General features: G+C 44.5%; 4 protein-coding genes, 1 non-coding gene and 1 pseudogene across 13 annotated transcripts; 3 read left to right on the top strand and 3 right to left on the bottom strand.

Annotated features, from left to right (window-relative positions):
* Positions 1-33295: 33295 nt before the first annotated feature.
* On the top strand, positions 33296-51767 carry ZNF175 (zinc finger protein 175). Of its 5 annotated transcripts, XM_063701576.1 has the most exons (6): positions 33296-33479; positions 33699-34829; positions 35228-35477; positions 43443-43569; positions 43839-43934; positions 48662-51767. In XM_063701576.1, the coding sequence occupies exons 3-6, from the start codon at positions 35406-35408 to the stop codon at positions 50500-50502; spliced, it is 2136 nt and encodes a 711-aa protein (XP_063557646.1). In that variant the 5' UTR covers positions 33296-33479; positions 33699-34829; positions 35228-35405; the 3' UTR covers positions 50503-51767. The 5 variants fall into 5 exon arrangements, with proteins under 5 accessions (XP_063557646.1, XP_004061345.3, XP_018872058.2 ...); XM_004061297.5 differs by lacking the exon at positions 33699-34829 and having other exon boundaries at positions 33296-33553; XM_019016513.4 differs by lacking the exon at positions 33699-34829.
* A 354-nt stretch (positions 51768-52121) lies between these two features.
* Positions 52122-60854, bottom strand: LOC101128836 (uncharacterized). Of its 4 annotated transcripts, XM_063701580.1 has the most exons (6): positions 59719-60854; positions 58055-58293; positions 56212-56700; positions 55412-55571; positions 55189-55259; positions 52122-55109 (listed from the first exon to the last, which is right to left on the bottom strand). In XM_063701580.1, the coding sequence occupies exons 1-2, from the start codon at positions 60428-60430 to the stop codon at positions 58067-58069; spliced, it is 939 nt and encodes a 312-aa protein (XP_063557650.1). In that variant the 5' UTR covers positions 60431-60854; the 3' UTR covers positions 52122-55109; positions 55189-55259; positions 55412-55571; positions 56212-56700; positions 58055-58066. The 4 variants fall into 4 exon arrangements, with proteins under 4 accessions (XP_063557650.1, XP_055226242.1, XP_063557647.1 ...); XM_055370267.2 differs by lacking the exon at positions 58055-58293; XM_063701577.1 differs by lacking the exon at positions 58055-58293 and having other exon boundaries at positions 55189-55290.
* A 3465-nt stretch (positions 60855-64319) lies between these two features.
* On the top strand, positions 64320-70973 carry LOC115931616 (cytoplasmic tRNA 2-thiolation protein 1-like; annotated as a pseudogene).
* A 5630-nt stretch (positions 70974-76603) lies between these two features.
* Positions 76604-92901, bottom strand: SIGLEC5 (sialic acid binding Ig like lectin 5). Of its 2 annotated transcripts, XM_004061307.5 has the most exons (9): positions 92542-92901; positions 92073-92456; positions 91598-91876; positions 91289-91327; positions 90297-90554; positions 89925-90209; positions 89612-89711; positions 88490-88571; positions 76604-78196 (listed from the first exon to the last, which is right to left on the bottom strand). In XM_004061307.5, the coding sequence occupies exons 1-9, from the start codon at positions 92576-92578 to the stop codon at positions 78005-78007; spliced, it is 1656 nt and encodes a 551-aa protein (XP_004061355.4). In that variant the 5' UTR covers positions 92579-92901; the 3' UTR covers positions 76604-78004. The 2 variants fall into 2 exon arrangements, with proteins under 2 accessions (XP_004061355.4, XP_055226236.1); XM_055370261.2 differs by lacking the exon at positions 88490-88571 and having other exon boundaries at positions 78076-78196; positions 92542-92836.
* Positions 92902-103183: 10282 nt separating this feature from the next.
* LOC101133170 (sialic acid-binding Ig-like lectin 14) lies at positions 103184-109518 on the bottom strand. Its single transcript, XM_019016641.4, has 7 exons — positions 109416-109518; positions 108948-109331; positions 108473-108751; positions 108171-108224; positions 106473-106730; positions 106231-106366; positions 103184-106091 (listed from the first exon to the last, which is right to left on the bottom strand). Exons 1-7 carry the CDS (start codon positions 109450-109452, stop codon positions 106049-106051), a joined length of 1191 nt encoding a protein of 396 aa, XP_018872186.2. The 5' UTR covers positions 109453-109518; the 3' UTR covers positions 103184-106048.
* Positions 109519-132581: 23063 nt separating this feature from the next.
* LOC115931690 (small nucleolar RNA U13) lies at positions 132582-132685 on the top strand. The gene has a single exon (XR_004068135.2). It is a non-coding gene; the product is annotated as a small nucleolar RNA U13 (small nucleolar RNA).
* The last annotated feature ends 10356 nt before the right edge of the window (positions 132686-143041 follow it).

Raw genomic sequence — 143041 nt, forward strand, 5'->3', positions numbered from 1 at the left:
ATAGTATTGATTTTCAGAATTCTGTTGTATCTCACTGAGCTTCTTTAACATCAATATTTTGAATTCTTTGTCTGGAATTTCAAAAATTTCTTTGTGATTAAGATCTATTTCTGCAGAATTCTTGTGTTCCTTTCCTTGCTGTTTCATGTTTCCTGTGTCCTTATGTTAAAATCTGTGCATCTAGTATAACAGTAGCTTCTTCCTATTTTTTAATTTACTTTCATAGAGGACATTTCTTTTCTTTTCATGGTCCAAGTATGTGGTGATTTTTATTAAGAATAACTTTGGTTCTAAGAATTCCACTCTCAATTCTTTAATACTTTCTGTTAAAAACAATTATACAACAGCAAATACAAAAAATATTAAATTATGAAAACCAATCCATTAAGGCTCCCTTTATATATAATATACACTCAAACAAGTCGAGATTTTTCAGAGTAGAAGAATAAAATCAACTGTTATAGCTTAGAAAGCAACACTACTACTATGAGACTATAAAACATTGAACTACTTTAAGAAAATCACGATGTGGAAAAATGGAGCCTTTTTTTTTTGTCAAAAAGTGGCTCAAAGCACAAAACTGCTCAGATGTTCAAGGGTCCCAGGGGTTTGGGCTGCACAGTATTAAGGGGAGAGAGGAGACTGACAGCCTGTTTGAATCAGGCTTGTGAGCCCAGCCTATCTGACAATTTCAAAGAGCTTCTCTGCCTAAACATTCCACCGTTTAGTATAAGACACCACTTTACACTATTTACAAGTCTCCTTTTGGCCAGCTTTTGTATTATTAATTACAAATAATTCTGCAGATTTGAGTGAGATTAGGAAAGAAATGCTTTCTTAATTAACTTTTTTTTTCAGTGAACAATTAATTCTAGTTAAGCTCTAGGAACAGAATTGGTCCTTATAAAGGAGCCTATCAGGGCCCTTGAGAATACGATCAAGTGGCAGAATTGCTTCGAGAATACGGATTTCAAGATCTGACATCTAGTTAGATAAAAAGAAATGAGCCAGTCCCGAATAGAAGACATTTCTTGAAAATGTATCTACGTTGCTTGTTTGGTGGGGTGCTTTGGCTTTGATTCTGTGTATGTGCAGTAGTGTACTTTCTGTATATTTCTTTGACTGTAAGCAGCATTAGTGATATGTGTGATTTCTTTGGCTAGTTGGAGCATGGTTATTAGTGGAGAATATGGTAAAGTTGTGCTAGGGACAGGGATGCTGAGTGGGAGAGTCTTCAGGTCCCCAGCTTTGGCATCAGTGGGCTGAGCATCTATCTTTTTGCCCCAGGGTGGTATATGCTGGCTTCTTTGTAGGCAGTTACCAGTGGGTTGATTCTCGGGCCTTCAGGTTGCTCATTTGGATGCTCATAGTAGCACCAATGGATCAAGCAATTGTGTGGGTTTTCAGGCCCCTGGGCAGCCAGCATGGCATTGACAATAGCAATAGCATGGGCAAGATGATTCTATGAGTCCCAAGTGATGTGCATTAATGTTGGTGCTGGCTGCAATGGGCTGGACAAGACAGCCTTTGGACCCACAGGTGGCACTTGCAGGTAGGCGCCAGGCAAGGTGGTAGCAGCCAGAAGTTTAGATCCAACCTCAAGCCCCCAGAAGAAGTGCTCAGGTGCCCAAGGTAGTGAATTGGGTCGAGCAATCCGCAGGACTCTGGGCTATGTGCTCTGTCTCAGAGCGGGAGAGGTGAGGTGAAGCTGAGCTAGATGGGTTTGTGCTCAGGTCCTCAATGTTGAGAGCAGGCACTCGCCATTGTGGGCAGGGTCAGAGCAATCGTCAGGTCCCAGGCAGAGGATTACTGAAGAGGGTAGGGCCATCTTGAGTGGTCACAGCCTGGGTCAGTTGAAGGTGGCAGAAGAACATATGTCCCTTTCACACTCCAGTCCTGGAGGGGCTTGACACCCCCCCTCACCCTGGTTGCTGGAGCTCCCATCTGGCTTGCAAACAAGTTCCAATGGCAATTTGTGCCCCTCTTGCATCCTTGTCTCAGATCCTGGCAGTGCTTGCTTCACAGCCACAGCTGACCAAACCTTGCTCACTTTCTAGCCCCACCTGCAGGAGCACTCCTGGTCCGATCTCCTGTCCCAGCAGCAATAGCTTGAGTTTCTGTAATGCCCCAGTTTCAGTGTCTCTGGGTCCTTGAACAGCATACAATTTCCAGAGGACAAGCTTGAAAATGCTTAAGTGTCAGAAAGGTGTGGAACCCCGCAGGAGTTCCCTTCCTGGAGTAGTTCTGTCCAATGGTGTCCTGACTCTCTATGTTAGTTTCATAGGGTTGAGGGCTTCTCCCTTGGCCAGGATTGCTGAATGCCGCCATGGAGATGTGGACGACTGGAAGTCCCTAACTCAGTCCTTTGTGCATGGGAAGTCACTCCCAGCTCCCAGCCAATCCCAGCCAGGGAGGCTGCCTCTTTTCCTTCTCCTTCCCTGTTTTTGGTGTCCTCTGCCACTTCTCTGGTGGATTCCAGGATTTTCCCTTGGATAATGTAATTCGACTGTGACTGTCTATACATTACTCTGGTTCTTCTAAGTGGAGGAGGCAGGCATGAAATGCTTCTAGTTAGTCGTCTTGAACTACACTACCCTTATTTGAACAATTTTTAAACACAGTAGTATCTAGATAAATGTTCATTCATCCTTACTAAAATAAGAGAGCTAGTTTTACCTTTATTTGATATATAAGTAATTGAGCCACCAATAAGTATAATACCTGTCCTAGATTATCTTTTAAGTAAAAATGTGGCACATAATAGAAAATTGAACGAAATTTGTTTTAATAGTAAATAAAGTTATATCATGCTCATAGACTGGAAGGTTAAATATGAAGTTGTGATTTCTCATTATGTTTCTTTAATGAACTTTATTAGGTATAATTTTATAGTTTAATTTGGAATTTATTTTGCCTAAAAGAGTTCCAGTGAGAGAAACATTTTGACATAACAGTGAAAACAAAATCCTCATACCTTAAAATTAAAATTTTTGGATATTTGTATCATAAACTTGCCCGGCCTGTAAGAAGCATCATTTCTACTAGAGATTTCTCATCAAGAATAAATTAGGTCGTTTTCATGAGGAAAACAAACAAAACTCTTAGTCATAACTTTGATCCATGTTCAATCTCCTCAACAAAGTTTTGTGTGCATTATCTCTGTACTAGAGATGTGAATTTTTAAAATTAGCAACACATATTTTTAATATACCTAAAGATATTTCTTTATTCCTCCCAACAATTATCAATAAAAGGAAAGGCAGGTATATGTATTATTATTATTAGATCTATCAGCTTAATTTTAATTTCTAATTTATATCTTTATCTAAATTGCTCAGTTTAATAAAAATAATTTAATGGGTTAAGACACTGCCTTCAACTGGGTTTTAGTTTAGAGCAGGAGACAGACCCTCCGTGAATATTTAATGTTGCATCTGGGCACTTTTTCTGACCTGTGCCAGTTTGCCAACCAGTGTTTGTCCAACATACAAAGATAGGCTGCATATACTCAGAAACTGAATTACTGAGATTTCAACAATATACAAAAGTCATTTCATGTTCAGACTTTCCATTTATTCTCTTATTTAAGGAAAAGTGTGCATTGTTAACAGAAAAACAGGTTCTTGTGCCAGCAGGCTAGTAAATCTCATAATTTCATTAAAAACACTTTGGGTCACTTTGTACACTATTAATGGGACTGTACGTTAGCACAGCCATTATGGAAAGCAGGAGGTTTGTCCTCCCAAAATTAAAAACGGAACTACCATATGATTCAGAAATCCCATTTATGGGTATCTATTGAAAGAAAACAAAAGAGACATTTGTACTCCCGTGTTTACCAAAGTACTATCCACAATAGTCAAGATATGGAATCAACCTAAGTGTCCATCAATGGGTGAATGGATAAAGAAAATGTGGCATGTATACGCAAGAGAATATTATTCAGCTTTGAAAAGAAAGAAAATTTTGTCACTTGCAACAACATGGATGAACCTGGAGGACAATATGCCAAGTGAAATAAGCCAGGCACGGAAAGGCAAATACTTCGATTCTGCTTATATGAGGAATCTGTAGAAGTCAATTTCATAAAAGCAGAGGCTAGAACCCTGGTGATCAGGGGTGGGGGTTGGAGACAATGAAGAGATGTTAGTCAGAGGGTACAAAGTTTCAGGTAGACAAGAAGAATCTGGAAATCTCCTGTACTGCATGGTGACTATAGCTAATAATACTGTATCATATATTTCAATACTGCTAAGATAGTAAATTTCCAATGTTCTCATCACAAAACAAAACAAATATTGCTGGATACAAAGCAATCCTTTTGATGATTATAAGGTGTTACTTTAAAGTGCAAAGGGGTTGATAAGTGTGAGATGGCAATGCATATATTAGCTTATTTCTTCATTACAAAATGTACACATATTTTAAAGCATTATGTTACATATCATAAATATACACAATTTTATTTGTCCATTAAAATAGAATAATGATAAAACACAAAGGAAATGTCCACAAAACATCACATTGTATTCTGTAAATAAATACAATATTTATTTTTAATTACACCTCAAAAGGGCTGGAAATATTGCTTTGAAAAATCCAAAGGCACCAGGCACGATGGCGGGTACCTGCTGTTCCCACTATTCAAGAGGTGGCTGTGAAGGAGGATAGCTTGAGCCCAGGAATTCCAGGCTACAGTGGGCTATGACAATCATACCTATGAAAAGCCACCACACTCCCACCTGGGCAACAAAGTGAGAACCTTCTAAAAAATATAATAAACAAATAAAATTTTAAAACTCCAGATGGAATCCAAATAAATTTTTGAAATTAATAAACAAAAAAACCTGCTGTTGCAAAGATCATGAATGACAAAGGTGGCCACTTCTCCGTCTGTCCTCACCCCTGTCTCTCCTCATCTGTGGTCATCACTTTACTCCAGCTGTGCATTGAAATATCTCCATCCTGGACCCCTCTCCTGAGCTCCAGACATTTGCATCCAGCTGTCTCCCTCCTATCCCCATTCAGAAGTCAGGGGGGTTCTCAGAATTATCATCGCCCCTGAAAGCCACCCGTCTGCAGTCCTCCATGGACACAGCTCCTTCCTTCCAGGTGCTCAGAGGAACATTCTGGCCCCATCCTTGCTCTTCCCTTCCCCTTCCTGACAACACCCATTAGAAAATTCTGTGAGCCTGACCTTCCACTCACATCCAAAAACACATCCTCACCCCATCCTGCCTCCCTGGCTGAGCCCCATCCCTCCTCCTGGATGACCCAGCAGCGCCTTCCCAGCCTCCTTGGCTGCCGTGACCCATGCGGGTCTGCTCTGACCAGAGCAGCTGAGGGTCCTGTTAGAGTGAGAGTCCAGTCAAGCCTCTGCTCTCTCCAAAGGCTCCAGGTTCCTGCGTAGCCTCAGGGCCCCACGCGGGCTGCCCCGTCATCCCCGCTGCTCCCTCCTCTGCCTCCTTCTGCTCTCAGACTCGGGGCTCTGGCTGTGTCTGCAATGCCCAGGCCTGCTGCTGCCTCTGAGCAAATTCACTCACTGCTCCCCTTCCCTCTTGCTGGGATGCTTGTCTTTTATTCAGACACAGAGCCTCCCTGCTCAGCACCTTCATGCCTTTGCTCACACACCACCTCCCCTCATTATCAGATAAGAAACGGTTCCCCAGTCTATCTTACGTTTCTTTCCCTGCATGCTTTTTCTCCAAACACAGATCTCCACCCCACATGCTCTTATTTTATTTATTATTTCTTTTCATTTGTACTTTTCCTGTCTCTAGAATGATAGCTTCTTGAAGACAGAGATTTTATTCATGCTGTGTCTACTGATGAACCCCTGGTGCCAATAATAATGCTGACACATAATGGTTGCTCAGTAGAGTCATTGAAGTTAGTCACTTCGTGTCTATCACCAATAATGCCTCTGCTCCACTCAGAACCAAATAAGAATTACACACACACACATACACACACACACATGCACACAACACACACACACCCCGAGTGACATTAAGACTGAGCCTGAAGGACAATTGGGACCTAGATTGGCAGGAATGGGAGGGAAGGGCATTTCAGGAGAAGGAATTACACACGCAAAGTCTCAGAGCCACAGAGGGCTTGGCCTGCAGAGACTTTGGGTGATGCAGGGAGAGGAGGGATCAGGAGGAGAGTCTGGCCAGGAACAGACTGTGCAAGGCCTCCATTCCAGGCTGTGGCATTTTCCCCTTGTTCTCCAGCACCAGAGAGGAAACACGGCTGCTCAGACCGTGGAGGAACCGGATGAGGAGGCATCTGGAAACCGAGTCTGGAGTCTGTGTTGGGAGAGATGGAGGCGGGAGGTGAGGAGGGCTCAGTGTTCAGGGAGGAGGCACGGCCCCAGGCATGACTAGGGCCAAGATGGAGAAAAGGGCCCCAGGATGAACCCTGCTTAGAAGGAGGGACAAGAATTAGTGATTTGTGGGATCTGGAGGAGGGAGGGAGGTGAAGGTGAAGACCCATATCCTGGTTCTGACTTTAGAGATGGGAGCCACTATGTCATCCGTAGGATGGGGATCCCAGGAGAAGTGGGTTGGGGGAAGAAGATGGACAGCTCAACTTAAGCCATGCTGAGCAGAGCAATCCTGGAGGCCATTGAGGGGGAGGTGTCCAGTGGGATGTTGAGGATGAGATGCCCACAACCCCTGAGAGATTAGCCCGTGACAGGGTCTGCAGCCTCCACGCCTGCTGCTGCCCTTCCTTCCTGCAGAAACTGACACTGAGTGAAAAGACAAAGGCCTGCCAGTGTGGCCGGATCAGGGTGCAGAGGGCAGCAGACTCATCTCCCCATGCCCTCCTAAGGGGCAGGAGGGGACTGGGGTGGAAAGAGCAGGCCTAGCCCCCAGAACCTCCCTAATGAGAGCAGGAACCTCCCCAGCCCGGACATTCAGTGAAAGCCGAGGACAGACAACAATTGGTTCATGTAGAATTCTCACCACAATTCAGCCTACTGCCTGGCCCTCTTGAGCCTTCAGATTCCTCCAGCACTGGGACCTGGGATTCAGCACCATGTCCCCTGTACTCCCCACATCTCTCCTTGGTCCCTGGGGCAGCGCTCAGCTGAGGAAGAGGAAGCAGAGGCAGATAGGCAGGATCTTCACAGCCGCCTCCCCGACAGCCACCAAGACCACCTCCACCACGGGCTCTGATTTCAAAAAGTTTTGCCCTGGCTGGGAGCAGTGGCTTACACCTGTAATCCTGGCACTTTGGGATGCTGAGGTGGGCAGATCACTTGAGGCCAGGAGTTCAAGACCAGCTTGGCCAACATAGCAAAACCCTGTCTCTACTAAAAATACAAAAGAAATTACCTGGGTGTGGTGGCACATGCCTGTAATCCCAGCTGCTAGGGAGGCTGAGGCACAAGAATTGCTTGAACCTGGGAGGCAGAGGTTGCAGTGAGCCAAGATCACACCACTGCACTCCAGCCTGAGCAACAGAGTGAGACTGTATCTCAAAAAATAAAAAAAAAAATTTTGCCCCACACTGGGTAGGTGAATACATACACTTTTACCCCTCCCTGTTGAGCATGTAACCTTGTTCACCTTCATGGGTTCTCCACGGCCATATTTTTTCAAAATTAGAAAGAACATATGACCCAACTATTTTGCATTTAAGAACTGATTTCACAGGCATAGATGTACACTTGTGGCAGTAGATACAAGATTATTTATTGCAGTGTTACTGTTGGTAAGATAAAATTAGTGCCATGATATTCCATTAGGCACAAAATCAGAGTCCACATTTTTGATGCCACGAAATTGGAGTCCATCTACACAGTGGAATCACCCACAGTACTGGAGGAGAGTAATGTCACTCTGATGTCACTACTGATGTTAAACCATCACTGGGATCCTTCTGGCAAGCAAATCAAGGAGCAGCGCAGCCAGGACAGACACTGGTAGATTCTGGGGAAGAGAACGGGTGTCTGAGGGTAGATTCTACTGTGCATTCTGAATTCTCACCCATGTGACTATATCATCTGTTCAGAAGAACTTAGATCAGGACTACTGGGGAGAATAAGAAGATGAGGGAAGAGGAGTATTCAGCAGGTGGGGACTCAAAGCCTGGATCTGCTATGTGAATGGCACCCTGCCCTTGTTATGGGGCCAGTGGGAGTTGTGTGTGGAAGAGGCCAAGAGGAGTGAGGGGAGGATGGGGACAGGTGCTCAGGTGGCCTTGGAGACTAACGATGGGGAAGACCTCTGGTTCACTTACAAGAGGGTCTCAGGTTACCAAGGTGAGTCCAGGAAGAAGCAGTAGCCCAGCCCTGCCCCAAGCTGCAGGCCCTGCTCCCCCAGCCCCAGGGAGGTGGCTCTGTCCTACCTGTGCCGTCTCCTAGAGAGACACCAATCCTTGGGTTCCTTAGAGCATCTAGAACAGGAAGAGAGAATTTCCCTTTCGTTGCGGTGGAGATGAGGTAAAAGTAGGTACTCCCCCACACCCCAGAAGCCACAGGAATGTCAAAAGGCAGAGCTTGTGTCCTTCTAGTTCCCCTGCTTAGCCAGGCCTCCAGGACATAGCCACAAAGTGTCCCCTGCTCTGACCCTCCTCTGCCCCCTACACCCTCAGGAACCCAGGCATCCTGGCCCCAGCACTCACAGGAGACACTGAGCTGGATGGTTCTCTCTGTAGTCACACCAGCTCCAGGGAACTTCACCTGCCAGGTGAGGTTGGTGCTGTGGTCCTGGGGCCGTGGGGTGATCATGAGCACTGAGGAGCCGAAGGTCCTGGAGCCCAGATGCAACAGGGAGACCCCCATTCAGAAGAATGTGGAGGGGGCTCCTCCCATTCACAGGCCCAGAACACATAGCAGGTAAGGTTCCTGGTGTGACTGGTACCCCAGAATCCCTGGGATGAAAATGTTGGGCTTGTGGGTCAGGGCTGGTGAGGAGAGAGAGGAGCTTGGGGACCCTTTGAGTGTTATCAGCCCACCCCAGGGTCCTTTCACGCTGTCGGCATGCCACCACCTCTGGAAGGAGCAGAACCTTCATTGCTTTATTTCTGGTGTCTGGGCTTTTAACATACTTGTCATATTCCAAGAGAGCATCCTACAAGATATGAATGTTTCCTGAATGGTTTCTCCTTTCTGAAGAGTCCCTGTGGGCTGGGCACAGTGGCTTATCCCTGCAATCCCAGCACTTTGGGAGGCCGAGGCGGGCAGATCATGAGGTCAAGAGATTGAGACTGTCCTGACCAACATGGTAAAACCCTGTCGCTACTAAAAATACAAAAATTAGCAGGGCATGGTGGCGGGTGCCTATAATCCCAGCTGCTTGGGAGGCTGAGGCAGGAGAATCTCTTGAACCCGGGAGACGGAGGTTGCAGTGAGCCAAGATTGTGCAACTGCACTCCAGCCTGGTGACAAAGTGAGACTCCATCTCAAAAAAAAGAAAAGAAGAAGAAGAAAAAAAAAAGAGTCCCCGTGTGTGCCTCTGATGCTCAGGGAGAAGTTGCTGGTCTTGAGGTCCCTGGGCAGGAGGAATTGGTCCTGGGTCCTGCCATGAAGCATTTGTCCTGGTCACTGGAGGATTGTGGTCTACATCCACCCCTTTCTGGAACCAGCACAGGTGGAGGGTTCCATAGTAAGGCCAGGAGTAGGGAAATTTGTGCAGCCCGAAGACACACAGGCCCTTCTGCACCATCACAGGTTCCTGGAACTGCAGCTGGAATCCCAGAACCTAAGCCAGGAGCCCTGGAGAGAGGAAAAGACTAAGCCTTGGGCTCTGGAGCCTCCTGAGTGGGGGCTGCTGTCCCCGCAGCCTATGCAGGGTCAGCAGCAGTGGCATCTCTGCCTCATACCCAGGGGCAGACCTCTCTGAAAGGGAAGGGAAAGCTACAGGTGTGGGACAGCAGAGGAAGCTTGTGGTGAGAACAAGAGGTGACCAGCCCAGTAAAGGGAACTTCAGACACACAATGAGTCCATTGTAATTAACTCTTTAAGAAAACTGAGTTCCATTTCTGCATGTTGCTCAGACAAGGCAAGAGGCTTGCCCTAAGTAAGGCAGCAACGAAAGACCGGAGTCCCCAAGTCCTGCCTCCTGGACTTGTGCACAAGTGACTGGAGAAACAGGTGCCACCTGGCCAGTTCCCCATGAATCACAGGCGTGGGACCCCCACAGAGGTCAGTCTCCTAGGGATCAGCACCAGAGGCATGAAAGGGTCCAGGTGAGGTAAGAGCAGCAACACTTCATTCATTCCATGTGTGCATTCATTCTCAAACAAAAGTAAAAGAGACAGATTTGCATCATTCCTGACGCTCAACTAACTCAAGTAGTCCTGGAAGACAGAAACAATGATGGGCTTGAGCTTTCTCCAAGGACAATAGGGAGTCATGGAAGGTTCTCGTGCAGGAAAGGGTCACCATAATATATACATGTCAGAGAGATCCCTCCAAGGCCAGACTGCAGGCTAAGGGCCTAGAGAGAAAGCTGTTGCGATTGTTCGGTAAGGAAGAACCATGCCTTCAAGGAGAGAGTAATGTAGTGAATTCTTAGAATTGCATGCAACCTCAGTGTCCTTTTGAAATACCAGAAGCGGGGCTCAGTCATCCTTAACAACTTCCAGTTCTAAACCACACTCAAATGGCTCAAGCTGGTGGCCAGAGATAAGAACTTAGACAGGCACAGTGACTCATGCCCTTCAACCAACCCCAACACTTTGGGAGGCTGAGCGGGTCGCTCCCTTGAGTGGAGTTCAAGACAGCCTGGGTAATATAGAGGGACCTCATCTCTACAAAAAACAATAGGTAAATAAAAGAACCAGCGGCATCTCTCCTGTAAAAGCAGACTGGCCTTCCTGCTTTTTCTGCTGCTACCTTTAAGGGAACCATCCAGATATTTGCCCATGAACTTAAAGTAACCACACCCGATTCCCTGAGAGGTACTGCCAGTTGCCATGTGCTTTTCTTTCTCTCTCTGCCTGACTCCTCATTCCTGAGTCGGGTGACCCAGGGATGGACTGGGTCCCCCCACTAATTACTGCCCCCCCTCTACGCATTACACCCTCATTGCCTGGAGTTTATAAGTAAAAATCTTTAAACATATTTCCTAGCTTGATGGTGCATTGAACTTGCACCCTCCACCTGAAGAACTGTGGCTACTCTAGGCTGGGTTTCCCCCCAGGACACCTGGGAGGGTACAAGGGTGGACTTCCAGTTCCAGGGAAATGATCAGGCAGGCATAAAGTGAACACGAGTCAGAAAAGAACCACAAGGGCATCTGTAGCTTAAACAAGTTGCCCATGTGAGGCACCCATGGTCATGGGTCAGACAACCAGGCATTAGATCATCCTCCACGTAAGAGAAAGATCCTGTGAAATGTACGCTGTAGACACCATGTCCAGCTCTCCTTCATTTCCCATTAGGGCAGGGTCATCAGCCACTCTGGCACTGAAGCCCCAGTTTAGCTGGGGACTCTCAAAACAAGTCACCTTGGTGATTGAAGAAAGAAGCAATTTGAGACATTTTCAGAAAGTGGACTTTGCAGGGTTGGTGGTGGTGCATGACAGAGCAGGAGCACCATCATCTCAGACTAACACTGCCACTTTAAGTTCCAGCTCCCTTTCTGGCCTCGTGCATTTCAAGGAAATCACTTCTCTTCTAACAACAAGCAGCCGGAAAGAGCAGACAGTGAAACACAGATAAGACAGCTCAGGCATAAAGGGATGTCTGAGGGGGAAAAGTCTCCTGGGCAACCACCAAACTTCACACTCATACAATGGGCCCCAGTAAAACAGTGGGCCCTAATAAACACATTCCTTCCCCTTTAGGTACACTAAGATAGGGAAGCTAAAAGCAGACTCAGGGGGTATGCCTGCAGCTGCAGGAAGATGTATGGGATTAGACACAAAACTCTCCCTCCCAGGTAAGCAAGACAAAGAGACACAGAAACATTCTGAGCCTGTGATAAGCTGTCCCACCCTGAATCCTTAAAAACTCTTAGTCTGTAAAAGAGAGTGCCTCTGACCTAACTCAGCCAGAAGCCCCTCTCAGGTTTAGTCTCCAAAATAAACCTATCTTTAACTGTTAAGCTGTTTTTTGTGTTTCCTTCTTCTTTCTTTAATTCTTATAATGCGTGAGTGAGGGGAGCATCTGCAGTGGCTCCCAGATCCCCGAATCAAGCAGCAGGGGCTTGGGGGTGTCATGGCAGAGAGCTGGTGAGATGAACCGTCAGGGCTTGGGGGCAGGTCTGGGCTGGAGAGGGAGGGGTAGGGAGTTTCACAAAGCCTATTGGAGTTGTACTCAGGGGAGGTGGATGTGTTCACCAAGGGGAAACAGAAGGCCCCAGTGGGAGGGGTGGGGAACACACAATCTTAAGCTTAATTGTGGGCTGGGGAATGGCTGAGATGGCCTGGCCAGGGAGGTAGGAGGAGAAGGAGCTGCACATTGGTGACAGCAGTGGTGAGAATTTTATCAGGGGTGGGTGGGAGGGGCGGACTGCAGGGGGCAGTGGGGTGAGGGGGAGTGGGACTCATTGGGATGTCTTCAGTCCTCTCCTGTCGGAGCTCTGGGCCTCCACTTCTGTCTTGAGCAAGCAGGAAGCCCACCTTCATCACGACCCCAGAGGGAAGGTTTTTTTCCTACCTGTACCATTTCCTTGGGTGGGGCCAATAGCCAGATTCTGTGGAGAATCTGGCATCTGGCATCTGGAATGGAGAAAGGCACCATTTTCTACCACCATGCAGAGGAGTATGGCTGCTCTGCATCTTTGGCTAAATCCACGGAAAGCTGCTGAGGTGGGGACTGCTGTGATTTCTCCTCCCTTCTCCAGTCGAGCTCCTGACCAGGAGTTGAATCTCTCAGGCCCTGAACCCTTCCTGTCCATCCTGGCAGCCCTCAGCCACCCAGGTGTCCTGGCCAACATCCAAGGGGGATGCTGAGCCTGGTGGTATGAGGAGCTCAGCTGGGCTGTGAGAGAGAGCTGAGCTTCAAGGTGGCAGGATCACCGATTAAAGCAACGATAGACCAAACTGAAAGAATGAATCAAGCCTTTAATCACAGACAGCAGTGATAGAGGCAAGAGTCTAAACCAGAGAATGCACCAACTCTTCTTGTTTCATTTCCTGCCTCCCGTCTGGAACAGTGCACACTGCTGGAGGGTCAGGTGGCTCATGGATCAACACAGACATAGGGGTCAGGGTCCTCTCACTGAGGAGGGAGCCCTGAACAAAAGGCTCAGGCAGTTCCACAGACCCTGGGAAGGGTGGGGGCATGAGAAGGGCCAGGAGTGGAAAAGAACTGAGTACTGAGTCAGAGCGGGGAAATGTGTCTTCAAGGTTCCTCCTCCTGCCCCCCGCAAGGTGGTCTCAGCAGAGGCATCTGTGGAAGACCTCTGTCCAAGGCCTCAGAAAAAGAGGCCTAGAAATAAATGTAACTGGGATAGAAATGCAAATATGCATAGCGCATGACTGGCCAGAAAGGTGGAGTCCTTGACCACAACCGAGTGTGAAGAGGGTGGAGTCTCCCAGTGAGGCCTGCCAGGAAAAGCCTTTGCAACTGCCTGTGATCGAACCTGAAAAGCCACACCTAGGTTTTTAACCATGTGCTGGACTCCTCAGATAGTTCTACCCATGGATCTACCACTTCCTAGGAAGGTCACCTGGCATGGAGGCCTGATGCCACGATCTTGGACCCTAGGATACAGGGGTACACTGAGGACTTGAGGGGGGGGCCTTCAGAACCCCAGGAAGAGAGGTGCATCTTCCTTCACAAGCCCCTGGCATGGTGCTGTTTAGACTCCAAGATGGCTGGCTTTAAGCTTAAAGGGATATAAATTATGGGCATCTGATACAAGCTAGAGAGGAGGAGAAACTCAGAGGGGAGACCCCAGAGTGTCAGCCTGGGGTTGGCCTCCCCTGCCCTCAGCCCCAGGATCCTGCACCTCTCCCTTACTCTCCAGATAAGAAACAGGTATGTTCCTGCCTCTGGGGCTCTCTCCTGGGGACCCTTCTCTACTGGTCACAGTCAGAGGCAGTGTCATTCATTGGGAGCTATATTTCATGTGATATCTCTGACCTAGAGATGTGTTCCTACTTTCCTGCATCTGGAACATCTGATGCTCTGAGAGCAACTGTGGGTCCTTGGGTCTCTGAGGAGGTTAGCTTTGCCCCAGGTCCTCTCTTCCAGGTTTTTCTTTTCTTTTCTTTTCTTTTTTTTTGAGATGGAGTCTCGCTCTGTCACCCAGGCTGGGGTGCAGTGGCACAATCTTGGCTCACTGCAACCTCCACCTCCCAGGTTCAAGCGATTCTCCTGCCTTGGCCTCCCTAGTAGCTGGGATTACAGGCACCTGCCTCTACACCTGGCTAATTTTTGTATTTTTAGTAGAGACGGAGTTTCACCATGTTGGCCAGGCTGGTCTAGAACTGCTGACCTCAGGTGATCCACCCACCTCGGCCTCCCAAAGTGCTAGGATTACAGGCATGAGACACTGCGCCCAGCCTTCTTCCAAGTTTTGACAGGGCTTGTTTGTGGCCACAGGGGGATTATGGTGTCTGTGGGCCCCCTCTGGGATCCAAAGGTGGGTGTGGACTGGATTAAAGTCAGTCCAGAAAACCCACGGATTGGACTGGAGAATGAAGCTGGGCACAGAATGCAAAGGTTCCTTCTTCACCATCACTGACTGAAAGGTGAGAGCACAGCCGGCTGATTCTCATGGGACTGCTGCCGGGAAGCAAGCTGTGGCTGCAGCCCGACTGAGCAACCTCTTCCTCAGGCCTCCACTGCCTTCACAGCTGGGGCAATGGCAGCAGCGGAAAAAGATGTTCTACATTCCGCTGACACCATCTGATTTGTTGGGAGCTGAAAAGGCCAAAGAGATCGTGACCAACTCAGCATTCCACTGGAGGCTATATGATCAAACAGCAAACTGTTTATCATGAATACAGGATGTGAGCAAACTCACGACTGCACTTGCTGCCAGAAGGTTTGCTGAGGGTGGTCACTCCCTGGCGCTGGCTCCTTGAAGTTATCTTCTGGGACATCTAGGGCCTACTGTTCAAGGAATACAGTCTTGCAAGCCTACTCTAGACTGAGCAGCTGACCTCTTCTTCCACCCCTCCTTCTCGCTATCTCTTTTGCCTAATAAATACGGAGGGCTGTGTAAAGTTCAGGGCCCTTGTCCACTAGAGGCAAGGTGCCCCCTGACCCCTTCTTCCAAACACATTCTTTTGTTCTCTTGTCTTTGTTCCCGCGTTCGTCCCCCTTTGTTCAGTCCCCAAAGGTCCGTGCAGGTTACAAGCGGTGCCCCGAACAGCAACAGGATTGGGCAGTCTACAAGTAGCACCCCAAACAGTGAGAGAACTAGGCTGTCTACACTGATTAGCCTCTCCCACTTGGAAGTGGGCACAACCGTGGAGTGATAGATTCTCTTCCTGGATTGAATGTATGGTTCCTCTCCCAAATTTCTGCCTTCAGCAGGAACGCTACCTTTGCCCTCAGACCACTGCAGGGGAAATGAAAGCTGAGCTCTCCTCTCCCCTGACCACAGCAGGGTGGGACCTTCCTTCCTCCTCTTCCTCACCACCTGAAGACCAACCCCCACTTCCCTCAAGAGAGATGTGGAGTTTCTGGGTCTGTTTTCCCCAGTTGCTTTTCTTGGAGCCCGTTGCATAGGGTCATAGGAGAGTGAGACTGAGACTCTCCTAAAATGGAACCCTCTCTGTCCTCAGCTCCAGCCGTGGCTCCAGCTCTGGCTCCAGACTTAGGTGAGCTCTTTGGGTTCAGGGTGAGGCAGACAGAACTTGTCCTGTGTCTCTCCTCCTACTCTCACTTCCTGTGGGCCCTGCCTGCACATACACATACACAGTCTCTTCACTTTGACTTTTCCACAGTTTTCCAGCCTCTACAACTCCTCCCCTCTGTGGAGTGACCAGCAAATCTTCCTCTCCTGGCCTCTCTCTCTAATTGAATAGCCTGCTAGGTCTCCCATGGACAGCTCCCCATCTCTGAGCTCACGGGACTCTTTTTTCAATCTAAGTAAGATCCCTTGTGTGCCTAAACACTTTGAATGTCTTCCATCACTTCTAAAGACCATGCTTCCATCAGCTGCCTGATACTCTGTTCCTCCATTTAGCCTACAGATCCTGAAGCATATATACATAATATACATATTATATATATGATATATGACATATATATATATGTAATCTTTTAGGATTGGGCACAAAGCTAAAGACTGAAAAGGACCATGAGTCTTGTTCTTTGTCCTCCAGAGCTCCAATTGGGTACGAGTACCAGTCGGAGGTGGTACAGAGGTGAGAGGAGTAGGGAAGAAGAGGGAGAGGGGAAGAGACACAGATTGAGACAGAGAGAGAGAGAGGGAGAGAGAAAAAGAGAGAAGAGGAAGAGAGGGAGGGGGAAGAGATAGAGAAAGAGAGAGACAGACAGACAGAGAGAGAGAGAGAGAAAGTTTTCCTTCAACAGGAACATTCCCTTTGCCCTCAGACAAGGCAAACGGGGAAAGAAAGGGACTAGAAACAGATTGAGACAGAAAGAGAGGGAGAGAGGCAGGAAAGAGGGAGACAGGGAGAGAGAGACAGAAGAGGGGAAAGGGGAAGAAGGTGAAAAGAGACATAGACTGAGATAGACGAAGAAGCGGGGAAGAGAGAGAGAAAGGGGCAGGAGAGAGGGAGAGAGACAGAGAAAGATGAGGAGGAGGAAGAGGAGGAGGGGGAGGAGAAGGAGGAGGAGGGAGAGGGGGAGGCGATGGGAGTTTACCACAATTAGACAGGGATTCCTGAAGGCCCCGGGAGTGGAGTCTGTCCTGAGAGGCAAGAAACCAGGGATATGTGCAGATTCCCTCTCTGAGTGATCTAAGGGCCCATTCCTGGGCATGACCGAGAGCCCGAGAAGGGCAGGCCCAGACTGGGAGGTTTTCCTATCCTGCGCCGTCCTCTCCCATGTCTACCATCAGGGCCCGCCTAAAGAGGCGGGCGGCTCTCGCTGCACATCCAGACACGTTTTGGTCCTGGCGAGCCACAGGCATCAGGGAGAGTGGCGCTGTCCCTGGTGCTGAAGCAGGACTGTGTCCCTGGTTTAGGAATGACTGGGCTATGCAGAGGAGTCTGACTAGATAGGATCCAGATCTGGGTCTCCAGCCGGCAAAACAGCTGAGTCACAGGATTGGGCCGCCCAAGAGGGAGGAGGTTAAGGAGGGGCCGACTGTGGGTCTGTATGGGCTGGACTTCCCTCTGTGCCCCTCCCGGCTCCTTCTTTACCCAGGGAATGTTTTGTGTCAAAGCCAGCAGCAGCTCATCTGTAGACCTCTTGTTGCATGAAAAAAAAATCTTATTTGTTAAAGCCCCTGAAAATCAACAAACTCACAGTAAAGTGCATTTCTGGTTGTTACAATACGGAGGGGTGAAGATTACCCCAATTCCATTTAAAGCCAACAGGATATTTTCCAAAAGTGCCATACTCCTTTAAATCTCCTGACCATGCATGACAGTGCCCAATATGACAGACTTTTTTTCACTTTTGGTAATTCAAGATTAGATAAATAATATAATCTCCCTTCCTTACTTTTCAAAGATGTGATTATAAACAGCCTTGTTGATCCAATTTTTAAATTAATCTCTGTGAATTATTTATTTAAAGAGTTTATGCAGAGGGGCTTTGGGGTTTTCCTTATCAATGTGTCTAAGCTTTTTGTGAAGATATTAGTCTTCTCCTATTATTTACCTTGGAGAATAATATAATTTTTTTAACCAACAAAATATGCATCCCTAAATATCAAAGTTTAGGTTTTACTGTTTTTGGCATTTATGTAAATTGCATCATATTGTATGCATTTTTCCTAGCTACTTCACACAATAATAGCTTAAGAATTTTTTACTGTCATGCAGAAGGGATGCAAATCATTAAGTGTACAGCTTAATGATTTATCACACAGCGAGCACATTCAGCTCACAAAATAGGTATTGCCAGCTCTGAAAATGCCTCAACAAATTGCACCCCCACCATCAGAATACAAAGGTCCCGATTTACTCATATCTTTGCCACACTCGCTGTTATTTGCCTTCTTGATTTTCTGAATGAGTGTGAAGAAGTATCTCATTTCTGTTTAATTTGATTTTTTTTCAACTACTAGTGAGGCTGCGCATCTCAACGTGGACTTGTTTTCCACTCATGCTTCCATACTAGTAGATTAATATTCATGTGCTTTGCATATTTTTACTTTGGCTTGTTTTCCTTTTTCTCATTGGTTTGTGGGAGTTTCTTCCACATTCTAGTTCAAAAGTCCTTGTGAGCTTTAGGTGAAACAAATGATTTCTCTCATTCTGTCATTTCTCAATGAAAGTAGTCTGATTTGTCCTTGATTTGATGGAAAACCATAGTTTGGATGCAACCAAATGTGTCCTAATAATTGGTCTTTTTTTTTTTTCTGGTTGGTTAAAGTCAGAATTTTCGAGCTTTAACACCCCTATCCCAATTACCCCAAATCACCTCAGCTTCCCTCAGGCTTTACATAGGAACTGGTGGCGACATCAGTGAAGGCCTCTCTGGGCAACTTCCGGTTCACATTGGCGTCCAGGCGTGATTTCTTTAGCATGTTCATTGACGCGCATGTTCAATATCACTTTTGGAGCTACGCTCTGCAGATAGTTATCATGGTGTAACGCGGTGGAGGGCGTGTCCGTTATTTACATTGTAAACTTTTCTTCAGCGCCTTTGTCAGGAGAACAACATGGTCGCGCCCAGATAGAGTTTGTCATTGGAGGACGCCATCTTCAAAAGATGGTCATTCCATACAGCCAGGGAAGGCCCTGGGGTCTCACAAAGCAAGGTCTTGGAGCTGTGCCATACTGGCAGAGACCCTGTTGTGTATATATCTACGCAGATATGTGTATGACTGACATTACATATTCTGAAAAATAACTCTTTTATATTTTTACACTTATTTGAAGGGTTTTTTTCCCCCTTCTACTAAAGAATTCAATGTCTTCTTGAAAATTAACAAACTGCATGTGCTTAGGTTTACTTCTGGGCTCTCTAGTCCGTTCCATTGGTCTAACTGGTCCATATGTCTTTTGGAATATAGCTAGCACCATACGACTTTGATTACTGTAGCTTTGTAATGTAATTTGAAATCAGGAATGTGATTCCTCCAACTTTGTTTTTCTTTCTTAAAATTGTTTGGCTATTCAGAGTCTTTTGCAATTCCGTAAGAATTTGACAGTTATTTTTTTCTGTGAACAATGCCATTGGAATTTTGATAGAGATTACACTAAATCCGTATATCACTTCGGGTAGTATGGATATTTTAACAATATTAATTCTTCTAATCCACAAACGTGGATATCTTTTCATTTATTTGTGTCTTCTTCAATTACTTTCATTAATATTTTGTAGTTTTTCACTGTACAGATCTTTCACTTCTTTGGTTAAAATTTATTCCTAAGTATTTTATTCTTTTTGGTGCTATTACAAGTGGGATTACTTTCTTGATTTCCTTTTTGGATGGATTATTCATGGTGTAAAGAAATGCAACTGGTTTTTGTATGTTGATTTTGCATCCTATTACTTTATGGAATTCATTTATTCATTCTAATAGTTTTGTGGGGTTGTTAGGATTTTAAGACACAATGTCAAAAGGGTAATCTCTTCAATAAATGGTGTTGGAAAAAGTGGATATCCACAAGCAAAAAAATGAAACTGGACTCTCTCATCTTACATCCTACACAAATATCAACTGAAAATGGAGTAAAGATCTAAACATGAGACCAGAAATAGTAAGACTCCTACAAGAAAACATGGGGGCAAATCTACCTGATATTGACATTGATGATAATTTTTTGGATATTACACCAAAAGTTCAGGTAACAAGAGCAAAACTAAACAAGTGAGATTGCCTGAAACTAAACAGCTTCTGCACATCAAAGGAGACAATCAACAAAATGAACATGCAGCTGATAGGTTGGGAGAAAATATTTGCAAACCAAATATCTGATAAAAAGTTGATATCCAAAATATATGAAGAATGTATACAACCTAATAGCAAACAAACAAACAAACAAAAACCCAACTTCAAATTGGGCAAGGGACTTGAACTGACACTTTTCTGTAGAGACATAAAAATGACCAACAGGTATATGAAAAGCTGCTCAATATGAATGGACAAAACTACAATGAGATACTGCCTCACACTTGTTAGAATGGCTGTTCACAAAAAGATAAAAGACAACAAGTGTGTTGTGTAGGGTGGGGAGAAAATGGAATGCTTGTGCCCTGTTGGTGGAAATGTACATTGATACAATTGTTATGGACAAGAGTATGGAGACTCCTCAAAGAGTTAAAGGGAACTCAATATGACCCAAACATTTCTCTGTTGGGTATATACCTTAAGGAAATGAAATCAGCATCTCGTAGAGATACCTGCACCCCCATGTTCATTGCAGCATGATTCACAATAGCTAAGATATGGAACAACCTAAACTCCTATCAACAGATGAATGGATAAACAAATCACTGTGTGTGTACATGTGCACACACACACACACACACACAATGAAATGCTACTAGCCTTAAAAATAAGGAGATGCTGCCATTAGCCACAGCACGGATAAAACTGAAGGACATTTTGCTAAGTGAAATAAGCCAGACACAGAAAGAAAAATTCCGGACGATCTCACTTACATGTAGAATAACAAGGAAAGGTGAATACATAGAAACAGAGTAGAATGGGGCAGGGAGCGGGAGGAGATGGGGAGAATGTTAGAGGGTACAAACTTACAGTTATGAAGGATAAAGAAGTCTAGAGATAAAATGTACAGTATGGAGAATAAAGTTAATAATATTGTATACTCAAATTTTGCTAAGTGAGTAGCTTTTAGGTGCTCTTACCACAGAAATAAGTAAGTATGGACAGTGATGGATATGTTAATTTGCTTGACTGTATTAATCATTTCGCTGTGTACATGTCTATCTGAATATCACGTTGTACATATTAAATATATACAATGAAAATAAATTTTAAAAATTAAAATAAAGAAAAATAAATGAAAACCAAATACTGCATGTTCTCACTTATAAGTAAGATCTAAATGATGAGAACTCATGCACACAAACAGGGGAACAGATATGACGATCTAGTTGAGGATGGAAGGTGACAGGAGGGAAAGGAGCAGAAAAAATAACTATTGGGTACTAGGCTTAGTACCTGAGTGATGAAATGATCTGTACAACCACCTCGTGACATAAGTTTACCTATGTAACAAACCTGAACATGTACCTCCGAACCTAAAATAAACGTTAAAAAAGAGAGGAGGTGGGGGAGAAAAGAAACTTAAAAAATAAAATTTAAACCAAAGTTCCAGCACCATTGATTAAGTAATTTATCCTTTCCCACAGACCTGTTTTGCTGACTAGGTTCACCTTTTCCCCAGTGATCTTCTACTTGCCCTCACACATGTTAGAATTCTATACTATATCAGCCTCTTGGCTTCCATTGGCTGTTCACACCCACTGGTATTTTATTATTTATATTGCTTTATAATAACCTTTGATATATAGTAGGACAAGCCTCACCATTTTAATCTTCTCCTTCAAAGTGTCTTATTCTTAGTCTGTACTTTCACATGTTCCATTCCTCTCTACCCTAAATGGGATTTTGAATGAAAGGGTATTGAAATTATTGATTCGTAAATGATTGGTATCTTTATGTAACTGGGACATTCTATTCATTAATACAGCATATGGATCAATTTATTTAGGTGTTTGATATCTTCCAACACAGTTTTATAAAGTGCTACATTTAGATGTAACACATCTCTTATAGTTCCTTATTTTTGTTAATACTTCAAGTGGTATCTTTTTATTACATTTTCTATCAACAGTTACTGGTATATAATGATACAATTATTAAATATATCTGTATTCATTCATTTGCTAAAGTTTCTGTTATAATTTGTTTTTACATTGTTTTGGAATTTTCCATATAGAATTGTATATTATCTTTAAAAAATAAAATAGAATTGGCAAAACTGAAAAGCGACTGTCAAGAAGAAAATCTCTCTTCCAAATTATATTTTTAAATAATTCATCCTCTCCCATAGTGTTCTAAAAAAATTTTATCTTTGGTATCCTTGCACAGTTTCTCTGTATACCTGGATGAACCCATTGATGAAATTATCCATTAAGAGACAAACTGTGAGATAATTTAGGGATCCTGCAATATTTTATTTAAAGGGAGGTGAATAAAGAAAATGCAGTCAAGTTAATGGAGAAAACACAATTACTCAGGACTACACCCAGCCAGCCTAAAGGGACAGAATTTTCAGGATGAGATTTTTCAGTCATCAAATAGGCAGAAGTATATCTAAGATTGTGGGCAATGGTGGCCATAAAGTAAACAATTGGGCTGGTTATGGGGAAATAGAAAGGTGGGAACACAAAAGTGTGGATCTGAGACGAACTCCTTCTTCATGATAAAATAAAAGCATTTAATGCTCATAGGAAGGACAAGAGTTAGATTGGAATTGGAAGGAGCAGGAATATCCCACAAAATAACACTGAAATAAGTCTGACCTACAAATTCCTGATTGCACAAGTAAACATGTTTAAGACTAAGAGAGAATGATGATGCTTAGGAAATGGACCAGGAATGAAAAAGTCTGGGGTAAAATCCCAAAGCTGGTAAGAGGGTTACATTCATTGAGTAGAATCCCCACCCACCTATTTATTAACCCGTCCATCCATCCATCCATCCATCCATCCATCCGTGTGTCCGTGTTTCCATTTATCCATCCATTCATGTGTCCATATGTATCAGTTAAAGTCCAATTACTAAAAAAGAAATCACATAAATATTTAAAACAGAGGACATTTAATGGCAGAAATTGATTACGCAGTTGATGTTAGGGATGAAAAATTGAACAGAGGACAATCAGGCAACCTAGAAATGAACAACAGCAGGGAACCACCACCACTTCTAGGCTAGAGGACAGAGGGAAAGGGCAGTGCACCAGAGCCCAGTAATCAGGGGCACCCAGAGGCTGAGTGCTGAGCACTCCCTCTGAGTCTGAGTGCTGGAGGCTCAGAGAGGGTGCTGCCACTACCAAAGAGATTGCACAATTCAGAGAGAAGGGAAAAAATAAATGCTGCTGCTTCTCCATTTTCTTCTTGTATTTTAATCTCCAGCATTAGCCTCTCATTATCTGAACCTAGTTGGAAGCTGGCTAATAAAGATGCCTGATAAATGTGGTCTGGCAGAGGAAGTATCTGGAGTACATAGCAATGTAGAGGAGGTGCAAGGAAAGGTTCTGAGAGCAGAGCAGTCACGGACGGTCCATCCAACCATCAACTATCCAGCCAGCCAGCCAGCCGGCCAGCCAGCCAGCCACTCATCCATCCATCCAATCATTCATTCATCCATCCATCCATCCATCCATCCATCTCGCCCAGCAGTACAGTTCAGGAGATAGGATATGAAACTGGACAGAGATTATTTCTGGATGAACCAAGTCAGCAAGTGATTCAAGATGCAGAGAGGTGGGCTTTAGTAAGAGATACAGGGGCTCTGTTCCTCTGGACTTCAATGTCCACCTTCTCACCATGTCCAGAGGAGACAGATCAGTTCAGTCCACTCTCCCAGCCATGCTCCTCTGGGACCCTCTGATCCTGTGAGAAAATGTAAGAGGAGGTTAGCAGTTAGGGCTGCAGAGAGCTCACCCTGAGGAAGACAGACCAGGCCACTTTTCCTTGGAATTTGGGGGCTCAGAGACTGGGTCATCTGAGCAAGGCACTGCTCACCTAGTGCAGCAGATCCAGGTGAATCCACAGATGAATGTGCAGCTGGTCCCCATGAGGATTCCCCTAATCAGTGTGAAACCCAGGGTCTGTAAAACGCCTTCTTCTATAGAGATAACGGAGTCACCTGAAGGGGAGGAGAGGAATAAAGTGTTTCTCCTAGACCTCATCCCACTCACAGTCCCATCCTAGAATCCAGGTCCATTCTTCCCACCAATGACTCACTCTGCACAGAGAGGCTAACGGAGACGTGCTGGGAGCCCAAAGGGTGCTGAGCTTGGCAGACAAATTCCCCTCCATCACCAGACTCCACTGGGGGCAGCTCCAGGACAGCTGATTCTGAGGACTGGGAGAGATTCAGGGCTTGGCCTTCCCAGGTCCAGCTCAGCCTGGCAGGTGGGTTGCTGTCAGTCACATAAACAAAACGCAGGGATTGGTTCTTCAGGACTGACAGGGAGGTGGCATTCTCCAAGGCTACAGGTGCTGGGAATAGAGGGGAGAAGAGAAATTCAGCAAGAGAGACACCAAGAGAGGCACATGCAGGCCTTGGGTTCAGATGTACAGAGGGGTCCCCCTTCCCCTTCATGATGCAGTTTGGTCTCTTCCCCTTGTGAGTTATTCTGTTAGTTTAGATGCAGACCCCATGAGGTACAGGAATAGAGGAAAGGACTTTGTCCTTGATGAGAATCTCAGTCAAGATCTCCTGGCCACCCCCTAGTTCCCACACCCTCTTTCCTGCTATATTTACCAACATCTCCAGTTACCCTAAAGTCTAATCATTTATTTATTCAATCTGCAGCCCTTTACTGATCCGTGTTTAAATGAGGTACTACTGAGAGGGTATCAGCTCCTGAGGGTGTCACAGTCTAACGGTTATAAGAGGCCCAGGACTAGATCTTCACTCTGCAATATGACAGGTGATGTGATGGAGTGACTCAGGTGAAGGAGGGTGAGCAACACAATAAGACAGAAAGTCAGGGAGGTCTCCCTGGAGGAGGAGGGGCTTAACAAGAGTGAGATGGACAAGTGGAAACAGACAGTGGACAATATTGGAGCAGAAGAGCATGCTGGGAGAAAGGAAGAGCAGTGCAAAGACAACTGTAAATAGAAATGGCCTTGGAGTTTCAGGGAATGGAAATTAATCCTGTAAGGGAAGAGGATAGAAATGTGCATAATCATGTGGAGAACAGGGTGAAAAGAGGAACCTTTGGCAAGATTATATATAAATATAAAAGTAAATTAAATATAAACATAAATATAAATATGTGTTTGTGTATATATACATATACATTATGTATACTATGTACATTATATGTAATCTCAGAGGCGGGAGTGCCAAAATGATAAACAAAGATTTACAAGCAAAGACTTACAAACTCAACTACATAAAACAAAACTTCCATGGCACATCCAAGCTAAATGAAATCAGGAGAGAATGATGAAATTGACAAACTTTTCTGACCAATGACAAAAATACTGGAAAAGACATTTGCAATTATATTATGGATTAGTGGTTGCATTTCCTAATATAAAAATAACATCCAAATCATGAAGAAAATAAGCACAAGCTAATGACAATAGGAAATTGTATGAACAGACAGTTCATAGCATGGCAGAACACAACAGAACGCACAATGTTAATGTCAATTAAACCTCACCTTCATGCCCAGCTAGAGAAATGCAATTAAAGCTATGGTGGGGTACATTTTTTATCAGTAGTCATGGAAAAATCAAAATCATTGCTAATGTATTTGGTTGTCGAGGTTGGAGTGAGGCAAAAACTAACACATTGCATGGGCTGGGGAGGATGTGGGGATTGCAAAATGGTACAACCACGGGAAAAGCCATGTGGCCACACCTCTCAGAATTGGTAATGCATGTGCCCTTTGATCAAATAATTCAAATTTATACAGACATATTAGCTTCCTTGCAAAATATATGTAAGTATTATTTATTGTAGCAGTGTTTATAAGTAGCAAATGACATATATGCAATGGAATATTTTGTAGTTGTGAAAAAGAATGAAGTTCTTTATTTACTGGCATAAAAAGATCTCCAAAAATTATTAAATTTTTAAAAAATAGGCCAGGCACGGTGGCTCATGCCTGTAATCCTAGCACTTTGGGAGGCCGAGTCGGGTGTATCACCTGAGGTCAGGAGTTCAAGACAAGCCTGGCCAATATGATGAAACCCCATCTCTACTAAAAATACAGAAATTATCCAGGTGTAGTCGCAGGTGCCTGTAATCCCAGCTGCTCGGGAGGCTGAGGCAGGAGAATCACTTGAACCCGGGAGGCGGAGGTTGCAGTGAGCTGAGATAGTGCCATTGCACTCCAGCCTGGGTGTCACAGTGAGACTCCATCTCAAAAAAAAAAAAAAAAATAGGGTGCAGAACAGTGTATCAAGGATGTTTTGTGTGTAAAAAAGCATGCTCACATGAAATTTTTATATTTACTTGTAGAGGAAGGTACACATGCATAAGGCATCTCTGGATGAATGTATCCAAAACAGTTTACAATGGAGGCCTCAGAGGAAGCAAACTAGGAATCTGGAGGGCAGAGGTGAGACAGGTGCATTCTATACATGCCCACTTATATCTTTTCTTTATGAGATCATGTGAATAAACCGCCTGGGAAAAAATATTAAATTAAAATTGTTGAAAAGTAGAGAGGAGAGGCTGAATGAAGAGGCAGGAAGGCAACATGTGATTCTCAGATTTGGTTCTGTTAGTGTTGGGGAAAGAGCTGAGAAGTTCCAGAAAGCTGCCAGGCCAGGCACAGTGACTCACACTTCTAATCCCATCACTTTGGGAGGCTGAGGCCAGCAGATCGCTTTGAGCTCAGGAGTTTGAGACCAGCCTGGGCAACATGGTGATTCCCTGTCTCTACAAAAAAATACAAAAATTAGCCAAGCATTGGTGGCTCGCACCAGTAGTCCCAGCTACTCAGGAGGCTGAGGTAGGAGAATTGCTTAAGCTTTAGAAGCAGAGGCTGCAGTAAGCTGAGATGGTGCCACTGCACTCCAGCCTGGGAGACAGAGTGAGACCCTGTCTCAAAAAAAAAAAAAAAAGTCATCGGACAAAACAAAACAAAACAAATCCCCCAGAGAGGTCTAGGTAAGTGAGGTCCAGGAAAGTGTCTATAAGATTTGACAACAAGAGGCCAGGCGTAGTGGCTCACACCTGTAATCCCAGCACTTTGGGAGGTCGAGGCGGGCAGATCACGGGGTCAAGAGATTGAGACCATCCTGGCCAACATGGTGAAACCCCGTCTCTACAAAAAATACAAAAATTAGTTGGGCATGGTGGTACACGCCTGTTGTCCCAGCTACTTGGGAGGCTTAGGCAGAAGAATTGCTTGAACCCTGGAGGCGAAGGTTGCAGTGAGCTGAGATCGCACCACTGCACTCCAGCCCGGTGACAGAGCGAGACTCCATCTCAAAAAAAAAACAAAAAAAAAAGATTCGACAATAAGAAAGTCTTTGTCATGGTGGTGAGATTAGGGAGTGTTCCCTGGGGCTGAAATAGGGGATAGAGGATTTAGATTTAGGAAGTCTTCTGGCACCTGTGCTGGAATTCCTGATCTCAACCCTCCTATCGTGCAAGCTCTGAGACTTAGACTCTATTCTGAGGTGTTCTTAGATTCTCTCTAAGGTGCCCTCCCACCCTAATCACAACCTTGGAAAGGAGGGCTTGCCTCCTACCTGTTTTATTTCCATGGAAGACACTGATGGTCAGGTTCTGTGGAGCATCTGAATTCAAAAGATGACACATCCCTCTTCAATTTTGAGGGTTAGGGGAGCATCCTTTTGGTCCCTTCCCCTGCCCAGAATGCAGGACCCCACTCCAAGTATCCCATACCCTGACTCTCTTCCCACAGTCACTGCCCAAAATAACTCAGACTCACAGGAGACACTGAGTTGGATGGTCATCTCTGTGGTCACATGAAACCTTGGGAAAGTCACTTGGCAGGTGATATTGGAGCCGTGGCTCCAGGGAAGTGGGATGATGGTGATCTCTGAGAAGTGAGGGGTCCCAGGGCCCAGGGAGATGACAGTTCCCCATGTCCAGGAAAAGATGAGTGACTTTCTGCTTTTCCAGGCTGCTGACACGTAGCAGGTTCTCAGGATGGCCAGATTCCAGAGTTGCTGGGACTTGGATGTCAGGTGTCTGGGTGAGGGCTGGGAAGGAGAGAGGCAAAGACCTGGGACACAGAGAGGGGACTTCCAGGGTGTGAACTCAGAAGCGGCCTCTGTCCCAGCCCCAGGAATGGCTCCCCCATCTAAGCCCTAGGCTCCTGGACACAGCGCCCCTACCTGTCACGTTCAAAGACAGTGTCTTTTGCTTGAAGCTGAATTTCATGACAGGACCCCTCTCCAACCGAGATAAATACACTCCGCCATCTTTCCTCCTGGTGTCTCTGATGCTCAGGGAACAGATGTCAGTCCGGGGGTCCCCAAGGAAATTGGAAATGGTCCTGGCTTCTCTTTTGCAGCTTCTAGCTGGGTTTGTTTGTGGCCATGGGAGGATCCCAGTGTTCATTGTCCCCTTTCCGGAACCAGAAGATGTAGGGTGGGTCTGAGTGACTCCATCCGTCACTGGGGTAGGAGAAGGAGCAGGGCACCAGGACATACAGGCCCTCCTGCACCATCACCAGCTCTGGAATCTGCAGCTCATACCCCGCGTGGTCCTCCAGGGACACTACGGAAAGCCCAGCATTTAGGCTAGTGACATTGAGCTCCCGCCAACCCTCCCGCCTCTGCCCAGCCCCCTCACCTCCCCACAGCAGTGACAGCAGTAGCAGCAGAGATGGCATCTCTGAGACTGGAAGGGCTGTTTAGAGCCCCCCTTCAGACCATCTGAGGAGCCCTTCCCAGCAGACACCTGGTATCTATTTTGAGTTTTTGCCTCAAACCCTTCCCTCCAACAGAAACACCCAAACCACTTTTGGGGAAGTGAAGGCTGAACCCAATTCACCGCAGGGCCAAGGACACCCTAGCAGGGAACTTTGTTCCTTTCGCTTCCCCACTCAGACTTCAGATTATGCCCCCTGAAGCCAATTCTTCACCTTCCCTCAGGAGAGCTGTGGATTTGGGGTCATTTTCCCACCATGCAGGGAAGGAGATGCTGGAAGCTGGGTCCCACCTGGGACTGAATCCTCCTATTCCATGCTCCTCTTCAGATCTGGGCACGTCGGGAGACTTGGGAAGCCCTGGGTGAGCTCTCGAAGTTCTCTGAGCAGGGAAACCCGTGGTGCTAGGGTTGAAGCCTGGGGGCCATGAATGGAGCCCCTGACTTAGGTGGGATATTTGTTGCTTTCTGATGCTTGTTTGGGTTCAGGGAGGAGCCTGGACTTGCCTCACAGACCTTTCTTGGGTTTCTGTGTGAGCTCTACCTTTGCTGTGGGGCTTTTTTTCTTCCAGAAAGAACCCAGGAAGCATTGCCATTTACTGCTCTCACTGCCCTGAACGCCTGCCCTGAACCCCTGCTCTGCCTACCCCTTGGATTTCTTTCTCTTCGCAGGCTCTTGCAGCAGGTCCTGATGCCCCTCCTTCATGCTTTACCCAGTCCTTCATCTGTCCCCACATCCACTAAGACCGCAGCATCTCCCTTCCTCATCCTGCCTCCTCCCAGCAGACATCTGGCCTATGGGCTGCCTTCCTGAAAACTATCTGGCTTGTGTTTACATGAAGCCAGAGTCCACTTGTGGTTATGAGCACACTATCGTCCTGGGCCAGATAATGTGTGTTTAGCTTGATCCTAAATGAGTTTCAACCTAACACCCTCATCTGGCCTCTCCTATCTGAGTCTGGACGTCAGCTACCCATCCGTTTGACAGGTATTGAGCACCTTTGACCTGCCCCAGAAGTGGCATCACATTGACCTGTCTAAGAAATGGCATCAAGGACAAAGAAAAATGACCACATCAAGACCCTCCTACACAAGAAGACACGGGATGACAGAGAACCAATTCTGCTACTGATAGTGGAGCTATGGTTTCCAGGACAAGAGTAGATGTAGGGGTTTGCCGGCTGCTATAACAGGATCCAGTAAAGGGGCTGGCCCTAAGGGGTGAAGGTGCAGATTCCTCCCTCAACCCCTGAGGAGTCTGACTGGCACTTCTGATATTTGGGGCTCAGGAAGTTAAAAACCATAGAAAATATTAATTCCCCACTCATAATATAATTGGCATGTACTATTCCCATATGTGCAAATTAACTCTTCGCTGTGAACATATGCAACTTGGCATTCCACACTCAACCGGCATAGGGGCAGACTAGGAGTCCCATGGAGCTGATGTTCCCAGGAGCACCCCTCAGCCTATGCTGGTGGATAATACCTGGTGTGGGGGTGAGTGAGAAAGATCCCAGTAGAATAGCCTTTCTCCTCCCCACTCCTTCCTCCACCCATGAAGACTATTCTTTATTCAAGAGAGACATGAAATTGGGGCAGAAGTGTGCTGAGAAATATTTAACAACTGGATTTCCAAAAAATACATAATCATAATAAATTTTACTGATATAAAGTATTTGTAGCACACTGTTGAGCACCCAATTTGTCACTGTTTGGGGTGCCACTATGTAACCCTCATGGACCTAGGGGAACTGAACAAAGGGGGGTGAATGTAGGAATAAAAGACAAGAGACAAAAGAGCATGTTTGGAAGAAGGGGTCAGGGGGCACCTTGCCTCTAGTGGACAAGGGCCCTGAACTTTACACAGCCCTCTGTATTTATTAGGCAAAAGAGATAGCGAGAAGTGGGGTAGAAGAAGAGGTCAGCTGCTTGGTCCAGAGTAGGCTTGCAAGACTGCATTCTCTAGATGTCCCAGTAGATAACTTCAAGGAGCTCGGCGCCAGGAAGCAATGGCCCTCAGCAAACCTTCTGGCAGTGGGAGTAATTGTGAGTTTGCCCACATCCTGCATTCATGATAAACAGTTTGCTGTTTGATCATATAGCCTCCAGTGGAATACTGAGTTGGTCACGTCCCACGGGCCTTCATCTCCCTGCAGCACGTAACTTTTAAATAATAATAAAATGTACTATACTTTTTATTGTAAATTCTACATAATCAACTGATTCTCACAGAATGTCTTCACTGATTTTTCTGAACTTTTGCAACTTTAGCTAACTTATAATGGCAATTGATGAACAGTACACTGTGTAGTTATGAATGTTGGTTGATATTTTCATTTACATTAAGGAGTAAGATGAAACAGAAATAATGAGAGTATGGTGGGATTTTATTCTTCTGTCAATGACAGGAGTAAACTCTTTGCTGAATCAGATAAGTTTTGGAATATCTACACTAGAAGAATATTTTCTGAATTTTTGTGATATTTACAGTGTAATGACTGCAGATATTAACATCTTTTAAGTTGCATTATTAACATTTTATTCATCACTATATCAAGTGTAGACAATCAATAAAATGATAAATCAAGACTTGATGGATAGTATTTGCCAATTTCTGCAGTGTAAACATTTCTATCATGACTGACTTCAAGCTACAAATGTGACTCGTGTAAAAATATAATTTCTGATTATTTCCTTAGAAGATATTTTTAGCAGACACTGGATCACCTTTTCAAGGGAAAGTAATATGTTTGCAAGACAATGATGAGTATTTACAAACTGCTTTCAAAAATGGCTGTAACAGGCCATGCACAGTGGCTCACACCTGTAATCCTAGCACTTTGGGAGGCCAAGATGGAAGGATTGCTTGAGGCCAGGAGTTTGAGAAAACGGCTGAAACAGTGTCCATTTCCCCAATCTTGAATGAGAACAACCATTGCCTCTCTCGTTTCAGGAATTATTAATTTTTCCAGTTTTGTTAATTGGCGGTTTGGATAGTCATTCTAGACACAAGAATAAAAGAGATCACACTCCTGATTAAAACCTGTCAGCGACCTTCATTCCTCCAGCCAAAGCCCTCAGCCATTTTCCCACATAAACCCTAAGCAGACTAAGAATCTCATTTTCACAGGCTTGCCCAAAGTTTGTCTTCAGGCCACATGCAATTTCCAAGGGCTCCTCTTCCTTTACTTCTGTGGAAGGTGCAATATCAGAATATGAATGAATCAGAATGATGTTCTTAGAATCTTAATATTGGATCCATTTGAACAGATCAGTAATTGAACTTTGGGAAAACTTCAGCACACTTCCTTAGCATACAATTTCTTGTGATGCGAATCACAACTGTTAATTTGTATTTTGTTTTTGAATCCTATGTCTCAGAGTGATGAAGTCTCTTTTTACCAGAGGTCTTAGAATAGGTTTGCTTAAAATGAGATATATGAAAGAAAAGGGTCATTTTAGTCAGTGGGCGAGCATTTATCCTTAGCTATAAATGAAGGTGATAAACAGTTTCATTTCTGTATGTAGAATGGTCTGTTCAATACTATATTTTTTGGGTAAAGTTTCTTTTAATGCTCTTGGTTGTTTACTTTCTTTGATTTCCAGGAAAAAAAAAGAACAGGCACAATTGCTATCAGATATTTTGAGGGCAGGCATCTTGTCGAGATCATTATTTAATAAGGCGTTGAGTCATGAAGGCAGTAGACTGGTTTGAAGTTGGCCAGGATGAGAGTTCTTGGCATAGTTTAAAGCAAAGCATTTGAAATTCTGAAGTCCTCATAAGTTGCAAACAGTTGTCTTTATTTTTTGAAGCACTTTCATTTTGAAGCACTTTTATTTAAGTTTCAAGAACCAGAATTGTTTTTCTTTTTCTTTTTTGACTTTCATCTGCACAAGACTTTTTGTCTTTATTTTTTGAAGGCTTTTAATTTTGAAGCTCTTTATTTAAGTTTCAAGAGCCAGAATTCCCTTTCTTTTTATTTTTCTTTTTTGACTTTCATCTACACAAGATATATGAAGATTCATAGTCAGAAAGCTTTGTCTGTCTTCTTGAGGAATAGCCAACTCCATTCTAGCCAACTTCTAGAATGTCATAATCAAATTTTTAAACTTCTAAAGATTAGAATAGATGAAATAAAAAAGCAACCACAGACTGGAAGAAAAATGTTTGTGATATGTATATCTCTAAAAGACTTATTTTTAGAATATATAAAAAATTTTCACAACAATTTCTCAGAAAGATAACATTTTCAAAAGTGCTGTTAAAGACAGTGAGTTGTTCAGCAATTCAGGAAAAAAAAAGTCTTTAAATCAGAGGGGAAAATATAGTATTTCAAGTAATTTTAATTTGCATTTCCCAGATCAAGTATTTTTCAGAATACATGTCAGTTTCTCCTAGAAATATATATACACAAGTATTGAATAGGTCCCCTGCCAATGTAGGACCCAAGACTTTTACTCTGTGACATTCCATTTGTCCTTGGCTGTACGGAATAAAAGCCCTTTGACGATGGCGGCCTCCGATATCATAATCCGTATGGGTGCGGCCATGCCGTCCTCCCGACGAAGTTTCTGAAGTTGAATGAACCACGGAGTAAAGGTACGCCGTTATACGCCATGATAACTGTTGGCGGAGCGTAGCTTCAAAAGTGTTAGTGGGCATGCGCGCGGTTCAACAGCGCCTACAGAAATCCTAACGGGAATGTAACCCAAACCGGAAGTGGCCTAGAGCGGCCATTTAGCTTCTGTTGTTAAGTGGTTCTAAGCCTATGTCGCTTACTGGACGCTGAAGTGATTGGGAATATTAGCAGTGGGGGCTCTGTAGGGTCAGGAAGGGGCGGCCAGCTTTGGGTGAGTGATGAGGGGCTTGCTGGGGGTGGGGGTGCGTGATAAAGGGATTTCTCGGCTGCAGACGAGGCTGTGAGGTGAGTGACGGGCTTGTTTTGGCTGAGCGATGGGGGGTTTCTGGGGTGGGTGATGGGTGCTGTGGGGTAAGTGGCGTTTGCTAATTTTAGTTGGATAATTAGCCGGTTAATTTTCCCTCTTTTCTTGCTTATTTTCTGCTTGTAGTATTTTTGTGACTTAAATTCCAAGTGTACTTTAATATCGGATTTTATATCGGTCCACGAAACTTGCTAACTTGAAGACAGTGAACGTGCGTCTTAAGAGCGCCTTTGCGGATGGTGCTGGAGGACGTTCAGGGAAGTGATTCACTGTCCGTGGGACTAGGGGAGTCAGTGATTGATTGGCAGCCAAGAGCTTCAGAGGTTGGAGGACTTTGAGGATCACACTGTAACACTCTCAGGGGACCAGTGATGGGCAACCTATAGGAATCAGTAGAGTGGGGTTGCCAGGGGTAGCCTATGGCAGCCAGTCGACTGGAGGCGTAGGGGGTCAATGATGGGGATTTGTGAGGGTGACTGCATTGCTTTCTAGGCAGTGAGTGTTGGGGTCCTTCAGGGATTGGTGGGTGGGTCAGTGTTGGCCTCTTCTTGGGTCCCTTGGACATGGTAAGGATCAGTAATTGACAGGTGAGCACATCGATGATGGTTTCCTATTGGGGCATTTCATTTGGACCCCTATGTTGGGGATTATTTGTCGTTTTATGGAAACCAGAAAATTGTGCTCGCTGGGAAACATTTCTTGGCTATCAGGGCAGTAATGATTTCAGAAGCCTGCGCCATGTCAGTGACTGGGAGGCATTTTGGAACTTTCTGGCAGCCCTGTAGTCCACTAATTGGGGATTTCTGAAAGTCAGTCCTGTCAGTGATTGCATTCAGGTGCGGTGGGGGCAACTTATTGTGGACAGGCAAGAAATGGTAACTGTAGGCCCTGATGCATGTCTGCAAATTTTCTGTGTCACGGTGGGGATTGGGACAGTGATTTTAAGTTTCAGCGCTAGTCAGAAGAGGCTGGTCTGTGTGTGGTGTATTATGGATGGGGACTGAAAAGTCCAGAAGCTCAGAATAGGTACACCAGACAGAGCCACCTCCCGGCCTGAGTTCTATGAAGGCAACAGGAAGAGGAAATGGTGTTTCTGGAAGCTGGCCACGTATGGGTACATGAGATAGTGGAGACAGTGTACAGTTTAGAACAAGGCAGATGTGGGGCTGATTCCCTGTTTTTCTATTTACAGACTGAGTAACCTTCAGGCAAATTATGTAACAGCACACAGCCTCATGATCCTCATCCTCAAAATGGGTATGATAATGCCCATGATATTTAGCTGACAATTAAATTGACAACTTTCTTTTTTTTATTCATATTTATCACTTGCCAGGCAGGCACTGAGGACTTGACAAGCTTCATCTTGGTTAAGTTTCCCAACACCTGTGATAAATACCTGCATTTTCATTTTGGAAACTACAACTAAAGTAATATTTTCATATTCTCACAGTGAAAAGGTGGCAAAGCTGCAATGAATTCATCATTTAGTCCAGACTCAGTCTTTATTTCTAACCCTGACTAATAACTAGAGTTGGGCTTTCTGAACTTTGTCTACTCCAATGTCTGACACAGTGACTTCACCTCAGTGCCCTTAGGAAATATTTGTGGAGTGAATGTTGAATGAGTGACCATGTACTCATTGCTTTTCCAAGGCTTCTGCAGAACCCCCGGGTCAGGCCACATCATTGAGGCTGCAGGATCTCTCTTCATAGCCCAGCACGACTCTCCACAGCGTCCCTGGTTGGAAAATCCAAACACCTATCCAGCTTCTGGCTCCTGGGAAAAGTGGAGTTGTCAGCAAGAGACCGAGAGTAGAAGCCCGGAGTGGAGATGCCTGCTGATGTGAATTTATCCCAGAAGCCTCAGGTCCTGGGTCCAGAGGAGCAGGATGGATCTTGCGAGGTAAGCAGGGGCAGCCCTGGGGACAGTTCTCCAGAACGTGAGGGCAGACACAGGATGCAGCAGGTCTGGGCTCCCTGCTCCTGAGTCAGTCTTGAGCCTCCTGTCAAGCGAGGACCACAGAGGCTGATGTTTCCACATTCATAGGCTATCTGTGTTCTAGAGGAAACCATGAACTGGCTGATAAAAGAGGATAGTAGAGGGTTGGCCTTGGGTCAAGAAAGAAGAAACTGTAGTCCCTGGTCTGATCAGAAGCCCCAGTCATAGGATGGAAAAGCTGACTCTTTCCTGCTAAGCACTGGTTCTGCTCCTTCATCCACCACTGGGTCTTTGAAGAATTTCAAGTGGTCCCCCCCACCAAATTCCTTGCTTGGTCCATGGGGATTGGCCCGTTTTTCCTCTGTTCTCATAAGGTGCGGCAAAATCTCCTTCCTTTGTAATTTAAATAGTCACAGGGAGGTAGAGTGAGAAGAGGCTTTTAAGGACCATGTGAAGAGGCTTTTAAACACTTTTTCCTGTTTAAAAAGGTGAATAAAAAATGCTGGAAAATAGTGTTTCCAGATTGCCCACAGATAGAAATAGTCAGGATTTGGTAACAAGAAATCAGAATTCTTGGTATAGTCAAGATTTCCTGAAATCCTAAATTATTCTGTGTATCTCTTGATGCTTTATTTACAAGTCTTTAAATAGTATGTGACTATAATAGTAAACAGTGCACTATTGTTCTGTGATGGGTTTATAATCAAATTTACAGAGATGTTCTGTTTTTTAAAAAAAGTATAATAAATATGTGTGTTATTATCCTGAACCAATATATTGTGAGAAGATTGTATATTTCAGTAACCTGTTAAAATCATCTCAACCTGCTAGAAACATTTGATAATAGAAAGTATTAAAAGAAGGGAACATTAACACAAAATAAATGGCACATATAAATCATTTTCAAAATTGTAAATACCCCAAATATTTAAAAGTCATTCTTAAAAGAAAAATTGAAACATACAAGTTTAGGTGGGGTACAGTGGCTCATGCCTATAATCCCAGCACTTTGGGAGGCCGAGGGGGGCAGATCACTTGAGCCCAGGAGTTGGAGACCAGCCTGGGCAACATGGCGAGACTCTACAAAAATACAAAAATTAGCCAGGTGTGGTGGCATGCACCTGTAGTCCCAGCTACTGAGTACGTTGACGTGGGAGGATCACCTGAGCTTGAGGAGGTCAAGGTTGCAGTGAGCTGCAATCATGACACTACACTCCAGCCTGGGCAATAGAGTGAGACCCTGTCTCAAAACAAAACAAGTTTAAAACATGAAATTGTCTAGGTCTTTGTGACAGCAGTGCAGATGCACAAACGTTTCTCTCATTTGCATTGATGTTGGTCAGCTTGCGTGTTCAGAACATCTTCAAGTTTAGCGTTTTAGGACACATGTTCAATATAAGCTTTTTTCCTTTTTTAACAATGAAATTTTTTTTCTACTTGACCTGATTTCCAGTTTGTCATTTGAATCAATACTGCTGTCGCTAATTCAGATTTTCCATCAGTGTCTGAATTCATGTCAGAGTATATCCCAGTACCATGCACATTATCTTCCCTTTGTGGTGTGTATTTCCCTCTGCTCTGGACAGTACTATTTTTATTTTGTTATTTTTATCTTTTCTAATGTGATGGAAATAAGGATAGTATAGTGTTTTAATTTGCATTACTTTGTTTACAAACAGGATTTTTTTTCATAATTTTATTGGTCAATTACTTGTCTTTAGTGAGTTACTTTTTTTACCTTTTGATTTATATTTTGGTTTGGTTTAGCCTCTGGATTTTTAGAGAGTTTTTTGTTTTTTTTTTTTGAGACGGAGTCTCGCTCTGAAGCGCAGGCTGGAGTGCAGTGGCGCAATCTCTGCTCACTGCAAGCTGCACCTCCCGGGTTAACGCCGTTCTCCTGCCTTAGCCTCCTGAATAGCTGGGACTACAGGTGCCCGACAGCACCGCTGGCTAATTTTTTTGTATTTTTAGTAGAGATGAGGTTTCACCGTGTTAGCCAAGATGGTCTTGATCTCCTGACCTCGTGATCCGCCCGCCTCAGTGTCCCTAGAGAGTTCTTACACAGTAATAACCTAAGGTCCTTTTTGCATATGTTTGTAAATACTTTTTGTTACTTTTTCCTTTGAAAGTAGGTTTTAGTTTTATTTGAACATAGGAAAGAGGATCAGATGGTTTTGTGAAGCCTGTAACCTTTTAAAAGGGCTGTCACTTGCTATATTTTTACCAAAGTTCCAGCTCCTCCCAGGCAATCACATTTTACATTTTTAGCTAATTATTTTGGCATTTACCTCCTAATCTTTTAGTGACATGCTTATATTGCTGCCTCTTGGATTGTTAATTAACACGTTAATTAATTAAGAAACAGGTCATTAAAAGGTTTGCTTTTACCCGCTTCCTCATACTTTCACCCTCAACACCTGCTTTCCTTGCCCATCCTTCTCTAAGAACTGGTTCAGATTCTGATCAGGTCAATCTTCCTTGTTTGTGATTATGTCTGTGTAAACTATATTCAGAGCTGCCTGTATAGGCACGGTGATAACTCTTTGCCTGCATAACTTATGGTTTTTCCCTGGAGCACACAATTTTATGGATTATTTACTTGCCTATATACATGTTAATGTATTATACCATTTTCTCCAAGTGTGTACACACTGTCTTCATAAATTGAATTTGTTACTAGGTAATTGCAGACCCTCGCTATTTCAGGGACAGTTTGTTTTTTTTGTTTGTTTGTTTGTTTTTTTTTTTGAGACAGAGTTTCACTCTTGTCTCCCAGGCTGGAGTGCAATGGCGCGATCTTGGCTCACTGCAACCTCCGCCTCCTGGGTTCAAGCGATTCTCCTGCCTCACTCTCCTGAGTAGCTGGGATTACAGGCACTTGCCACCACGCCTGGCTAATTTTTATATTTTTAGTAGAAACAGGGTTTCACCATGTTGGGCAGGCTGGTCTCAAACTCCTGACTTCAGGTGATCCGCCAGCCTCGGCCTCCCAAAGTGCTGGGATTACAGGCATGAGCCACCACACCCGGCCTTCAGGAACAGTTTTAATCCTCATAACTTTGCGAGGTACTGCTGCCATTATCCCCACTTTACAGACAAGAAGACTGAGGCACAGAATGAAATAAGTGGCTCCAGTTTACATCGTCAGCAAGCAGCCAGCCTGGGATTGAAGGCAGGCAGTTTGCTTGAGGGTTGGGGCTGTCAATGCCATCTCCTTGAGGAAACCTTTCCTATTGCTTTTTTGTCTTGATGCGATTGGACCTGGCTGTTCTCCTGGTGCCTCATGCTGTCTTCTCATGGTGGCTCTGTTCACCATCACCTGGGAATTCTGTTTTTCTCTGTCAAGTGTCCAGTTCCTTGTGTCTTGAATCCTTTGGCTTTCTCTTCCATGGTTTACCATTACTCTCATTTCATGAAAGTGCATCCCCTAGGAGTTCTTGGAGACGGTACACGGCAGTAAATCCTGTGAGAACTTATCTGAACGTGTCTGTTCAGATAACGGAGACTAACCTTAAGAACAGGAGAATCACTTGACCCAGGAGGTTGAGACTGCAGTGAGCTGTGATGGCACCACTGCACTCCATCCTGGGTGACAGAGTGACATCCTGTCTCAAAAAACAAAAACGAAAACAAAAGACCTGAGAGGTTTACATATATGAGTGTGACATGAAAGTGAAATGATATGAAAATGAATGATATGAAAATGTCATGCCAAAAAGCAAAGATCATATATTTGCATATTTAATAGAAAGATGTCACAGAAAATGACTTGATTTACCCTCACACTAAGTTGATCTTTGCCTGGGTTTATAGGTTGGAAATCATTTTTTTCTTCCTAAAACACCCCATATACTACTTCCTCACCACACACATATAGTCTCTCTGCTCTCAAATCCTGAAACTCTTATTTTTAAGCTGTTAGTCTCCATTTAAAAGGGTTTTTCTGCTCTGTCATTTTCTATTTCTTTGGTTTTGGACCCTCTTTCTGGAAGAATTTCTCAACTTTATTTTCTAACCCTCCGATAATCATTACTGCCTTAAAAAATTTTTAAGAGCTTTTAGATATGAGTACTCCTTTTAATGACATGATGTTTTTGTTTAATGATTGAACTATCTTACCTAAGGATATTTGAGATATTTTAAAATTTAATTTTATGAATAGATAATACACAGCATTCACAAATTAAAACATCATGAAAAGTAATTTTTTTACAAAATACTCCTTTCTCTCTCTCTTTTTTTTTTTGAGATGGAGTCTCACTCTGTCGCCCAGGCTGGAGTGCAGTGGCACGATCTCGGCTCACTGCAAGCTCCGCCTCCTGGGTTCACGCCATTCTCCTGCCTCAGCCTCCCGAGTAGCTGGGACTACAGGCGCCCGCCACCACACCAAGCTAATTTTTTGTATTTTTAGGAGAGATGGGGTTTCACCGTGTTAGCCAGGATGGTCTCAATCTCCTGACCTCGTGATCCGCCCGCCTTGGCCTCCCAAAGTGCTGGGATGACAGGCGTGAGCCACCGCGCCTGGCATACCCCTCTCTCTTTTGTCCCTGATTTGTCCAGGTTTCTTCCACATAGGTAATTATAGTTAGTCATCTGCCTTTATCTCCCAAACACTACCACTTCCTTCCAAAGTTAACTACTTTCGTCACTTTTAAGTTAATTACTTCATTTTAAAAAACGAGGCCGGATTCAGTGGCTCACGCCTGTAATCCCAGCACTTTGGGAGGCCGAGGCGGGCCGATCACTAGGTCAGGAGTTTGAGACCAGCCTGGCCAACATGGTGAAACCCCATCTCTACTAAAAAAATACAAAAAATTAGCCAGGCATGGTGGCGGGTGCCTGTAATTCCAGCTACTTGGGAGGCTGAGGCAGGAGAATCGCTTGAACCCGGGAGGTGGAGGTTGCAGTGATCCAAGATCATGCCATTGCATTCCAGCCTGGGCAACAAGAGTGAAACTCCATCTCAAAAAAAAAGAGAAGCAAGCCCCAGAATGGGAAAAGATTCTTGTTACACATACAGCTGACAAAAGATTCCTATAAAACGTTGAGGACGGCTAGGCATGGTGGCTTATGCCTATAACCCCAGCACATTGGGAGGCCAAGATGGGAGGATTGCTTGAGCCCAGGAGTTTGAGATGATCCTGAGCATCATAGGGAGACCCCATCTTTACAAAAAATAGAAAAATTAGCTAGGTGTGGTGGTGTGTGCCTGTGATCCCAGCTACTCAGGAGGCTGACATGGGAGAATCACTTGAGCCCAGAGGTCGAGGCTGCAGTGAGCTGTGATTGCACCACTGCATTCCATCCTGGGTGACAGAGTGACATCCTGTCTCAAAAAACAAAAACAAAAACAAAAGACCTGAGAGGTTTACAGGACAATGAGATACTCCTTCAGAAACACAGAAATGGCCACGTGCAGTGGCTCACACCTGTAATCCCAAAACTTTGGGAGGCCAAGGTGGGTGGATCGTGTGAGCTCATGAGTTTGAGACCAGCATGGGCAACATGGTGAAACCCCATCTCTACAAAAAATATAAAAATTAAGGCTGGGTGTGGTGACTCACACCTGTAATCTCAGAACTTTGGGAGGCAGAGATGGGCCGATCACTTGAGGCCAGGAGTTTGAGACCAGCCTGGCCAACATAATGAAACCCCGTGTCTACTAAAAATACAAAAATTAGCCAGGCGTGTTGGCAGGCACCTGTAATCCCAGCTACTTGGGAGGCTGAGGCAGGAGAATCGCTTGAACCCAGGAGTCAGAGGCTGCAGTGAGCCGAGAGCATGCCAGTGCACTCCAGCCTTAGTGACAGAGTAGACTCCATCTCAAAAAAAAAAAAAAAATAGCTGGACATGGTAGTGCACGCCTGTGGTCCCAGCTACTTGGGAAGCTGAGGCAGGAGGATCGCTTGAGTCTGAGAGGCAGAGGCTGCAGTGAGCCATGCTCGTGCCACTGCAATCCAGCTTGGGCAACAGAGTGAGATTCTATCTCCCAAAAAAAAAAATTTTTTTTTTTTTTTTGAGGAAAAGTGTTTTTTAACCCAGTAGAAAACTGAAGAAGAGACTTGCTTGAATAGGCTGGTAAACATGGGAAGATGCTCAGCTTCATTAGTCATCTGGGAATTGCCAGTGTAACTCCCATGCCTGCACCAAAATGCATACAGTTACCAACACTGATAATACCAAATGTAGGTGAGGATATGGAGCAACCAGAAGGATTTTGTGTGCTGCTGGTGAGCATATAAATTGGTACAACCAATTTGGAAAATGATTTCTAATTTTCTACTAAAGGTGTGCATGTTTTTCCCATGACCCAGAATTCCACCCCTGGGTATATGCCCAACATCTGTTCTGAACTGGTATTTAAATCTAGACCTGTGTGTAGCTATTGAGCACTTGAATGTGGCTGGTTCACCCTGAGATGTGCTTGAAGTATAAAATATATGCTGACTTCTGAAAACTTAGTATGAAAACAGAATGTAAAGCATCTCATCTCAATGATTTTTAAAATATTGAATATAGAATATTCAATATATAGAATATAGAATATTTTAATATATGTAATATTAAATAGAAATGATAATGTTTTGAATATAATGGATTAAGTAAAAATATCATTAAATTGATTTTATCTGTCTTTTAAACATGGCTACTAGACAATTTTAAGTTATATGTGTGGCTCACATTCACGGTTCATGTTTTATTTCCATTGGATGGCTCTCCTCTAGAGGCTTGATCAGAGTCCACTTGGATTTCTTTGTTTTTGGAAATGATGCTTAATAGTTTGCACACCACGTATTTTCCTACCTCTCTACTTTTATTTTTTTATTTTGCATCATATTAGGTGCACTTTAATATCTGGTTATCTCTCTCCTTGTGATAAAATTGATGATTGGGTTCAGATATTGTCAGCCTACTCCTCCATTATAAAGACCCCCTCAGTCTTTCATATGGTTTTAGCAGTCATTGGTGATCAGTAACAGTGACATTTTTGTTTTGTCCTTCAGGCTGCATTTATGATCTGCAGTACTTCTGTAATGAAGATCTTTCCATCATCAGTCCTTTCATTAACCTAATATTGGTTCTTACAGGAGAGATCATCTTGTTGAAATATTATATGATCATATCTCTTCCCTGCACTTAAAATCCTGAAATGGCAGTCCGTTCATTAAAATAAATAATCCATACCCATTATATATTCAGGCACCAGCCCACTTCTTTGGAGCTTGGATGGTAACCACCTTCCAAACATGACATAGTCGCCTCTTATCTTACACAGAGCTGTCTGCTTCTCCCTGAATTCACAGTGTTTTCCTACCTCTCTAGTTTTATTCATGCTCTTTTCTGGAAAATGATTTCCTTCACACATCCTGCATCAAAGTTCTTACTTCCAGTGTAAGCTTCACCAACTCTAAGTAGCATTACCTTCTACTCCTAGGTAGAATTTGCCTTTCCCTAATTTGCCCTTCCCCAACAGTGTCCTCTGCATATATTTCTACCATGTTCCCTTTTTAACCCTGTAGTTGAGCTTTTGTATTTACATGTCTTCCAAGTCTCTGAGTTGCTGCAAGAGTAGAAGCTTATGTAATTCTGTGTTGAGCACCAGAACCCAGCTCAACTACAGCCTCACATGTAGTTGCTTCGTCAACATCATGCTGGTTATTCCTAAATTAGCTAGAGGACTTAGAGGGAACCCATTTCTGGCCTCATTTTTGAAAAAAAAAAATGAATGAATGAATGTAGGTGTACAGTGGATGGAGGATATTTCTCTTAATTTTTTTTAAATCCCTAAAAATGTGAAATAGGTGTTTGGTGGGAAGCCTTTGTGATGGATCGTGGTGAAAATCATTAAAAGCATGTTCCTCCTATATGTGCCATCCCCACTCGCCAATGATGACCTAATTCACAGTGAGCTGGGGTACACTGTTACAGGCATCAGTGTCATTTGAGGACGTGACCGTGGACTTCAGCAGGGAGGAGTGGCAGCAACTGGACCCTGCCCAGAGATGCCTGTACCGGGATGTGATGCTGGAGCTCTATAGCCACCTCTTCTCAGTGGGTGAGCACAACTGACCTGGGAATCTTGGCTGGATCCTGTTGAGGAGATTTCCTTCCTCCTCATTGCAGAACGCACTGGGATATCAAAGTATGTCATGACTCTTTTATCGGTTTGTCCTGGATTGTTTGTTTCTTTTGGGCACCTTCTAGTATTATTTTGTGCCCAGTGGAAAATGTTGACTTTTCTAATGAGCCAGTGTAAAGCTTCATTGAATGGCCCCTAAAACTGAAGAAGCTACACCCAAATCCAGTATCCTTTCTACTTAACAGGGTATCACATTCCCAACCCAGAGGTCATCTTCAGAATGCTAAAAGAAAAGGAGCCGCGTGTGGAGGAGGCTGAAGTCTCATATCAGAGGGGTCAAGGTGAGTAAGTTGTACCCAGGCAAATGTAGATATCTTTGCAGGGAACCATTACCAGTCTACCATACTTTTCTATTCCCTCCATTCCCCCAGTGATGGCCCGTAGATTGCCTCCTACTCCCAGTTTCTACATCAAACACTGTAAATGTGCTATAAATTCTAAATGTCCTATAGGGGCTGCCTTAAGAATTTTCCATTGGTGAATACTCAGGAATGGGATTGCCTGGTCCTGGAGATAAGTATACTTGACTAAATCAACCATATTGCTCTTCTGATGGGCTGCACCAGTTCACACTCCCCATGTGCAGTGCACAAGGATTTGCATTTGCACATCTTGCTTGCTAACACTTGGCATTAACAAAATTGGTGAATTTATAGCCCTACTGATGGGTGAAAGGGCTGTTTCATTTTTTTTTTTTTTTTGGTTTTGGTTTTTTTGAGACAGAGTCTCACTCTGTCACCTAGGCTGGGGTGCAGTGGCACAATCTTGGCTCACTGCAACCTCTGCCTCCTGGGTTCAAGCGATTCTCCTGCCTCAGCCTCCCAAGTAGCTGGGACTACAGGCACCCACCACCACACTCGGCTAATTTTTTGTATTTTTAGTAGAGACAGGGTTTCACCGTGTTAGCCAGGATGGTCTCTATCTCCTGACCTTGTGATCTGCCCACCTCGGCCTCCCAAAGTGCTGGAATTACAGGCGTGAGCCACCGCACCCGGCCTGTTTCATTGCTTAAGTGTTATTTTTCTAATAACTGAATGGTGAGAGCCTCTCATCTTATCTGTTATCTGATTGGCTTTTTCATTTGTTTGTTGCATTTTCTTACTGCTTATCTCTTTACGTCCATGGAGTTTTCTGCTTTTTCCAGTTTTTTTGCCCCTAATTTTATTTATTTTCTTTTCTTTGCTGGATCTGCTGTCTTCTTTTCCTCCCAGTTGTGGCACCTCTAGCTTGGGGCCCTGTTCTTCCATATGGGCATCTTTTCCTTTTTTGGAGGCAGAGTTTCACTCTTGTTGCCCAGGCTGGAGTGCAATGGCAGGATCTTGGCTCACCGCAACCTCTGCCTCCCGGGTTTGAGCGATTCTCCTGCCTCAGCCTCCCAAGTAGCTGTGATTACAGGCATGCACCACCATGCCCGGCTAATTTTGTATTTCTAGTAGAGACGGGGTTTCTCCTTGTTGGTCAGGCTGGTCTCGAACTCCCGACCTCAGGTGTTCTGCCTGGCTTGGCCTCCCAAAGTGCTGAGATTACAGGCGTGAGCCACCGTGCCCGGCTATGGGCATCTTTTCATACAGGAATTGACTTAACGGACCCATCCGTTCTGAACTCTTAGTCCTCATATTTTTATTCTAATGATTTATATATCAGTACCTCTAGTCCCTGTGCTTAAACTGTGTTCTGCTACCTTACTTAGCTCCATGGAGGACAGTTCCCATGAGATGACTCACTTCCTTAATTTTGGGAGATCAGAAATTGGAATCATCATCATCCAAATAAGGAATTCTCACCTGATAAATTTTGTGAGATTTTTCTGTTTCTGGGCTCAGAAACACAGTCCTCTAATTTAATTTATTACTTTGGAATTCTTACCAGTTTTTCTTTTTTAATTAAGAAAAAAGTGACCCTTTTTCTTAATCCCAGTGGTATTACAACAAACTAGATCCCCATTTTCTCATATTTAGACAATTTTGTTCCTAGTGAATATGTTGATTTCAGTTTTTTGAGTTTAGTCAAGATACTGACAGATTTTATGACCCCAAACATGGCTATTTTGTTTCTTTTTTCCTCAGTAGATAAGATAAAAACAGGCAGTTATTTCCTACTGTGTAGGATTAAGAAATTTTTTTCAGTGACATTGTCCTCATGGCCACATATTTCCAATTTAAAAATATACCTGAATAGTTTTCATCACTCATGCTCTGCTCCATTGTTTTTGTATGTTGTTTAATGTCTACTCCATAGAATGATTCACTTTGCATACAGTCTGCTGATTACTTTGTACTTTCTTAATCTTCATTATATCAATGTTTAGCATGAGGAAACCATTGTATTTAAGATATAGGATTAGGATTTTTGTATTTAGGATACAGAAATTACTGATTTTCTGAAAATGGGCAGAAAAGAATATTTCACAGTATTTTAAAAGTATGCTTTAAATATTTGCTGAGATAAATTCAAAAGAACGGAGATTGTATTTGGATGGAGAGGACAATGGCATTAAATGTTAAAAGTATTAGCCTTTGTGCATCAATCATGTCTATTTCATGGAAGGCTACTCAAAAAATAAGTGTATCAACATGGGAAGCATGGATAGCAAATGCTGGTGAAGTTCAGGAAAAATGATGTCAGCCTAGAGGTGGAGTGACATTGGGAATTAATTTTAAGGGCACAGTACCTATAACTGGTTCAAGAAGCCATTTTGAATGGAAACAAAGAAGCAGATGAAGCAAGCTTAATGGGAATAGAGGACATGAGAGTGTGCTTGGATTTGAGAATAAATTGGACTTCTTTTTTGCAATCGACATTGTTAGGCTGTGTTGGAGAGTTGTGGAAAAGCTTTTCAGTACAGTTCTGATAGTTTACATTGAACATTTTGGGCAGTAATTTAAGTGTTACCAGGTTCAGCAAGATTTTTATGACCTGAATAAAGTGAGAAGTTAAAAATGTTTCAGATCGCTGCCTGGGGACACAGTGGAAGATTGCCAGAATAAATGACCACCCGTATATGGGTAAAATTGCTATTTAAGAGTGAAAAATGAAATAGAAAACAACCTGTTTTAATAAGTGGGAAAAGGATGTGAATAGACATGTCTTCAAAGATGATATACAAGTGGCCAATAATAGGAAAAAATGCTCAACTTCACTAATTATGTGGGAAATGCAAATCAAAACCATTGGGTGATATCCCTTTACATCCATTGGAATGGCTATGATTAAAAAAACAGAATAACAAGTGTTGGCAAGGATATAGAGAAACTGGAATCCTTGTGTATTACTAGTGGGAATGTAAAATGGTGTAGTCCTATGGAAAACAGGATGATGATTTCTCAAAAATTAAACATAAAATTACCATATGATCCAGCAACTCCACTTCTGGGTAGATACCCCCAAGAATTGAAAGCAAGGACCCAAACAGCTGTTTGTACACTCTTGTTCATAGCAGCACTATTCACAATATCCAAAAAGTGGAATTGTCCATTGACCAATGAATTGGTAAACAAAATGTGGTCTATACATACAATGAAATATTATTCAGCCTTAAAAAGGAAGAGGAATTATGAAACATGTTGCAGTGCGGATGAATCTTATCATGATGCTAAGTGAATAAGCCAGACACAAAAAATCCAAATGTATCATTCTACCTGTATGAGGTACTTTAAGTAGTCAATTCATAGAGACAGAATAAGATTGTGGCTGCCAGAGAATGAGGGATGGGGGAAAAGGGAAATTGTTTAATGGATACAGCATTTCAGTTTTGCAAGATGTAAAAGTTTTGGAGATCCATTGCACAACAGGGTGAATACAGGTAGCACGACTGAACTGTACAATACAAAATGGGCAAGATGGTAAATGTAATATTATGGACTTTTGCTACAATAAGAAAAAGTTAACAATAAAGATTAAAAGTGTCCTTTTTTAAAAAAAAGAATGAAAGATGATTGAGTTTTTTTGATAGCACAAGAGTCTGGGATACAGTTTAAGTGACTGAAAGCGAAAAGAAACTACATGTGATGTTCATACTCAGTATTAAAATCTGGTAGAAAAAGTAATAGTAAAATTTAGTAACTATTATTTTTATTGAGAACCTGCTGTGTTTTGTGCAGTATACTAGTAAAGTGCACAAGATGATCAGGGACTCTTATTCTTGGCAAAAAAATAAAACAAAACAAAAAACTAAACTAAAAAAGGCATATTTGATAGCATAAAGCCAAAAGTTCTAACAAAGAACAATTAATTTCAATGGAACAAGGGTGAAACAAATTCTGGGGAACAGCTTGCTTGTCCAGTCTTTTAGAATATATTTCTGGGGATATGGGTATATTCCTAAGTTCAAGAAAAAAAAATTGTAGCTTCATGGAGAGTTGAGGCATAGTCATTCTTTCACTGGTTGGCCATGTCAAGATAGGTGAAGCTTCAATAGTTTTCAGAAGGATATACAGGGCTGATGGACTTGGCATTGTTTCTAACAAGTAAGACAAAGCAGGCAGATTGGTGAGGATTCATCTCTGAAAGTTAATGAAGACCTACACACTGAGCCCCCTCCTTCAAGCCTTGGCTGCCCACAGATGTTGCCCTGCAACACTCTTGTCTGTTTTATCCCCTACTCATCCTACTAGATCTGGGTGTCTAGACCGCTTGCATAAGTGTCCTCAGGTTGTTGAAATCTAATCCCCACAGATTAGCAAAGTGATCTTGGCCAATTACATAACCATTATGTGCTTCCTTTTCTTTGTAAAACAGGAACACCCATCATCGCTACCTCATGAGGTTATTATGCAGATTAAATGAGTATGTGTGCACCATGTAGGCCACTGCCTGGCACGTGCTAAGTGCTATGTAGATGAGTGCTCATCATATAATAAGGGCTCTGTGTTTCTGCTCATTGTCAGCATCATTAGCACCATTATTACATGACTCAGCAATTTCCTTGTGTTCAGTGTCAATCAGCTTCATACAGTTTCTCCTCTTTCCTGTTCATTGTGTCTATTTCATCTTCTCTGTCTCCTTTTAGAAAGGGACTTTGGGCTTGAAATCCCACAAAAGGAGATTTCTAAGAAAGCTTCATTTCAAAAGGATATGGTAGGTGAGTTCACAAGAGATGGTTCATGGCGTTCCATTTTAGAAGAACTGAGGCTGGATGCTGACTGCACAAAGAAAGATGAGCAAAATCAAATTCAACCCATGAGTCACAGTGCTTTCTTCAACAAGAAAACATTGAACACAGAAAGCAATTGTGAATATAAGGACCCTGGGAAAATGATTCACACGAGGCCCCACCTTGCTTCTTCACAGAAACAACCTCAGAAATGTTGCTTATTTACAAAAAGTTTGAAGCTGAACCTAGAAGTGAACAGTCAGAATGAAAGCAATGACACAGAACAGCTTGATGACGTTGTTGGGTCTGGTCAGCTATTCAGCCATAGCTCTTCCAATGCCTGCAGCAAGAATATTCATACAGGAGAGACATTTTGCAAAGGTAACCAGTGTAGAAAAGTCTGTGGCCATAAACAGTCACTCACACAACATCAAATTCATACTCAGAAGAAACCAGATGGATGTTCTGAATGTGGGGGGAACTTCACCCAGAAGTCACACCTCTTTGCCCAACAGAGAATTCGTAGTGTAGGAAACCTCCATGAATGTGGCAAATGTGGAAAAGCCTTCATGCCACAACTAAAACTCAGTGTATATCTGACAGATCATACAGGTGATATACCCTGTATATGCAAGGAATGTGGGAAGGTCTTTATTCAGAGATCAGAATTGGTTATGCACCAGAAAACACACACTAGAAAGAAGCCCTATAAATGCCATGACTGTGGAAAAGCCTTTTTCCAGATGTTATCTCTCTTCAGACATCAGAGAACTCACAGTAGAGAAAAACTCTATGAATGCAGTGAATGTGGCAAAGGCTTCTCCCAAAACTCAACCCTCACTATACATCAGAAAATTCATACTGGTGAGAGACAGTATGCATGCAGTGAATGTGGGAAAGCCTTTACCCAGAAGTCAACACTCAGCTTGCACCAGAGAATCCACTCAGGGCAGAAGTCCTATGTGTGTATCGAATGCGGGCAGGCCTTCATCCAGAAGGCACACCTGATTGTCCATCAAAGAAGCCACACAGGAGAAAAACCTTATCAGTGCCACAACTGTGGGAAATCCTTCATTTCCAAATCACAGCTTGATATACATCATCGAATTCATACAGGGGAGAAACCTTATGAATGCAGTGACTGTGGAAAAACCTTCACCCAAAAGTCACACCTGAATATACACCAGAAAATTCATACTGGAGAAAGACACCATGTATGCAGTGAATGTGGGAAAGCCTTCAACCAGAAGTCAATACTCAGCATGCATCAGAGAATTCACACCGGAGAGAAGCCTTACAAATGCAGTGAATGTGGGAAAGCCTTCACTTCTAAGTCTCAATTCAAAGAGCATCAGCGAATTCACACGGGTGAGAAACCCTATGTGTGCACTGAATGTGGGAAGGCCTTCAACGGCAGGTCAAATTTCCATAAACATCAAATAACTCACACTAGAGAGAGGCCTTTTGTCTGTTACAAATGTGGGAAGGCTTTTGTCCAGAAATCAGAGTTGATTACCCATCAAAGAACTCACATGGGAGAGAAACCCTATGAATGCCTTGACTGTGGGAAATCGTTCAGTAAGAAACCACAACTCAAGGTGCATCAGCGAATTCACACGGGAGAAAGACCTTATGTGTGTTCTGAATGTGGAAAGGCCTTCAATAACAGGTCAAACTTCAATAAACACCAAACAACTCATACCAGAGACAAATCTTACAAATGCAGTTATTCTGTGAAAGGCTTTACCAAGCAATGAATTCCTAGTGCATCAGCATATTCATAAATGAAATATACTCCGAGTTTCTTGAAGAAGAGAAAATCTTCTCAGAATCAGGTCTAATTATATGTTATTGAATTCATGCTTCAGAAAAACTCTAGGGATGCACTGCATGTGTGAACACATGACAAAAAAGTCATGCTTCATTTTAGTGAGGGCAATTACAGAGAAAAGAGCAAGCAGAAATGTCCTTCAGAGTACTGGCCTCATTAAGGATTATAAATTTTCTCCCCAGGAAGAAACCCTGACTAATGCATTGAGAAAAGCCTTTCTGTAAAGAATGGTACAAGACAGGTTGTTACTCGATTATTTATAGTAAAATGTGTGGGAAATTATATCAATGATAACCCTGTTTATTGTGGGATATCAATATTTTTAAAGTGCCAACAGTCATGATAGGACAATATTTTATGTGTGTGTGTGTGCCTTATGTATATAAGCATATATATAATATATAAGCATATTATTATATACAGGTTGAGCATCCCTTCTCCAAAATGCCTGGGATCAGAAGCGTTTTGGATTTCAGATACTTACAGATTTTGGAATATTTGCATTATATTTATTGGTTGAGCATCCCTAATCTGAAAATCCAAGATTAAATGCTCCAATTAGCATTTCCTTTGAGCGTCATGTTAGAGTTCAAAAAGTTTCAGATTTTGGGTTTTCAGATTAGGAATACCCAACCTGTATGTACGTATATTTCTGTATCTATGTATGTATATATATGCATATGCAGACATATGTATATGGTCTGGTCAGCATATGTGTATGTATGCGTATGTATGTATGTATGCCCTCAGTGCAGTGGGGTTTGCTGCAGAATTCACTGCATAGCAGGAGATGTAAGTAGATGAGTTATTTTTTAAGAGAATCTAATCTAATTGTTTTTATAAAAATTATTCCCTATTGAATATATAATGAGGTTGTATCAACAATGATTAACTCCTTTATTATACATACACATGAATGTGCATTTTTGGTAAATGCATAAATGAGATTATATAATGTTTACTGATCTTTATATTACAGATTTTCTCTTCTTTTAGGATTAGCTCAGCTTGCCCCCCCTTTCCATCTCCACCATCTATAGTGAGCCTCTCCATAATTAGTGCCAACCATTAGTCTCGTTCATATTTTTACACAGGCCCCTAAACATACACACCAGGAGTCAATAAACTGTGGCCATTGGCCAAATATGGCCTCCCAACTGTTTTTTTAAAATAAAGTTTTATTGGAACACAGCCATGTTCATTTGGACATGTATTGTCTGGGCATCTTTTGTGCTGCACTGGCAGAATTGAGTAGTTTTGGCGGAGATCAAATAGCCCCCAAGCTGGAAACTGAAAATATTTACTCTCTGGCTCTTTACAGAAAATGTTTGCCAGCACATGATACACACACAAACACACACACATGCATACATATTACTATGTTCATAATCATATACCTGTGTAAGTACTCTCTCATTGATTTATAAAACTCAGATCTCTTACGTGTGTGGATGCTATTTTTTTCATTCTACAATCCATGATGGATTGTACACACGTGTATTCTATGAGGTTGACCTGCCATAATTTATTTAGCCATTCCCACAGTTTTGATTACTTATTTCCTCCCCACACACATTTTTTGCTAAAAAATGGAGAGGGAACTGTTATCAATACTTCTGAGAAGCAGACCAGCATAATCTTTTAAGTGCGCAGGCCCAGGAGCCAGGTTCCTGCATTTGATTCCTGGCTCCACTCTCTACCCTCTGCATCTGCTGAGCAAGTTATTTGGTCTCATTTATTCTGGTTTTCTCATCTACAAAAGGGAGATGATGATACTACCCTACCCCCATGCATTTGGTGTGAGAAGTGTGTGTGTTTAAACCCTTGGAACTACATGGACAGACCAAGCGCTGATGAATTTTAGCGGACCTCGTATCCCTGAGCCTGCCTGGTTCCCTTGTGCGGGGTGTGGGACTGTGGTGGGAGATTTCTGTCAGCTGGAAGTCTTTTCCAGAAGGGTGTTAGAGATGGGCACCCATGGCTTTAGTCTCCATACCCCTTCAAGGTTGATAGGGGCCCACACAGCTGGTCAGGAACCAGCACAGACCTGAGGCTGTGTCTAAAACAAGGTGACTTCACATGCAGGAGCCTGTGCTGGGCCCTGGAGAGCAAATCTGTTCTGTGTCTCACTGGCCTCTCCCTGTCCAGGGGCGTAGTATCAGTGACCATGTCCCACCTCCTGAGAAAGGTGGAAGAATCTCACCTGGGGAGCCCAGGTAAAAGGGCTGGCCGGCCGTAGACATGACTGGTGTGGGGTGGAAAGGCCGCAGAGGCCTCTCCATGGTGGTGAGGGGGGAAATAGTGTGCACCTGGGTCCTGGGAGTGGCACCCTATTCAGTTTCAGGGAGGAAGGTGGCAGGGCCCTAGGACAGGTGTGTTAAAAACTTGAGCCCACAGTGTAGATACACTGGTTCCAAAGACCCCTCAGGATGTGCCTCCCTTCTGAGATCTGGGCTTTCCCTGTTCCTAAGCATCACCTGGGGGGATCACTCTGGGGTCCTCATCTCCAGCTACATGTTCACTCCTCACGTGGCCCTCCCTAACTGTCCCCCTCAGGGCAAGCCCTTCGTCCCCACTTCCAGAAAGCTGTTCGTTTCCTGGCCATCCCACACCTCTGACCTTGTGCCACTTCCAGGGCCTGTTGTCTTTAACACCTTTGTTTCCTCCCTACCCCCCAACCCCCTCTGTCTAGAGTGCTCACCTCCCTCCCAGCCTCTGTCTCATATTATTTTTTCTTTCCTCTCGGTACCAAGCGCTGGGACAAGCCAGTCTGTAACTCAATGCCTGTGGGATAATAGACGGAGGAATCTGGAGTTTGGTTGGGTGATTAGCTTTGGAATTGATGGGTCCCAGGGAGCTATCTAAAGTTTTCAGTCACATGAGGGCATGCTCACAGATCTGTGAAAAGATCTGTTGGCTCAGAGAACTAAGAGATGAATAAATGTTAGTCCAGTGGCCTCATCATGAGATGAGGGGTCAAGAGTTTTGAGTTTCCAGAGGGAGAAGCTACTATTCTGGGCAGCTTGTATGAACTAACTCGTTTATTCCTCACAGCCATTGTAGGAAATAATCTAACCTCATAAACCCCATTTTAGAGATGAGGAAACTGAGGCTTAGAGAATTTGACGTAAACTCAAGACTGAAAATCTAGGAACAAGAAAAGCCTGGATTTGAACCAAGCTATCTAATGCCAGTGTTTTAACTCTTAACCATTGTACTACTTTACCTCCCCGTGAGCCTTTTTTTTTTTTTTTTTTTTTTTTTTTTTTGTGAGATGGAGTCTTGCTCTGTCGCCCAGGCTCTGGAGTGCAGTGGCGTGATCTCGGCTCACTGCAAGCTCCGCCTCCCGGGTTCATGCCATTCTCCTGCCTCAGCCTCCCGAGTAGCTGGGACTACAGGCGCCCACCACCACGCCTGGCTAATTTTTTGTATTTTTAGTAGAGACGAGGTTTCACCATGTTAACCAGGATGATCTTGATCTCCTGACCTCGTGATCCGCCCCCCTCGGCCTCCCAAAGTGCCCATGACCTTTTTATTGTTGGGCAGTGAAAGCCATGGTGAAATGAAGAATGTCCTACTGTCATGTGATGTGATCAGAAAACATACTGCCTGGAGTCCCCTGCCCCCACCCCCAAAACCAGTACTTGATCCATCCTTTGACTGTTGTGGGGATTAGCACAAAGGTTGGGCACAGTAGCAGTTAGGCTCATGGGCTCTGGAGCCAGCCTACCTGGATGCTACACATCCCAGCTCTGCCCCTCGCTAGTTTGGTGGCAAGCAACTTAACCTCTCTGCCTTAATTTCTCCAGCGGCACAATGGGAATAATAATAGATCTCGCCTTGTGGCTCCTTTGCAGATTACATGCGTTAATTATGTAAAGTCAAGCATTAGAATGGTGGCTGTCCACCGTGAGTACAACACAAATGCTCGTTCTTAATGATTCAACAAACATGGAATTTCATTAAATCTGAAGTAAAGGTATTTTAAGAAGTTGAATTCCGTTATCAAGTGTGAAGTCCTGATCCAGACTCACCTTGTGCACACTATTTACCACAAAGGTGGACTCCCTATTTTAAATGCATTCACTTAAAGAGACCTTTCCCTGTACTAATTAGTGTTTGTTAAGAAGGACCTTCTGGACATAGTTGAAAGAAAGAGAAAAGAAGCAGGTGTGGGGAGGAGGAGAAGGAGAAGGGAGGAAGGGAGGGAGGGGAAAGAAGATGGATGGACGGATGGAAGGAAGGAATTAGGGATGGCAGAAAGGAGACAAAATAAACTCTAATAAGAAACCAGGTGGGGTGAGTGGGAGGGCTTCCCTGTGACCTTGGCCTCAGGGGCTCTTTCTGGCTTCCAGATAAGATACCCCTCAGCTTGGCACTGGGTCTCCTGAGGCTTGGAAGTTATGTCCACAGTGAGGTTGGTGTAGAGGGGCAGCCGCTCTTTGGAGAGCAACCTGTAGCCCAGACAGTTGATGCCATCATCAGAGGATCCAGGGATCGGAGGATTGGCGGATCCGGGACAGAAGGCGAGGCCTGGAGGATGGGGAGGGGCAGCCATGTGAGCCTCAGGGAGGACCCAGAACCAACCACCCCACTTCCAACACTGATTCACCTCCAGGGCCTCTGCTTGTGGCCAGGGTCTTCCCCCTCCAGCATATGGTAGCGTCTGAAAAGCAGGTGGGGCTGGGAGAGGAGCATCCCGCTTAGTTTCACCCTTCCGGAGACACAGGAAGGCATGGAGGCCCAACACCTGTCTCTGACAGGGTCCCCATGCCACAGCCCAGCCCTCCAATCCAGGGTAGCCCATGTCCCCCTCAGCCCAGGGCGGCCCATACCTGCCTCATCACGTCAGGACCTGCAGCTCCTGCCTCCCACCTGGCAGTGATGTCATCCTCATCATCCCAACCCCACTACACGTTGGAGAAGCCATTTATCTTCAGGTAGTGAGTGGGGTGCAGGGCAAACACCCCTCCAAGGTGGCCTGGGTGGGGCAGCCTAGGGAGGCAGAAAGTCGGAAGCACAGCTTTCCTTGTAGGGGAGGGCCCCAGCCCTTTCCTGGCCAGGATCTACAAGGTCTTTTTCTAGATTGGCCCTTTTCCACTTACCCTGTGATGACCTCTCCCCTGATCCCTGTGATAGTCCCATCTTGAGCCTGGGATGTCCCCTTTTCTGACCCCAGGGTAACCCTTCCACTGACCCTTGGGATGGCCCTCACCCGACTCTTAGGGTATCCCCTCTTCTAAGTCATCTGGCCGGCCCATCTTGTGACTGTGTTGATGGCCCCTTCTCCCCAGAACCCTAGGATAGCTCCTTTCTCACCCTTAGACCTCTCCTATGTTCCCCTCCTCTGACCTCCATAACAACCTCTTGGCTTACCACTTTATTAAGCACATCTTCTGACTTTTCTATCAATAACCACCCCCACCCCCACCTGACACCCATGTCTCAGAGGAAGGTTCACCATCTATAAGGGTTTCCCCACATCCCATCACCCACTCCCTCCCTACCTCAGCCACAGGGACCAAGGGATGGACCCTTGACTTCAATCTCACTGCACAGATGGGCAGGGTGAGATGCAGGGAAAGGCAAGGCCTGGCCAGCAGTCCCCCACAGGAGGTCCCCTCCCTCCACCTACTTGTAGTTGAACTTGTTAATGGCCACAGACACATGGGCAGGGATGATGTCACAGGTGTAGAGGTTGCAGTCATCTGGGAGCAGGTTTACATCATGGAAGAAGACACAGTCCCAGTCCTCCTCCTGTATAGCCTCCCAGAACCCCACGTTGCGTAGCATGCCCTGGTTGAAGGCAGTGTTGTTTACCTGGGGTGGACACATGCTCAGAGCTGTCCTCACCATCAGGCAGCAGTGTTCCCCCACCTACCAGGCCAGTCCTTTTTCGCCTTCTCAAGTGCCATTCCCCCACCTAGAATGTCTTCTCTTTCCCACTGTGTAGTTGGAAAACCCAGACTTGGCAAGGACGATGCAATGCAAAGGTTACTCCCCTGAGAAACTTCTCTTGTATTTCCCACCTCCATCCAAGTCAAAGTCAGTAATTTCAGCATCTCAGCTTCCCTCCTCTGGCCATCTCCAATGTTCTTGAGGATTATCACTTTTGAGGGGCCATCTAAGAGAGGCAGAGGTTAGGCATGATAAGGGACCAGCTTTGTCTTTGTTTCTGCTCCTACTAGATAAAGACTGGGTCAGAAGTCCAGGAATCAACATTGGGCTTAATCTCCTCCTCCTCCCCTTCCTCCATCATCATCTTCATCATCATCATCACCATCATCACTATCATCATTATAATCAGCATTACCATCATTATCACCATTACTGCCTTCATCATCTTCAACACTGTCAGCACAAACACCTCACCTCCACCATCATCCTCATCACCACCATCACCATTATTTTACTCATCATCACCACCTTCATTACCATCACTATCATCATCACCAACATCATCACCACCACCACCACCTTCAGTATCACCATCAACATCACCACCATCATCACATCAGCAGCAGCAGCACCATCATTTATCAGAATCATCATCACCACCATTCATAATCACCATAATTGCAATCACTTACTGAGCCCCTACTATATGCTAGGCATTGGCCTAACTGCCTTACGTTGGTTAATATGAGGCACTACATTAGGTATGAATCTTTCCCATAATGCAACAATGGAGGTGCTATTATCATCTCTATCGTGAATGAAAACTGTGGCACAGAGCATAAGCTCCCCAAATTCATACAGTTATACTGAATAACAGCATGCTGAATGAGTGAATGAATCAATGATTCCACACTCAGACAACACAGCTACTAATAGGCAAGGCCAGGATTTAAACAATCCCGTAACCCAGTGCTTTAATTTGCCCCTTAGGTTTACCGTCCAATCTGGTCAGCACTGGTCTCAAGGAACCTCACACTCAGCAGGTCTGAGCCTTTGCCTCAGACAGCCTTTTAAGCTGATCCCAGACTTGGCAAGTCTAGATCAAACCTACAGCCCTTGGCTCCAACGTCCTCCAATTCAAGTTCTTCTTGACTCACAAACTCAGCCCCCCGGATACTCTCTAACCCAGACCACTATCACCTTAGAGAGTGCCAACTTCAGGCCAGGTGTGGTGGCGCATGCCTGTAATCCCAACATTTTGGGAGGCTGAGGCAGGCAGATCATGAGGTCAGGAGTTCAAGACCAGCCTGGCCAATATGGTGAAATCCTGTCTACTAAAAATACAAAAATTAGCCAGGCGTGGTGGTGTGTGCCTGTAGCCCCAGCTACTCGGGAGGCTGAGGCAGAAGAACTGCTTGAAACCGGGAGGCAGAGGTTGCAGTGAGCCGAGACACTGCACTCCAGCCTAGGCGACAGAGCTAGACTCCATCTCGATAAAAAAAAAAAAAGTGCCAACTTCAGCCCTGCCATGCTGGGACCCTTCTGCCCTCTTACCTCTGCCCCTCCCATTCTTGCCTCACCTGGTTCACCACCTAGATGATGGCGTAGTGCAGTTGCTGGCACTGCAGGAAGGGGTGCAGATGGAAGAGCAGGTACTTCAGGTGCTGGTTTTGCCCACAGTAGGGCACCACTACCACTGTGTGGTGCTGTACCCAGCAGTCAGGTGGCTGGTATTGGCCTCCCAGCTTCACCAGTGGGTTCTTCTCTACCACCTTCTCCATTGTCAGGTTCTCTGGGATGATCACCTTCAGGAGGCCATCTGAAGGGGCAGAGGCCTGGAGTGGTCAGGGACCTCCTACCCCACAACTCAGTTGTACTGGGTTGAATATTGTTCCCCCATATTCATGTCTACGTTAGAATGTGGCCTTATATTCGGAAATAGGATCTTTGCAGATGTAATTTGTTAAGATGCAGTCATACTGGATTAGAGTGGGCCCAAAATTCAGTGGCTGGGGTCCTTACAAGAAGGCCATGAGAAGACCCCCAGAGAGAAGATGACCATGGAGGTAGAGATTAGAGTAATATGCCTACAAACCAAAAGATGACAAGGATTGCCAGCAACAACTAGAAGCCAGGAGAGAGGTATAGTTTCCTCCCTCAGAGCCTCCAGAAGGAATCAACCCTTGCCAACACCTTGATTTGGGGATTCTGGCCTTCAGAAATGTGACAGAATCTCTGTTGTTTGAAGTCACCCAGGTTGTGATAAGTTTTTTATGGCTGCCCTAGGAAACTATTAATAACATGCCAGTGCAGAGGGCTCTGGGCTGCCCATGTAGACTCAGGAATGCCCAGCCCTCCTGGCTTTCCCTCCACCTCTCAATGCCTCCTTCTCTCATTCTTACCTCATCTCCCCCCTGATTAAATATGATCATCTGGGCCTCGTCCTGGTTCCCATGTTTCTCACTCTTCTCTCAGCAAGTTCATCACCTCCTGTTACTTTCCTCCCTAGGGACTCCAGTCCTGCATCTGCCTTCTGAGCGCCAACCCCAAACTGCCTCCCAGCTGTCTCTTCCTGGATGGTTCGCAGGCTGTCCACTCTCACTGCATCTCAGACCATCTTCCTTCTTGGAAGGCAGTATCTCTCAATTCCCTCTTCCACTGAGGACCCCCATCCATGCTTATTCCCTTCATGCCCGATTGGATTTATTCTAAACACGGCCATAACGATATCTCTTATCCAGCATGCCCTTCTGAGACTGTGGGTGGAAACTGCACGGGGCACAGCGTCTGGCACAAGCTAACGGCTTAATTGCTGTTGTTTCCCCATGTTCTGGCTTGCAGCACTTGTAACCTCTGGGCTCCTGCAGCCCTTAACATCTGATACCTTCACATTAAGATTTATCATCCTTATCTCTGGACCAGGCTGAATACACCTGTGTCCCGGTGCATCTGGCCAGCGGATCAGAGGGCCTAGCACACAGATTAACAAATGAATGAGTTCCAGTTACCAAAGTTCAATCCTTGAGGTGGACAGAAGACGCCCAAGGCGTGTCTCCCATCACCCTTCACTCTCAATGCTCCTTATCAAGGGCCTCACGGGAATAGTGATAAGATCTCAGAATATACAGGAGGGAGCAGTTTCGGGAAGGGGGGCATTGGAAGGAAGTGGAGGGCTTGGATCTGGGGAGCAAGCGGGGAGAGTGCTCCGTTCCTTGGTTTTGGGATCTTGCCTTACGGGTCTCACCTGCCCTCCATCCTGGCTTCCACCTGGCAGGGTGTGTTTGTGTCAGAAAGACGATTGTGCGTAACTGTTCACCGCGTCCACGTCCCGAGAGTTGCGCACGCGTGGAGATCTGCAAAACGCTCCCTTTCAGCTCCGCCCATGCACAGAGACCCCACCCCGCAAGTCCTTGCCCTTCGGCCTGGGCAGGCGTCCACTCCCATGGCTGCAGGGCGCGCCGAAGAGCCCACTCTGCATCCCCGAGACGCGGCCCAATCCTAGGAATGTGCTTAGCGCAGGTGCTATCTTCCCTTTTCACATTCCCAATCCCTTTCTTCGCCCCCTCAAACTCTTGCCATACTCCCACAACAGCAGAAAATCTGAAAAAAAAAAGTCCATCCCATCTTTGCACTGACAGCAGTGCACAGCAGCTGGCAGAGAATTCTGGCACGGCTATTGTGCTTGCGCAGGCGCAGACGGGAAGCGGGCCGGACCGGCCTAGCACACTCTGGGAGGCGTGCGCAGAATGCGCAGCGCTGACGCGAGGATGTCTGGGAAATGTAGGCCCAGTTTGTCCGAGAGCCGCAAGTGTTTCAGGACGAAGCAACGCAGGGGCACCTGGGAGTCGTAGGCGGATGGGCCCAAAGCCTTCCGGGAGTCGTAGTCCTTCCGCCCGCTCCTCGTTTCCTTGGAGGTTGGCCCTTCCAGCTCCAGTTCTGCCCAGGTGAGCGCCCATCCCGCGGCCGGCCGGTCCTGGCCCTTTGTCGCGATGACGTGGCGGAGTTGAGGGTCTGTATTTCTCTCCCCGGCGTTCTGGTAGGCGTCCCTGGAAAGATGGCACCCTTTTCCGTGATCTCTCAATCCCTCTCTCCGGGTGGGAGTGCTCGAAGCAGCTGTTGTACCTGCTGACCCGCTTTGGATTCTGCGGCCCAGCCTGACACCTTCTCGCTCTCGCCCTTCAACCTGGGTGCAGTGCGAGCGCACCCTCCTCTGTCCTGGTTACAACACAGAGTGGTCAGGGCTGGCCCAGGGGGTGCTCAGGAGGCTGTGGGAATCCAGAGGAGGTGCTAGACCCAGCCCAGGATTCAGGAAAGACCTTACAGAGCAAAGGACCTCAAATCTACCACATCCAAACGAAATCCCAGATTGCCTGTCCTAAACCTGCTCCTCTCACAGTCTTTCTGCCTCCTCCCCACTAACTGTCCATCCAAGTGCTCAAGCCAAAATCTTGGAATGGTCGCCAGTGTTCTGTTTCTCTCATCCGCTTCCCTCCCGCAATCAAATCTTGTGTGAATCTCATCGTCTCTATCTCCAGAAGAGGCCCAGAATCTAACCACTTCTCTCCACTTCCACTGTCTCCATTCTGCTCCGAGCTACCGTTACTCCTCACCTGCATCACTGCAGGGGCCTCCTCACTGTTCTGTTTCTTCCCTTGCCACACTCCACCCTCTATTCAGGCACAGTGCCAGGAAGGAAGCCTGTGGAAATATAAATCAGATCCTGTCACCAGTCACTACCCTGCCCCCCAGCTTGAAATCATCCAGTGGTTCCCATCTCAGAATAAAATCCAAGCTCCTTATCCTGCCAACCTCTAAGCTTCTGGTCCTTTCTGGTCGTCCTCAGTCACAACACACTTTCCAATGGGCTGAACACAGCCAGGCCCTGCCCTTCATGTCCTTTGCATTTGCTATTAACTCAATTTGGAGCATTCTTCCCACCCTGACCCAATATCTGTCTCCTCATTTTGTTGGCCTCAGCTCAAAGGCCTCCAGCCACCCTAAAGAACCCCCTCCCTGTTCCCCCCCAGTCATACCACCAAAGATAATTCCCTCATATTACTCCTCATATTTGGAAAGCATCTTAGTCATTTACTTCCTTATCCAAGGCCTGGTTCCTCCATTAGAACATCAGTGCCCTGGCAGCTGCAACCTTTCCTATCTTGCTCACTGCTGTGTCCCAGTACCTAGAGCTGGGTACATAGGCGGCACTCAGTGGGTATTTGTTAAATGAATGAAAGTTTGAGCTGAGACTTGAAGGTAAGAGTTAGGTCTACCACAGTGTTTAGGGAAGTGTCCTGGGCAATGAGATCAGCCTGGCCAAAGATGCAAGGGGTTGAAAAACCAATGGGAAGTTCATCTGGCTGAGGTGAGTAGGTAACTAAAACAGGGATGCAACTGGATCTGATAAGGACCTCAGGAAGTGAACCCCAGTACTAGGTGACTGTAGATTCAGAGGTTGAAAAAGCTGAGTTGTCTTCCATAGAGAAACTGGGTGAAAGGTGGTGTTGCTTCCGGGAGACGGGGAGCTTGGTTAGGTAAGTTTCTGCCTTGGGGTGTGAGAGCTGGTCAGTTGGGCACTGAGATATGAGAGGCCTAGATGGGATCTTCCGTGGGGCATCTGGAGGGCCAGGCTGGTGGACATTGCGATTCAGAGTCACCCACAAACAGAATGAGAAGAGGGGTGATGGGCAGGATCTGAGGACTGTGAAGAGGCCTCCCCAGAAGATATTAAGCAGGAGGCAAAAAACAAGAACAAAGAGGGAGGACTGAATCAAAAGCTGTGGGAGAAAGTATTTCAAAGGGGACTTTGCTCCGCTGTGACAGATGTACCTGACATCACCGCAGTTGAGTCCTGAGGGCTGCTTGATGGCTCAGTGACAGGGAAGAGTGCTTTGGGCAAAGAGAAGAGCCAGTGAAAACAACTAGAGACAAGAGTGTTCCTGGGGGTACTCAAGAGTAGACACCAGTGAGCAAGAAGGAGAGTGGAAGGAGATGAGGACAGAGAAACAAGGAACCAGAGCCTGTAGGGCCTTGTCGGCCATTAGCAGTTACATTTTGTTTTTTGTTTTTTTGAGACGGAGTCTCGCTCTGTCACCCAGGCTGGAGTGCAATGGCACGATCTCGGCTCACTGCAACCTCCGCCTCCCAGGTTCAAGCAATTCTCTGCCTCAGCCTCCCAAGTAGCTGGGATTACAGGTGCCTGCCACCATGCCCAGCTAATTTTTTTGTATTTTTAGTAGAGACAGGGTTTCACCATCTTGGCCAGACTGGTCTTGAACTCCTGACCTTGTGATCCACCCGCCTTGGCTTCCCAAAGTGCTGGGATTACAGGCGTGAGCCACTGTGCCCAGCCAGTAGTTACTAAAGTGAGACGAGATCCAGGCAGGATCCCACTGGCTGTTATATGAAGGAGTGTGTGTGGAGGAGGCAAGGCAGGGAGCATGGAGACCTGTGAGGAGCCCCCTGCAGCCATCTAGGAGAGAGGCAGACCTGACTAGGGTGCTGCCATGGAGATGGTCAGAAGTGTTTGGCTGTTTTGAAGCTAAAGTCAAACAATATGTGTGACTTTTCATTTGAGCACCTGGAGTTTGAAAGGGTCCGGACTTAGCATTGCAATTTGTCTCCACCCACTGGGAGAGTGACAACTGTAGTGATTGAAAGAGCAGTCCAGGGTCCTGGACCCCAGAGCTTCTGGCCTGAGCAGCTGGAAGGGATGGAGCTGCCCTGTACTCCAGGAGAAGCCCGTTAGGTTAGAGGAATCAGGAATTTGGCTTTTGAGATGCCTATTAGACATCTGAGTGGCACTGGTCTTTACTTGCATGGAAGTTAGAGACGGTAAATACACAGTCATATGAAATAATTCCACACATTGTGGTAAATCCTAGAAGCAGCGTGACCTGCTCTGAATGGCAAGGATGTGACGGCAGTAGTGCAGGCTGGAGGTGGTGGTGGCTTGAGGAGGGGGACTGAGCCTGGGGAGTTTTTATGGGTTCACCAGACAAGTGGGACGAAGGAGGTTCGATGGGACAGTTAGAGTCTTGGCTGGGTGGGGAGGGATGAGGTAGGAAAGAGAACAGTTGGGGGCCAAGGATGAGCCAACCCCATCACTGACCCCTCCCCTCCCAACCTCTCCGTGTCTTTCTGGGGCCACAGAAGCTTAGGTGGATTCTGATACCAGAGCAGGGTTAAGTTCAGAACTGGAGGCCCACACACCCTTACCTCAAAAATAGGTGCAACCCCTGCTAGTCTCCTTAGAGGTGTGATCTAGCCTGCCTGTGTGTGTCCTTGTAAGACACAATCAGGACCCATTCCTGGAGACAGTATGCCCACCCCCACCCCTGAAAGTGAAATCCAATTGGTCTTTTCTGTATAGCCCCCTTCCCTTGAACAGAGCATGGCCTCCCTCTGTCCTTAAGAGTCTCTGACCCCTCCCCTCCCAATCTCTCTGAATAGTCAGTAATATCTACCTTCTGATCAGGGCTGTAACATGGGTGGCCTCCTGGAAGTTGTTACAACTGGTCCTTAATAGACGCCCTCACCCCTTTGGACAGGACACGATCTAATTCTGGGTATAACCTGCTTGTTGCTCCCTCTTTTTCCCCCTGAAATCAGCTTAAGTTCCTTCTCTTCCTGGTGCACAATGGGTGCAGTCCAGGAAGCCTTCCTGGAGGCAGTGGCCTTCTTACACCAGAACCCATTTATAACGCACGTATATAAGAGCAGCCTGCCCACAGCTGCCCCTGGTCTATTCCAGGCAGGGGCACTATCTAGGGAACTCCTCAAAGGCAATGAAACATGTGTAACCCGCCTCCTCTCCCAGTCTAGGAGAAGCTGTCCCTTCTTGCAATGCCCGCCCTGTCATGTGCCTCCTGCCATGTGGCATGCGCCTCCCTCCGCCGTCCATGCTCGGGCCAAGCGCTGTGCGGTTCCTGCTTCTGCACGCCTTGGAGGCGGAGGTGCAGCACACGGTGCTTGTGGGCTACCTGCTGCCGCCAGGCGCGGTGGTGGCCCTGGGCGCCTCGGGCGGCAAGGACTCCACGGTGCTGGCGCATGTGCTGCGCACGCTGGCACCGGGCCTGGGCATCTTACGGCAGCTCATGGCTGCAGACAAGGGCATCGGGCATGGCTTAGCGGGGGGATCCCAGTAAGGAGCTGGGGAAATACGCATGTGCCTATTTAGGGCCGGAGCCTACTGAAGGCTCATGTGGGTAGTACGTGTGGCTCCCTAGGATGGAGTAAGGCAGGTTTTTCAAGCCTCTGGGTCTCTGACATCATCTTAGTGAGAGATGAAGCTGGCTGGGCTTCTGGGTCAGGTGGGCACTTGGAGAACTTTTCCGTCCAGCTAAAGGATTGTAAACACACCAATCAGTGCTCTGTGTCTAGCTAAAGGTTTGTAAACGCACCAATCAGCACTCTATAAAACCAGACCAATCAGCACTCTGTAAAACCAGACCAATCAGCACTCTGTAAAATGGACCAATCAGCGCTCTGTAAAATGAACCAATCAGCACTCTGTAAAATGGACCAATCAGCAGAATGTGGGTGGGGCCAAATAAGGGAATAAAAGCTAGCCACGGAGCCTGCTGCGGCAACTGATTTGGGTCCGCTTCCGTGCTGAGGAGGGTTTGTGCTTTTGCTCTTCACAATAAATCTTGCCGCAGGTTGCTCTTTGGGTCTGCACTACGTTTATGAGCTGTAACACTGCGAAGGTCTGCGGCTTCACTCCTGAAGTCAGCGAGACCAAGCTCCCACTGGAAGGAACCAATTCTGGACACGTTGGTACACACATTGGCAGGTAGAGGGGCTACCTTGTAGGAGCTAAGGCTGGATGGAGTACTCTGCTATTATTATTATTATTAGTAGTATTTTGAGCTGGAGTCTCACTATGTCACCTAGGATGGAGTGCAGTGGTGCAGTCTAGGCTCACTGCAACCTCCGTGTGCCAGGTTCAAGCGATTCTCCTACCTCAGTCACCTGAGTAGCTGGGCTTACAGGCGCCTGCCACCACACCTGGGTAATTTTTCTATTTTTAGTAGAGGGAAATGACTTTGTTTGTATCTCCTTTCACAAAGAGAGATGTGAAGAGGTGTCTCTCATCGAAAGTCACACAGTCTGAAACGCTGTGTCTCTTAACTCCTTTTCTTTATAGGTTTCTCTCTGACAGCTCTTATTTTCTCTCAATGATTACTTCAATAGGTAATCATCGTCCATTGACTAAATACCAGATACAAGCTGTGTAGCCTAGAGCAAATTACTTAACCTCCGTTTCATCTTTTGTAAAATGGGGATGTTAATAATATCTGGGTCCTTGAGTTGGGAATTAGATGAGTTATATATAAAGCACTTAGACTAGAGGCTGAGAAACAGTAAACGTGATGTAAATGTTTGCTGTTATGACGATCCACAAGAGCACAAGACAGTCTCTACTCCTGCCTGATTCTCACGAATGTAATTATAACCTGACGAGTGCTACTACGGAAAATTAACACAGAATGTGTGAATTTATATCAGGGGGTCCTAGTGACGGGGAAAAGGTGGGGATTGAGGAAACGTTTCCTGAGTGAACTGAGACCCGAAGGCTCATGAATAACCAGGTGAAGGATGAGTTGGAGTTTGGGCGGGGGGTGTTCTGAGCTGAGGTCACAGAGAGGCAAAGGCCTTGAGGAGGGGAAATATGACCAACTTGAGAAGCCCTAAGAAGAACAGCATTTTAATATACAGACTCAAGTATAAGATGACAAGATGCAGAAAACGTAGTTTCCATTTAAATTGTATGGCGACTGGTGTGTATGTATTCGTTAACTTTCTTTCTGGCCTTTGTAAATCGCGTGATCTGCATTCCCAGAGGCACTTGTGTCTACAGCTCTCTTGAGAATCCCCATTAGATGGCCCTTTTTTCTCCTGTGTAGTCTGAAATACAGTTTTAACTGAGGCTGAAATGGTGTTTGCAGCTTAAAGCACTTTTACCCGCTATGTGGAAAGAGAGCTAGCGAAGGGCCTGGTATACAGTAGGTGGATGGCAAATGAAGGCTCCCCCAAGGAGCTTGTTTGTGTTCCCTTAAGGTTTTCTGTCCACCTCCAGTCTCCTCCTGGTTGCTCCATGGTGCCCGGGAGTCTCCATGGTCCGGTTTCCCCATCAGTATCTGTTCCCCCTCCCCCTGCCCCTCTCTGTCTTGGGTCCTGGCGGCCCCGCTGTGCCCTGGGTCTCCCCTCCCCGTCTCTCTCTGGGTCCTGGTTACCCACGGTGTCCCAGGGGTCTCCATGGCTCTGTCTCCCCCTCCCTGTCTCTGGATCCTGGCTGTTGCACATTGTTCGGAGGTCTCCATGGCTCGCTCTCCCCGTCGCCGTCTCTCTCTCTGGGACCTGGCGGCCCCACTGTACCCTGGGTCTCCGTGGGTCTCCCCTCCCAGTCTCTCTCTGGGTGCTGGTGGACCCTTGGTTCCTCGAGGGCCTCCCTGGCCAGCAGCGCCCTCCGCGCCGCACCTCACCCTCTCCCGTCTCTCCCCACCAGGTCACAACGCCGACGACATGGTGGAGACTGTGCTCATGAACTTCCTGCGGGGCGGCTGGCCCGGGGCGGGGGCTTGGGCTCTCCGGGTTAGGGGGGCGCCCTTCCGCGCTGCCGCCCGCTGCAGTTAGCCTCGCAGAAGGAGGTGGTGCCGTACGGGCACTTCCGCAGCCTCGACTACTTCTCAGAAGAGAGGAGCGCCCGGGACCTGCTCAAGCGCCTGGAGGCGCCGCGGCCGTCGGCGGTGCTGGACCTCGTGCACTCAGCCGAGCTCGTGGCGCTGGCCTCGGCCGCGCGGGCCCCGCGCCCCGGCGCCTGCCCCCGCTGTGGGGCGCTGGCCAGCCGCGCGCTCTGCCAGGCCTGCGCCCTCCTGGACGGCCTGAACAGCGGTCGGCCCCGCCTGGCCATCGGCAAGGGCCGCCGGGGGCTGGACGAGGAGGCGACGCCGCGGACGCCCGGGGATCCGGCCCAGGCCCCCACCTCCGAGACCGTCCCCACGTTCTAGCGACTCCGGGCCTCCCGCCGGGATCCGACGCCCCCGGGTGAGGTCTGCCTGTAAATGACACTGTGAATAAACCCATTACCTTACCTGGCCTTCCATGTGAGCTGGGAGGGGGATGGGGGCCCAGTGACCTGAAACCCTAAAACTGGGACCCCAGACTTCGGGGTCTCAGGGAGGAAGGGTCTCAAGCTGGCCTTCTGGCTCTGAGGGAGGAGAGGGCTGGGGGCAGGTCTGAGAGAGGAGAGGACCAGGACTAGGGCTAGAGGAAGTGGGGCTGGGGACCCCAGGCATCTGTGGCTGAGGAAGGAGGACCTGGGGTCGTGGACTCCTGGGTCTCAGGGAGGAGGGGGCTGAACACCTTGTGATTCCTGAGCGAGTGGGGGTTGGTTGGGGACCTCCTGCCCAGTGTCTCTGCTGGTTCTGGGTGCGCTCAGCATGGTCCTGACCCTCCTTGAACACCAGATTCCTGGTGTTTCCTGTTTGCCCGCAGTGGGGTAAGCGGAGTGACGTTACTTGATGGACACACGCCATTCACAGCCCCCGTCACGATGCCTCCCTTCCAGCGCTTCGTGTGCAGCGCGTGCTGCACCCTCATTTCGTCTCCTCCACGGCCTCACTGGCTGTAGTCTGAGCCGCAGTAACTGACCTGGGGGCTCCCACCAGGTTGGCCTGGCTCCAGAGCTGTCAGAGATTTTGGGATTGCCTTTCCCCCATGCTATCCTGTCCTCATCCATCACCACCTGAATCTCCCTTGCCGTCTCTTATCATAGGTAAGGAGGGGCTGGTGGGCTTTGCAGACCTCTCAAGCTCTGAAGGCAGAGCTGCGCGAGCCTGAATCGCCGCTTAACTTTTCTGACCTTCCATTTCCGCCTCTGAAAATAGAAGCAACCCTCCCTCTCCACTCCCCCGACATCAGGGTACTCTTGGGAGGATTCAGTAACTTGGTTGTTCATATTAAGGTTTGGCCACCAGGGAGCTTTTAGTTTCAGGATTGCTGCTCAGCTGGTCCTGAAAGGAGTGAGGCCCAGACACTTCCTGCCTAACCTGTGGGAGATTTGGTGTTCTCAGTCCCACCTCCGAGCTTTGCTGTCTTGCCTCCCTAGTCAGGAATGCCTTCCCTTTCCCATCTGCCTGCTCAAACCCTCCAGGGTCCTTACAGAAAGAGGACCTTCCTGATTCTCCCCTCCCACCTAGTCCAGGGCGTAGGGATCTCCCAAACCCCACCCCATAGGTCCCCCACCCATAGGTCCTGTCCTGACTCTGTGGCCTTCCAACCGTTTTGGGTTATGCTCTCCCTAATTAGACTGATCATTAAGGGCAAAGACCAGACCTCTCTCCCCATCGGACAATACAGCATTATTCATCCGAGAAACACTTATTGAGCACCTAATGTGTGCAGGGGCTGTTCTAGGCACCGGTGAGAGAAAAAGGACAGAATCTTTCATGGAACTTAGGGCCTTGTGGGAAAGACACCTATATAATGTCAGATAATTAGTGCTGTAGATAAGAAATAACATAAAGGGAAAAGGTGTAAAGAGGTGTTATTTTAGTTTGAAAGGCCAGGGCCTCTTTGAGAAGGTGACTTTGGGGCAGAGATCAAACAAAGCAAGCGAGGTTTCTAGCCATGATAGAGAAGCTAATGTCAGAACAACACTTCCACACTAAGACTGAGACCAAATGGAAAAACAGGACACACATACACACAAAAAAACAATCTGATGACATTGGAGAGCTACCAAGTTGGCCAGGATCCCAGAGAAAAGGGAAGCTCATTCTCCTGGAGGGGCCAAAAGGCTAAGGAAGCAAGCAGAAAGCAGAGGATAAGAAGATGGGAACCTGAGTTGAGCTTTCAGCAGTGTGATGGCTGGGCCTGGAGATAGAATCATGGTGGCCAGGTGCAGTGACTCATGCCTATAATCCCAGCACTTTGGGGTGCCAACGTGAGAGGATCTCTTGAGCTCAGGAGTTTGAGGCCAGCCTGGGCAACATACAGAGACCCTGTCTCTACAAAAAAAAAAAATTAATAAAATTAAATAAATACAAATAGATCATGGAGCCTGGTGCTACCAAGGTAGACAGGACTTGAGGGTCCAAAACCCTGGAAGGAAGGGAAGATCACCGAGGTGAGCCCAACATGTTTAAACTCTCCTCTCAGCAGTCTGATGGAACTGGGTTAGCCAAATTTGATGTTCCGGGTCTGATAAGGAGAGGCCCAGTAAACACCCCAAACCTTCCATTAGAACTCAAGAAGGGTTACAGATTAAAAGTAAGGGTCGGCCGGGCGCAGTGGCTCACACCTGTAATCCCAGCACTTTGGGAGGCCAAGGTGGGCGGATCACGCGGTCAGGAGATCGAGACCATCCTGGCTAACACAGTGAAACCCGGTCTCTACTAAAAATACAAAAAATTAGCCGGGCGTGGTGGCGGGCGCCTGTAGTCCTAGCTACTCAGGAGGCTGAGGCAGGAGAATGGCGTGAACTCAGGAGGTGGAGCTTGCAGTGAGCTGAGACTGCACCACTGCACTCCAGCCTGGGCAACAGAGTAAGACTCCGTCCCCCCCCTCCAAAAAAAATATGGGTCAACTGGGAGTAGACCTGCCCACAAAAAGACCAAAACCCATCTTCAAACTCACTCAGCCTGGGGCTGGCTTAAGGGGTCTGTCCCTATTCCACTTGCCAGAAAGCAAAAATAGGGTAGCCCTAGCCACATGAGCCGATTTGTCTTTAAATTAATTAAAATAAAATTAAGGATTAAGTCCTCAGTTACCCTAAATACCTTTCAAGTGCTCCTTACCACCATATTGAACAATGCAGACACAATGCCTCCATCGTCATGGAAGTTCCATCGCACAGTGCTGTTCTAGACTACTAGAATCCAGAGGAGGAAAATTTCAGTCAGAGCTCAAAAAATCTCTGCAGTTTTTCAAACAAAATACTAGAAATTCAACTAAAAATTAAAAAGTTTACAAGCATGCCAGGAGATATGACAAAATTGTTGAATACCAAGAGGCTGGGCATCAAGCACAGATGTATTTACAGGTGTTCTAGATATGAGTTTTAGGTATGGGCTTTAATTGTCATCACGTAAAAACAGATGCTAAAATGGAGAGTTTCACCATTGTATTGGATTACATTTTTAAAAGAACCATTAAAACTGTGAATGTGATGAATAATAATAACCAGACAGAATGGAGTAACTGGTACCAGACTTACCCTCCTGCTGTAAACAACTATAAAATAGCATAATGTATTAGGCCGTTTTCCCTGCTTTGCTCCACATGCAGGCCGTCTTCCCAATTGCCAGCTCTGGGGATAACCAACACCAGCCTCAAATCTACCACCACCTGCTTGGCTGTGTGCTTACAGAGGCAGTAGCTACGCAGGCAACAGTTTTCCATAGAACTTTCTGAGATCCCCCTTTGGGGGTCCCATGGTAACAATGGGCATACTTGGATTTTCATATATCCCTGCAAGCTCTATCTTGCCTACCCACACCTGTTCTTCAATGGAACTGCTTAATGATGCTCTCATGATCATCCTGCCTTCTCCAAAGCATCACTTTCCAGCTCTACCACATTTGCATTAAGTTCTAGGTCCTCTAGTGAGCGCTTTATTCTCATAAAACTCTTGGTTGCTGTTTCCCTGGCCACATTCTTGGCTGGTGGAGTGATGAAAACCTGTGGAGATAATTTTAAGCTCTGGGTCACATTATCCTTCTTCAGGGCATATTTACTGTTGCTTGTGGCAAGCCGACCACTTCAATTTGATCAGATATTGAGGAAATTTGGTCTGGCTTTAATCCTTATGAGGTATCATCTAGTTCCAACTCATTCTTACTCTACAAGGTCCCAACCACAGCACTACAGTGTTTACCATGGCCCTTCTTCCTTGGCAAGCCCTCAGCCATAACTTTTATCATTCTATCCCCATGAGATTCAAATGTTCTACTTAGCTTTTCAGTCTATGCTTGGAATCAGCAACCTGTTTCATCCAAAGGATTGGGTTGTGGAAGGCATGAAGGACCCTGAGCTGAAAGCAGAGGACCCAGCTCAGGGGCTGATCCACAGGCCACTCCTGGTACCATACCCTCCTCTGTGCCCCAGGTCCTCCCTCTCCCCGCAAGTGCTGACCCAGACACCTGACATTCACATCCTAGGTATCCTGGAATCTGGGTGCAATGGGGCTCTGACTTCCCCATGTCAGAGCCTGCTGAGGATATAGGACACCCAAGAACTGTTACTGGGAATGGGTCACCCTGAGACACACCTCCTTCCACCCCCACACACACTTATTGTGGTTGTGATGATCAGAAGAGCTTGCACCTTGCACTTTTCTCACTCCAGGATCCCCAGATGGACCCAGATCCAGTTCGTGGCTATTGGTTCTGGAAAGGGGCCATCCTCACCTGGATCCTCCAGTACCAAACATAACAGAGTCTAAAATGTGAAAGAAGAAGGCAATGGCAAATCTACCTTCTCTGAGGCCTCCAAACTCGCAACTGGCCCTCAAGGATGAGAGGTGCTCAGATGTGGGACACAGGAACACCTAAGCTCTCTGTAAGTAGAGTAGTACTCTACCTTTCACATTTACAGGTTATGTTGTCTATTTGTGACAATATCTCACAAAAAGTCTTCTCCTCATGAGGGAAAAATGTCATGCTCCCCTCCTTCTTGGCATCTCTGTTGCTCAGTGAAGATCCCCAAGGAGGTGGAATCAGCCTACGGTTCTTGGTGTCTCCTCTGCAGCTTTTGACCTGGTCTATTTGTGGAAATAGGAGGATCATGGAAATGGAAATGTTGATCTCTTCCACAAACCAAAAGACATAGGCTCTTCTAGAGTAAACACAAAAATTTCAAGATGAGAGATCAAAGCATGAGGATACAGAGGCAGTTTGTCCTGTACCACATCTTCACATCTCAGACCTGCAGCTTCTATCCTGTGTATTTCTCCAAGCTGTACCCCAAAATGATGACAAAGGACCTTCTGTGAAGTCACATTTCCTGCAATCCTCTTGCCCCTGCACCTGCACAGCAGGGGCAACAGCAGCATCTTGGGTTTGGAGGGGGGTGAGTCTGGGACTCCTGACATCGCCTGATGAGCCTCTTCTATCTGGAGATAAGGCAGCTACAGAAAGAGCACAGCTAGAGACTTTTCCTGGATTGAGCTGCTCCAAGTTCCTCTCTCTGTTAGGAGTCATCTTCCCTCAAACAACTACCAGGGAAGTGAAAGCTGACCTCCTTTCACCCCAGGCCTACTGATAACCTGTTCAGCGCCCCCTGCCATCTCATTCCTTACTCAGATGTTGCCTCTTCCGGGCATCCATTCCTACCTCTCCTCAGAAAATGAATGGGGCATGCCCCACCTCTTCTCTGTTCACTTGGAACTCGGAGATCTCTCTCAGAGCAGAAGAGTCTAGGAGCCCTGAAACTGAATCTTCTGCCCCTCCACCCGGTCCTGATCACACAAGAAGTCACGAGAAGGTGGAACTGAAACTCACCTGCAAGGGGGGCCCTTCATGGTCAGAGACTGACTCAGAACTGAGGCCCTGGCTCCAGCTTCACACTCGACTGTGATGTTTGTGGTTTTTCTGGTGTCAATTTGAGTTCAGAAAGTCACTGAATTTTTGTATGTCTCCTCGCTTATTCTCAGGTTTCTGATAAGCCCTTCACTCACACCTTCAGTGTGAGTTTTGACTTCTTGACAGTTCCTCCAGCCCTATGGGCCTCCCATCTTCACAGTATTTATCAGATCTCTCCCTCCTTAATGCACATCCATTTTACCCTGACATTGCCTTGCCTGTTCTGCCCTTCATGACAACTTTCTCCATCCTGTGGTCCACTGAGGCCCCAGGATCCTTTTCCTAGTATAAACACTTACCATTCATGTAGAATGAAGGAAAACTTAGAATTTGTTTCTGTGACCCCTCAGCTCCAAATATAACTTCACAACCAGCCTTCTAATAGATCCTTCATTCCTTCATTTGAGCTGATTCAGGATTTGGCACAGAGTCAGGTATGGAAAAGGATCACATATCATGTTCTGTTGTTCAGAACACCATGACAGGACAAATAAGGGATTCAAAGCAAGAGCAAATTATCAACTCACTGGAAAAGGAAGGGAGGAAGAGATGGAGCCTGCCACATAGAAGGTTTCCTGGAAGGAGTGAGGGCAGAGTCAGCCCAGAAAGGCAAGGATCCCAGTGGCCTGTGAGAAATGCACCCTCTCTCTGAAGTTAAGTCTTCTCTTCCCTAAAATGAGGGGGACTTCAGAAGAAGACTGAGGAGAAGTTTGTCCTCTGACCAGCACCTCTGTCCTGCAGCACAGAATGTAACCAACTCTGCTTTCCAACCTTCTTACCTCTGCATTTGAGACAGGCCAGAGTTCTGCTCCCAGGGGGCGCTGCACCCGCCATGCCCGATTTGGGGAACAACTAGCCCAGGGTTGGCGCTGTCCATGGTTCTGCACCACAACTGTGCTCTGAGTTCAGGAAACTCCCAACTCTGCCATGGACACAAATTTACAAGCACACGGTTCTGAGCTGTAGGCCAGCGGGGTACCTAAGTCAGAGAGGCTTCGAAAAGGCTGGGTCCCTTTTGGGAAGGAGAGGCCAGGGAAAGAGACTTATCGCTGTGCTTTTCCTCTCACTCCTCTTGTTGAGCTAAGGATCATTCTTTTGAATTGTAGTACCGGCCTGGCTAAGGGACAGGGAAGAACAAGGTATTTTTCTGAAGTTCCAGATTATGCTGATGTTGCTGGCTCTTGGACCACGCTTTAAGTAGCAAGTCCGTGCCTGGATCTCCTCTCAGATAAGGGTTTAGGAAAGAGATGGACATTCACTGAAGCTCCCCAAGTTCCAGACTCAGGGCTGTGCTTTCCTATATATGCCTTATTTAATATTCATAACCAACCTAAGAGAGGTTTGGTTAATAATTCTCATTTGACAGAGTGGGAAACAGAGACTGGATGTATAAGCGATTTCATGGGGTCTCACATTATTGGTGCATATATATATATGTGTGTGTGTGTGTATATATTTTTTTCTTTTTTTTTTTTTTTGAGACAAAGTCTCACTCTGTCACCCATGCTGGACTGCAGTGTCGTGATCTCAGCTCACTGCAGTCTCAACCTCCAGGGCACAAGTGATCCTCCCATCTCAGCCTCCTGAGTAGCTGGGACCACAGGCACCTGCCACCATGCCCAACTCATTTTTGTTTATTTTTTGTAGAGATGGGTTCTTACTATGTTGCCCAGGCTCTTCTTGAACTCCTGGGCTCAAGCGATCATCCCATCTCAGCCTTCCAAGTAGCTAGGACCACAGGTGTGTGCTTCCATGCCCACTAACTTTTTTTTCTTTTTGTAGAGACAGGGTCTCACTACATTGCCAGGCTCGTTCCAAACACCTGGGCTCAAGTGATCCTCCTGCCTCACTCTCCCAAAGTGCTGGGATTACAGGCATGAGCCACTGAGCCTGGTGATATTTTCCATTGTGATGTTGTCAAATCTATCAAGATTTTTGGTAAGAAGGATGAGTTTTTATTAACTTTTTGTCATAATCTCCTTAAAGAAAATTATTTTTTCTTCAAAAAATTTAAGAAAAGATGACTATCAGAAGATCAGACATTTCCTAGCTTGCGATATTTTTCCATGTTTGTGTTATCAGAAATATACTTACCATTCACATTGTGTAATCATCTGTTATGCTGAGAACTAGAACATGCGGGCACCCCGGGAATCTTAGAACCCCTCTTTGTTTCCCACCCTCCCTGACCTTCTTTATGAGTACCACCTTGCTGATATTTGGGATTATCTTTTTTCCCTGCCTTTGCCCATAAGCATAATACCTGTGTATATATTTTTAAGCAAGAATAATTGCTTTAAACATTCACACAAATGGAACAATGTGGTAATGTGTATTTTGTATGGCCAAATAGGACTGCACCAGCTTTCCTTTTATTAATGTCGGCATAATATACTTCACTTTTGGCTTTCTCTATCCTTGTACTTTACGTGTATATGTTGTAAAGATCATATACTTGGAATCCATCCAAATGGACTCTGTTTTTAACTGAAGCATTTATCCAATTATATTTAACATAAATATCCCATGTTATATTTTGTTTTCTGTATGTGTCACCAATTCTACATTACTTTATTTCTCCGTTTTGTTTGTTTGTTTTGTTTACTAAGTAATTTTGTTGTTGTTTGGCTTTTTGTTTGTTTGTTTTTTGAGACAAGGTCTCACTCTATCACTCGGCTTACTGCAGTCTCCACCTTCCGGGCTCAGGTGATCCTCCTGTCTCGGCCTCCCAAGTAGCTAGGACTACAGACATATGCTACCATGCCTGGCTAAATTTTTTGTATTTTTTTGTAGAGGTGTGTTTTGCCATGTTGCCTAGGCTATTCTCGAACTCCTGGGCTCAAGTGATTCTCCACCCCTTGGCCTCTCGAAGAGCTAGGATTACAGGTGTGAGCCACTGCGCCTGGCTGGTTTACTAAGTTTCTAATAGTATACCTTTAATGATCACTAGGTTGAAAGTTATATATTATGATTCTGTTCTTTTAGCCATCATGAGAAAAATTTACAGCATGCACTATTAACCTATCAAAGTCTTTAGTAAATGAAAACCTCTCTCTCCTCCTGGATAATATATGGATATTGGGACATGTAAAATACACTTACCTTGGTACTTAACTATTGTGATTGTCAGGAATTCTAAACTATCTTTTGTTTTTATTAAAGCTCCCCCATTTACTTGCTCTGAAAGATCTTTATTGCTTTCTCATTTTTGAGTTGACTTTACTGAGTATAGATTGCAAATTGATGTTAGAAATAGTATTTGCCTTCTTCTACTCTCCAGGTTGCTACTGATAATTCAGTTGTCAATTAAATGACTTTTCTTTTGAAGGTGATCCTTTTTCTCTGGTAGCTGTTCAGATTTTTTTCCTTGTCTTCAGTTTTGATTCAGCCTTACCTTGACACAAACCCAATGTAGGGATGGTCTCTTTTGACATTTGCAACCTTTCGCTGGGCCATAGACTTAACCTTCATTTCCAGAGCCACATGCAAGACCAAAGCTTCCTTTTTCAATATGAGCAAATGCCCTTGGGAATTTTGGCTTAGTGATTCTGCTTACTTCTCTGGGTTCAGCCTTTCCCCAGAATTTTGGCCTAAGTTTCCATTTTCTTTTCAGGCATTCTATACTATTTAAGGGAAGGATTCTTTTTCTACTCATTTTTTCCCCAAAAGATTTTATTATTTTCAACACAAGGCTTGATCAAAATTATCTAACCTGTCATAACCAAAACAGTAGTCACAATTCAACTTCTTTACAGTGATGAAAATGAGGTTTGGGTGGTAGATATTGAGAATCAGTGTCCTCCCAGTACTCCACTGGAATTATCCACTCATTTCCTCATGGCCACTTGCTAAAGTTTCTAACATTGTCATTTATCTGGGTTTGGAGATACCCTAGATAAGTAACTGGAGAATTTTTAGCTGCTTTTGGTTTAGCATTTTAAAAAATAAATTAGTTCAATTTTAGAGGAGGGAGAGTATAAGTTCTTTCTTCAGTCCACTCTTCCAACTCAAGACCACCCATTAACTCATGTTTGGAGGAAAAGATAGTGTAAGCCAGATGAAAGCAAGGAGGCATGGCTTCCAGGAGGAGGAATCTCAAATTGCAAAGACAGTGTGGTATGAACCAGCATGAAAGGCTTAAGGAAGGGTTAGGCAAGAGGAAAGTATAAATGAATAGATAGCAGGGAGATCGTGAAGGACTTTATGTGTCAGGGGAGATGCTTGTGATATATTGTCTAAGGCCAGGGGGCCATGAATGGGTTTGGGCAGGAAAGAGTTAGACTCAACTCTTTGGCTGTTGGAAGGATTCCTATGGGTCTCATAAATGAAGGACTGGAGCCAATGGAATATGATGCAAGGATTGCAGGTAAAAGTGGGCAAAGATATGACTCTGGCAAGGATATAAGATCCCACATCATGAACCAAGTGCCAGGCTGAGGGGCTGGTCTTTCCTAGGGAGTCTTTGAAGAGTTTTGGGAAGGGGAGTGACACCAACATATTGCTGCCCTGTTTTTTGTGCCTGGTCATCCCCAGCCTTGAGAGAACTTGCCAGCAGGACCTTTCTATTCAAGGAAGAGAGACCAGAAAGCACTGAGCACAACGCCCTGTTCCAGGACCCATGTTGGTTGATTTCCATGTGTTGATTTCTTTAATGTTCACAACAACCTTTGAGGTAACATGCATGATCTCTGATTTACAGAATGGGAAACTGAGGCACAGAGGGATGCAGTGAATTGCTTGATGACAGTGCCAGGGCCTAGATTTGAGCCCACCTCTCTAATTCCATCATCTGTCTTCTTTCTGCTCTGCTTGGAGCACTTAAACATCAGTTAATGTTAACATTGCCACAAGGGCTCTTCGTGCTTCAGCAAGTGGTCCCTGACTTGTCCTTTCCCCCAGACAGGCTGTGGCTCCTCCAGCCAGGACTGAACTCTGGGCAAATCCTCACTTGCTTGTCTTGATCTCCGAGTACTCCGTGGTGCTTGGGGCCTCCTGGTCCTTAGGCTCCCTCGACTTCATCTCAGAAAAACTAAGGGAGGCATAATGGAGTTCCTTTTGTTCTTCCAAGGGAGGGGCATCCCCAGGAGGAGATGCTTGATCTCCAGGGCTGTCTGGCCAGGGCTTCTTCCTGGAACCCTGAGTAAAGGGGAAGGAAAGGTGTCACAGTAGGAATAAAGAGGCAGGTGTAGAATAATGAGTTCTTATATTTATATGTTGCCTTGGGATTTATTTTGAATGTAAGTTGGATTTTCTCATGCCAGAAGCAGGGCTTAGTCACCTGGACACAATTTCCATTTCTCTACCTCCTCCCAGTTCCCCAAGGTGGTTAATCCAAATGTCTGCCTTATACAACCATCTCCTTGTGACCAGCTCCCTATGGGACATACAGCTACAACCTACTTGAATTACCTCTTGACTCCTGTGTCCCTCATAGGCTGCACAGATATACTGCAGCAACCACCTCTCAGTCACAGTGTGGCTCCACAGAACTCCTGCCTGCTAGCTCTAAACCCCCAGTTAGAACTCCCTGTGGGAAGCCTGCTTGGATTATGCCCTGGACTCTAATTAAGGCTTTGGCTCATGGGTTCTTCTCTCTCTCTGTCTCTCTCTCTCTCTCTCTCTCTCTCTCTCTCTCTCACCCCCTACCCACTGGATGAGCACTTGTGTCCTGGTCAGTTCCCTCCTTTCCATTCGCCCTTCCAGGCTTGCTGTGCTGTCTTCTCTCTGGGACCTGTGAGTAATAAACTGCTTCTGTTATTTCATGTGTTTTGTTGTGCTGTCTCCTCTGTGTCCCACCCGCCCAACAGACCTGAACCTCACTTCTTTTCTGGTCAAGGCTCTCCTAGAGAATAGCTGTCTTGGTGGGAATAAACTGGACACAGGTCATAGGAAAGCTGCAAGGGAATCTGCTAGGATAAACAAGTTTGCTGTGAGAGGGGGTCACAGGCTGGGCACTTAGGCAGTAGGTGGTGTGCCAGGATAAAGGAGTATTCTGTGAAAGTCACACTGTGAACATGATGGCCAGATCTCTGGGGTTCCCATTCAAGGCCGGGCTAGATTTTATGACCACTCCCCAAAGAGAGACCTCAACACCAAATAAGAGAAAAATACAACAAATGGTTCCCACAGGGAAGTTGGGCTGATGTGACATTTATCAATTCATCCTTTTATAATCCACTCCTCCTAAGGACAGGCCATAGGCTGCCTAGGTCAGGGTCTATGTCTGATTTCTCACACTGTACGTGCCCAGGACCTGGCACAGGGCAGACAGGGCTGGGTTCAAATCCTGGCCCCACCTGTCCATATACATTTCCTGTGAACTCAACTATTCGCTCATTCTTTCAAAATTTTGTAATACTATGATTGATTAGACCATATTGAGGACTTACTAATCACATTGAATCATCACAGAAAAAAACCCACAACAGTATAAAAGATATTCTAATTATCCCCACCTTACACACAGGGAAACTGAGGTGGAGAGAGGTTAAGTAGCTTGCCCAGGGTTATTCATCTAATACATGGCTAGGCCAGGATTCAAACTCAGCCCTGTCTCCCCTGTTTCAGGTTCTGGGCATGTACAGTGTGAGAAATCAGACATAGACCCTGACCTAGGCAGGAGGAGCGGATTATTGATGAAGCAAATGTATACCTTCGGCATAGGTTACAAGGTGTCTTATGTGCAAACCAGAAAAGAGATGGCAGTTCTGATCCTGGACCCAGGTTCCATGAAAGAGAAACAAAATGGAGCAGATCCTGTCCCCAGCAAAGATGGTAACCAGATACAAGTAAGCAATTTCTTTCCTCTCCCACCTTCACCCATATCCCTACCCATCACGCTATGGAAAATATGTTGAAAGCAATGTGAGTCTTCAAACAGTAGCTCAGAAGTTTTCTTTTTGAGACAGAGTTTCACTCTGTCATCCAGGCTGGAGGGCAGTGGTGTGATTTCGTCTCACTGCAACCTCCCGTCCCTGGCTCAAGCAATCCTCCCACCTCAGCTTCCTGAGTAGCTGAGACCACAGGCACATGCCACCATGCCCAGCTAATTTTTGTAAAGACAGGGTTTCGCCATGTTACCCAGGTTGGTCTCAAACTCCTGGGCTAAGCGACTGGCCCAGCTTAGCCTTCCAGAGTGGTGGGATTACAGGTGTGAGCCACCACACCTGGCCATAAAGTTTTTTTAAAAGGACTCCAGAGTTAGGGAAAAATGGCTTCATTGTGTCAGAAAAAAATATACTTTCTGGAGAGAGCTGCTTATATTAGGCACAAGAAAGATGAAATAAAATGAAAAAGTGGCTATGCACACCAGCATTATGCAGGCAAAGGAAGAAATAAAGACATATTTCTATCAGTAGGTTTGCGGTATATGAAATAAAAAGGGTGAAATTGACAACTGAAAGAAAAGGCACAGCTCAGATTAGTAAATAGGACAATGCAGTATGTTCACCCTTTCACTCAATAGCTCTTTGCTGAGTGCTTTCTTTGGGCTAGATGCCATTCTTGTAAATGAGGACATAAAGCAGACTGAAACCACCCAAATACCTCCCCGTCATGCAGTTCCTTGTTAGACAGAAGGAAAAGTAATACTGGGTAACAGTTATAAGTGAGCTCCCTGTGAGCTTGCCACTTTACTAAGCACTCCTTGTAACAATCCAAGACAGATACTAGCATATTAATAACCCAATTTCCATAAGAGAAAACAAAAAAACAGAGAGGTTCATTAGCTTATCCAAGGTCACACAGCTTGCAAGTGGGTGAATCTAGAACCTGAATGCAGGACGTCAAACTCCAGGGACCATGCTGTGCCTCGCTTTACCATTCTGCCTATGGTATGAAAGTGTGCAGAACGGTTAAAGGTAAAATAAAGGAGAAAACAAAGCTCTCTCTACCATAGTTCTTGTCAAAAGAGTGAATTCATACACTGGCTCTGTTCTCCAAGACCTACCAATGATGGAACTAAAGATGGAGCTCCTGGGTGAACAAAACTTTACAAATCAATTCATGATCAGTCAATCACACTGATATCCCTAGGGGAAAGTTAAGGCTCATTTGAAGAAAAGGGGTGGGAGAACTGGGCGGGGGGACAGCTGGCTTGTTGAGAGGATGAGTTAGCCCAAACATACTTGAATTCTGCTCCTTTCTCTCCTCTACCCTTCTAGTGGGACAAACATTGTCTGCCCCTCACTGCAGAATTCAGAGTATGGACAGGATTATGATGTGCCAGTGTCCAAGAGGCATGTGTTGGGTAAGCACCAGAGGCCCACTGAGGTGAGGAGAAGGAGAACAGAGGTGGAAGCTCACTGGTCTTTGACATTCTCCTTGCCATTTTCTCCACTCCAAACTCCCAGGGCTGGTGGATCACAATGCAACGAGAGTCCTTGACCAATGTTTCTTCTCCACGAGGGTCTGAAGATGGAGGGATGACTTAAGCTGCCTTACTGGGGTGACAGGAAGTAGGACTGGTTGGGCTTGTCCCAGTCATTTCTCTTTTTTTGAGACGATGCTTCACTCTTGTTGCCCAGGCTGGAGTGCAATGGCATGATCTTGGCTCACTGCAACCTCCACCTCCCAGGTTCAAGAGATTCCCCTGCCTCAGCCTCCCGAGTAGCTGGGATTACAGGCATGTGCCACCACACCTGGCTAATTTTGTATTTTTAGTAGAGACGGAGTTTCTCCATGTTGGTCGGGCTGGCCTCAAACTCCCGACCTCAGGTGATCTGCCCACCTCGGCCTCCCAAAGTGCTGGGATTACAGGTATGAGCCATCGCACCCAGCTAAAAATATACATTATTCTTAAGCACACAGGGAAACATTTACAAAAATTCATTGTATACAGGCCACAGATCAAGTCTCAACAAATTTTAAAAATAGATATCATAAAACCATGTATTCTGACCAAAAAGCATCTACTTAGAATTTAATTATGAAAGATTTTTAAAATCTTCATACCTTTGGAATTTTTAATCCCAAATAATTTAAGATTCAAAAAAGAAATCACAATGTTGTATTAACAATATCCACAACTGAATGTTATTCAAATAATACATATCAAAATTTGTGGAATGGGAAGAAAATGAAATTCTGAGAGAAATTTATCCCTAACTACGTTTTATAGAGAATGAAAATATATACACTAAGAAGCTAAGTATCAAGCTTAAACATTTATCAAAGATCATCAGAATAAACCAAAACAAGTAGAAGGAAGGTGCTGAGAAAATGAGAGTAAAAATCAATAAAACAGAAAACAAAGATACAGTGAGAAAATTCTACAATCCCAAAAGTTGGTTCCTTGAAACTGATAATAAAATAGGGAAAGCAATTAACAAGATTTAGCTAGAAAAAAAGAAAGAAGTCACAAATAACCAATGTCAGGAATATTTCTAAAAGGGGAAGTAATCTCGACAAAAACAAATAATATAAAGACAAAAGAATGCCACCCATATCCTTTTGTCAAAAAAAAAAAATATATATATATATATATATATAAAACTTAGGTGAAACAAACACGTCCCTAGAATAAAGCTCGCTGAAGAATACATAAAATGATTAAATTAGGAAGATTGCACATAGCGATGCCACCAGGCCCAGGAAGTTTGATAAGTGACATCTATCAATCATTCAGGAAACAAGTCATTTCAGTTTTATACATACTCTTCCAGACAGTAGAAAAAGAGAGACTAGTCCCCAATTTCTCAATCTTATCTTGATGCCCAAACAAAAGAAACAGGAGGAAAAAGGAAAATGACAAGTGTATTTGACCATGCATATAGATGCAAAAGTGCTGAGCAAAAGATGATCAAACAACCTACTGGAGTATTAAAAAAAAATGCTATGAACAATATGGTTTTCTCCCAGGAATGCAGGAGTAGTTTCATACTAGAAAAATCTTTAATTGTCATTCCCCATGGTAACAGATTAAGTAGGAAAAAATCCTATCAGTAGATGCATTCAAAAAATACAACAGAAGTTTAGGATAAAAACTTATTTAGTGATAGAAAGGAACTTCCTTAACCTGATGAAAGTTCACAAAACCAAGTGGCAGGATATTGGGTGCATTTCCTTCAAAATCAGCAGTAGCAAAAGATGCCCATGGTCACTATGTCTACTCAAATTTGACCATAATCTCACCCAGCATATTGAAACAAGAAAAAGGAAAGAAGTGCTTAGGACAAAGGGAAGAAATAAACTGTTATTATTTTGCAGATGATATAATCATCTAATTTGAAATCCCAAAAGATTCTAAATAATACCCAAGACCAATGTGTGATTTTTTTTCTTTTTGTAGAGATGGAGGTCCCACTGTGTTATCCCCTGGCCTTGAACTCCTGGCCTCAAGAGATCCTCCTGCCTCAGCCTCCCAAAGTTCTGGGATTACAGGCATGAGCCACCAAACCTGGCCTAATTTGTGATTTTGTTTTAATTGAAAAAAATTTATTTAAAATACTTCAATTTCTATATACTAGTTATTTGAACTAATAAGGGAGCTTAGCAAGTTGGAAGGAAATGAAATCAATTAAAAATGAGTTTTACTTGCTGCATTTACCGAGAGAATTAAGACAATTCTCTAAATCCAGAGAGCTGACATCCCAGAGGAGGTGGGTGTCACTATGAAGAGATGCACAGTTATAGTGAATCCCCTCAAGGAACCCAGCCGAGAAATTCAACCCCATCAATGTAGGAAAGAAAAAGGAGAAGTTCTGTGTTGCCAAAAGGTGGGGAAATGAAAGGTAACTGGCTATTCTTCAAACCATCCATAGTCACAAACTGCCCACAGTCTGAGGTGTTACACAGACTTCCGTTGCCAGATGAGGTTAGGTTTGCGTGTCCTCACTTCCTCATCAAAGTGATTATTCAGGTCATTTGCTGAAATCTGACATCTGTTAGAAGAAAAATACATCTGCAGAGTATACATGAGGACAGGCATTTCTTGCTCAGTACCTGAAGCCCAAAAGGATGAGTTGATTCTTTAAGAAAATAGCATTACACTTGCATCAAACCCAGCTGCTTTGATTCAGCAAGCCATGACAGTTAAAAATAGGAATATCACTAATTTTTCAGATGGTATCTATATTTCTGAAAAAGAAGAGATCAGCAGACTTATAAATAAGATCTAAGAATTCTCCAGCTACCAAAGCAAGAAGATGCTAAAGGACACATGCAAGACCAACTTGTGATTTTTTTTTAATTACAGAAAAAAAACCCTCTTATATTTTTTAAATACTTTCATTCTGCATTCTGATAAGGAATCAGAAAATGCACTTTTAAAAAGATAGCATTTACAATAGCAACAAAAACTGGTATTTAGGAAGAAAAATAACAAAAGATGTGTAAGACCTGTGTGAAGAAACTCTACATTATCTCTTTAAAACACTTAAAAATATTTAAAGGAATAGAGAGAGAAAGACCTACTGTCATGGATAAGAAGGCATGAATTTCTAAACAAGTAAATTTTTTCCAGATTGAGCTATAGAGTCAATGTATTTTTTGGAATTTGACAACCTGATTCTTTTTTGTTTTGTTTTGTTTTGCCTTTTTGTTTTTTGTTTTGTTTTGAGACGGAGTCGTGCTCTGTCACCCAGGCTGGAGTGCACTGGCGCGATCTCCGCTCACTGCAAGCTCTGCCTCCCAGGTTCACGCCATTCTCCTGCCTCAGCCTCCCAAGTAGCTGGGACTACAGGTGCCCGCCACCACGCCTGGCTAATTTTGTGTGTGTGTGTGTATTTTTAGTAAAGACGGGGTTTCACCGTGTTAGCCAGGATGGTCTCGATCTCCTGACCTCGTGATCCACCCACCTCGGCCTCCCAAAGTGCTGGGATTACAGGCGTGAGCCACCGCGCCTGGCCTTGACAACCTGATTCTAACATTAAAGTGAAAAAACCAAGAATGGTCAAGATACTATTGAAGGAGATTAAGGAAGAGGTTTTGCTGTACTCTATATCAGGACCTATTTTTGAATTTATAGACAGTGATGACTCAGGGACAGTAAAATTGACTATTGGAATAGAATAGAGACCACAGAAAGAGACCCACAAATATACAGAATTTTAATACATGGCAGAATTGGCATGTTGCTCAATGGAGAAGGGAGAAGGACTATTCAGAAATGAAGGAGAAACATATATGGATCAACACTGTACACCATACACAAAAGTGAACCCCAGATAGAGTGAGTCAAATGTCAAAAGAAAAGCATACTCTCTATGTCCATCAGTTCAATTTTTTTTTTATTCTTAGATCCCACAAATATGTGAGAACATGCAATGTTTGTCTTTCTGTGCCTGGCTTATTTCACTTAACATAATGATCTCCAGTTCCATCCATGTTGTTCAAATGACTGGATCTCATTCTTTTTTATGGCTGAATAGTACTCCATTGTGTATATGCACAACATTTTCTTTATCCATTCATCTATTGATGGACACTTAGGTTGCTTCTGGATTGTTTGCAACTCAACGGATCAATGCTTGAGGGGATGGGTACCCAATTCTTCATGAAGTGTTTATTTCACACTGCATGCCTCTATTAAAACAGTTCATGTACCCCATAAATATATACATCTAATATGTACCCACAAAATTAAAAATAAAAGCATAAAACTTTTAGTAGAAACTATATTTGAATATCTTTCTAATCTTAGGATGGGTGAATTTTTTTTTAATGAGATCCAAAAGGTACTCAATAGAAAAGAGAGGATTTGTGAATATGATTATATTACAACTAGGAACTTATGTTCATTGAAGATCACTTTAAGAAGTGAAGACAAGCTACGCATTGGGAGAAGATATTTATATTTACAACACATATAATGAGAAAAATAGTGTAAAAATGTATAAAGCCCTCCAACAAATTCAATAAGAAAAAGTCAAACACCCAATAGGAAAATGGGATCCAGATGTGACCAGGTGTTTTATAGAAGATGAAAGCAGAGAGAGATTTTTCATCTTCACTGGTAACCAAGGAAATGCAAATCAATACCATAGTGAGATAGTAAAATAGCCTCCAAAACTGAGAAAACTGAGAAAAGCAAGTGCTGGAGAGATTACAGAACAACAAGATTTCCTAGGCATAGATGAGAGTATAAATGGATATAATTGCTTTGGAAAGCCATTTTTCATGACCTTGTAAAGATGCCCGTTCACATGCCCAGCGATGCGGCAACTCAATCTTTAGGTAATGCTAAAGAAAAGCTCTTGTGTGTTAGTACGGTGAGACAAGATAAGAATGTTCAGAACGGCTCAAATGGAAACAACTCAAGTGTGCATCAATATGAGCTTAGGTGATAGATACAATCGTAAAATATAATATTATAAGCCATCACACCTATAATCCCAGCACTTTGGGAGGTCAAGGTGGGTGGATCAAGACCAGACTGGCCAACATGGTGAAACCCCATCGCTACTAAAAATAAAAAATGAGCCTTGCGTGGTGGTACACGCCTGTAATCCCAGCTACTCAGGTGGCTGAGGCAGGAGAGTTGCTTGAACCCGGGAGGTGGAGGTTGCAATGAGCTGAGATCGCACCACTGCACTCCAGCCTGGGCAATGGAGTCAGACCCTGTCTCAAAAAATATATATATTATAAGCAGGAAAAATGAATACAACTGCAACTTTATACAACATGGATGAATCATAATACAATGTTGAGTCTACAAAGCAAGTCCAGGAAGTGTGCATGGAACATGATACCCTCTGTAGATTCATAAACAATTAAAACTAAATAGTGGTATAAGTCTACATATATGTGACAACACTAGGAAGACAAGATTCACAACAGTGGTTACTGGGAATGGATCAGGGAGCAACACAGGTGGATATAAGTTATCACCAATGTATTAGGTCTTAGGTTGGATGGTGGGTTTGCAGTTATTTATCATATTATGAATCAAAGTGAAAAAGTAAAAGTAAATGATGCTTGTTCCAGTCATGATAGCTTGGTCATTAACTAAGCATTTTGGACAATTCATTCGGGGCAACACTAGATCAATTTTGTAAAAGAGGAGAGGAGACACGCTGGACAGAAACAGCATGAGAAAAAACTGCAGGGGCTAAAGAAGCCCCAGCCCCTGTCCTTCAAGAATTCCACAGATATTGGCCAGGCGCGGTGGCTCACACCTGTAATCCCAGCACTTTGGGAGGCTGAGGCAGGCAGATCACCTGAGGTCAGGAGTTCGAGACCACCCTGGCCAACATGGTGAAACCCCGTCTCTACTAAAAATACAAAAATTAGCCAGGTGGTGCATGCCTGTAATCCCGGCTACTTGGGAGGCTGAGGCAGGAGAATTGCTTGGGCCTGGGAGGCAGAGGTTGCAGTGAGCCGAGGTTGCGCCACTGCACTCCAGCCTGGGTGACAGAGCAAGACTCCGTCTCCAAAAAATAAAAATAAAAAAGAATTCCACAGATATGGTGAGTGGGTGGAGACAGGTAAAGGCAGTGGTGATGTGTGATGGGGACGGGGATGCACGTAGGGCTGTGAACACAGAAGAGAAGGGGTAGATGTCAACAGGAGGGGAAATGACTAGAGTAGCAGATACTGAGATTAGAGCTGGAAGGATTAGATGAGGTAGTCTGGTGGAAACGGGGAAGGAAGGGTGGAAGAAACTATACTTGCAAGGGCTCAAAGTTGTAGGACAGCAGGTCTGTATGGAGACAGAAGGCCAGCGTGGCCAGGCCACGGGGCAGGATCAGAGGACAGAAACAGGCTGAAGTGGCCACCTGGTGTGGGGCAAGGAACGTGGGCCTGATTCTCTAAGCAACAGAAACAAACAACAACAACATTGAAACTCCAGGCTGCCTGGGAAGTAATAGTTTTGGGGCAATGATTCTGGCAGCCTGAAGTTTGGGATGAGAGATGGAGGCAGGGAGGAGGTGAGGCAGGCTCTGTGGTCAGTAGAGGTGGGGAGGGAAGATGAGCAAAGGACAAGTTAGTTTTACTTTTAGAAAGAAGGTTGGTGGCCGGGCTTACGCGTGTAATCCCAGCACTTTGGGAGGCCGAGGCGGGCGGATCACCTGAGGTCAGGAGTTCAAGAACTGCCTGCCTAACATGGCAAAATCCCATCTCTACTAAAAATACAAAAATTAGCCGGGCATGGTGGTGTGCGCCTGTAATCCCAGCTACTTGGGAGGCTGAGGCAGGAGAATCGCTTGAACCTGGGAGGTGGAGTTTGCAGTGAGCCAAGATCGCACCATTGCACTCCAGCCTGGGTAACAAGAGTGAAACTCCATCTCAAAAACAAACAAACAAACAAACAAAAACAAAGAAGGTTGAATGGGACATAATGATTTCCTGGCTCTGGGATATGAAGGGGGAGAACAGGAGAGAAGAGAACTCCCAGGTGATGAGGGAGGAGTGGGTTTGGTGGAATGCTGAAGAGCTCAGCCTGGACTTTCCGAGTGGACATGCACATGAGAAGATCCCCAAACCACTCACCGAGGTGACAGTACCCATAATGGGATCTTCATCATCCATTTTCTCTGGTCTCCCAGCTGCTTGCTTCCTGCGGGCTCTCACTCTAAGGAAAGAAACCAGCACAGTGCAGCTGGGACCACACAGGCACGGGTTAGCAGGTTGCCCCATCCCATGCTAAGATGGTGAAAATGACAATGAAGCCATCCAGGCCCCGGAACTGAACTCGGAGACCTTCCTGACTTCGGAGTGAGGGCTCCATCCTCCTGGATAACCAGGGATTTGGTCAGGGTGGCCATGGACTGAACTTCCATCATATAGGCCTCCTCTTACACACAAAACCATGGCAGGAATGGTCACAGCAGTGTTATGCATCATAGCCAAGAAGCAGAGGCAACCCAAATACCCATCAACAGCTGAACCCACAAATCAAATGTGTTCCATTTATATAATGGAATATTATTTGAAAACAAAAAGGAATGAAGTATCGATGCATGCTACTACGTAGATGAATCTTGAAAACATTAGGCCGAGTGAAAGAAGCCAGCCACAAAGGACCACATATCGCGTGATTCCATTCACACAAAGTACAACTGCAACTTCAGGACAGACAAATCCACAGAGACAGGGAATAGGTTAGGGCTGGCGGAAAGAAGCAGGAGTGATAGCTAAGGGGTGCAAGGTTTCTTTATGTCTTCGTTTTTCACTTTAGGCTAATGAAAATGTTCTAAAATTGATTTTGGTGACAGGTGCATAACTCTGTCAACATACTTAAAGCCATTGACTCGTACACTTTCAGTGGATGAATTGTACAAAACATGTATCTCAATAAAGCTATTAGAAAAGAAAAAAAGAAAGAAGACCTCTCTGGATCTACTCAGTTCTGCTTTTTGTTTTGTTTTGTTTTGCTTTTCTTTTAAGACAGGGTCTCTCGCTCTGAGGCCCAGGATGGAGTGCATTGGCACAATCCTGGCTCACTGCAGCCTCAACCTCCATGATCAAGTGATCCTCCTGCCTCAGACTCCTGAGCATCTGGAACCACAAGCACACATCATCACCTCTGGCCTTAGCTCTGTGTTTCTGAGATTCAGTCTCTCCTGCTCCCTACAAACACCACCCTGTACCTTCCCTGGGACCAAGACTTACATTAAAAAGAAGATGAGGTACAGACAGATACAGAGCAGGGCCATGACACCAGCACCACCAAGGGCTGCAGGAACCACTCCTGTCCCGAGGTTCGATCTCCCTGCAGAAAAGAGGGGCGTGCAATAACTCACTCCCAGGACTCAGACTCTTGTCCTCCCACCTGCTGGGCAACTTGCTCCAGGGCCCTGCTCAGACAGGAGATGAAGAATGCTGTCTCCCCACCACCAGTCCAGCCTCTCTCTCCCACCATCCATCACTCTGGGATCCATGCCCCTCCCCTCAGGCCCCTGCCCTCTGCAATACGCCCCCTGACCTTGCAGCAGCAGGACAGAGCCGCTCTGGGACCCATAGATGTTCCAGGCCTTGCAGCTGACTTTGAGGTCGGAGCTTAGCCCGCCGTGGAGGATCAGGGAGCTGTTGGCCCAGGGCCCAGCTGAGCTGGAGTTGACCTTGAATGAGCCCTGGCTGCTGTTCCCCTCCAGCGGCTTCTCCCCAAGCCGCCAGCACAGGGAGGGGGCCGGCCGGGCTTGAAAGGAGCAGCTGCAGTGCAGACCCTCAGCCTCCCAGGAGCAGGAGGGGCCCAGCAACTGTGGGAGGGCTGTGGGGAGGGAGGACAGAACTCAGCAGGGGGCCTCTTCCTTCTTTAATACCATGCAGTTCCTGCTCCAGCTGCCCCCACACTCACAGTAAACTGAGAGATTCAGAAAAATTTGCAGGAAGACCAGCGGGTGCTGAGCGCGGCAGGTGAAGCCTCCTTCTTCTGCAGACCTTACTCGACGAAGCTCCAAGATCCCGGTATTGGAGATGGGGGTGGCGTTCAGGGCAGGGGAGCCCTGGAACCAGCTCAGGTGTGCAGGGGGGTTGCTGGGAGCATCACAGAGCAGCCGCAGAGCCTGGCCCTCTAGGACCGGAAGGTACGAGGTGTTTTGCAGGATCTCTAGGGCTTTGGGGAGAGAAGGGTGGGGAAAGAGAGATGGGGCCAGGGAGGCTGACAGTCCCTATCCTTCCCTCCTTCCCAGGATCCAGATGACATCTCCCTCTCCTCCCCTGGCCTATGCTGGCTTGATTGCATCCTGGTTCAAAGGCTGGGCCTTTGCACACTCAGGAAACTGACCAAAAGTGTCTGAGTCTCATGTCTCCAGAGGAGGCTCAATATCTCACTGGTACATGCCTGGACTGTGGTGGAGAGAAGACAGAGAGCCCCCGGTGGCGTTGGGAAATACAGTTCGCTAATGTGACAGGAAATAAGACTGAGGATGCAGGAGTGGAAGGGTGAGAGAAGAACCACAGAGCTGGGCTGACTGAGATGAGAGGGGCGTGGATTGGTCCTTGGTGACTGTGGAAAGAACCAGACCACAGGAGGGATGAGAGATGGGAGGGGTCTAAGGTCTGTTCACTGCTTTGAGCAGAGTGCATGAGTGTGCACCTGTGTGCGTGTGTGTGTGTGTGTGTGGGTGTACGTACATGTGTGCGTGTGTGGGTGTATCTGCATGTGTGCGTGTGTATGTGCGTGTGTGCATGTGTGCCTGCACATGGGGCTCACAGAAGGTGGAAGCCAGAAGGCAGTAATTCTCATTCTTGCTCTTCCCAAATCTGATTCCATTCAAGCTCTGATTCTCTACCTCTGCTCAGAGACAGACCCAGAGGTCCCAGCTTCAGAGAGGAGGTCTCTCCTACCTATGCCGTTCCTGAAGATGGTGATGGTCTGTGGAGCATCTGGGATAAAAAGATATAACCTTGGCTTCAGCAGTGAGGAGTGAGATGGGCATGGGCCCAGGAGGTACCCAAAGAGGAGCCACAGAAACCCACCAAGTGGGAAAGGCTGTCCTTCTGTCTCACTCGCCCCAGATCCCAAGGCCTAGATCCACACACAAGGTTTCTCAAGTTATTGTTTTGTTTCTCTCTCTCTTCCTTACACACACACACACACACACACCTCACTCCCACTGCCCTTGAGGACTCAGCTGTGTCCCCAGCACCACTCACAGGAGACATTGAGCTGGACAGTTCTCTCCGTGGTCACCTGAGCTCCTTGGCGTTTCACCTGACAGGTGAGGTTGGTGCCATGGTCCTCGGGCCTGGGGGTGAGGGTGAGCTCCGAGGAGCGGGTGGTCTCCGGGTCCAGGGGGCTGAGGGCATTCCCCGTCCAGGAGAATGTGAGAGGTCGTCCCGCTTCACAGGATCCTGGAAGGCTGCAGCTCAGCCTTGTGGGGCGGCCGGACTCCAGAGGCTCCAGAAAGTGGATGTCGGGTTTCTCTATCAGGGCTGAGGAGGAGACAGGGAGATACCTGGGCCCCAGGGGCTTGAGGACGTAAGGTGTGACCCCGAGAGTGGCCAGGCCTCAGGCCCCGACCTGCCCCAAGTCCTACACCTCCTCCAGCCGCCCCTGCCCAACTCCTGTCCCTGTTCTCATACGGGGGTCTCCACGTCCCGGGGTCCTCTCCTAGGGCCTCTGCCATACCTGTCACCTCCAAGTTCAGCTTATTCTGTTGGTAGCTATGTTTTACATCCCTTCCTCTCTCCACGTGGAAGAAATAGCTTCCCGTGTCCTCCATTCTGGCATCTCCGATGCTCAGGGAGCAGTTCTTCTTCTGGACATCCCCAAGGAGGCGGAATCGGCCCTGGGTCTCTGGCTTCACTCTTCTGTCTGGGTTGTTTGTGGCCACAACCTCAGCGTAGTATGGGATCCCCCCGTCCCGGAACCAGTAGACGTAGAGTGGGGGAGAGGAATACCAGGATCTCCAGGGGTAAGAGAAGGAGCAGGACACAAGGACGCACAGGCCCTCCTGCACCGTCACCGACTTCTGCACTTGCAGCTCGTAGCCTGGCTCCTCCTGCGGGGACCCTGGGGGGACACAGAGGCTCAGCTGCAGCTCCAGCCCCCCCCCTTCTCACCCCCGTGCCTGTCCCTCCTCCCTCAGCTCACTCACCCCCCCACAGCAGGGGCAGCAGCAGCAGGGGCAGCATGTCTCCATCCGCCAGGGCCCCAGCCCAGTCCCAGGTCCCGCTGTTAGGGAAGGAAATGCCCCAAATGTGGGGTGGGGCTGAGAAAGCCCCGACAGGAAGCCGGTGGGTGAGTGAGAGCTGTGGCCTCGCACAGAAGGAGAACTAGGGCATCACGTGCTGTTGGGGTGAGGCGGGGGCTGGGAAGCCATTCTGCTCCCACCCCGACTGGACGACACTGGTGAAGATACTGAGGCCCCCAGATGATGTGAGGCTTGTCCAGCTGAGGATCTGGAGGTGATCACCCCTCAAATGATGTTTCAGTCATGAGTGAGATCCTCAGGGGGCTGAATGCAGAAAGAAAAGAGAAACAAGGGCTTGTCCTGGTGATGAGGTGAGATGTCAGAACCACCCTCCACCTAAAAACCATGAAACATTCTGGAAATACATAATTTTAAATTTGATTTTAAATGTTCAAAGTGACCAGGCATGGTAGCTCATGCCTGTAATCCCAGCACTTTGGGAGGCTGAGGTGGGAGGGTTGTTTGAGCCCAGGAGTCTGAGACCAGCCTGGGCAACGTAGCAAGACACCATCTCTACAAAAAATAAAAACTATTAGCTGGTGTGGTGGCACACCTATAGTCTCAGCTCCTCCGGGGCACTGAAATAGGAGGATTCCTTGAGCCCAGGAGTTTGAGGTTGCTGTGAGCCATGATCGCACTACGGCATTCCAGCCTGGGCAACAGAGTGAAACCCAGCCTTAAAAAAAAAAAAAAAAAAAAAAAGTTCAAAAGGGCTGAAAAAAAATTTTTTTGACCCAAATTTAGTGGAGGGTCAGAACATGAGAGAGCTGAAGCACTCTTATGTTAAGAAGATTCTTGGGACACAGCACAGTCCAGTTTGGGTCTTGGTGGACCTGAGGGTCTTTTGGGACGGCAGTGAAACACAAGCCCCTGCTAAAGCCTCATCCTATTAAGGAGCTACAGAAGCAAATTTGCCACTGTGAGGCTGATGAAGCTCAATCTTCAATGCCCTCCCTTGCAGGATCCACTTTTCAGATGCCCAGGAGGGGCCCACGCAATGTGTGGAAGTTTACTGCTCTTTTATGAAAGAAATTTCATAATAGTTTCCCAAAATTTAACAATATATTAAAAAATGTTACACATTCCGATTAATGTGTTGTGAGAATAAAGACAGTTTCTTAAACTATCAATGATCAAAACAAACGTCAACCACCCATGCCAGAAGAAATACCGACTTCTCTTTCTATTCTATCTATAAAAATTATATTATAAAATTATTCTCCAATATTGGCCGGGTAGGGTGGCTCACATCTGTAATCCCAAGCACTTTGGGAGACGGAGGCGGGTGGACCACCTGAGATCAGGAGTTCGAGACCAGCCTGGCCAACATGGTGAAACCTCATCTCTACTAAAAGTACAAAAATTAGCCAGGCATAATGGCGCACACCTATGGTCCCAGCTACTCCAGAGGCTGAGGCAGGAGAATCACTTGAACCCAGGAGGCAGAGGTTGCAGTGAGCCAAGATCACGGTACTGCACTCCAGCCTGGGCGACCAAGTGAGACTCTGTCTCAAAAACAAAAAAAAAAATTATCACCATTATGAAGGCAATCAAAGAATATCAGTCAAAAATATAAGGAAAAAGTATGCAGGTGTAGCAGACAGGTAGACTATACTATTAATAAAAATAATATGCCGTTTTTCTGAGTTGTCTCATATTTTGACATTTTAGATTTTGTGATTTGATGTGTTTTCTCAATCCAAAAATCATCCTATGTGTGCCAAATTTTGTATTTTTGTATTTTTTTTTCTAAAGAGTCACAAAAACTCTCTTCTTAACCAAACTTATGAAAGCTCCTCTGAACCCTTTTTTCAACTAGGCTTTGTCCTTGGGACTGCCTTGTCCAGCTGTAGCAAGAATCCTGCTAAGTCGGTTTTGCAAGACTGTTGATATCTGATCACCTTCACTATCTGATCAAATTCCCTAGCCCTCACCCTTGGTATCTGATCATGCTGGCCTGCTTTCAGCAAGAATCCTGTTAAATCAGTTTAGAAAGAATCCCGGTATCTTCAGTGTCTCCTCTTAGTAGTTTTCCATCCACTGACACACACAGCCAGCCTCCCTCACCTGCTGTACTATGCTTCTTGCCCATAAACCCCCCTTGTCTTTGCTGTATTCCGAGTTGAGCCTGACCTATATCCATTATTGCACTAGTCTTTTTTTTTTAATTGACTTCTGTTTTTTTTTCTGAGACAGGGTCTCACTGTGTTGTCCCAGCTGGAGTACAGTGGTGCAAACTTAGCTCACTGCAACCTCAGCTCACTGCAACCTCCCCCTCCCAGGTACAAGCGATTCTCCTATCTCAGCTTCCTGAGTAGCTGGGAGTACAGGTGCATGCCACCATGCCCAGCTTATTTTTGTATTTTTAGTAAAGATGGGGGTTTCACCATGTTGGCCAGGCTGGTCTCGAATGCCTGACCTCGGGTCATTTGCCCGCCTTGCTTCCCAAAGTGCTGGGATTACAGGCATGAGCCACTGTGCCTGGCCTGCACTAGTCTTGATACCTGTCTCAGTCATCCTGAATAGTCAATGTTGACAGGTGTCAGAATAATTTTTTCTTTTTTCTTTTTCTTATTGCAAATTCTGAACTTTATTCCTCATTTGAACTCTGAAAGTAATTCATCATACCGGCTAGTAGGATCTAAAGATAAAGACTCGATTATGTAGGAAAATGGTATTTTTATCTTTATATTAAAATCTTTATATTAAATTCCCTCTCCTAAAATACATAGTATGGCTTCTGTTTTCACATCAGCCTTAACTAATTAAATCTCAAGAGATGAATAAATGAGCATTGGGTGATTTCAAATCCCTTTATGATATAATTCATAGCCAACTAGAAATTCTCTTTAGAGAATTTCCCAAACAAGATAAAGGGTGTCTTCAGCAAACATCATATACCTAATGAAGTAGCTTCAGGTCCTAGCATAATAAGGCAATAGAAATAAGCAAAAGGTACAGCAATTACAGTGAAATTTTAACAGGTCTTTATCAATGACGTGATTGCACATATAGAAAAATCCAGGCTAAGCGTGGTAGCTCACGCCTGTAATCCCAGCACTTTGGGAGGCTGAGGCAGGCGGATCACGAGGTCAGGAGATCAAGACCATCCTGGCTAACATGGTGAAGCCCCGTTTCTACTAAAAATACAAAAAATTAGCCGGGCGTGGTGGTGGGCACCTGTAGTCCCAGCTACTCGGGAGGCTGAGGCAGGAGAATGGTGTGAACCTGGGAGGCGGAGCTTGCAGTGAGTGGAGATCACACCACTGCACTCCAGCCTGGGCGACAGAGCGAGACTCCATCTCAAAAAAAAAAAAGAAAAATCCAAAAGTATATACAGATACATTTGAAGCCTTAATAAAATATTTGCAAGACAGCCAGAGATTAATCAAATTACAAAATCAGTTGTCTTTCCACATCACAGTAATAAAAGTGGAATTTTATAAAAGATGCCATTGACAAAAGCTTCAAAAATTATGATATAATTTATCAATATCAAAAAATATGCTATAATTTTTGAATATATAGAATATATCTAACTATTAGAGATGTATCTAACAAAAATATGTATATGTCACCTTTATGGAGGAAATTATAAATCTGTATTGAAGGACATTAAAGATGTAAATAGGCTGGGCGCAGTGGCTCACGCCTGTAATGCCAACACTTTGGGAGGCCGAGGCGTGTGGATCACCTGAGGTCAGGAGTTCGAGACCACCCTGGCCAACCTGGTGAAATCCCGTCTCTACTAAAAATACAAAAATTAGCTGGGTGTGGTGGCGGGCACCTGTAGTCCCAGCTACTCGGTAGGCCAAGGCAGGAGAATCACTTGAACCTGAGAGATGGAGGTTGCAGTGAGTCGAGATTGCACTATTGCACTCCAGCCTGGGCGAGAGACCAAGACTCCGTCTCAAAAAAATAAATAAATAAATAATAAATAAATAAATCAAGATGTAAATAAACTGAAAAAGAGGCCATGTTGATGAGTTTGAGAACAATGTTGTATAAATGCCAATTTTACCCAACAATCTACAGCATCAAAGGAATATGTCATACAATCTCCCGGGTGATTTTTGTGCAATTTGGTAACTCTATCGTAAAATTTATACTGAAGTAGAAATGTTCAAGTATGGTCAAGGCAACCATGAAGAACAATGAATGGCTCTGCAAGATAAAAAGATGTATCATAACATTACAGAAAATATGACCATTTCAGACAGGGCACAGTGGCTCACATCTGTAATCCCCGCACTTTAGGAGGCCGAGGCAGATGGATCACTTAAGGTCAGGAGTTTGAGAGCAGCCTGACCAACATGGTGAAACCCTGTCTCTACTAAAAAATAACAAAAATTAGCTGGGCATCATGGCATGTGCCTATAATCTCAGCTGCTCAGGAGGCTGAGGCACAAGAATTGCTTGAACCCAGGAGGTGGAGGTTGCAGTGAGCTAAGATTGTGCCACTGCATTCCACCCAGGGTGACAGAGTGAGACTGTCTCAAATTTTTAAAAATGTGAGAAAATAGGCCCATTTCAGTGGTTCACACCTGTAATACCAGCGCTATGGGAGACCGAGGCAGAAGGATTACTTGAGCCCAGGAATTCAAGACCAGCCTGGGCAACATGGTGACACCCCATCTGTACAAAAAACCCAAAATTAGCTGGGCATGGGTGGCTCATGCCTGTAGTCTCAGCTACCTGGGAGGCTGAGGTGGGAGGATCACTTGAGCCCAGGAGGTGGAGGTTGCAGTGAGCCAAGATTGCACCACTGCACTCCATCCAAGGTGACAAAGTGACACAGTGAGACCTTGTCTGAAAAAAAAATGACAATTATGTATTGACCAAGTGGAACAAAATTGAGTGCCTGGAAATAGACCTCAACCACAGGAAACATCAAGTGTGATAGAGGAAGTGGCAAATGATAAATTTTTCTTTTTATTTATTTTGGGTTTTTATTTATTTAATTTTTTTTGAGACAGTGTCTCTGTCACCTAGGATGGAGTACAATGGTGTGATCAGGGCTCACCACAGTCTCTATTTCTCTGGGCTCAGGCAATCCTCTCATCTCAGCCTCCCAAATAGCTGGGACTACAGGAATGCACCATTATGCTTGGCTAATTTTTTAATTTTTTGTAGAGACAGGGTCTCACTATGTTGCCCAGGCTGGTCTCAAACTTCTGGGCTCAAGCGGTCCTCCCACCTCAACCTCCCAAAGTGTTGGGATTACAGGCATGAGCCACTGGGCCCGGTGAACTTTTCAAAAAATATCTGTGGGCAAAACTTAATGCAATCAAGTTTGCAGTAAGTTTGCAATGAAATTTGACTCCCAGCTCATGCATAAAAGTCAAGTACAGGTAGCTTGAAGGTCTAAATATGACAAAGAAAACAATAGAGCTGTTAGAAAATAATATAGCAGGAAATCACCATGAATTTGAGGTAGGAAAGGATTTCTGAGCAAAACATAAATAACACTATTTATTTATTTGTTTATTTTTATTATTTATTTATTTTTTTTTTTGAGACAGAGTCTTGCTCTGTCACCCAGGCTGGAGTGCAGTGGCATGATTTTGGCTCACTGCAACCTCCGCCTCCCAGGTTCAAGCGATTCTCCTGCCTCAGCCTCCGGAGTAGCTGGGACTACAAGCACACCCCACCAAGCCCAGCTAATTTTCGAATTTTTAGTAGAGACGGGGTTTTACCATGTTGGTCAGGATGGTCTCGATCTCCTGACCTCGTGATCCACCCACCTTGGCCTCCCAAAGTGCTGGGATTACAGGTGTGAGCCCCCACACCCAGCCAATAACACTATTTATAAAGAGAAAGATTGAAAACTTGACCCCTGGCCCAGACACTGAGCTCTACCTCTCTGAGGTCTTGCCTCCACAGGACCTGCACATCCAAAGGTCTTTTCTCCCCAGGACCCTGACATCCTACTCCAGCTCCCATAAGCTATGCTAAGGAGGCTGATTCTCTCCATGTTTCTCTGGCTTCCAAAGGGGAAAACTGAAGGGCACCTGCAGAGCACCTGAAGCCCAGAAGTAAAGATGACCACTGAGACAAGGAGTGAGGTAGCAGTCATGGGTCTCAGGTCCCTGAAAGGAGAAGGCAGCACCTTTTTGAGAGAAGGTAATGGGTGTTTCCTCTCCATTTGGCTCCAGGGTCCCTTCGGAGTGATGAGTAACTCCATGTGTGGTCCCACCCTCATCTCCACCTCTTGTTGCTCACTCTTGGAGAACTTGTGCCCCTGTCACTCTCACAGTGACTCCTTAGATAAAAGGTTTATGTTATACCACATCCTCTTAAGATATATCTCCCACTAACTCCCATCTGGAATCCCCCAGTACTCAGAGAAGAGTTATTGTCCTGGGAGCAACTGAGGAGGTGACACTGATCTTGGGAATTATATTTTTTATTTTCACCCTCTCTTTGTGATCACTAGAGAACAGTTACCACGTGCCTGGCTGCAGTGAGTTTTAGGATTCCGGGATCCCAGGTGTAGGAGAATGTACAAAACATTAGGTCACTTGTTTCCTTGGGTGAGAGACAGAGATACCTGTAGGGCCAGCCCCAAACCTCACCTGGTCCTCTCAAGCATTTGCCCCACTCAACACTAGAGGCATCTCTCAAGCTGGAGATCCCAGATCTTGCCGTGGGACAGCTTCATTCCCCCAACCCCCATCCTCTGTGCTGTCTATTAAGTGCAAGAAACAGGTGGGGTGACAGAAGAGGAAATTGCAACCAGAAGCCACAAGATATAGACAGAAGGGCAGAAAAGGAAATTTCCCCACAGCCTCTACCAGGAAATCTGGGCCCCAAGGGCAAGGAAGAGGCCAGGCTGGCCCACCTCAGGGGCACAATGCCCATTCTAATAAAAGTAAAGTAACACAAAATACAGAATTGGGTGAAAGAAGGAAAAAAATAATTGAGGTAAAGAAATTACCATTTTCACATTCAAGAAGGGCTACAGAGTTTGCCTCAAGAGAGAAGTGTGTATATAGTTTATCACTACTTTGTTTTCAAATTAAACTGGTGATAATATTTTTTATTGAGGTGAAATTCAGACGACAAAATTACTAGTGGTAATTTTGGATGTATAAACTTTTGAAGGATGAGGTGAAGAGGAAGCTAAAATGATGCTGGATAAAAAAAAGGAACATGAACGTTAAGGCTCCCCCTTGTGGAGGATAGAGAAAGTATTTTTAAAAGTTCTGGATTCAGTGGCAATGAGATGAGGATTTGGGGGATGACCTCTTGGACTCAACAACGTGGTAATAGGACACAAAATCCAGTGAAAGACTTTCTGTGGTGGGGATGAATGGTGAATTTTTGCAACACGATGTCTAGCATCCAATTTAACCTACTTCTTATCCTGAAGAGCCATTCCTTTCTGCTGCTCCCAAACCTTGAATGAAGAGTGCTACCCAAAATATACTTGTACAAAGTGCTGGGAAAGGCAGGAAAGAAGTCTTTGTTCTCACGTTTGGGGAAGGGATACCAGCTTGCATATGTCAATCACCCATCACCCTTAGGAACTCTCCCACATATTGTGGTAAGTTGGCAGCTTTGGGTTCTCTGTGATTATTAAGCATGAGAGATCCAGTTACTTTCTGGGGATCTTAAAATCTGAACAGGATGCAAGATTTGGGAATTACTGGTTCGTACCATCAAAACTTAAATCTGCTCTTAAACTCTTGGAAGATATCAGCCTGGTGCAGTACAATTTTAACAAATTCAAAGCAGGAGAGGAGGAGCTGAGAACAAAGTTACAACCTGTGACTGAGTTGATGGTATGATAAATTGAGGCAGGAATTATGTGGAGGCAATTATGAAGGACTCCAACTAGGAGAGGTGTGGACTGAGAGAACACTCTGGTAGCTATGAAGTCTTTACTTTTGATTGGGCATCCATTGGATAGATATATTCAGCTTACATTTCTATTATATTTGATTGAAAGTGTTGACAAAAAAAGTTTTATTTTGGTAAAATAATGCATAACACAAATTTTAACATTTTAACCATTTTTAAGTGTGTGGTTCAGTGGCACTGAATATATTCATCTTGTTTTACAACTGTCACAACCATCCATTTCCAGAACTTTTTCATCTTTCCAAACTGAATCTGTGTACTCATTAAACACTGACTCTCCATTTCCTTCTCATCCCAGCCCTTAGCAAGCGTCATTCTACTTTCTGTATCTATGCATTTGACTATCTAAGTATCTCATATAAGTAGACTCTTATGACATTTGTGCTTTTCTGTCTGGTTTATTTCACCTAGCATAATGTCTTCAAAGTCATACACATTAAAGCATTTGTTAGAACTTCATTCCGTTTTAAAGCTGAATAAGATTTTATTTGATGCATACTACATTTTGTTTCTCTATTTATCCACTGATAGACATTTATGTTGCTTCCATGTTTTGGCTATCAACCTAACTGCCTATCAGTGGTAGACTGGATAGAGAAAATGTGGTTGCCCCAGCTCCAGGAAATGGCACCTGAACAGTTAGGCTGTTTCTGATCTCCTGGAGAACCAAGGTGAAGGTGAGAATCAAAGTACACGGCATCTCAGGTCCCCAGGTAGAGAGGATAGGAGTTATTCAAGAAAAATTGAGGGTCATGTTCTCACCACGGTTTCTGGCTAGCTACTCTCCATAGCATGAATAGCAGGGGGTCCTCTTGAAGCTGGGCTTTGATGCCTCCTCCAGTCCCCATCTTCTTGCTCTCTCCTTGAGAAGACTTGTACCTGTCAGTCTCACAGCAAGGCTCTTAGGTCCCAGGGTACATCTCACATGAGAACTCCAAGTACCTCTCAGTTCCACCTACTTCAACAACCTGAGAGATTCTAGTCCTCAGGGAACTGTTGATTTGAGGGTCTCAAAGAAGTTAGAATCAACTTGGACTCTATTTTGTACATTTGGATCTAGAGTCATTTATAACCACTAGAAAAAAGAGATTGAATTAGTTGCTCACATTTATTCGAGGTTTGTCCCAGACCATTAGCTTAATTGCAGTCATTCTCAGAATTGCAGGTGTAGGAGATGGCATACAGCATGAGGTCACACAGACCCTCCTACTCCATGAAAGAATCTACACCTCTTCTATAGGAAAGACAGAGACCACCAGCAGCTCCAACTCAATCTCCACTTGTATTCCTCACCCCCATTCTCTGCCCCCCATTCCACTCAATAGTAAGAACTTATTGTCAAATGATAGTAAGAAAATATTAAAATCAATCAGATATATGAAATATACAACTGGTTACTTTCAATGAAGTGACAATAATGATGAAGATGATATAACAAAAGAAACTATAAATCAGAAGACAAAGGAGTGATATCTTTAAAGTATCATCCAGATTTCCACACCCAGACAAAGAATTCTTCAAAAATTAAATTAAAATGGTGTTTCATGTTAAAAAAAAAACCAACAGAGTTGAGCTCCAGTAGACTTGCAGTATAAACAAAAGTAAGTTCTTCAGTCTAAAAAGAAATAATTTTTGATAGAAGTCTTGAATTTCATGAGTGAATTGTGACCACGTAGGTAATTTTTAACAATCGTCATTGTTTAAATCAAACTATAATGTTCTATGAAGTTGATAACATTTATAGATGTAAAATATAGGATAATAATAAAAAATGGTGGGAGAAATGGTATATGTATCTGAAGATATAGTTGTTTGTATTATTCAAGAGATAAAAATACTGATGTAAGAAAGATTGCAATATGTCAAGGATGCATATTTTAGTAACTAGGCAACTATAAAAGAAAGTAATAAAAGACAAATAAAAATTAAGAGGAGAAGACCAGGCACGGTGGCTCATGCCTGTAATCCCAGTACTTTGGGAGGCCGAGGCCGGCAGATCACGAGGTCAGGAGTTCGAGACCAGGCTGACCAACATGGTGAAACCCCGTCTCTACTAAAAAATACAAAAATTAGCTGGGTGTGGTGGTGCTCACCTGTAATCCCAGCTACTCAAGAGGCTGAGGCAGTAGAATCACTTGAACCTGGGAGGCGGAGGCTGCAGTGAGCCAAGATGGCACCACTGCACTCCAGCCTGGCGACAGAGCACGACTTCATCTCAAAAAAAAAAAAAAGTGTGAATTCTATGGTATGCGAATTATATCTCAATACAGCTGTTAAAAAAAAAAACCATAGTTGATATGGCCAGTTACAGCAGCTCATGCTTGTCCATCCCCAGCACTTTGGGATACTAAGGTGGGAGGCTCACTTGAGCCCAAGAATTCAAGGTTATCGTGAGCTATAATTGTACCACTGCACACCAACCTGAGTTACAGAGCAAAACCTTGTCTCAGAAACAAAAAAAATCACAGTAAATAAATTGAAACAGAATACTAAAATATGTTTGAATAATCCCAAAACAGGGCAGGAAAATGGTAAAATAAAATAAAATAAATAATAAAAAAAGAAAAATAGTAGTAATAAAATGGTAGACCTAAATTCAAGCATATCAATAATAACATTAAATGCAAATACTCTAAAAAAATTAGGGATTGTCAGAATGAGTTAAAATTAAAAGTGTGACCCATATATATGCTTTCTAAAAAGCTCACCTCAAATATAATGAGGTGAGGCTAGGACTTAAAGGATGTGAAAATGCATACTATGCAAATACTAGTCAAAAGAAAACTGGAATGGCTATGTTAATAGCAGACAAAGTACACTTAAGAGCAAAGAAAATCACAGGAACAAAAAGTGATGTTACATAATGTAAAACAGTTGATTCAGCCAACTGCGGTGGCTCACGCCTATAATCCCAGCACTTTGGAGGCTGAGGCGGGTGGATCACCTGAAGTCAGGAGTTCATGACCAGCCTGACTTACATGGTGAAACCTTGTCTCTACTAAATACAAAAAAAACTAGCCAGGCGTGACGGTGCGTGCCTGTAATCCAAGCTATTTGGGAGGCTGAGGCAGGAGAATCACTTGTACCTGGGAGGCGGAGGTTGCAGTGAGCCAAGATCGCGCCATTGCACTCCAGCCTGGGCAAAAAGAGCAAAACTCTGTCTCAAAAAAAAATTTTTTTAAGTTGATTCTTTAAGAAGACATGAGAATTCTTAATATGTATGCACCTAACGACAGAGTTTAAAAATACATGCAGCAAAAACTGATGAAACTGAGAGGAGAAACTGACAAATCCAACATTAGGATCAGAGACTTCAACATTCCTCTCTCAGTAATAGACTGAGCTAGTAGACAAAAAAGTTACCAGCTATAAAAGTGAACACCATTGAACAACTGTGTCTAATTGCCATTTAATATTCGTCCCATAACAGGGCAATACACATTCTTTCTAAGCACACATGGAGCATTCACCAAGATAGACCAGTGTCATCAAGCAAACTTAACCAATATAAAAGACTCTCACGATTGGTGAAAGTGAAAGTTAGTTCAGCCATTGTGGAAGACAGTGTGGCGATTCCTCAAAGACCTAAACATAGAAATACCATTCGACTCAGCAATCCCATTCCTGGGCGTATACCCAAAGGAATATAAATCATTCTATTACAAAGACACATGCATGCATACGTTCACTGCAGCGCTATTCACAATAGCAACGACATGGAATCAACCTAACTGCCTATCAGTGGTAGACTGGATAGAGAAAATGTGGTACATATACACCATGGAATACTAAGCAGCCATAAAAAAGAATGAGATTATGTCCTTTGCAGGGACATGAGTGGAGCTGGAGACCATTATCCTCAGCAAACTAACACAAGAAGAGAAAACCAAATACCACATGTTCTCACTTGTAAGTGGGAGCTAAATGATGAGAACACATGGATACATAGAGGTGAGCAACACACACTGGGGCCTTTCAAAGGGTGGAAGGTGGGAGGAGGGAGAGGATGAGGAAAATAACTAATGGGCACTAGGCTTACTGTCTGGGTGATGCAATAATCTGTACAACAAACTCCCATGACACTTTACCTATGTAACAAACCTGCACTTGTACCCCCTGAACTTAAAAGTTAAAAAAAAATCATATCAAGCATGTGTGTTTATTAAAATGGAACTTAAAAAGAAAGTAGTAACAATTTGTTTAAAAATAAAAAACCAGTAAAATCTGCAATCACTTAGAAATTAAACAACACACTTCTAAGCAATCCGTGAATTCAAAGGAAATCTCAGAGGAAAGAAGGAAATATTTTGAACTAATATAAAAATACAACATAACAAAATTTTTGTGGTGCAGCAAAAGTGATTAAAGGGAAAATGCAGAACCAGTGGATACAGAAGGCTGACTGTACGATATTAAAAGCAAAAAAAACCCCACCAAAACCGAGAATGAGCTATTGATACGTGTAACAACATGGATAAACTGGGAAAACCACACTGAAGAAATGAAAGCAGACCCTAAAGCAAATATGTTTGGTTCCAGTTATACGATGCACAGAACCTGACAATACAGGTATTGCCTTCTTGTATACGGACAGAAGGAGAATCATTTGAACCTGGGAGGCAGAAGTTGCAGTGAGCTGAGATTTTGCCATTGCACTCCAGCCTGGGCAACAAGATAGAAACTCTGTCTCAAAGAAAAAAAAAAAAAGACATAATTTTTGTCTACAAACTCTCACAGAGGCATTAAAGAGTAAAATCTGTTATGTTGTATTGTTTCATAAAAGTTTTACTTATTTTATAACAATTGTATTGGATAATAATCACAATGAGGTAGTTTTAACTGGAAAACAAATGCTGCCTCTCTGTGCCTATATGGATAGGGAAGCTGAGGAGACCAGAAATTCAAGTGTTAAGAAGGTAACTTTTGGCAGCCAGGCATGGTGGCTCATACCTGTAATCCCAGCACTTTGGGAGGCCAATGCAGTGGATTGCTTGAGGTCAGGAGTTCGAGACCTGGCCAACATGGTAAAACCCCATCTCTACTAACATACAAAAAAAAAAAATTAGCTGGGTGTGGTGGCAGGCATCTGTAATCCCAGCTACTAGGGAGGCTGAGGCAGGAGAATTGCTTGAACCCCAGAGGTGGAGGTTGCAGTGAACGGAGATTGTGCCACTGAACTCCAGCCTGGGCAACAGAGTGAGACTCTGTCTCTAAAAAAAAAAAAAAAAAAAAAAAAAAAGGTAACTTTTGGGTAATGGGTAATGGGGGTATAAGACCGAAAGTACATTCCCTTCACAGGGCTGGAGATGGAGGATGGAGAGGGAAGAGAAGGGCAGGTGGAGAGGGGATGGGGTGCAGATGGGGATGCAGGTGTGGTGGGGCAAGACTCACAAGCAGAGGGGAATAAGTAGAAGGGGTATGGGGCAGGAAGGAAAAGAGGGGTAGTCAGTGGGATGTGAGCTTCCAGAAAGAAGCTGACAGTGATGTCCTGCATGTGTCCCACAGGGCTGAGTGTCCACACCTCAGTTCTGTCTTGAGCGGGAGGGGCTCAGCCAGGCCTCTCAGCCCTGCTCTGCTGGGGGCCTCCACACCTGCAGAGCCAACATGGGCCTCAGATCAGCACCAGCCACTTCAGTTCTAATTCCAGGTGGGGCTGAGCTGTCCTGGGGCAGGACAGCTCAGCCCCACCTGGAACTCAGGAGCTTCCTGGAGACAGGCAGTCCGGCTCACCTGGTATAGTAGATCCAGGTGAGGCCATAGGTGAGGAGGAAGCCAGCCCCCATGAGAGCCCCCCTGATCAGGGTGAGGACGAGGGGCCAGGAGCCCTGCTGTTTCTCAGTTACACATATGCAGGAAGAGGAGCTTCCTGGGAGAAAGGAGAAGGTAAGGTGCTGTTACCAGGCCTCAGTCCCTCCCACCAACCTGAATACCTCACCGGGCTGTCTACCCTCAGCACCTGTCCTGCAACTCACTCTGCACAGAAAGGATGAAGGACAGGTGCTGGGAGCCCAGCGGATGCTGAACCCGGCAGGTGAATTCCCCTCCCTCTCTAGCTCCTATGTTAGGCAGCTCCAGGGTCCCAGACATTGAGGTCTGGGAAGGATTGAGGGCTTTTCCCTCCCAGAACCAGCTCAGCGAGGCAGGGGGGTTGCTGTCAACTGTGCAGGCGAGGAACAGGGACTGGCCCTCCTGGATGGGCACTGACATGCCATTGCTCAGGATCCGCAGGGCTGGGAAAGAGAAGCACAGCCAGATGAGTGGAGCTGGGAGGCCCAATTCTCCCTCACTCCTCCCACTGAGCTGCAAGAAGAAAGACAAGACTGTGTGGTGAGTGCTGAGAATGGACTAGTCATGGGTGAAAGGATGAGGACTTGGTGATCAGGTCAGGCTACCAGAAAGAAGGTGGCTGAGCTGAGAAAAGACAGATGAGGAGGAGTTCTCACATTAAGGAGAAGTGGATGGGCAGCTCAGGTGCAGACATGCCAAGAACTGAGACAGGCAGACGAGGAAAGAGGCTCCTAGATCCGCAACTTGGCAGGGAGGACCCAGAGCTCCCAAGACACGATAATGGAGGTAGAAGCAGGCTCAGATCTTTTGGAGCATTGGGTGCCAGATTGAGGGCCTTGGGCTTTATCCTGGAAAGCAAGAGGGGGCTATAAGCAAGGGAAACAGAGTTAGCACTGGATCTAGAAAGATCCTGCTGGAGCCAAGTAGGTCCCGGACTGGAGAGAAGTGGGATGGGAGGCAGGGAGGCTGGGAGGAGGCTGAGGCAATGGGCCAGGGTTGAGCACGAGACTTGAGCTGGGCCTGGAACCAAGGGGATGAGGAGGGAAGTGATGATTGGTGAAGTAAAGGTGTTAAGACTTGCGGACTCGCGGAACAGCTGATGAGAAAGGGTGCTGTCTACAGCGATGTCCAGAACAGCCCTGGGATCAACAGGGAAGGAGGAGCCGAGAAGCATCCGAGGGAGGCGGCTAAATGTGCAGATCTGTGCCTCAGAGAAAGGGCGGGATATAAAGTTGTGGGAGGCATCAGGACAGGGTCAAGGAGAGATCGGATCACTCAGGAATGTGGAGGGGAAGAACTGGGTTCTGGGACAGAGCTGCGGGAGGTGGGAAAGTCGAAGGCTCCCAAAAAGGACGATCAGTTAGAGATGAAGCAGGGCATGCATCAGAGGACATGGGAGCAGGCAGAAATTCAAGAAAAGGGAACAGCGTGTCCTGAGTACTCAAACTCACAGAGACAGAAAAGTAGAATGGTGACTGCTTGGTGGCAGGAGGGGGAAGTGGAAAGTCGCTGTTCAGTGGGTACAAAGTTTCAGTTTTGCCAGATAAAAGGAGCTCCGCAGTTTGGTTTCCCAACAATGTGAACACATTTAACACTGCTGAACTGTACTCTTTAAAATGGCTAAGATGACAAAGTTTGTGCTATGTGTATTTTCTCACAATGAAAAAATAAATCTGAAAAAGAGAGCAGAGAAAAGGGAGAAGCCAAAAGAAATACTAGGTCTGTTCGTGCAAGATCTTAGTGACTGGGATTGGGGGGTTGGGGGCAGGAGGGACCCAGACCCAGGGGCTGAGGGGTGAGGGAGGGTCTCCTCTCCCAATGCTGAACCCTGAGCTAATAGAAGGCTCCCATCACAGCCCCAGAGGGAAGAGGGTCTTTCCTACCTGTGCCTGTGCCATTTCTGAAGAAGATGCTGATGGCGAGGTTCTGTGGAGCATCTGGGATAGAAAGATACAGCCCTAGCTTCAGAGGTGACAAGAGGAATGGGCGTGGTCCCGGGAGGGACCCAAGGAGGGGCCACAGAAACCCACCAAGTGGGAAAGGCTGTCCTTCCTGCCCACACACGAGTTTTCCCTGGTTATCATTCTCTTTCTCTCTCTCTCTTCTACACACGCACCACACACACACACACACCCCTCACTCCCACTGCCCTTGAGGACTCAGCTGTGTCCCCAGCACCACTCACAGGAGACATTGAGCTGGACAGTTCTCTCCGTGGTCACCTGAGCTCCTTGGCGTTTCACCTGACAGGTGAGGTTGGTGCCATGGTCCTCGGGCCTGGGGGTGAGGGTGAGCTCCGAGGAGCGGGTGGTCTCCGGGTCCAGGGGGCTGAGGGCATTCCCCGTCCAGGAGAATGTGAGAGGTCGTCCCGCTTCACAGGATCCTGGAAGGCTGCAGCTCAGCCTTGTGGGGCGGCCGGACTCCAGAGGCTCCAGAAAGTGGATGTCGGGTTTCTCTATCAGGGCTGAGGAGGAGACAGGGAGATACCTGGGCCCCAGGGGCTTGAGGACTTAAGGTGTGACCCCGAGAGTGGCCAGGCCTCAGGCCCCGACCTGCCCCAAGTCCTACACCTCCTCCAGCCGCCCCTGCCCAACTCCTGTCCCTGTTCTCATACGGGGGTCTCCACGTCCCGGGGTCCTCTCCTAGGGCCTCTGCCATACCTGTCACCTCCAAGTTCAGCTTATTCTGTTGGTAGCTATATTTTACATCCCTTCCTCTCTCCACGCGGAAGAAATAGCTTCCCGTGTCCTCCATTCTGGCATCTCCGATGCTCAGGGAGCAGTTCTTCTTCTGGACATCCCCAAGGAGGCGGAATCGGCCCTGGGTCTCTGGCTTCACTCTTCTGTCTGGGTTATTTGTGGCCACAACCTCAGCGTAGTATGGGCTCTGCCCGTCCCGGAACCAGTAGACGTAGAGTGGGGGAGAGGAATACCAGGATCTCCAGGGGTAAGAGAAGGAGCAGGACACAAGGACGCACAGGCCCTCCTGCACCGTCACCGACTTCTGCACTTGCAGCTCGTAGCCTGGCTCCTCCTGCGGGGACCCTGGGGGGACACAGAGGCTCAGCTGCAGCTCCAGCCCCCCCCTTCTCACCTCTGTGCTTGTCCCTCCTCCCTCAGCTCACTCACCCCCCGACAGCAGGGGCAGCAGCAGCAGGGGCAGCATGTCTCCATCCGCCAGGGCCCCAGCCCAGTCCCAGGTCCCGCTGTTAGGGAAGGAAATGCCCCAAATGTGGGGTGGGGCTGAGAAAGCCCCACAGGAAGCCGGAGGGTGAGTGAGAGCTGTGGACACGCACAGAAGGGGAACTTGAGCATCACGTGCTGTCGGGGTGAGGCGGGAGCTGGGAAGCTATCCTGCTCCCACCCCGACTGGACGCCGCTGGTGAAGATACTGAGGCCCCCAGAGGGGCTTGTCCAGACTTGTAAGTCTAGACTCCTGAGGTCACCAGGTCCCATAGCTGCAGCACTTTCCTTATGCACCTTTGTCTACATAGGAAGGAGAACACCACTTGGCCAGCTCCCTGGGAGTCAGGGCCTCGGGACCCTCAGCGAGATGGGAGAATAAATCCTTTATGACATGACAGGAGCTGTGGTGAGGGAAGCACACGCTGGGGGTTTCAGGTGGGGAAGACTTTCCTCTTTCCAGAGGGAAGGCAAGTTGTCAGGGACAAACACATCAGGTGGACATGACCGGGTCCTTAGCAGTCAAGAGAGATGTGGTCCCCGCCACCATTTGGATTTGGGTCCCTCATCTCATCCTTGTCCTTGTCCCAGGCAGCGTCAGACCCCAGCCCTGATGTTGACAGCCAGGTGAGGCTTGAGAGCCGGGCATTTGAAATGTGGACGTTGAGGACATGGAATACCAAGTGTGAACCCAGACCCCTCACCTACCGGCTGTTGAACTTTACAAAAGTTACCTACCCTCTCTGTGCCTCAGTTTGCTCAGCTGAAAAATACAGACAATAATAGAATTGCTGTGTGGGGATTCAGTGAGGTCTCACGTGTAAAGTGCTTAGGACAGTGTCTGGCCCCGAGAATTCGCTCATTCAACTGATGCTTCATGGGCACCTATGGTGCACCAGGCCCCCTGTTTTAGGAGCTGGAGATACAGCAAAGGATAAACTCTTAGGATGAGAAGGTAAGTCAAAAATCCTAGTGGGGGCTCCTCTGGGCACACTGCTTATGCATACCCGTGCTCCACGAAGAACAGTAAAAAAAGAAGGCCAGGCGCAGTGGCTCACGCCTGTAATCCCAGCACTTTGGGAGGCCGAGGCGGGCAGATCACGAGGTCAGGAGATCAAGACCGTCCTGGCTAACATGGTGAAACCCCGTCTCTACTAAAAATACAAAAAATTAGCCGGGCGTGGTGGCGGGCGCCTGTAGTCTCAGCTACTGGGGTCGCTGAGGCAGGAGGATGGCGTAACCCGGGAGGTGGAGCTTGCAGTGAGCTGAGATCGCACCACTGCACTCCAGCCTGGGAGACAGAGCGAGATTCCATCTCAAAAAAAAAAAAAAAAAAAAAAAAAAAAAGAAAAGAAAAAGAGAAAATAAAATAAAAATCCTAGAGGGAAGACAAACATTTAATATGAAATTAAAATACACAGTCTGCTAAAGAATAATATATTCTAAGAAAAAATAAAAACAGGAACACAGAAGAGGAATCAGTGAGGAGTGATAATTTTTTTTTTTTTTTTGAGACGGAGTTTCGCTCTTGTTGCCCAGGCTGGAGTGCAATGGTGTGATCTCAGCTCACTGCAACCTCTGCCTCCCAGGTTCAAGTGATTCTCCTGCCTCAGCCTCTCAAGTAGCTGGGATTACAGGCATGTGCCACCACACCTGGCTAATTTTGTATTTTTAGTAGAGATGGGGTTTCTCCATGTTGGTCAGGCTGGGCTCGAACTCCTGACCTCAGGTGATCCACCCGTCTCAGCCTCCCACAGTGTTGGTATGACAGGCATGATGATAAAATTTTTTACAGCATGGCTTGGGGGGCCACTTGGAGGAGGTGACATTTGAGTAAAGATGTGAAGGGCGTGTGGGAATGAGTCCACTGGTATCCATTCCAAGGGAACCACACATTTGAAAGTCCCAAGGTAGGAACACACGTGGTGTGCTTGGAAAATAGCCATATGCCAGCATTGAGGGGTGATCAGTGGGGAAGATGGTAGGAGGGTAGGTCTTGGAGGTGTCCTGGGTCTGATCATGAAGAGATTTGGGAGCTCTCATAAGAAGTTCACTTTTTTCTTGTCCAGCTGGAACCATGGAGGGTGTCAAAGAGAGGAAGAAGAAAAAGAAGGTTCCTGCTGTGCCAGAAACCCTTAAGAAAAAGTGAAGCGATTTCACAGAGCTGAAGATCGAGCGCCTGAGAAGGAATTTTGCCCAAAAGATGCTTCGAAAGACAAGGAAGAAGCTTTTCTAGGAAAAAGCAAAGCACTATCACAAAGAATATAGGCAGATGGACAGAACTGAAATTTGAATGCAAGGAAGGCAAGAAAAGCTGGCAACTTCTATGCACCTGCAGAACCCAAATTGGCCTTTGTCATCAGGATCTGAGGGGTCAATGGTGGGAGCCCAAAGGTCCGAAAGGTGTTGCAGCTTCTTCGCCATTGTCAACTCTCCAATGGAAGCTTTGTGAAGCTCAATAAAGCATCAATTAACAGGCTGAGGATTCAGAACCACATATCGCATGGGGGCACCCAAACCTGAAGTCAGTAAATGAACTAACCTACAAGCGTGGTTATGACAAAATCAGTAAGAAGCAAATTGCTTTGACAGATAACACTTCGATTGCTTGATAAATATGTAAATATAGCATCATCTGCTATATGAGGATCCGATTCATGGGACCTGTACTGCTGGAAAATGATTTGAAGAAATAACTTCCCGTAGCCCTTCAAATTATCCTCTCCACAAGGTAGAAGGAGGAAAGAGACAACCCATTTTGTAGAAGGTGGAGATGCTGGCAACAAGGAGCACCAGATCAACAGACTTCTTAGAAGAATGAACTAAGGTGTCTACCATGATTTATTTTTCTAATAAACAGTACCCACTTTCAAACTGAAAACAAAAACCTGACTTTTGCTGACTGTATTAGCCAGGGTTCTCCAGAGAAACAGAATCAAGGGGGTGTGTCTGTGTCTGTGTGTGTGTGTGTGTGTGTTTATTATAAGGAATTGACTCACACAATTATGGAAGCAGAAAAGTCCCAAGATCCTCAGTGGGCAAGCTGGAGACCTGGGAGAACTGATGGTGTAGCTCTAGCCCACAAGCTTCCAGGCTGGAGATCCAGGAAGAGCCGAAGTTTCAGCTCCAGTCCAAAGGCAGGAGGAAACTCAGGTCCCAGCTTGCAGGTAGTCAGGCAAAAGGAGTTCCCGTTACTCATAGGAGGGCCAGGCTTTTTGCTCTATCCAGGCCTTCAACCGATTGGTCAAGGCTCACCCACCCTGAGGAGGGCAATCCACTTTACTCAAAGTCTACTGATTTAAATGTTAATCTCATCCCAAAACACCCTCACAGGAACACCCAGAATAGTATTTGAGCAAATACCAGGGCACTCTATGGCCCTGTCAAGTGGAGACCTAAAATTAACCATCACACTGAGCAAATTGTGAAGACAGGGGTTGAACAGAGAAGGGGCAGGATTTTATTTGTTTTTACCTAATCACTCTGCTTGCTTTACTGAGACTAGACTCTGCTGAGCCATTGCAATGCTTGGGATGTGAGAGGAGGGTGCTCAGGTCTGCAAGGACACAGTGGAGGTGGTGAGAATTGGGGGAGTTAACAGTATTTGTCAACAGATTGGACACACATGGGAAGAGAAAGGAAAGGGCCACAGATAATGCCTGTTTTTGACTTGAGATGTTGCAGGCTTGAAGCTGCCATTGAGAGAAGAGGAAAAGACTTCAAGAGAAGAATCAGGAGCTCAGCTTGGGGCATGTTGAGTTAGATGTGCTTATTAGACATACAAGTGGAAGGAAAAGGAAAGGGGTTAGATCTGTGGGTCTGGAATTTAGGAAAAATAGGAAAAAGTTCTGGCTGGAGACAAAAGTGGGGTCATTCATGTTCAAAGAGTGTCTGTAGTCATGAGCCTGAGTGACTTCACAAAGAGCATGAGTTTATTTATTTATTTATTTAAGACATGGTCTAGCTGTCACCCAGGCTGGAGTGCAGTGATACAGTCATAGCTCACTGCAGCCTCAACTTCCCAGGCTCAAGCAATCCTCTCACCTCAGCCACTTGAGTAGCTGGGACTACATGTGCACATCACCACGCCTAACTAATTTTTTTTTTTAAGAAGAGATGAAGGTTCCACTATGTGCCCCACACTGGTCTTGAACTCCTGGGCTCCAGTAGTCCTCCAGCCTTGGCCTCCCAAAGTGCTGGGATTATAGGTATGAGCCACCATGCCTGGCCAAGGCATGAGTTCAAATGAAAAAGGGACAGAGACCATCTCCAGGGCTTCCATGATCTGGATATCACACCCACTTTCCCACTGAAAATAACTAAAAATACAGGGAAGATAATTAATGCAAATCTTCTTAAAACCATGGAATGGCTGACAAGAGAGAAAAGAATTTACAGTCAAAACTGTAGGAGATGGCGGGAACCAAGAGAGGGAAGCAGAGCACCAGAGTCACACGTGCCCTCCGGGAATTTTGAGTGTGGGGAACTTGAATTTGGGGTTTCCTAGACCTGAGGATGAGAGTCAGACTATGCACCAGGTGTAGGGGAAGTGCAGGTTTCCTGGTCACTCTCTCTTTCTGCACACCCCCAGGCTCTGTCTAGGGAAATGAAACTCAAGTGCAGCCAACCCCACTCTCCGCCCCCATCCACCCTCTGACTGCTGCCCCAGTCAATGGCAGGGAGGCCAGAAGCATCTCTAGGCTGGAGGAGACCCAAGTCCCTGCCCTGGAATCACCTCATTCTCTAACCCCATACTCTGATTCATCTACTAGGAGCGGGAACACAGAAGAGATAAGTGAGCGGGAAGGAAGTTGCATTCAGAAGATACAACACGTAGACATAAGCACTCTGATTCAGTAGAAGAGGAAGTTTCCCCATGATGTCTCCAGCATGGTCCCCAGCCACCCTTCTGAGAGTATCTGAGTTGATGTGGAAATATGAACACAACACCACGCTCTTGGTGTCAGATCTCCAGCTCCAATGCTGAGTCCAATGTACAAATCTTGTAACCCTTGGCAGACTTGCCCTCATCTTCACTTCCTCCTCTACACTTTTGGGTTTTCCAAGTTTGAGGGAAAGGCAGAGGTCTCCGATGGCTCTGATCTCCTCTGCAGTGGTGTTATTATTTGTTTGCTTGCTTATTTGTTGACTGCCCACAACCCAGTTCTTCACCCATAGCCCTATTTTATTTTCCTTTGGAGAACTACCACTATCAGCCCCATCCCTCACTTCAGTGGGGAGTCTGTGAATTGTGCAGGGAGCACTGTCCAATCGACATAGCTCATCACCAACAATGCTGCGGCCAATTTTAAGAACAAGTCCGTGTCCAATTGCCTCTAAAGATCCAAGTTCCAGGATTTTTGCCACACCTTCAGGAAAAATAGCTGTTCAGTTTCTCCCGGCATCCCTGGGTGGAAGAAATGTAAGCCTGCAGCTGCCTGAGAACAAAGTCAACAGAGGAAGGAAGAACTCTAGGGTTAACAAACGAAAAAAAAGGATTTTAGAGACATCAACCAATTCTGGAACCTGCTGTGCCTGAAGCCGGTGTACTTCAGAACTTTTCGGCTAAGTGGGCCAATGCTTGGCTTTTATTTCCCAATAGGCCCATTTGAGCTAGATTGATCTTGCTTGCACCCCAAAGAGTTCTGCCTGATATAACCTCTCCCCTAACCACTGTGTTCCACATCCCCTCACCTACTCTGCGTCAGACCCTGAAGCTGCCAAAAGCCTCCCTGTGAGAGTTGACCTCAATTTCAGAGTTCACAACCCTTCCATGACTTCTGGGAAAGATCCTGACATGTGTCCCTCCCTTTTAACAAGACCCTCTGTGACATCCATCAACATAAAGTCAATTACCAGGCCTGGTGGCATGTGCCTATAATCCTAGCTGTTCTGAAGGCTAAGGTGGGAGGATTGCTTGAGCCTAGGAGTTCAAAATCAGCCTGGGCAATGTAATGAGACCCTGTCTCTACAAAAAATTTACAAATGAGGATTAATAACCTGAATATGTAAGGAGCTCAAACAACTCTAGGACAAAATCTAATAATCCAACCAAAAACTGGGCAAAAGATCTCAACAGATATTTCTCAATAGAAGACATACAAATGGCAAACAGGTATATGAAAAGATACTTGGCATCATTGATAATCAGAGAAATACAAATCAAAATTACAATGAGATATCATCTCATCCCAGTTAAAAGGGCTTATATCCAAAAGACAGGCAATAACAAATTCTGGTGAGGGTGTAGAGAAAAGGGAATCCTTGTACACTGTTGGCGGGAATGTAAGTTAATATAGCCACTGTGAAGAACAATTTTGAAATTCCTCAAAAAATTAAAAATAGAGCTACTATATGATCTAGCAATCCCACTGCTGGGCATATACCCAAAAGGAAGGAAATCAGTATACGGAAGAGATATCTGCACTCCCAAGTTTATTGTAGCACTGTTCACAAAAGCCAAGACTTGAAAGCAACCTAAATATCCGCCAACGGATGAATGGATAAAGAAAATGTGGTGCTTATACACAAGGGAGTACTATTCAGCCATGAAAAAGAATGAGATCCTGTCATTTGCAATAACCATGGATGGAACTGGAGGTCACTATGTTAAGTGAAATAAACCAAGCACTGAAAGACAAACTTTGCATGGTCTCACTTATTGGAGGAAACTAAGAATTAAAACAATTGAACTCATGGAGATAGAGAGTGGAAGGACGGGTTACCAGAGACTGGGGAGGATAGAGGGCATGGGGGAGGGGAGAAGGTGGGGATGGTTAATGGGTACAAAAAAATTGGAAAGATGAAATGAGACCTCGTATTTGATAGCACCACAGGGTGATTATAGTCAAAAATAATTTAATTGTATATTTTAAAATAACTTAAAAAGTATAATTGGATTGTTTATAACACAAAGGATAAATGCATGAGGTGATGGATACTTCATTTACCTTGATGTGATTGTTACATGTTGCATGCCTGTATCAAAATATCTTGTGTAACCCAGAAATATATACACCTACTATGTATCCACAAAAATTTAAAAACTTAAAAATTAAACTAAAAATGAAAATTAAAAAATTCAAAATTAGCCAGGTGTAGTGGTGCATGCCTGTAGTTGCAGCTACTCAGGAGGCTGAGGCAGGAGGATTGCTTGAGGCCGGAGGTCAAGGCTGCAGTGAGCTATGATCATGCCACTACATTCCAGCCTGGACGACAGAGAGAGATGCAACCCTGTCTCCAAAATTAATTAATTTATTAATTAATAATTAAAATAATCAAAACCAGTTGTAAAAATAAACAAAGACCAACTAAATGAGAACAAGGAAAGGCTATGTATTCAGGTCTTGCTATGACAAGGGAGTCAGCCACCATTATTTGTGTTTTGGCAGAGACTCACAGGCAGGCAGTGGAGTGGGAGAGCTTCATAGTGGGGAAAAGAGAAAACTTCAGGTGTGTCCTGATTGGAGGCTATTGGCCTGGGGAAGCTGTAGGTGAGCCAGCTAGAAGCAGGTAATCCTACATGATTGGGTTAAGAAACCATATCCACTTTCTCTGATTTGGTCCTAAGTAGAAAGTGGGGACAGAAATTAAGGAAGCTGTCCGTTATTAATCAAGTCCCAGCCATATAGGGCCAATTGTTACAGGGATTATTGTTTAGCTTCCTGGACATGTTACCAGAGACAAGTCTGGCTTATAGAGAGTAGCCTGGCTGCCTGAGCTGGTGACTGTGGATGATGGGCTGGTTTTTCAGGGCTGGTTGCTGCAAATTAGGGGTCAGACTTCTAGTTTTGTATATGATCTGGCCATTTCTGCATGTATATTCAGCCTCTCACAGGGTAGGAGAGCAATTTTCCACATTCAAAAAGAGATACAAAATTTATTTCAGGGAGAAGACCTATATACTTCTTTTTCAAAACAAATTGATCACCGTTTTGGGTGTCTAAACAGTAAGCCCAGGACTAGCCTGGAGGGTAAGCTGAAGAACAGGGTAAATTTTCTCTGCATAATAGAATAATGTGAATCCTAAGACTGTGACTGAGAGAGAAAAGACAGCAAAGGTCCTGGTCTTGACGGCAATGGAAGTGGTGGGGACAGGAGCTGGTGTTCTCTTTTGATAGATGGGACCCCAGCAGCCTGGTGACAGCAGACATACAGCCGGTACCAGGTTCTGTGGCGTGGAGATGGATGGTGGAGATTAATGTCCCATGTAGTTTGCTCCGTTAGGGCTCCCCCTGCTGGACCTGGTGAACTCAGCATTTTTGACACGTCTTTTGGGACCATTCACTACTGCTTTCCCCAAACTTTCTGTACGTTTTACACAATATCACTGGATTAAGAGGACCGAGGAATGCAAGAAGGAAGCGTTTGTTCCCATGTCAGGAGGAAAGAACATCACTGTGCAAATGACAATTAGGAGAATACCGTTATCTACCGTAATCTTCCCAAATAATGTACAGGGTGGGAAGTTTGGGATTCACTGTACTTCTGTGGCTTGGGTTCCATTTATTTCCTTTAGACTTTAAAATCCTGGAAGGGTGCAGCATTGGGGGATCTCTGGTTTGCACCCTGCACAATGCAAAAATCCTTGAGGATATCAGTTTGGTATCACCATCATGTGGACATCATTGAAGGTAGAGAAGGGGAACAGAGAACAAAGGCAGAGCCTCCCCATCCCCCTCCCCCGGCCCGCGTCTGAGAATGTGAAACAATGTTGCGAAGCTGAAGTATGGACAGGAGATGATGAAGGACTCCAACTAGCATGGGTATAGACCATAGGAAGGATGGGATACATGTTTGAACAGTGGTGGCATCAAGGCTGAAGAAGACACCAGGCACCTGTAAAGAGTCTCTCTCCTGAGGCAGGTGGATCACTTGAGGACAGGAGTTCGAGACCAGCCTGACCAACATGGTGAAACCCCGTCTCTGCTAAAAATACAAAATTACACTTTGGGAGGCCAAGGTGGGCGGATCATGAGGTCAGGAGATCGAGACCATCCTGGCTAACATGGTGAAACTCCATCTCTACTAAAAATACAAAAAATTAGCCGGGTGTGGTGGCGGGTGCCTGTAGTCCCAGATACGCGGGAGGCTGAGGCAGGAGAATGGCATGAATCCGGGAGGCAGAGCTTACAGTGAGCCGAGACCGCGCCACTGCACTCTAGCCCGGGTGACAGAGCGAGACTCCATCTCAAAAAAAAAAAAAAAAAAAAAAAAAAATTAGCCAGGCGTGGTGGTGCATGCCTATAATCCCAGCTATTTGGGAGGCTGAGGCAGAAGAATCGCTTGAACCTGGGAGACAGAGGTTGCAGTGAGCCAAGATCGCACCATTGCAGTCCAGCCTGGGCAACAAGAGTGAAATTCCATCTCAAAAAAAAAAAAAGAAAAGAAAGGTCCCTCTCCCCTTGACTTGGCTTCCAGTGAGCAGGCAGGGTCTGGCTCCTCTTCGCATTTTGTTTGACTGGGATGGTTTGGAAATACTTAACTAATTTACACCACTAAAATATTGGGCCGGGCACAGTGGCTCATGCCTGTAATCCCAGCACTTTGGGAGCCGAGGTGGGCGGATCACCTGAGGTCAGCAGTTCAAGACCAGTCTGGCCCACATGGCGAAACCCCGTCTCTACTAAAAATACAAAAATAGCCATGTGTGGTGGTACACGCCTCTAAATCCAGCTATTTGGTAGGCTGAGGCAGGAGAAGTACTTGAGCCTGGAAGGTGGAGGTTGCAGTGAGCATGCCACTGCATTCCAGCCTGGGAGACAGAGCGACACTTTGTCTCAAAAAAAAAAAAAGAAAGAAAGAAAGAAAGAAAAAAAGAAAAGAAAAAGAAAAAATTGGAAGATAATCTCACACTGACATGAAAGCCCCGACTTTCTTGGAAAATAGGAAGATGTGGTATCCTCACATGTAGCGATCAGCCGAGGCTGAGCAAGAACCAATCACCTTTACTTTGACGCACTCCCCACCACGTGCTATCATCTCCCTCTACTAAAGCCAAAGTCCAGGTGCGATTTGTCGGAATACTTGCCCAGTTGTTTTCCTTACACAAATCCACTTCCCTCATTTGCTGTAACTGCCTTGACCATGTAGAGGTTTGATTCAGGGGCACTGGACCTACCAAACAAAAGATATCGGATGTCTCTCTTTTTGGCTCATCAGCAGAGGTCAAGCTCCCTTGAGACAGAAAAGGAAACCAAAGCCCAAGGGCTCCCCCTGCTGGACCCAGTGAGCTCAGCATTTTTGGCACATTACAGACGTTAAACTTGAAGAGACACATTCCCAAAGTATCAATGCGCAAGGCCAAACCTCCAACGGAAATGTACAACAACAAAAAAAAAAAAAAAGAAGAAGGAAAATAAAATAGAATAAGACTTCTTGTCTCTGCTCGGACATGAGAAGAACTTCGAAGTTGTCACTTTTGTTCTTACAACAAGAAAAGGCTGAACAAACTGAGAATCAACAGCTTTTCTTAGACACGTCTAAAGACCTGCAGTAACACAGTGAATTACCATCCCCAAGTCTGGAGACACTGGCAAATCCAGAGAGTTACTAATGCGATCTATTTACACAGGGCGGAAGCTGCTGGAGTCACTAACTGGTGAAGACATTTGCATGGTAATTCTGACAAGTTGCTGCAGGCTGGGTAACAATTAGCTCAAGAATGATAAATTTCTACAGGTTTCAGTCTTAGGAGTCCTCACACTTTCGTGGATTTTACCTCCAGTAACTCTACCAGTGAAGAGCCCAGAAAGGCCCCCTAGCCCATAGCCCTGGTAGGGAGAAGGAAGAGTAACTGTTGTTAAGTATAACCAGAGCATTCTCCCCAACACAGGCCTGTTCTCCAGGGATAAAGAATTTATTGGTACCTTCTCCCACCTGGAAGAAGGGATTTCTCCTGGCCGGGCATGGTGGCTCGTGCCTGTAATCCTAGCACTTTGGGAGGCTGAGTTGAGAGGATCACTGGAGGCCAGGAGTTCAAGACCCGCCTGGTCAGCATGGCAAGAAACCCCATCTCAAAAAAAAGAAGGAGAAGGAGGAAGGAGGAGGAGGAGATTTTCTCCTGAATCCAGCACAGCACATTCTAGACTTCCTGTCTCACCTGAAATGAATGGAGAGAAGCTGAGAATCACTTGTGAATGCCATAACCCAGAGGCACAGGTCCCCTAAAAGACGGATATTTAATCGCAGCGTGTTTAATAATGACTTGCAAAGCTATACAGATGCTAATTCCTAGAACCTGTGAATGTGACCCGTGGCAAGAGAGACTTTGATGGTGTGATTAAGATTCTCAAGATGTGGAGATCATTTTGAATTACCTAAGTGGACCTTCAATGTAATTGCAAGGGTCCTTAAAAGACAGGCAGCAGGGCCGGGCGCAGTGGCTCATACCTGTAATCCCAGCACTTTGAGAGGCTGAGGCGGGAGGATCACGAGGTCAAGAGATCGAGACCATCCTGACCAACATGGTGAAATCCTGCCTCTACTAAAAATACAAAAACTAGCTGGGCATGGTGGCACGCACCTGTAGTCCCAGCTACTCAGGAGGCTGAGGCTGAGAAATCATTTGAACCTGGGAGGCAGAGGTTACAGTGAGCCTAGACTGTGCCACTGCACTCCAGCCTGGCGACAGAGTGAGACTCCGTCTCAAAAAAAAAAAGAAAAAGAAAATCTTCATCCCTTCCCAAGACAAAGCACGAATATTCCTCCCCTTGCTCTTAACGTCCAGCCCCTTCAAGAATGATACCCTGTATCTGTAACTTCCCAGTTCTCAGGAGCTGAGAAGTTGATTTGTAAGCCCAGCTCCCACTTCCCCAGTCCTGTAGCTGTTGAATGAAGCCTGCACTGCTCAATACTCACTGTTGGTTTCACATATTAGCTTCATGACTTGGACCAGGAAACAGTCCCCTTTCTAGGGTGACCAGGACCCCCAATAATAAGATGGGTCTAGGAAGGAAAAGCACTGTGCACTCCCAGGCCCCAGCACCTGGGCTCCTGATTTGGGGAAGAATTGACTTCTTTAAATTATCAAATGTTCTGATCAGGCACGGTGGCTCACGCCTGTAATCCCAGCACTTTGGGAGGCCAAGGCGGGTGGATCACTTGAGGTCAAGAGTTCGAGACCAGCCTGGCCAACATGGTGAAACCCTGTTTCTACTAAAAATACAAAAATTAGCTAAGCGTGGTGGCACATGCCTGTAGTCCCAGCTACTCGGGAGGCTGAGGCAGGAGGATTGCTTGAACCTGGAAGGTGGAGGTTGCAGTCAGCCGAGATCATGCCACTGCACTCCAGCCTGGCGACGGAGCAAGGCTCCATCTCAAAAAATAAGAAATTAAATAAAAATTTTAAAAAATTATCAAATGTTCTAACTCATCAGCATGGTGTAGCTTGCCATTATTCAGGACGTTAATTCCTCTCAACAACGTGCTCCAGCTTTCAGTGTAGTGGTCTTGGAACCATTTTGTTAGTTTCACTTTTAAAAATACTATGATTTGAGGTGCTATTTTAAAAGATACTGTATCTTAAGTTTAATTTTCCGATAGTTGTTACCAGAGATATAGAAATGATTTCTATATGTTGACTTTGGATGCAGCTGCTCCGCTAAATTCTCATAGTTATATCCAATTAGAGGATATTTTGGATTTTCTATGTATGTTATCTTGTCATTGAAAACAATGATGTTTTGCTTCTTCCTTCCCAATCACTGTGCCTCTTATTCTTCCTGCTTCTTTGAACCCGCTAGTAGTTTTATTACAATGTTGCATAAAGTGGTAATAACAGATATCCTTGTTTTTCTTGATCTGAGGGAAAAAGTGTTCAATTTTCACTATTCAGTATAACTGGAAGTCCATGCCACATAAATACAGTAACTTCAGTGCCATTCACCAATAAAATTCTAGTTCATAGTTGTATTCAATGTATATACAGTGTTTTAATTTTTTTATTTTAAGAAACAGTCTCGCTCTGTTGCCCAGGCTGTAGTTCAGTGGCGCGATCACAGCTCATTGCAGCTAACTCCTGGACTCAAGCGATCCTCCTGCCTTAGCCTCCCAAAGAGCTGGAATTACAGGTGTGAGCCACCACAGCGCCCAGCCATTTAAAAAATATTTTTAATTCGTGGATTACAGTTTAAAATTTGGAGCTCTCTCCCAGTAATCTGAATGCCTAACTTCTCTTGAAATAACTGACTATCTTGCATGCCCACGTAACAGCAATTAGCCCAGGGAAGCAGGAGCTGCCCCTCTTTACTATGCTGCATTCCCCACCAGGGGCTATGGTCTCCCCTGAGCTGAGGCCAAAACAAGTAGACTGACAAAGCTTTGTCAATATCTTGCCCCATTGTTTATCTTTTTTTGTTGTTGTTGTCATTTGAGACAAGGTCTTGCTCTTGTCTCCCAGGCTGGAGTGCGGTGGCACGATCATAGCTCATTATAGTCTCCAACTCCTGGGCTCAAGTGATCCTTCGCCTCAGCCTCTTGAGTAGTTGGGACCACTGGTGTGTGCCACCATGCCTGGCTAATTTTTTTATTTTTTGTAGAAGTGGGGTCTCACTGTATTGCCCAGGCAGGTCTCAAACTCCTGGGCTCAAGTGATCCTCCCTCCTTGGCCTCCCAAAGCCCTGGGATTACAGGTAGAAGCCACCATGTCCCACCCCCATTATTTATCTTACCCCAGTCCTACTTATTTTCTATACCTGCTTTTCTCTTGTAGAGACTCGACTGTATAATTCCTGGGAAAACAGATGCACTGAGCCATTAAATAAAAATCCCTCTAGCTGAAATCGCTTGAACCTGGGAGGCAGAGGTTGCAGTGAGCCAAGATCGCGCCACTGCACTCCAGTCTGGGCCACAGAGCGAGACCCTGTCTCAATATATATATGTATATGTGTGTGTGTGTGTGTGTGTGTGTGTGTATGTGTATATATATATATATGTGTATGTATATATATATATATATATATATATATATATACGTATATGTATATGTATATATTCCTCTAGCCAGGCTGGGTGCAGTGGCTCAAGCCTGTAATCCCAGCGCTTTGGGAGGCCAAGGCAGCAGGATCGCTTGAGCCTAGGAGTTCGAGACCAGCCTTGACAATATGGTGAGACCCCCCCGCCCCCCCACCCCTCTCAAGAGAAAAACAATTCCTCTAGCCAAGGGTTTACTCACTAACTTCATTTCTCACGGTGGATCCCGCTCAAGCAGAGTCCGGGAGCCAATCCATGTCCAATTGTGCCCCCTGCTGGACAAGGTCCACTTGTTCAGAGGAAACTTGCGGAGAGATGGAGAGCTCCAGTTGAGATGCTTCAGCTCCCTCTGCCAACACAGTTTAATAACAAGTAATAAAGTAGAAAAACAATATAGCATAAAAATAATTGAAAAATTATTGTAATTAATAGTATGAAACAAAAGAGATGGTAGATTAGCAGCTTACTGCTTATAAAGAAATTAAATTTTCTGGTAAAATTATAATAAGCAATGGTAAGAGAACAGAATAAAAATAAAATGAGAAAATCTAGCAGAAATAATTAAGAAGAAGATGATGGCGATGAAAAAATAAAATTGAATTAGAGGCGTGAAATATAATACTTGGCACACAGAAAACAAAAGCCAGTGGTTCAGAGTCCAAGTTCAGGAAAATCGCACAGGATGAAAGGGGAAAGAATCAAAGAATGAAGTAATGAAAGGGAAGGTTCTCCGAAGGAGTCAGATTATCAGGGGAATTCTTCATTTAACTTCTTGCTAATAACTAGAAAACTTGGGATAAATTGATGATTTTTCAGGAACATGTAAATTACAAAAAATATTCTCAAGGAGAGACGTATTAAATCAATTGACAATTTTAATATACACAGACAGGATCATATTAAATTATTTCAAGCTATCAACAGACAATTCTGATATAATGTAAACGAAAGAGAAAAATAAAGAGCTTCACAATTGTTTGTACAGAGCGAGCATCACATAACATGAAAACCTAACAAGGTAATACAGTTAAAAGGAAAAGTATATAGACAAATCTCCCTATGAATATTGACATGGAAATTCCAAATATTTGGAATTTAGCGATAAAAACCTCCAGTAATTTTTTTAAAAATACCAGCTGAATGTGGAGGCACAGCCTACAGTCCCAGCTACTCGGGAGGCTAAGGCGAGAGGATTGCTTGAGCCCAGGAGTTCTAGGCTGCAGTGAGCTATGCTGGGACCACTGCACTCCAGCCTGGGTGACACAGCAAGACCACATGTCTTTCTGAGGTCTTGGAGGCTAAAACGCACACACGCAAAAAAACTCATATCTCTTTAAAAATAAATAAACAAAAATAAATAAGCCATGTTAAAATGGATATTACCTAAGAATAATGAGATGATTGGATATTAGAAAATCTATTAAAATAAATTGTGTATAGATTAAAAGAGACTATGATATCATTTTGTTAGATGTCGAAAGCCCATGTCATAAAATATAGTACCTTTTCCCCCAAAATTCCCTTATATAAGATTATTTGCTTAATCTAAGATTACATATTTATAATCTTAGATTTATACATATTATATTTAATCTTAGATTTATATATAATCTTAGATTTATATATATAATCTTAGATTTATATATAATCTTAGATTTATATATATAATCTTAGATTTATATATAATCTTAGATTTATATATATAATCTTAGATTTATATATAATCTTAGATTTATATATATAATCTTAGATTTATATATAATCTTAGATTATATATAAATCTTAGATTATATATATAATCTTAGATTTATATATAATCTTAGATTTATATATATAATCTTAGATTTATATATATAATCTTAGATTTATATATATAATCTTAGATTTATATATATAATCTTAGATTTATATATATAATCTTAGATTATATATATAATCTTAGATTTATATATATAATCTTAGATTTATATATATAATCTTAGATTTATATATATAATCTTAGATTATATATATAATCTTAGATTATATATATAATCTTAGATTTATATATATAATCTTAGATTTATATATATAATCTTAGATTTATATATATAATCTTAGATTTATATATATAATCTTAGATTTATATATATAATCTTAGATTTATATATATATTATATTTACCTACCTGTCTACCTAATCTACAAAGCCAAAAGCAGTTAAATGCTTCTATGTAAAACATTATGTTGTCCACCACCCCAGGACGTAGTCCTACGATCACTTCTCTTTGGCATCTTCACTCATTCCCAAAGCAATCTCATCCAGTCCAAAGGTTTTAAATACTATCAAACATTGATAAGTCCCAAATATACATCTTCATTCTAGTCTTCAGTTTGCAGCTTTAGATCCATACATTTAATTGCCGGTTTGGATATGTACTCTGCGTCTCAAATTCATCGTGTCCAAACCTTACTCTGGACGCCCACTCCAAGCCTGCTCCTCCTACATTCTTCCTCATCTCAGTAAATGTTAACTCCATTTTCCAGCTGCTCAGACCAAGGATCTTGGAGTCTTTTTTATCACTCTTCCTTCTCTTACACCCTGCATCCAGTCAGAAATCCTCTCAGTTCTACATTCAAAATATACCCAGAGGCTGGGCACAGTGGCTCACGCCTGTAATCCCAGCATTTTGGGGAGCCAAAGTGGGCGGATCACTTGAGGCCAGAAGTTCGAGACCAGACTAGACAACATGGTGAGACATCATCTCAAAAAAAATTATATACATCTATATCTATAATCCAAATATATATATATATTCAAAACTACTTCTTCTCTTCCTCCTCCTGCTCGTTCTTCTTCTTCCTCTTCTCCTCCTCCTCATTCTTCTTCTTCTTTTTTTTTTGAGATGGAGTCTCACTCTGTCACCCAAGCTGGAATGCAGTGGCATGATCTTGGCTCACTGCAACCTCCGCCTCTCAGGTTCAAGCGATTCTCCCGCCTCAGCCTCCCAAGTAGCTGGGATTACAGGCATGTGCCACCACGCCCAGCTAATTTTGTATTTTTAGTAGAGACAGGGTTTCACCATGTTGGCCAAGCTAGTCTTGAACTCCTGACCTTGTGATCCGCCTGCCTTGAACTCCGAAAGTTCTGGGATTGCAAGCATGAGCCACCACGCCCGGCCTCCTTCTTCTTTTCTCCTCCTCCTCCTCCTCCTCCTTCTTCTTGTCCTTCTTCTTCTCCTCTTTCATCATCTCCATCCTCCTCTTCTTCTTTCCTCACCTCTTCCTTTCTTTTTCCTCCTCACCACTTCTTTTCCTTTTCTGATCAATAGAACCCTGAAGCCAACAGGTGGGGCAGAGCAAGACAGATAGCTGCGCAGAGGTCATCTGGAATGGGGAGCTCCAAGCAGATTGAGGAGGGTATCTACCCAGGGATGTCAGAGGGGAGTGTCAGAACCTGCGGAGGGAGGGCACTTACATGTGTTTGTACACAGGGATGGCCCCTTATGGGTGTCAGAGATTGAACAGGGTGAGTGGAGTCCTTTGCCAGAGGGCACCCCAGTAGTGGGAAGTGGGACCAAGCAGGATGAGGAGCCAGTCATGCTGGAGAGGAGCAGTGGCTGAGATGAGGGACTAGTTACACTCAGGAGATTGACTGAACAAATGAGTAAATATATCATGATTAATGGGAAACAAGTTTCTCATTCTCAGAGAAGGGATTTACACATATGGGAAGGCAGAAAACTACAAAGACCCATGTAGTACTGGATTGCTACTAGAGGTAAAGGAGTGAATTCATAGATTTCAATCTGTTTCATGAATGAAATAACACGTGAATGCAAATGAGAGACCAATTCCAACAAAGTCAGGATCAAGACAATGGCACCCAACTATCACAATGATTATTTAACATTCTAACAGTGGGGTTCTTGGTTGCAAAGGAAACCAATTTGGGTTAACTTAAGCAACAAAAAAGAATTCAGTCATAAGACCTTGGGCAGCTGACAGATTCGATGAAAAGGCTAAAGTACGAAGTTTAGAAAGTGGGTCAGAACCCAAAGAAACAATGAAAGAAGAACTATCTCCAAGTTTCCCTAGGGACAGCCCAGTTCAGTGCCATCAAAATGAGTACTGAGCCCTTCTTTATGTCTTTATAAAGTCTCAGTGTAAGTTTAGTCAGATACCTGCATGCTAGCCACTAGGTTTCCAGGAAAGTATGTATCTAGATTTTAGGTCCTCAGAGGTGGGAAGGAGGACTTCCTATCATGATGGAATCCCCTAATAGAGAAATGTAGTTCAGCTGTGCACTGCAAACAATGCTCCGAGAGTTCTAGCCCAATGCAATTACAAAACAGAACCATATAAATGGTATCAACCCTGGAAAGGATATATCTTTATTATTTGCAATTAGCATGATTATATGTCTGGGAAATTCAAAATTAACTGGGAAAACGATTACAGGCAACACAGTAACTCATTAAAGTATCAGTTACAAAAGGGTTTTACAATTTGTCACTATCGACATTCTGAACTGGATAAGCCTTGGTTGTGGGAGGACAGAAGAGATGTTCAGTGCATTGTAGGATGTTTAGCAGCATCCTTGGCCTCTATTCACTAGATACCAGTAGCACTCCCTCCCCTACCAAGTTGTGACAAATAAAAATGTCTTCAGACCTTGCAAAATGTCCCCTGGGGGGAAGGCAAAATCACCCCCATTTAAATTGGGTTGTGCAATTAATTTATAAGAATCAATAACTTTCTTACATTAAAAAACTAACCAATTAAAAGTTATAATGAGGCCAGGCAAGGTGACTCATGCCTGTAGTCCCAGCACTTTGGGAGGCAGGAGGAGTGTTTGAGCCTGGGAGGCAGAGGTTGCAGTAAGCCAAGATTATGCCACTGCACTCCAGCAGGGGCAACAGAGTGAGACTCTGTCTCAAAAAAAAAATTATAATGAAAAAATCATTCTCGTTCATATTTAAATCACCTCAAAATCAGATTAAATCCATCTGAAATGGCTTTGTGTATGGTATGAGGTAGGGATCTAACTTCACTTGTTGATTCTTTACAAGACCCTGATTAGTGTATTTATCTTATATCTTGCCAAATCAAATAACTTGATTATTTTTCTAAATTTAATTTTGTTTTAAGTTCCAGGATACATGTGCAGGACATGCAGGTTTGTTACATAGCTAAACATGTGCCATGGTGGTTTGCTGCACCTATCAACCCATCACCTAGGTATTAAGCCCTGCATACATTAGTGATTTATCCTGATGCTCTCCCTCCCCTGGCGCCTCCGACAGGCCCCAGTGTGTGTTGTTCCCCTGCCTCTGTCCATATGTTCTCATTGTTCAGTTTCCACTTCTAAGTGATAACATATGGTGTTTGGTTTTCTGTTCCTGTGTTAATTTGCTGAGGATAATAGCTTCCAGCACCATCCATGTGTTTGCAAAGGACACAATCTCATTCCTTTGTATGGCTGCATAGTATTCCACGGTGTATATTTACCACATTTTCTTTATCCAGTCTATCATTGATGGGAATTTTGGTTGACTCCATGTCTTTGCTATTGTGATTAGTGCTGCAATGAACATACACATGCATGTATCTTTATAATAGAATGATTTATATTTTTTGGTATATACCCAGTAATGGGATTGCTGGGTCAAATGGTATTTCTGAGAACTTGATTATTAGTTCTAAGGTTTTTCTGTAAATTCTCATGTGTTTTTTTAGGTAGATGTTCATGTAGTCTACAAAAATGACAATCTTATCTTTTCATTTCTCACATTTATACCTTATTTCAACTTTCTCTCTGGCTATCTTTCCTAACACCACAAATGCAATGATAATTGTGGTAATAGTGGGACTCTGCCTCATTCCTAGCTTTAGAGTTTCATCATTATGACCAATGAGTGCCTGAGTACGGCTAGTGTGACCAAGTAACTTGATTTTCAGTGTTGTTTCACTGTAATTAATTTAAACTTAAATGGGCTTGGCAAACCTGGCCCATCTAAAAATAAATAAAATTGAACTTCTATCTCATCTCAGACTATATACAAAAATACATGCCAGGCTTAAACATACAAAAAGAAAAGACATGAAAGAATTTGAAGAAAACGTAGGAAAGAGGCCAGGTGTGGTGGCTTATGTCTGTAATCCTAGCAATTTGGGAGCCTAAGGTGGGAGGACTACCTGATCCCAGAAGTTCAAAAGCAGCCTGGGCAATATAGGGAGACCCTGTCTCTACACAGAAAAGGAGAGAGAGAGAGAGAGAAAGAAAGAAAGAGAAAGAGAGAGAGGGAGGGAGGGAGAAAGAGAGGAAGGAAGGAAGGAGGGAAGGAAGGAAGGGAGGGAGGAAGGATGGAAGGAAGGAAGGGGAAGGGAAGGGAAAGAGAAAGAAAGAGAAAGGAGAGGAAGGATGGAAGGAAGGAAGGGGAAGGGAAGGGAAGGGAAAGAGAAAGAAAGAGAAAGGAAAGGAAGGAAGGAAGGAAGAAAAGGAGGAAAGGAGGGAGGGAAGGAAGGAAGGGAGGGAGGGAGGGAGGGAGGGAGGGAGGGAGACGATGTGGCTGTGATGGTAACTTTCTTAACCAAGAGAAGAAACCCAAAAGCTGTGGAGAAAAAGAGTGGTCAAAAATGACTACGTGAATATAAAAAAATTTCATATGGTAAAATGTACCAAAAACAAAATCAGTGCACTAAGGGGTCAGGGATGGTAAATTTTTCAATATATATGGCAGATAAAAGTCAAGATCTATATTCCAGCAAGAACTCTTACAAATTGAATTTGTTTTAAAAAAGACAAACATTCCAACAGAAAACAAGCAAAGAATGTGATTAGAGAATTCACAGAAAAGCAAATCCAAAAGGCTAAACATGAAACAACTGCTCAAATTAACCAGCGGTTTGAAAAGTGCTTATTTGAGTCAAAATAAAATGTCATCTTACACCTATGAACTGGAAAAATTATAACACCCTTAAGCTGGCATGGATCTGAGGAAATGTGAGCACCTTTAAGTTGGCATGGGGGTGACGAAAAGAGTACCCTTACATGTAGAAGCAATTTGGGATCATCCATTAGCAATACTCCCACACATTCACTTTATCTCAAAATCCACCTCCTAAGAATCTACCCTATTGAAACAAAAGCAGCACTACAGAAGGTAAATATACAAGTAGGTTAATTGTTGCATTATTCGTGGCAGCAAAACCGGAAATAACATTAATGCCCATCAATCTGATAATGGCTGAGTAACTTTGGTTTGCCAACACCATTGAGTACAGGACAAATGTTTAAAAATCACAACAAATTGAACAAAGAAGCAGCTAGGTAAAATCAATTTCCCTTAAGCCAGATATGAAAGAGATTTGCAAAAAATGTAAAACAATGTCAGTCTTTACATTGATTTTCATTTTTGAAAATGTAGGCATTTTTCTTTAAATATATTAATTGTGTTAACAATCAACATATAACATGCATTGGGGCCGGATGTGGTGGCTCACGCCTATAATCCCAGCACTTTGGGGGACTGAGATGAGCAGATCGCTTGAGCTCAGGAGTTGGAGACTGGCCTGGGCACATGGTGAAACTCCGTCTCCACGAAAAATTTAAAAAGTAGCCAGGTGTGGCAGCACACACCTGTAGTCCCAGCTACTAGGGAGTCTGAGGTAGGAGAATCGCTTGAGCCCAGGATGTGGAGACTGCAATGAGCCGAGATCTCGCCACTGTACTCCAGCCTAGGCGACAGGGTGAGACTCTGTCTCAAAAAAAAGGTCGGGGAGGGGTTTATCATTGTTATTTAAAATAAATATATAAATATTTTGAAAATAATTCTCATTGAATGAAGATTATAAGGGAACTATAAATGTAACTAGAAAAATATTAGACAATTCAATAGAAAAATTCACTAATGATCTGAGTTTATACCTTAGTCCATTCAGGCTGCTGTTAAGAAAGTAGCACAAATAAACAAAATACGACTTCAAAACAAGAGAAATTTATTTCTCACTGTTCTGAAGGCTGGGAAGTCCAAGATCAAGTCACTGGCAGATTAGGTGTCTGGTAAGGGCCCACTTCCTGGTTTGTAGAAATGAGGACTTTTGGCTGTGTCCTCACATGTTGAAGGGGAACTCTGGGGCCTTTTTCTTAAAGGTCCCAGTCCCATTCATGAGGGCTTTACTCTCATTGCTTCATCACCTCTGAAATGCCTCATCTCCTAATATCATCACATTGCTGATTCAATTTCAACATATGAGTAGAGAGGGACACACACATTAATAGCAGCAAACTTCACAAAAAGAAAATCCGAATGACCACGAATTATATAAAAGGATTCTGAATAATTTGTTATTTTTAAAGCATATGGTGAAATTAGCAGTATTGCACCAATATTCATCTCCTGGTTTTGAACATTATGCTGTGGTTATATAAGAGAGTAACTTTAGGGAAGTTCAGTGAAGGGTTTGCAGGAATTTGCTGTACCATTTTTACAACTTTTCAAAACACTAAAATTAGCTTGGCATAAACAGTTAAAAATGTGGAGGAGTCAAATTTTAACATTTTACATTAGAGTATGGGAACAATGATTTCTCAGTACTTTTAGCTGTTACTTTTTTCTCTGTTCACCTTACTGCACAGTTCTGGTACTAAATAGATGCTCACTTTGCCAGCAAAAGGTCCTAGTGTTGGCTGGGTGCGGTGGCTCACGCCTGTGATCCCAGCACTTTGGGAGGCTGAGGCAGGCAGATCACGAGGTCAGGAGTTTGAGACCAGCCTGGCCAATATGGTGAAACCCTGTCTCTATTAAAAATACAAAAATTAGCCAGGCGTGGTGGCGTGTGCCTGTAGTCCCAGCTACTCAGGAGGCTGAGGCAGAAGAATTGCTTGAACCCGGGAGGCGGAGGTTGCAGTGAGCCGAGATCATGCCACACTATACTCCAGCCTGGGCGACAGAGCAAGACTCTGACTCAAAAAAAAAAAAAAAGGTCCTAGTTTTAGTGAAGTTGCCAAGTTATTAAGCTTCCTTCCTCACTAATAGAAACTAATACAAGGAAAGGATTACTTCCTCTTTGGGAAATCTGGTCAAGCTGATGATCCAATTTAATTAAAACAATACCACAAATTGAATCTTTGTTTACTGCTTGAAAAGCTACTTTCTAGATCCTTTTGTAGTTCATAAGCGTGAAGACTGGGTTTTCAGGCTCGTGTATAAGATGTGCCTCCCTCATTCCTTGTTACAACATCGGCATATTACTCATCTGAATGGAAAAAAAAAAGTTTCTGAATAGTTTCAGAAGTAGATGTTAAGATTCATCTTAAAGTAGTCATATAGGTCAAGAAATGAAACATACACAATATTTCAGAATCCCCTGCATGTGGCTTCCCCAGTAATAATCTATGCCTCCCTCCAGAAGTCAGTAACATTCTAATTCTAACTTTTTGATAATTTTGCGCTCACTTTTCTTTTTATTGCTATTAGTTATGTAGTTTTCTTTTTCTTTTCTTTTTTTTTTTTTTTTTTGAGATGGAGTTTCACTTTTGTTGCCCAGGCTGGAGTGCAATAGTGCGATCTTGGCTCACCGCAATCTCCGCCTCTTGGGTTCAAATGATTCTCCTGCCTCAGCCTCCTGAGTAGCTGGGATTACAGGCATGCACCACCATGACCTGCTAATTTTGTATTTTTAGTAGAGAAGGGGTTTCTCCATGTTGGTCAGGCTGGTCTCCAACTCCTGACCTCAGGTGATCTGCCTGCCTTGTGCCTCCCAAAGTTCTGGGATTACAGGCATGAGCCACTGTGCCCAGCATAATAGTTTTCTTTTAGCTATTTTTAAGATTACATATTTACATGTATGGAACAAGATTCCATGTGTTCATTTGATTTTGCAAATTTTTATAATATCACATTGATGACAATATTCTATGTACTCATATAGCTGTATTTCATGTTTTTCATTGCTGAATAGTATTCCATTATGTGGATATACCACACTTCATCGATCCACTTGCCTTATAAGTGGGAGCTAAATGATGAGAACACGTAGAGGGGAACAATACACACTGGGGCCTACTGGAGGGTGGAGGGTGGGAGGAGGGAGAGGATCAGGAAACATAACTAACGAATACTAGGTTTAACACTTAGGTGATGAAGTAATCTGTACAACAAACCACCAGGACACAAGTTTGCCTATGCAACAAACCTGCACATATACCCCAAACTTAAAATAAAAGTTTTAAAAAAGTGTATTCAAGAGTTGAGATTTAGCACAATTAATAGCTTTTACTGTTTCATCAAGTGCAATCTTAAATGAAACTGGAATTTTCCTTAACAGTGAGTGTGAAGTGATAAAGACTACAACTTCTAGCACAATTTAGTGCTATTACCTTGCTTCCTGCTAAGGTTACAGCCCTTTTATGTACCATTGCTTTTGCACCAGCGATGTAATGTCAACACAGAGAAAAAAGCGAATAACATCTGTGTATTGTTACTAAAATAGTTTTGACCTTGAAGATGCCCCCTGAAAGAATCTTGGTATCTCCTAGCAGAACCCTGTCTCTAGAGGATGCATCTTTGAGGAACTTCTGTATATATGTCTGTATGCCTGTGTACAGATGCTCCTTAACTTATGGTGGAGTTTCATCCTGATAAATCTGTCATAAATGAAAATATAGTAAGTCAGAAGTAATTTTCTACTTAATATTTTCCATGTATGATGGGATTATACTGAATGTGTACTCAGTATACTGAGTACTGAATGTGTATGGCTTTTGCACTGTCGTAAAGATGAAAAATTATAAGTTGAATCATCATAAGTCAGGGATGGTCTGTATGTAAGTGTGTGTATATATCTCCTACTTCAGTAGATAATGCTAAAAAATTTTCCCAAACAATTGCATGAATTTACACTCCCAAAAGTGTACAATATGAGAGTTACTATTGCCCCACATCCTTGCCAACCCTTGGTACTTTCCATTTTTAGCAATCTGATGAGTATGTAATGGTATCCACTATGATACTGATTGGTTTCTACCTCTAAAGAGGTCGAGGACCTTTTCTTATACAATTGGAGTTCATTGGATTTTCTTCTTGTAAAGTCACTTTTGAAGTGATTGGCCAATTTTGCTATTGGGTTGCCTGATTTTTTTTTCTAATTGGATTTGTATATTCCTCAGTTGATGAGAATTGTTGTGGATAAAGATAGAATTTCATCAGACTCATTTCCACCTTCCATGGGATGGTCATATTATGTTTTTTTCTTGTATTTGAGCTTGTGATAAATACACTAAATGAGTTTCTAACGTTAAACCACCCTTGCATTCCTGACATAAACACATCTTGGCTATGATGCATTATCATTTTTATATCTAGCTCTATTTAATTTGCAAACTTTGGCTTAATATTTGTGCCACTATATGCCTAATTAAGATTTGCCTATACTTTTATCTTTTTATATTGTTGAGTTTGGGTATTAATTTTATAATTAGCCACAGAAAATGAGCAAGAGTTTGAACAGGAATAGAGTAATTTCTTCCTTAAGTTTTGGTACAATTTGCTGGTATACTTAAAGTTTAGCCATCTTGACCTAAAGTTTGCTTTGTGGGATGATTTTTACTACTGATTCTTCTGAATAGTTTTAGAACTATTCAGGTTTTCTACTTGTTTTCTGAGGCTATTATACTAAATTACATATTTTTATTAATTTATCCATTAATCTAAATGTCAAAGTATGTGAAATTGTTCAAAATATTATCGTATATTCTCAATGTCTGCAACATCAGTGGTTATGTCCTTTATTTTATTTCTGACATTAGTTACATGTGCCTTCTCTCTTTTCATTGTATTTAGACTCCCCAGAGGCTTATCAATTTTATTACTTTTTCACCAAACAAGTTAGGGCTTTGTTGATTCTATTGTATGCATTTTAAAACATGTATTATTTAGTACTTATTTTATTATTTTCTTATGTCTACTTTCTTTAGTTTTTTTATCTCTTGAGAAGAAAGATTGAATTCAGTTTATCTTATTTCAATTCCAGTAATATGATTTTAAGCTATTCATATCTGTCTTAGTCCATTTAGTCTTGCTAAAAAAGCAATACCTGATGCTGGGTAATTTATACAGAAAAGAGGTTTATTTGGCTCACAGTTCTGCAGGCTGTATAGAAAGCATGGAACCAGCATCTGCTTCTGGTGAGGCCTCAGGCCGCTTCTACTCATGGCAGAAGGTAAAGGGGAGCCACCACGTGCAAAGAGCACATGAGGAGAGAGAAAGCAAGAGATAGGGACAGTGGAGGTGGCAGGTTCTTTTTAACGACAGCTCTTGTAAGAATTAATAGAGCAAGAACCCACTCATTACCAAGAGGACAGCACCAAGCCATTCATGAGGCACCCACTCCCATAACCCAAACATCTCCCATTAGGTTCCATCTCTAATACTGGATAAAATTTCTTAATTTTCAACCTTTCAAGAGTTCAATAATATTTTTGTTTCAGATCTCCATCTTAACAACAAAGTGATCAGAAAATATACTTTTTGTGATATAAATCCCTTAAACTGTGTTGAGATTTTCTTAATGGCTCAGTCTCTGATCAAGTTGTACAAATATTCTGTGTGTGCTTTAATAATGCATGTATTGTTGCTGTTGTGAGTGTACTGTTTTGTCTTTTAAGTCAATTTGTTAATGATGTGTAGATTTTCTACATCTTCACTGACTTTTTTCATCTGTTTAATGTACTCATTAATGAAAGGGATATGTTAAAAATTTTCCCACTATGATTATGAATTTGGACATTTTCTGTAGTTCTGACAACTTTGGATTTATATATTTTGAGGCTGCATTATTTAGTGTATACTAATTAGGTTTTTAAATGTTCTGATGAAATTATTATCATTGTGATATGATCATCATTACTGGTAAGTATTTTGCCTAAACACTTTGCCTAAATAAATTTTACTTTAGCTGATGTCAATATATCTACCCAGGTTTATTTTGGTTAGTATTTGCTGCATTATATATAAATTTTCATCTTTTTTCTTTGACATTCCTGTATCACTATGTTTTAGATGTGTCTCTTGTAAATGGCATACAGTTGGATTTCTTTTGGCCCAGTCTAGCAAACTAATTTTAACTGAAGCCTTACATTACATTTAATGCAATTACTAATATATTTGAATTTAAATCTATTATTTTTGTACCTGCTTTGTGTTCTGCGTTTTTTTTTTGTTTTGTTTTTTTTTTGGGTTTTTTTTTTTTGCCTTTTCAATGATTCCTTTTTTCTTCTTTCTGGCCTACATTTGGACTGCTGGAGTAATTTCTATTCTTCTTAGTTCATTTCTTTCCCACAAGTTTAGAAGTTTTGCACTCTATTGCTAAGTTTATTAGTTATTCTTTAAAAAATATATAATACACAGTTAATAAAGTCTAAAGTTAGTGACCTTTTAAAGCTTCTCCAATATAAGATAGGACATTAGAACCCTTTACTCAATTTGCACATTCCAATATATTACTATTTTCTTATTTTACATGTGTCTTATTCTTAAGCCTCTTACTCATTTTTATTGTTATGATTACTCAAATTATTACTAATGGTGAAATAACAGAGAGTGAAGGTGGAGGGCAAAGCATTGGGAAATTAAGTGGCACTCAGCCACCTTGGTGATAAAGGTTATTATGAAGACTGTGTGGCAGACAGGCTGCCTCTGACCAACTTGAAGACCAAACAAAAAGGAAAAGATAGCTGGGCACGGTGGCTCACGCCTGTAATCACAGCACTTTGGGAGACCGAGGCGGGTGGATCACGAGGTCAGGAGTTCAAGACCAGCCTGACCTACATGGTGAAACCCCGTCTCTACTAAAAATACAAAATTTAGCCAGGTGTGGTGGCGCACGCCTGTAATCCCAGCTACTCAGGAGGCTGAGGCAGGAGAATTGCTTGTGAACCAGGAGGTGGAGGTTGCAGTGAGCCAAGATCGCACCACTGCACTCCAGCCTGGGCAACAGAGTGAGACTCCTTCTCAAAAAAAAAAAAAAAAAAAAAAAAAAGATAAATGAGTCCTTGCATGCCCAACTTAAGAGATATGTTAGAAACATCAGAAAGCATCTACGGCTACCTTAAAAGAATCCCTTATCTTTTTTACCATGCCAGCTAAATGCACAACCCCTCCAGTTCCCACACATTAAACAAGAAAATAATTTTAAGGCCTATAAAGTACAACTGTGGGCCTCATTACCCAGAAGCAGGTGACTTGATGTATTGATGAAATGACCTACCAAAGGCAAGTTATAGTGCCATCTGGCGGTGAATATTTGGTGAGGTTGGGTGAGGTGCTATCGAAGAGTATTTGCCTTAAACCAGCACCAATATACAGTGCCATTTCTCCCAGAGCCAGAATACACAATGTGAAAACCAAGAAGTGGAGGTAGTGAGAGGTGAAGCCAGCTGGGCTTCTGGGTCGGGTGCGGACTTGGAGAACTTTTCTGTCTAGCTAGAGGATTGTAAACACACCAATCAGCACTCTGTAAAAACGCACTAAGCAGCATTCTGTGTCTAGCTAAAGGTTTGTAAATGCACCAATCAGCACTCTGTAAAAAACACACCAATCAGCGCTCTGTGTCTAGCTAAAGGTTTGTAAATGTGCCAATCAGCACTCTGTAAAAATGCACCAATCAGCACTCTGTAAAATGGGCCAATCAGTGCTCTGTAAAATGGACCAATCAGCAGGATGTGGGTGGAGCCAAAGAAGGGAATAAAAGCTGGCCACCCGCGGCAGCCCGGCAATCTGCTCGGGTACTACTCCACGCTGTGGCAGATTTGTTCTTTTGCCTTTCACAGTAAATCTTGCTGCTGCTCTCTCTTCAGTCTGCACTACTTTTATGAGCTGTAACACTCAGTGTGAAGGTCTGCGGCTTTACTCCTGAAGTCAGTGAGACCACGAACCCACCGGGAGGAACAAAACAACTCCAGACGTGCCCCTTTTAAGAGTTGTAATACTCACTGGGAAGGTCTGTGGCTTCACTCCTGAAGTCAAGTGAGACCACAAACCCACCGGAAGCAAGAAACTCTGGACACATCTGAACATGTGAAGGAACAAACTCTAGACACGCTATTTTTAAGAACTGTAACTAACACTTACTGCGAGAGTTCGTGGCTTCATTCTTGAAGTCAGCAAGACCAAGAACCCACTGGAAGGAACCAATTCCGGACGCAGTAGAACTGGTCCATCGTCCTTATTCCACCTAATCACACACTTGTGCAATTTTTTGCCTCCTAAACTTGCAACTTTGGAGTGGGTGGCTTTTGAGAGTTCTAGTGTCTCAAGGAGAAACACTTCCACTAAAGGACCCAGTTATGGTTTGAAGTGGAAGCAGAGGCTGCCTCTTGGCCATTTTGGGCAAGTCATGATGCTAAACCATCAGGCAGAGAAGGAGGTATCTTTACTAAGCTAGTAAAGGTACCAATTGATCCAATTATTGGGAGAAAAATATGTTGTTGCTATACAGTGCAATCAAGGAGAATTAAGAGTGGAACCGAGACTATTCAGTCGGGAGGGTTTTTATACTCTGTCCAGAATAATGGTCAACGGATAACTGCAGCAATGCAATAAAGAGGAAGCATTAATGACTTGGATCCTTTGGGTCACTCGACCAGATAAAAAATTCCAAGGAAACGAAGTGCTAGAAGAAGGTAAGAGAGACACAAAATGGTTATCAATTTAGGCTTTATGACCAGCTATAGAAGCACGAACTGCAGCTATTATGATTTATGGTAACTAATTGTTTCTTTCCCACCTCAATTTCACTCTGATATCTTACATGAAGAGCACTTTTCATGGCTGTTGTTACAATTTCAGTTTCAGAAGTATAGCAGGAATGACTTCCCTCTGCAGTAATAGTAGAACTAATACTGGGCATCTCTGTGTTAAGGTTGTGAGCTTGTTCATCCAAACAAAAGAACATAATGGATGCTCAGTGACAACAGGGATGACCTGTGCCTCTTCAGATCCATCATTCACTTGTCTCTGCTCATTTCTGTGCACTGACAGGCTGACCTCTCAGGACCGCATCATCAGCTTCCCGTTGCCAGTGGGAGGCACTGTCCGGAGATTGAAGGGTGGGAGGAAAGAAGTCAGGGTTTTTATTCCTCCTGTTCTCTCCCCACAGTTCTGGCAGTGGCTGCATTCCTCTGTGCTACAAGTACTATAAGGCAGCCCATCCTCCAAGGCTACTGCCCTTGCCCCATCAGGTCTAGGCTGGTACCCGTTTCCCACTGCTGCTTGTCCTTGGATGCTGCACCACCTCTTTTTGGACCTCTTAATCCTGCCTACATCTCTATTTAGTCCCTTCATTGGCCTATGTTTATTATTTATTTATTTATTTATTTATTTTGAGACGGAGTCTTGCTCTGTCACCCAGGCTGGAGTGCAGTGACGCGATCTCGACTCACTGCAACCTCCATCTCCCGGGTTCAAGCAATTCTCCTGCCTCAGCCTCCTGAGTAGCTGGGACTACAGGCGTAAGCCACCACTCCTGGCTACTTTTTGTATTTTTAGTAGAGACAGAGTTTCACCATGTTGGCCAGGCTGGTCTGGAACTCCTGATCTCAAGTGATCCGCCTGCCTTGGCCTCCCAAAGTGCTAGGATTACAGACGTGAGCCACCGTGTCCGGCCAAGTCTATGTTTAATTAAGCTCTTGAATGAGCCATCAGCTTCCTATTCGAATCCTGATGGATACATCCATATATTTACCACCTGTTTCCTCCTCGTACGTCAGACCTTCTACCTGGGATCATTTTCATTCTATGATCAAAGTACCATCCATGAAGGAGGGTTTCAGTTTGCTTTTACCATATGCCATAGTACCAGTTTGGTGCCACTTTTACTTTTGTTCCTTTCATCTCAGGAGACTGTTGAAAACTACAGCTCATTTTTACAATCAGAATAAGCCTATGCTCATCAGTCAAAAGCAGGTTTGAATGCTCTGCTTACTTCTTGGAGTTCTCACTTTCCAAATTTTAGCTAGGAAATTCCTCACTAGATTGTCTTTCCATTATTTTATAAAGATTGTTTTGAGTATTTTATCCGCCACTTTTAATGACTTTCAGCAGAGGAGTTGATCCATATAGCCTAGACTGCCATTCTCAAAAATGAGAAAGTTCTGCCCTCTCTTACGTTTTTTTGTTTTCCCATAAGATTTTTGCATTTGCTTGCAATTTCACGTAGGCTGTTGGGAAGAATCTCTCCTTAAATCTTGGATGAGAAATATGACAATAGAGAAAGACAATTCACTTTCAAGATATCAAAATACTATTCATATAACAGAAAAACAAAAAAGTATTAATATTAGCCATCTATTGTTACCTAGGGAATTATTCCAAAACTGAGCATCTTAATACACACTTATCTTACAGTTTCTGTGGTCAGGAATCTGAGCACAGCTTAGCTTGGTTCTTGGCTTACGGTTTCTCACTAGGTTGAAATCAAGATGTTGACTCAGGGTCTTCATCCTCATCTGAAGGCTCTACTGGGGAATGACCCACTTCCAAGTTTATTCATTGGCTTTTGGCAACATGCAGTTCCTCACAGGGTATTGGAATGAGAGCCTCAGTTACTTTCTAGCTGTTGGCAGGGGCTTCCCTCAGTTCCTTACCTCATGAGTCTTTCAAAAATGGCAGCTCACAATATAGCCACTTACTTGATTAATACATGAAAATCAGAAAGGCAATAGAGTTTGCTAGCAAGACAGAAGTCACACAGTTTTTTGTAATCTAATATTGGAAATGACATTCCATCACTTTTGCCATATACTATTAGTTATAAGTAAGTCACTAAGTTCAGCCCATACTTTTGGGGAGGAGGTTACAGAAAGACATGAATATCAGGAAGTGGAGATCATTGGGAGATATTTTAGAAGGCTGGCAACCCCACAAAAATAATTTCTGAATTTCCATCTGTATCTCAGCATTCAATAGCTATGCACCTGTTTCAGCACATTGACAGGAGCAAAACAATAGCAAAGTGTTTACAGCATGTATCGTGTGAAACACGTCCACTCTCAAAGCATCTTCGTTTGGCTATTTCTTCAGTAGGTTCATCAAATAAACCACTTTTTTTCAAGCAACTCTCAGTTATCAGTACGTCCTGCTGGGTGGGTATTGTCATCTGCAGAGTACAGTATCGACTTTAAGTATTGCTTTGAACATGGAAGAGCTGCTTTGTCATCCTGTTTAGAAACCTCATAGGCATGCAATTCCAAGGTCTCTTGTATGTCATGAGTTTGATTTTGACTGAAGAATGATGAAAGTGTGGCCCAACCCTCTTTCTGCTTATGGACATTAATTCTATTACCTGATACTGAGCTCTAATTATTCCTGGACACACAATTAAAGGTGTGAAGAAATAATAATATACTTCTAATTTCTAATTCACTCATAGCCTTTGCCATTTTTGTTCCATTATCAACAATTGACTTTTTTCATATGACATACATTCCATAAAGTATATGCACTATGTTGTTAACTACGTGTAAGACCAAGAAATATCTCCACCACCGAGTAGAAATATAGTGAAATTCATCATAAATCAGGAAGAAAACACCTGATTGTTTCTCTATGTCCAAATGTTCAATCTATAAGATACAGAATTAGTACATAAAATAATTTTGTGCACAGCTTAATGTAATTTGGAATAACTTTTCAAAACATGTTTTCTAGAAAGAACTTTTAAGAATCATAATTTTAGCAAATTTTGAAAATCCTTCGTCTTCTACTTCAAAAAATGGTTGACAGTGTTGTGCAATCAATTTTACAGCTTTAAGATTTTAGCTTCACTAACTCAAAACTATAAAGAATTTTTTTAAAGTATGCTTATAAAATCTGTTGTTTTGAAGTTTGATTAGTGAGAACAAAATGTGTTTGGGGAATCTGATTTCCAACACTTTTCTGGGTTTTTTTTCATGCTCTTTGCACCCATTATGATGTCTGGATCAAAGACGATTTAGCACAGAAGTTGTTACACATGATTTTAGAGAGTTTCATTTCTACTTCAAGAAATTTAAGTAAGCAAAATTGCCAATCTTTTTGAAATTCATCCTCACAAATGTGAACAATTTTCAGATAACACTTTTTCTAAAAAGATACACAGCCTAAATGTAAATAACTAAAAAACATAAAATACAGTCATCAAAGATTATTTTCGTTAATAATATGAATGATAGAATACCAAAAAATTCTACAAGGGAGGCTGCCTATCACAAAAATGATCTCCGGATTTCCATGGAATCTAATCTTTGCTGTTCTGACTCATGTTATTATTGATATTTTTACAATCACTTGCCAGTTCCAAGAGGAGACAATATTCTTTCTAATGGCATTTAACTAAAGCACTCTTAATCTTCATACCAACACTCAGTCTATTTCCTGAGTTGTATAATTATGCGGAAGTTCTCAGTAATTGTTTTTGGACCTGAAAGGCATGGTGTAATGGATAGAGTGCCCCCAGGACTGAAGCACTGGTTCATCCCAGCTGCTGTGAGTGTTGACTGCTGACAGCTGGCAGCACTCCCTTGTAAGGATTGCCTTCAGAGCAAGGAGCTGCCTCACCCAAAGTCACAGCCCCTTCCTGGGT

The sequence above is a fragment of the Gorilla gorilla genome, chromosome 20, assembly GCF_029281585.2.
Source record: "Gorilla gorilla gorilla isolate KB3781 chromosome 20, NHGRI_mGorGor1-v2.1_pri, whole genome shotgun sequence".
Lineage (NCBI taxonomy): Eukaryota > Metazoa > Chordata > Mammalia > Primates > Hominidae > Gorilla > Gorilla gorilla.

What these genes read in the sequence shown, in the direction of transcription:
- LOC101128836 (XM_055370267.2), bottom strand. Translation starts at nt 60,430, where the DNA reads ATGGGCGCTCACCTGGGCAGAACTGGAGCTGGAAGGGCCAACCTCCAA. An exon ending in GAAGCCAGGATGGAGGGCAG is followed by an intron (nt 56,701 to 59,718) that starts GTGAGACCCGTA and finishes TGCCTCTCTTAG; the next exon opens with ATGGCCCCTCAAAAGTGATA.
- ZNF175 (XM_004061297.5), top strand. Translation starts at nt 35,406, where the DNA reads ATGCCTGCTGATGTGAATTTATCCCAGAAGCCTCAGGTCCTGGGTCCA. An exon ending in AGCAGGATGGATCTTGCGAG is followed by an intron (nt 35,478 to 43,442) that starts GTAAGCAGGGGC and finishes ACACTGTTACAG; the next exon opens with GCATCAGTGTCATTTGAGGA. An exon ending in TAGCCACCTCTTCTCAGTGG is followed by an intron (nt 43,570 to 43,838) that starts GTGAGCACAACT and finishes TCTACTTAACAG; the next exon opens with GGTATCACATTCCCAACCCA.
- LOC101133170 (XM_019016641.4), bottom strand. Translation starts at nt 109,452, where the DNA reads ATGCTGCCCCTGCTGCTGCTGCCCCTGCTGTCGGGGG. An exon ending in CAGAAATGGCACAGGCACAG is followed by an intron (nt 106,731 to 108,170) that starts GTAGGAAAGACC and finishes TCTCTTTCCCAG; the next exon opens with CCCTGCGGATCCTGAGCAAT. An exon ending in CTTCATCCTTTCTGTGCAGA is followed by an intron (nt 106,367 to 106,472) that starts GTGAGTTGCAGG and finishes CCTTTCTCCCAG; the next exon opens with GAAGCTCCTCTTCCTGCATA.
- SIGLEC5 (XM_004061307.5), bottom strand. Translation starts at nt 92,578, where the DNA reads ATGCTGCCCCTGCTGCTGCTGCCCCTGCTGTGGGGGG. An exon ending in TGTCCAGCTCAATGTCTCCT is followed by an intron (nt 91,328 to 91,597) that starts GTGAGTGGTGCT and finishes TTTTTATCCCAG; the next exon opens with ATGCTCCACAGACCATCACC. An exon ending in TCTGAATCTCTCAGTTTACT is followed by an intron (nt 90,210 to 90,296) that starts GTGAGTGTGGGG and finishes CCCTCCCCACAG; the next exon opens with CCCTCCCACAGTTGCTGGGC.